Here is a 136,555-nt window from a genome sequence, read left to right as displayed (position 1 = left end):
TGTGGCAGTTTATATTGATGTCTAGCACGGGGGCATCATGTCCCACCCAGTCACATTATCCTGACACCAGGCCGACCAGTCCTAACACTAACCTCTTAATGCTGAGCGCCAAGCAAGGCAGCAGTTAGTACCATTTTTAAGTCTTTGGTATGACTTGAACCCACAACCTCCCGCATCTGAGGCTGATGCTATAACCACTAGGTCACCGGAGTGGTTCATTTCATTTTCGTAAATTTGTTTTTATTTTAAAGAATTAGCATATATTCTTTAATGAAGCATTTGTCACAATAAAGCACTCTTATAGACTTGCAAGATGGCAAAAACACTTACAGACTTGCTGGGTGGCAGGTAAACCAATTTTGTCAATAATTATAAACCTTGTGTTTAAGAGATAATTACATTATTTTTCCATTTAACCAGATTATCACAAAGAACAGAGACATCAGAAAGCACAAAAAACCTGACTTTCTAACATTTATTTTCTACCAACAAAAAAATGTGTTCGTTTTGTTAGAAAATGTGAAAAATTTCAGAATAATAAGTATCTATTTGTAATACAGCCCATCATACCTCATGCAGTACAAATGGGTGTTTAAGTAACAGAAAAGAGAAAGAACCCATCATATCCTTTGAAAATGTTACACACAAAAGTAATCAATTATTATATATTGTTTGTTTGGGTGAAATACAAATGTACAATCACATTAATCATGTACTGTGGGTTAAAGAGAATCCTAATGGCATGGAGTAAATAGATGTGATATATGCTATGTAACGGCAGTTGATAGCAGAACAGCTTCTCAAATCATTAAGGCTTTCATAGTAAACAGTGCTAAATTAGTCACCAGAATTTTTCTAGTATAATTTTGTGTAAAAGACCTAAATTTTTCTGACATTGGATTTTTAAAAAGGTGGTAAATATTTTCTTCGTTATTCTTCATGTACTGGACAAGTGGCAACAAAATGGAATTTATTTTCAATATTAGCACTACAATGTTAATCAGCACTACAATGTTAATTAGCACTACAATGTTAATGAGCACTACAATGTTAATTAGCACTACAATGTTACACAACCTTTCACAACAAATATTTTTTTTATCATCCTGTGTTACTTCTGACTGGCAAGTTCCCCACTCTAAGCAAGTTCCCCACTCTAAGCATAGTGATTATGTAACAAAAATCGCTATCTCCTACAAATTCTGCAAATATTTCACAAGTGAATTCTAATCTCGATGACCTATAGAAATGCAATCTTTCCATTGACTTGATCTTATCCTGCAACTTTTGCCTAAACAATCTATGAAATGTATTTTCATCGCTTATGCCCTGAGTACACCAAACATTGCCACATCCATATTATATAGAAAGCTTTTAATATTGTCAGCCCAGCAATCACAGTTTACCACACCACCACCACCTTAGCTGTACACTGTAGCATTGTTTAGGATATCTCTATTCTGGATTTTTTAAAATTCTAAGCAGCATTTCAAAATGCATTTATTTATTATAATCTGCATACTAATTCTTCCTAATTCATTATGTATGAATGCATTTGTAGTAGAATTAGGGCTGTTCCATTAAAACTTTACATGGGACCCGGAGATGGCACTTATAAAGTGGGGTACTCACCCCATAGATGCATTTTAAAATTTCTTATAATTTTAATAAGAACTCTGTGAAATCAAAGTACCATGGCATATATTTGTTAAAAACTGCCTTCCCTGGGTACCATACATGTTTAGATGGAACAGACCTTAGATGTACCAAAAATATATTTACAAAATTGCAAATGAACTTTTCCAATATCATAGGCTTCACAAAACCTTCAAGGTATAACGGTACCAATTGCGCAAGTCCAGGTGGGCGGAGCTTAAGGTGTATGGAACATTGTATTCAGAATTAAAGAACAAAACTAGCTGTGATTGGTGCATTATGTAAGACTTGTACTTTCTGTTTGGCTTTAAAAAAAGTTGAGCCTCTTGGCAACATGTGAGTTTGTGTTAATTTCTATTTAGATCATATTTTGTATTTTTTATGATTTTTTTAAAATATGGTACACATGACTGAAAATGTGCTTGTTGTGACTAGATAACTCTTACCCCTGTCTAGTTCCAGTAGAGTTATCTCTCTTAAATGCAATGGAGTACCTGGTTATGTCATTGTCAAATTGACAATCTAGCATTGTTCTATATGACAGCATGTGACATGCATGCCCAAGTAGGACAGAAAGTATATTTATTTCACAAAACATTAGCATTGAGGTATATGGAAAAACAATTGGTACCGTGATACCTAAAGGAAAGAATAGCCTCACAGTGTTTCCATAGAAACGCATGCATGTGGGCGGCATTTATGAACTATACTAGTTTGATGTAGGAAAACAAATGCATGCTGAACACTTTTGGTCAAATATTGAAAGTTCTTTAAGAATAAAATGTATGAAATCTTCAGAAAATAGCACAAGATGGCTTTGGATGGGGACTTTTGATAACTATAGCTATGATAGATATAGACTTGTGTTACCTGATGCCTTTATGTATGTGCTGTTACCTCCTAGATTGGAATGCATGCAACAAAATAAGTTATGTAAACATAATATAGTTGATTTTGGTCAAATATTGGCTATTGTACCTGCAAAAGATGAAAAATCATGTGTACATAAACAACTATCTTGTTCTTGTAAGGCATGCCATAAACCAGGATAGAGAACACTCTAAGTACACTTGTAGATAGATCACTTGTACCATGTGGGATGTTCTGGCATGAGTAATTTTTAGGTAATTTATTAAGGATTTGGTATTCCTTCCCATTTTGATTTGAATTGTCCTGCTCTGATTGTCCCTTTTTTTTTACACTCTCCTGCTTTGAAATTGTTCATGTAGTTAGTTCAGTTCTCTTGCATTCCCTTTTGTTGAAGTAGCAGTGAATACCAACAAACAAGACCAGTTTCCTTAAGTCAGCATTTCCCATTGGCACTTGTATAAGCCCAATTATAATCTACTATTGACTTTCAATTAATCCTATTTCTTTCTGTCAAGCTGCTCCTGTGGAATTTCCATGTTTGGTCCAACATTACAGAATGATAACCATTTTAGTCACACAGTGCGTATTCATTCCATGCAAATCCACACTGTTCTTGAAACTTTGAATCCCATCGCAAGAATCCAAATTGGCATGAGATGATATCTGCATGGTTATGGAAGGCTGCACTCTACATGCCGGCATTGTAGAAAATATGAACTATGTGATATGAAAGAGCTGCGTCATCTTAGAAATTAAAATTACATGACTCTTGAGGTCTCCACTAAACATAGGAGTCTAAATGTTAGGTTCTCACTTTGTCAGTAATGTATTTTGAGATAATTTAATTGCAATGAAGTTAATACAGGTTGTTGATGAACTCATCCATATTACATGGATAATGTATTCAAGGTTACCACACCTTATGTATATCATTCAGTTATCTCCCTTACACCAGTCATAACATTTCAAGGAAATAAAATCTCACATTTTCAATGACTGATTATGAAAATAAAGAGAAGATTTGTGAAGTATTATATTAGCCCTCAATCTTGATGCAAATGTAAGTAGAAGCAATTTGATAATTTCTCACAGTAAAGTTTACAAGTTTAAAAACTGATAAGGTATGTTCTGCTTGGCTCTGAGATAAGTTTCTCTCTATCTTATGCCAATTATTATTAAATTCTTATGTAGAAGAAATATACTTTATATGTATCTATATTATCTAAATTATTCACCCTTTTATATTAGATGGAAATGAACACAACTTCACTTGAAATTTGGGTCCTGTAAGGGATGTTATAGCACAGTTGCCTTTGGGCTGTCCTTGGACCTGTTGGGCCCTGCCCCATATATTTGTCCAAGGTAAGGTCATCAAACTTTCACTTCTCATTTTTCGCATTGCTGATTTTGCCACCTTTAATTCCTTTATCATAAGCTACCTCTCCCTTTTAGATAAACACTTTCCTCCTGTTTTTAACTCCATTTGATGTGCTATACTTAGTGTTTATATTTGGCATTTTTCTGTATTTTATTCCCCTAATTTCACCTCCCAATCCAAACATAACCACTTAGAAGCTGTGATTTACTATATTTGGTGACTGACTGGCTTATTGAAACAATTTTATTCACATTACAAAGGAGGAAAGCTTACTATTTGTGTTACAAAGAGGATGGGTAGGTGGACCTTTGTGTGAGGACTGGTGGTTAGTGACCTCTTGTATCTGTAGATAGTGTAAAGTGGTCAAAGCTTATACTTTATAATAAGATTGGGTCATGTCCACCTGTCTCTGATGTTAAGTTCTGCACCTACCAAACAAATATAAATTCCTTTCTTTTAGGTGAATTGTACATTTTGAAGTAGGACAGGTGCATACTATTTGGTACATTGACCTTTGACCTAGTTATTACATAATATGATATAATGTGATTTATCCCATATCACCTATGTGAAGTTCAATAATTGCTGATATGAATAAGATACAACTCATAGTTGAAAGAATTCATTTTATTTCAAAAGATGATTTTGATGGTGAAGCAAAAGTATGAAAACAATAGTTCAAACAGCTCAATGACATTTCTATACACATTCATATAAGACATAGGTTAGTACCTCATCAAATTGTTTTTCACAAGTGAGACTAAGTATATTTGTTACTTATACAGTCCCGAACTATTTCACAGATTATTGGAAAAATTAAGGTTTGCTATAGGTATAACGGTACCAATTGCGCAAGTCCAGGTGGGCGGAGCTTAAGGTGTATGGAACATTGTATTCAGAATTAAAGAACAAAACTAGCTGTGATTGGTGCATTATGTAAGACTTGTACTTTCTGTTTGGCTTTAAAAAAAGTTGAGCCTCTTGGCAACATGTGAGTTTGTGTTAATTTCTATTTAGATCATATTTTGTATTTTTTATGATTTTTTTAAAATATGGTACACATGACTGAAAATGTGCTTGTTGTGACTAGATAACTCTTACCCCTGTCTAGTTCCAGTAGAGTTATCTCTCTTAAATGCAATGGAGTACCTGGTTATGTCATTGTCAAATTGACAATCTAGCATTGTTCTATATGACAGCATGTGACATGCATGCCCAAGTAGGACAGAAAGTATATTTATTTCACAAAACATTAGCATTGAGGTATATGGAAAAACAATTGGTACCGTGATACCTCAAACCTGAGCACCATAATTAAGAATGGAAGTCAAACAGATAAAGCAATCCAATTAGAGGTCATTTGCCAAATTTTTAAAGACTTAAATTCGGAATATCCATATCCTTCAGCACAGTTTTCTGGCACATATATTTGAAAGAAAATATGCATTCCAGATAATTGTAATACGATGCAATCTTTACCTCAGCAGTGCCATAGTACCACTTTTCAAAACATCCGGGATTGCCATCTCTGTGAAATAGTCACTCTTGGTTTTCCATAAGCACTTCTAAGTTCCACTTTAAGCAATATGTATGCAGTTAATTTAGCATATTTTGCAGTGTCAGCATATTTTGCAGTGTCAGCAAAGATAATTAAATCTGCATAAAACACTAAAAACAGCTCTAAGGGTTCTACCAAAACTTCCCTGTTGCCATCAGATAAAAAGGGTTTTATATCATTCGAAAATAAAGAGTAAAGGTGATACGGTAAAACATATCCTTATCATATGCACATAGGACAATTAAACACATCAGTAATACAATTTTTATACGTAACATATGCTTTTTTTTATCATTATAGATTGCTTTAATGATTCTCAACATTTTTCTGCTAATATTTTCACTAACCAGCTTTTGGTACAGTGAACATCTCTGTCCTATCGAAAGATTTTTCATATTCTATAAATACTACATAGAATCTACCCCTATATTTTCTTAAATATTTAAAATTAATTTATATAATATAAATACATTATCTGCAGTAGAATAACCCACTGTAAATCTGGCTTATTCATCTGCCAGTTATTCGTTTTTGACCACCCATTCACTTATCCTATTATTATCCTATGTGAACTTTGCTTAATACAGGCAGTAAACTAATGCCTCTGTAATTGGAGGGTTCATTTGCATCCTCTTTCTTCAGAATTGGTATTATGATAGCTGCTGATGAACATTCTGGAAATATCCAACATTGAACAGCTTATTAAATAAAACTGTTCTCGTATTAGTGCAAGTATGCTGTCCATACACATAAAGAAATCACCACATGAAGCATCTATTCCCCCAGATTTGTTATGTTTCAGTTTATCCAATGATGTGCAAACCTCCTTTCAGTGATTATTCTATCAAGACTCTCATGAATTAGTTGAATGTTTTCATTTTCCTGGATCAGGTCAGCAGAACTGGAAACGTTAAATAATTTTGAAAAAACAGTCGTACTATGTTGCAGATAAGATGCTTTGTATACCAGGACTTGGATTCTTTACAAGGCGCCAGAAAAGTTGTGTATTTTTGGAGTATAATGCATATAAAAGTCAAATATTTTAATTCATATCATTTTTGCTTGCTTCTTGTAAGAGATTTATTTGTATTTCTATTGAATTTATAATCTTCTAATGATAAAATTGTGCATTTTAATTGAAACTGTCTTAGATATCTTGAGGCTTTGCTCATAGCAGCTGTGCAATCTCTGTCAAACCAAGATTGATGTAAGCATTCTTTAAAGACTCCAAATTTTAATCAGACTGGATAACATGAAAATATTTCCAGGAGTCTAAGTTCTCCCACTACATACTAAACTAAAAGCCTTCTGATGTTGACCCCACCCTCCAAAAAATCTGAAATAAGACCTCAAAACCAATTTTTATTTAGCATGTGTATAATTTTGTTGGCAATGAACGATTGCAAAAGATACTGTATGTGAACGTCCATCATGTAAATCTATTTTCACTTCAAATCAGTAATGACAAGGCTGCAGTACTTTGCAACAACGAAGGTGTTAAACAACATAACAGCCATAGCCCCAGAAAGTAGATTCATGAAAATCGCAAACTGGGCCCCAGCCCCAGGAAGTATTCATGAGTGAAACTTTAAATGGGGCCATAGTCCTTGCAAGTATTGGTGTGTGAAATGGCATACTGGGTCATAGCTTCATTAAATATTGATGTTTGACAATGAAAATATGGGCCCAAGCCCCAGTAAGTATTGATGAATGCCGATGAACATTTGGACAATTAGCCCCGGTAAGTATTGGTTAGTTACAATAAAAATATGGGCCTGAGCCCTGAGTAAGTATTGATAAGTGACAATGGAAATATGGGGCCTGGCCCCAAGTACATATTCATGTGTGTGTAACTGTATGTTGGTGAATTGCCCCATTATGTACTGACAGCTCGTGTACATAAATTCACTCAGTGAACATTTTGGGATTTCAATCTAAAAGACGGGAGAAAGACTGATCATTCTGCAATGCCACAAATGGGTACAAAAGACAATATAAATGTAACTGCCGGAGAATAAAGAAGACACCAAACTGCACACTTTTGATTTCTGAGGAAAACAAAACTATTTCCATTAACTTGTCATCTTTTCTTTTGGCACTGATATTTATATAGATTATTTTCCTTTAAATAATATTTGTAAAGTTTCAATGATTCTTTAAGACTTTTCTGAATTGATTCCTTGAAATACTAATGCCAGCAACTTGAAAAATATGGTAATTTTTTATGCAATGCTATAGAATTGCTGTGCCTTCCTTACTGCTATTCGTTGGAAAACAAGTAGTTATATAATGAGCGATACAGCCTGGCCACATGATAAAATCATTCCCGTCTTTAAACTCCAACTCAAATCAAAATTGCATGTGAGAAAGCTTGCCAGTAGCTTCTCGTGGGTCGGTGGTTCTTTCCGGGGTTTTCCGGGTTCTTCCTCCACCATTAATACTGGCCGCCATGTATAGCCTATCGTGCTGAAAAATGGCGTTAAACCCCACAACAACAACAACAACGACAACAAATCAAAATTCTTGCATCAGATTACTTAATAGTAATTTTATGTTAGCTCAGCCAATGTAATAATTTTCAAATGAACACAAGTAAGCATGAGATTATCTTTATGGTTGGGACAGGATTGAAAAGGTGTCAAGTGTGCAACTTCATTAAAACATCCACAAATAAAGGTAAGGGCATGAAAATGATAAAATATTATCACTTATTTTTATCTTCAAAAAATAATTTGCTCACTTGCATTTTCTTGCTTTGGTCTAATCTATCGTGGGTAAATTTTAATTTGTTCATGTTTATTTATGCGAAGAAGTATTAAAGTGCCCTGTGCTGGGGGTGCCGGAGCTGGGGGTGGGGATCTATGCCATCAGCCTGCCCCTACCATGAATTAATGTGTATCTGTATTATTAAAACCCCAAACTAGACCAAACCTATGTCCAATCAAGTATACAAAATGTTTCTGCAGCAAATGAAAATAAATTCTTTCTGATATCCACCAGATTGTTTCATCTACTCCGGTGGCCTAAGTGGTCAGAGCAGCCACCTCTGATGCATGATGTCACAGGTTCAAACCCCAGCCAAGTTATACCAAGACTTAAAATGGAAAATGGTAATAGCAGCTGCCAAAATCAGCACTCGGCATTAAGATGTTAGTGCAAGGACTGGTCAGCCTCATGAAAGAATAATGTGACTGGGTGGGACATCTTGCTACATGTCTGTGGCATGATGCTAGTTTAATATATCACTATCAACAGCCACACTGCAGACACAGTAGCGGTATGACATAAGCATTGTTATAGCTACATTATGAATCCAAATCACACACACACATCCAGTTTATTTCATGTACCTTTTCATCCTTAGTTTTTGAGAAAATATGTTATCATGAAGTCTCTGTTTACAGGTCTCTCTCTGCTTTGCTCTCTCTCTCTCAATGAAATTTAAGGATGAGACAGAGTATTTTTAGTAGACAAGTCAACACCAACTCTCTCCATGTTGTGAACACAGCCTATGGTTTTTTTTTTTAATGTGTGTAAATGTATTAATATGCATGTAGCTAAGAGTATCTTCACCAACAATGTAATTTTAAAATCAATGTCTGCTATAGACAAGACATGATTGTAAACATTTGATTGATGCCTTTTTAAAAAAAAAAATAGCTGCTGCATATGAAACATCCTCATCCAGTGTACACTATTCTTTATATAGTCTTATTTGTGGTAAAAATGCATTAACTTTTATACAGTCTGTTTGTGGTAAAAATAATTGTCCTGTTTATATAGTCTTTTTGAGGTAAAAATACATGCACTTTTTTATATAGTCTTTCTGTGCTAAATAATACATGTATCGTTTATATAGTGTTATGTATGTTTGACTGGTTTTGTTTGTTGGCTTTTCTCAATGATTATGTTATGTATATTTTTTTTACTGACTTTAGTCCAAAAATCAAGTTTGTGGTCTATCTGACCATTGACATTTATTTTGTAAACAATATAATATAAATATTTATCTATGATTACTGATTTAATATTCAGATTATTATTGGAGGTAAATGTGTTTACTTCTATATGAATGTAGGACTTTTTTTTTTCACTTGTAAATTCCTCAACTTGTTGACAACTCTAATTGTTTTAGAATGGAGACTTACCTACATCCAGGTTCTATTATTGTGTCTTAGCCGTTTATATAAATGTTGTTGCCTCAAAAAATAATTTCTACCATAACATTCCAAGTGTAATTATTGTTTTATTGTTGTGGTCAGTTTTCGATTTGCGTGAATTTACTTATTTAAATTATTCATTAAAATTACAAAGTACTCTCATTAATACATTTTGGATTATATCATTACTTTGGAATTATTGAAAATTCAGTCAGGGACCTTTTGTATTATATTATTGTGTTACATCAAGGCTGCTAACACATCACCACATTCTAGGCCATTGGCACATTAGCATATTTGAGCCTAGAGACATATAAGCACATTCAATATTGGATTTTATTTGGAACACCATTGGAATTCAAACAGACTGGTAATAGAACTTTAGGACTATTAGGAATTAAATTCACAATATTGTTGATACTTTTTAAATTTTCACTTTGTCTTCTACGGAAATAAATTATTTTTGAATTTTACAAAACTGTGTGGTTTTTGCTTTTTGTTATTGTTATTTAGTACAAGACCATACAGTTGTAACAAGGGTCTGTGGAAAAATAAATGTACGATTCGCCTTCTTATGTTAAGATTTTGAAAACGACTTCCAGTGTTGTGTTGTAGCCCAAGAAAAACTAACCCTTGTATATTTCACAGACTGATGGGCCATAAAATCATTCCCATGCACATTATTACTGCCCAATTTCTGCATGCTATCATTTGATGATGAAAACATACCAACTTGTATTTTGAAACTTGAACATCAGTATGTAAATAGACAAGCACTTTATAATTTATAAAAATAAAATTTGAAGATTTTAACTGCCGTGTTGGTGTTATTGTCTATGTAAAATCAGTTCAAACCATCAAATCACTTGGAAATTACAATAGAGAAAATATACGATTTGAAAAGCAAACCCTAAATATTATGAGACTGAAAATTAAGCCGAAAATTATAATTACTCTATGTCGCTTAGAAACAATTGGGACAATACTGTGTTTTGTGGAATTCTAGACGTGCTGTAAGGTCAATGTTGTTTTCTGAGATTACTCATTTGTGTGAAAACACAAAAAAGCAGATATTTAACGAGTTGACAAATATTAAAACTATAAATTGCAATCCAATCAATAAATTGTTGTAGAAGGCATGGTTATATTTACAAAATCCCGCTTTCTAAAATAGATGCTCACATTTCCTGCTTAGCTCCATAATTGTGGTCGGATGGAAAAGGTCAAGTTCATTCATATATTAACTTGATGTCTATGAATACTTGTGGCAATGTTTAATTGGCAGCAATGAAATTAGGACGAGCAGTATTGTGTGAAGATATGTGCATGTGCTCTCATGTACATGTTACAGGAGTTGTTTCAGACTATAATAATTTAGAAATCCTTTTGCCTGTAAGTTCGTAGTAAAATTTTAGAAAGTAAAAACAAAAGTTTTCATGTGTAAGTGGTAGCTGATTAACCTTTTTTCAATTAAAATACTGTAATATAGGTACTCCCATCAGTTATAATTAACCTACCTCAAACAATAAATATCAGCAACACCAACATTAAATTCACAGTCAGTACAAAACCTAGGTGTTACTCTGGACAGTACTCTCACGTTGCACCATGTCATGAACATATGCAAGGCTGCATATCTTAAGCTGAGACGCATCAGCTCCATTTGCAAATATCTTTCAGTTGATGCCACTAAAACATTTGTGTGGTCATTAGTACCTTCAAGACTGGACTATTGTAACTCAATTATGTCTGGTTCATCTCAATATCTACTTCCAAAACTTCAAAAAATTCAAAACACAGCTGATCGGATCATATTTAGAGTACCACGATCAGAGCACACATCCCCGCCACTCTGTACCCTACACTGGCTATCCATTCGAGCTAGAATCAAACATAAACTGTGTTCTCTGTGCTACGTTTCACTGACGGACTCCAGTCCAACATACCTATCCAACCTCACCAAAGTGTACACACCAGCAAGATACTTAAGCTCCTCTTCTGACAATCGTATACTCATTATTTCCACTATGAAAACGAAGTCATATGGACAACGTTCTTTTGCATACCAGGGCCCAGTAATGTAGAATGAATTGCCCACTGAACTTAGACACAAAGACACAGTGATCCCATTCAATAGTGCTCTTAGAACTCACTTATTTTGACTTAACGAACAAACTTACAGACCTAATAATGTTCCCTACCATAAATATTTTCAGCATGTTTTTTAATGTTTTCAAATTTCATGGTGTTTGTTTTTGTAATCATATCATTATATGTTTGTTTATGTTATAGGTGTTGTCTAATGTTGTAAAGTGCTTAGAGCATTTAAAGATTAGGCGCTATACAAATTCCTCATTATTATTATTATTATTATTATTATTGCTGTGCTCTTTTAATGTCATAGGAACAAAAACTCCATCCAAACATATGCTTTTAAGTACCAATAAGCTGTGTATGAATATGACACATTTATACAATTAAAAATGTGTTTAAATATACATACAACACAGAGTTTTCCTCGTGAAGGTAAAGCATTCCTTAAATGCAAATATGCATATGGAGAAATAGAGGCTTGAGGTGAACCAAAGCAAATTGCGGTATTTGCATTTCTCATACTTCTACCTGTGTTTAACTCTAACTTCTTCCTATTCTATTCAAAAGGACAATTCATTTGTCCTTAAAATTCAAGTCTAGCTTGACTCCTAATGTACTGTTAATATAGTCTTTTGGTGGTAAAAACATAATGTACTGTTTAAATTGTTTTTTATGGCAAAAATGTGTACTGTTAATATAGTCTTTTGTGGTAAGAATACATGTACTGTTTATGTAGACTAGTCTTTTGGTGGTAAAAGTATGAAAGGCGAAATGTGATTAAAGGAGAAATATCTCCCCAAGAACGTCTTTCCACAATCAAACAATGACTAAAATCTGACAATAGAGATGTAAATAGAATGGTACTACATTTATTACATAACCATTGCCTCCAAAAAGCACTTGTCTTTGAGTGATAGAAATGTCACCCTTTTGTGGTCATTAATCAAGACTAATCACTTCCCATGATTAAGACTCAATCTAGTCCAACACATGCCATTAAACTAAAAATGTAGCTCAATCATTTATCACTTAGAAATATGATAAATACCAACAAGGGACAAAACTTATCTAAAACTGAATCAATCATGAAACTGTTCTGACTGGCCATCCAGAACACATCAGTCTTCAAAATAGTAAAACCTCTCAAGACATAGGTCTCTAAAAAGTCAAAATCAGGATCATCCCTGTTTACCCTGATGAGCCCAGGCCAGATCCTCCAGGATACCACTTCTCCCATGGGATATCAACACACTTGCACATCATCATCATCAGAACTAGCCTAGCTAACTCTAATTGTTTTCAGTCACTGTAGCTTCTCAACTCTAACTCACCACTACAGTGACTGAAAACAATTCCAAGAAACCTTACTCCTGAAAGCAGTATCCGAACTCTATCACGTAAATGATTATACATTAATCTATGACAAGCAGTATCACCAGTCCATGCTGCTAATTAATTTTCATGTGCTATGTACAATTTCTCACAGATTCCATATAAACTGATCTTTCCACTTTCCAAGTCGATGATCCAGTCTATGCATGATGAAAATCGTAGTCAACTATTGCCCATGCTAGGGTGGTAGCAACCAGCTTTCCAAGAACACTGAATGAAAAACTTATCAACCCACAAGTCTTTAACTGGTATGAAAAACCCAGCCAACCCTATTAATCACCACAAAAACACGGGTCAGAAATTGCATTTTCTTCAGAATAACATTTCTCAAAAAGGAAATCAATCAATATTTCAAATTGGCACCCAAACTGGCATGTCACATCATCATCTACAGACCAATACTAGCCATAACATTGTTTTCCAGCATTATATCACTATTAATTCTAACGATACAGTGACATTTTCTAGCATCCCCGAAATCACATCTAAACTGCCACATTTCAATCATACAGCTAACTGTAACGACAGAATCTTCCAATCACCTATTTACAAATCCACTCCGTTCTTTAGGTTTGCTTCTCTCAAAGCACAAAAAACACAAATTCTGTTCAAAGCAGGCAGCAAATGACTTCCAATAATTGTTCTCAACTTAATACTGCATAATATCTATAAAATATACCAACATTAAAAGGCATCTACCTTCACACACAAACTCAGAATCAAATTAGAATCACGATATACACATGGCCAATGTGCACAGTGACATCAGATTTTATCTGTGTGGCTTTCTGTATTTCACCTGTTAAGACACAACTGTTACCTTCCCATAGGATTAATGGTGCCTTATCTCATGTCTCAGGTTTTCATCCTGAATGGCTCCCAATAAATGGTATTTTGCATGTCAATCTCAAATATATACCAGCAAAACCGGTTGTTTGTATGGTTTGATAAAATTTGGGCAGTGTTTCAATTCTTCCTTAATAACTGTGAACTTTAAATATATATACAGGCCTTGCACCAAATACACATGCATTTTTGCCAAAATTTTCACTTTCACAGAGTATAAGTCACAAGGGACTGAACATCATTGTCCATTTTGGTGAGATTTCTGTACTTCAAGGCAATATATCTTGTTACAAGCCAGGGGTCTTTGCTTGACCGAGTGGTGCCAAACCCTGGTGTGATTCCCGCTAGAAGTCATAAGTTAACCCCAAGTTTCCAAAGACCTCCAAATAACCTCAGTTGTAAATTAGAAAGCCCGACGTGTCCGTTCTATACATAAATTTTACTCTAATCAATGCAAGACCACAGATCTCACAACCTATCAAATATCTATCAACCGCACATCTGCATGGTTTTTCTTCATCAGGTTTCCATACCACCAGCAGTTCACGCCATAGAAATTATACAACTATTCCCTAACACAGGGAACTATTATAACTATGCCACCTTAGGTCAGTCAATCCACAGTTTCCAGGCACATTTCACCAGAACAACTGCATCACATTTGCCAACATGGCGACACAAATTGTATCTGCTAAGTCCCTTCTTATTGGTTCCATTGTGTAATTTACCAACTTCCAACTGTACATACAGCTATTGCAGTCCCACTACCAATGTACACCATTATATTTAGATGGGACGTTTTTATTCCATGGATACTCATTCAGTTTGAACCTGAATTTACTACTAGTGAACCATGGCATCATGGAAACTCACTAACATTTTACACTGTGACATTTGCTCCTAGTAATTAGCTAATTATTTTGGGCTATGGAATATTTCCATTGCAACAAATTCCAATAATCAGACAAGTTGTCTCTAAAATCTAAGAACTCCTCACAAATGGGGCACTATAACCAAATGCACATACTCCAAACTTATTACAATATTATGGCGACACCTGCAATAGCGATGTCAATAGTGATATGTCAATAGCGATATGTCAATAGCGATATGTCAATTATAATACTCTTTATGCTGCCATTATAATAACCAGACAATAAATTTATAATAAATCACACTTCCTTGCTTCCTTCTTTCTCTCCTTTCTGTTGTGACATGAAAAGCTTATTACTAATAAATATTGCTTGCAAGAGATTTTTATTTAACAATACATTCACATATGAAGAGATGGGGCGGGGGCAAGCCTAACTGTAGCAACAGAATTTTAATAAATGCAATATCAAGCTATCAGCTATTCAAAAAACTGGATGGGGTGGAGAGGGCTGTAAGTTGTCTAATAAAGTTTGCTCACTATTCAATTTAAGCCAATTTAGATCTCTCTCTCTCTCTTTTTAAATTTTTGGTCAAAACTGTAATAATGGAATTTTAAAGGGTACAAAATCAAGCTATAGATTATTAAAAGCAAAGAATGTGGGAGTCAAAACTGTAGTTATGGAATTTTAATGGATACAATATCAAGCTCCAATGCTTCATAAAACCAGAGCAGGGCAAAAGTTGATCTTGGTCAAAACTGTATTTATAGACATTTAATGGAAATAGAACAGTGGGAAGTGGGGGAGGGTAGGAAGGTTAATACATTTTTTCACAGTTCTTCTCTGGTTAATTAAAGACTACACAGCACAAGTTCATGAACCCCAAATGCAAAGGATATCATTTTCAGATTATTATGATCATGTCAGTTCATCCAAGATTATTTTGCTAGGATATGTCAGTCTTTTCCTCTGCAGTGTTCCATCTCATGTCAAGACATAGTCTCAACTGACTCACCCAATTTTTCTAAGCTTTAGCATTGCATATCTTGTGCCATTTTTGTGTGCCACTGCTGAATTACATCCAAGATAAATTATCCTACTCCAAATGAAATACAACTCACATTTAAATAAAACATTTTTCAAAAAAGAAATATATTTGCTGCAGCACAAAAAATATTTGGAGAACAAAATGAAATTTTTTAGGGTGCTCTTTAAAGTTTTAATATGATGTGTTTTTCTTTCCAGTTGTGGTTTGAATAGCCCATACTTAATGTAATGAGCCTGGTCTGGCCATGCATTATATTTGGCACTTTAATCAGGATTCCATGTCTGTACCACCAACCAGATAGGGAGGATGCAGCCAAGTTGAAGTTGGACCTTGAGACACAGGGACGTGTCTCAAAAATGCAGGGAGAAAGTGCAATGGATAGGTCTGGGCATATCAGCAATGATGGCTTCAATGTTTGAGCACTGTTATAGAGTTAATGAGTTCCTGGGTTCAAGCCCTGGTCCTGCTGTGCACATTTCCCTATTACATTTGGATTTATAAAAAATACCAAATTAAAATTAGATGGATTTTAACTTAGCTTTAACAACAATTTCAGTCATATCGCTATGATGTCTGCAGTGTGGCATTTGATAGTGATGTCTAGCACTTGGGCATCAAGCAGCATCATGTCCCACCCAGTCACATTATCCTGACACCAGGCCGACCAGTCCTAACACTAACCTCTTAATACTGAGCGCCAAGCAAGGCAGCTGTTAGTACCATTTTTATAAGCCTTTGGTATGACTCGGCTGGGGATCAAACCCATGATCTCCCGCATCCAAGGCAGATGCTCTAACCACTAGGCCACTGGAGTGGTCTGAAGAAAGGACACCAAATGAAAATTAGATGCTTCATGCAGAATGTAATATTATTACTAATGTTATTGTTATTTAAAATTTGTCCGTTACATTCAATGATATAGATGACTCATTGCTTTAAGTAAAAACTTTGATATTGACACTACCAATTCTGTCGCTGCAGGCAAAACTGAAATTCCTAGCCAGAGTTTGCAAGTAAGGTTATTTATGGACTATTTAAGTAGCTTTCCAGGACTTGCACAAGTTTTAAAGGATTACTTTATCTGGTATGGAAAATAAATTTTCTCCAAAATGCATAAGAAAAATAATTAACAAACCACTACAGCAAAGGGATACTACTCTGTCTGGTATCTACGATGTCATGCATTTCATCCACCAATCTTCTGATTTTATTTATTTAAAAAGTACATAAATAACAGAATTTCTAAACTTAAAAAGTGATATATATTTTGTTCAATTCTGTTCTGAACTCCCTCAAATTAAATTAAAAGATATCTAGGCAAAGTTTGGGGAGTTTTTTAAAAACAAAATTGAAGAACTATTCCAGAAAAAAAAAGACTTCTTCAAAATTGAACCATTCTAACATTTCAGGTACATGTATATAGTACTATGATTTTTACCTTTCAGTTGATCACAGCAACTGATGTATGAGACAAAAAAACTTCCAGGAAACTTTAACAAATATTCATAACCCCAACAATGGTGATGCTGTTGCTACTGCCAGCAATCAGAGTGGAAATCTGGTACGCATTGTATCACCATTCCCGGTTAACATAACAAAACGTTTTACAATTTATAACAAGAGTTAATAATTCATAATTTTTTCTACAAAGCATATCGTCAACCATCAACAAGATTTATAAGATGGCTGGTCTGACAGCAGTAACTAATGCCCATGTTAGGCCAAAGAAATCTTCTGATGAAAGCTGCCATGTCAATATGACCTTCCATTCAAAAGAAACAGTGACAAGATTTTAATATGACTGCTGTAACAGCCAACTTATATGCCAGATCAGCACCATTTTCAAATACAGACAACTAGACAATATAGAAAGTCTTTCTTATTGATTTGACCTTCTATTCAGGATGAGAAACAATAACAAGATTTTCAAAATGGCTGCTGTGGTTGCCATATGGAATGTCCATGCAGCATTATTTTGATTTAGGACCAACTAGATCTTTGGCTGAATGTGTTTCCATAGCAACCCTCAAAGTAGTTAAGGAGTAGTGATAACAAACTTTTGATAACAGATGGATGGATAATGAATGGCAGATGACTAATACCAGACCATCCCCAAAACTCTCAAACTCTCCTGGTCTATGACCAGTACAACCAGATATTACTTGGACACAAAACAATAGCAGACCAAGCTAGACCTCATGCCATATGTACTCTTTTATAAGTCAAATCCAACTGCAAACAACATAGATCATTTACTGCCGTAGCATAATGCATGTGCAGATCAGGGTCAATGTTGCTCGTTCTACGATTCCTCCTTACAAACTGCACAGAACCAGAGCATTATGCAATGGCACATCTTGGTCTGTTGGATTAATTTTATAAGTGACTATATATGGTAATTTCTTTTTACCCCAAGTGCAATATTTCTGTACATTGCCAACCTTTCTTCACATTAGTCAATAACTACAAATTGTAAGTGAGTCTTTCAATATTTTGGTGCAATTCCACTGAAATTACTTTCCTTGCATGGAAAGAAAGCTACCAATATTTAACACTTAAAGAAAAGATTTATCGAACAAAGTTCCATTTTAAATGTATGAAACAAGGGGATCTCGTCTCCGTTAAATGAGTGCTAAAATGTTGGATAATCCCTCAAATGATCCAGTTAAAACTGTATGAAAAGAAATCTGCAATTTTACAATTCTTCCACTGGGTGAACACAACATGTGTGACAAGCAACAGCCCTGTGACTAAGAAACTTCAGTTCACAGACTTTACAGTTGAACCATTTACCATGTGGCCAGCGACATCGGGCAGACAAATGATCGTAGAGTTCTAATACCGAATAAATTGACTTTCTGCATAGCTCACAATGGAAGAGAGGCTGACTTTCTTCTAACTGATGTACAGCATAAGGTCCTTGGTGGTCAACAACTCTGTGACACATTTGTCTAAGGGGGCTTTCAAACTGGAGAGAACAGTCATTTTCCATACAGCAGATCCTGGAACATGAAGTGTATAAAATCTGTTTAAAAAAAGTCATTCAAAGGCACAGCTTGATAGATATATGATGGAATTGCATTGCACCCCACATCCCAATAATATTTCTAATTTTTTTAAATGTATGGTTAGATTCCTGCCTTTGTAAAATGATATCTTGGCATCTACATTAGTCTGCAATAAACTTTAAGGAGGAACACAACTAAAATACTGATTCATAAATTTGATATATGAACATACCATCTATACTTGCTTATGAGTCCAACTGCAAGCAATTGAGACCCTGAACTGCCATTTCATGTGTGCAAGAAGATCTGGGTTTATGTCGCTTTTTACACCTAACAAACTGCACAGAGCCAGATCTCCTGGTGCATTATGCAAAAGGTAGATCAGGGAATATGTTGCTTGTTACGCATAACATACTGCACAGAGCCAGATCTTCTGGTGCATTATGCAAAAGGTAGATCAGGGTCTATGTTGCTTTTTACACCAAACAAACTGCACAGAGCTAGATCTCCTGGTGCATTATGCAAAGGTAGATCAGGGTCTATGTTGCTTTTTACACCTAACAAACTGCACAGAGCTAGATCTTCTGGTGCATTATGCAAAAGGTAGATCTGGGCATATGTTGCTTGTTACGCCTAACAAACTGCACAGAGCCAGATGTCCTGGTGCATTATGCAAAAGGCAGATCTGGGTCTGTACAGTTCAGAGCTAGCTAGTCTAACTTATAAGGGTGTATATAGGGTAGTTATGTGTCCAGGTATTACAAATCACTTAGAAATACATAGATTGGTAGTAGTAGGTATTATGATTGGGTAACATATTTGAAGAAGAAATACATAGATTGGTGAGCATTTTCTTAGGCTACTTTATTTCCAAGGTAATTACATAAAACTGTATGGGGAAAATGTACCCTTTTATTAATTACCAATAAAATAATAGCTTACTAAGTATTTTAAAAATCTGGAAACTTGATACAAGTTGGAGATCACAGACTCTTCCTGTCATATACACAAAGAAAAGTAGGCGAGTTAATTTTTTAGAACAACAATTATTTAGGTTATATCGCATTTCCATAACCCGCATAGCTGATTAATGTCATGTTGCAAATTGCTAAATTTTCCAAGCAGTCATGTATAATTTTCATTGACTTTCTGTAATTTTCTCTCACAAGACATTAACTGGGAACTAAACTATAAAAAAGGATGTCTTTTTTCAATATTTAATAACAGACAAAAGTTGTGATGACCAATCCCAGAATTCACAGCACTATGATATGCCAAGATCATACAGATTTTCATATTATTTGATGTGATGAACGTGTTAGAAGTCAAACTGACACCATTTTTATATAGGACCATGCAGACATCATTAAAAATCTTCTGGTAAAAACCCAAAGTCTATATTCAGTGACAGCAAGATTTTTGTAACATGTTCTATATTAAAAATCTGTCATTAAGTTTTTACTTTAACTGAATTTTTAAGATCTAATATCCTCAGATATTAAAATCCATATATAAATATTGGTGTAGGACAATGGTGACAATAATTCATTGATATCAACAAATGTTCCATGAACCCACCCACCGTTTCCTGCATTATGTTAACCAAAATTTGAGGCTCTCTCACAATTTCACACCCAAGCTGATGATGCAGCTGAGGTATTTGGACCTTGCTGCTTTGCTAATTATCGAGAGACAGGTGTAAAGGCTTGTATTTAAATTATTCTCACGTTAAAAAAATGGCATTATATATGCCAAGAGCAAATGACTTTAAAAAAAAGTATATAATCTTCAGATAAATATTTAGTTTGATGAAACTGATGCTAACCATGCCATCAGTGTCTGTAAATGATACTTTTGTCTCACTCTCTGCTAATGCACACTAGACAAAAACATGAAACAGATATACAGTACACACAAAATGTATTGACTATTTTCGGCTCATGCCTGTGAAGCTGCTACTGGTTTACACACTATGACACAATAAGCTGCCATTGGTTTACACACTATGACACAATAAGCTGCCATTGGTTTACACACCATGACACACTGTAATTTCCATCTAATAAAGGCTCTGTCCAGCCCCAGCTACACCATGTTGTGGGGCATTTACACTTTGATTTGTTAGCACCTATTGCAAGTGCTATATGAACTAATATGTAAGACAGATATGCACTCTGCACCAATGGGCAGAATACAAGCACGTCACTAACTACACCCATTTGCACCCTACACCAATGGGTTGAATCTAAGCACATCACTAACTACACCCATATGCACTCTGCACCAATGGGTTGAATACAAGCATGTCACTAACTACACACATTTGCACCCTACACCAATGGGTTGAATGTAAGCATGTCACTAACTACACCCATATGCACTCTACACTAATGGGTTGAAAAGCATGTCACAAGTTCCACCCATATGCACTCTACACCAATGGGTTGAATATAAGCATGTCACTAACTACACACATCTGCACCCTACACCAATGGGTTGAATCTAAGCATGTCACTAACTACACACATCTGCACCCTAAACCAATGGGTTGAATCTAAGCATGTCACTAACTAAACACATCTGCACCCTACACCAACATAAGTATAACAAAGCCAGTACACTTTTAGTGTGTACTGAAGTTTAAACTTACATCTTCACTTTGTAATGTACAAAGCTAATATGAAAGGCCATAGGAAGCAGTTTTGCCATAGCTATCCCACAGTAAGGGCAATGATGAATGGATACTTGTATACAGGACTCTTCATGGTCATTGCGATGTCCCTCTTCACTGAATTCTGATCCACAATAGTGGCACCTGAAACTGAGAAGAGGCAGCCACTCCTTTTGCGAAGGACAACATAGTTTATAATGCATATGAAGCCAAATTCTATTTGGGAATGCCCTGTTACATTTAGAACACAGATTGGCGTGAACTTGACCTAAACCGTGGTCCATCAAATCGTGTTCCAGTTTCAATCGATGAGTGCGGAAAAGCTTTTCACAATGTTTACATTCATACTCTCTATCAAGATTGATTTCACTGCCATTTTTGTTTTTGAAAACTGAATGTGACAGAAAGTGAGAGTTCAAAAGTTCGTGGCTTGTGAACCGCAGCTTACAGCATTTACATCGGCAGCTGCTTTTGTTGATATAAATCTCAAAGTCCACAATATGATACATAAAGTCTTGTTCGCTGACGAAAAATTCTTTGCAATTTATACACTCCATGAGTCTACTGGAATCGTGAATTTGATAATCCAGATCTCTGTCTGCCAGCTTTTCCATGATTCTTCCAAATGAAGTAATAGAACCAGTAAACACGGTCCTTCTCTTTTTGCTCCAGAAACATTCCATTTTAGAAATGTTAATGCCTGCCAAGGGCTTCTCTGATGAAGGTCTCTTTCTGCCTGATTTCCCTTTTTTAACTTGATGTGACTTGGGACCAAACGCCTTCAACAATGTATTCTTTACTGATGTTAATTGTGTGCCAGAGCAAGATGCGTTGTTACACGACTCCTTCTCAAGGTCACATGGCTTCTGATTACAAGGCAGTCTGGTACACAGTCCATCAAAAGGATCAGATGGAAGCGCTGCAATTAGAATTTTAAAGAGAAAAACATGGTAGAAAATACTGAATGTTAAATATTTTCACAAATACATTACACCAATTATGTCAATAAAAAAGTGATTAGTAAGGTGTGCTTATCCGTTGGTAAAACAGTGTTATGCCTTTTATGTAGGCTTTGAAAAAGACATACAGCACTAAAGTTTCAGTGAAAGAAACGTTTTAGAGGATATGTCTATGTGAATTTGTTTTGACACAATGATTCTTTTGAGGGACAAGCCCATCACAAAGCATAGGGCATATATGCAGCAACTGATATCTCTAAAATGTATGAAAACTACAGTAGCAGTCAAGCAGTTCATTGCCTGACTGTGTCAGTTACTTAAGTCTTCATGTAATCAAGGGGCTTGTATGAAAATGTTAGCAGTCTAGCAGTTCATTACCTGACTGTGTCATATACTGCAGTCTTCATGCAGTTATGGGGCTAGTTGCAGTCTGTCACCATTGGAACCAGTCTTAAGGTCATTATCAACTATTAGATTCTTGAAGTTACTGACGCTCTAATGAGCAAAAACAATTTCAAGTAAACTGATATAAGACTGTTACTTCCTTTTAACTGTCAAGTGTAAAACAAAATCCCTAATACTCTTCAGCAATAACAAGATTTTCAAATCACCTGCTATAATGAACGTATTGGACGTTCAATTGGCACAATTCTCAATTAGAACCAAACAGACATCATTGGAAGCCTTTTTGTGAAAACCCTATGTCAATATGACCATCCATTCTGGGAAGTAGCGACAAGATTTTCAAGATGCATGTTGTGACAGCCATGCTGGATGTATAACTGGCACTATTTTCTTTTAGGACCAACCAAGGATTATGTCTATGTGTGAAAAGCACATGCTGATAGAGCCATCCATTTGGGAGAGATAACAATATTTTCAAGATGGCCACAATGAAGAGTGGCATCATTTTCATTTAGGACTAACAAAAATCTTTTAGTAAAGGTCTCATGTGAATACAACTATCCACTCAGGTGGAGTAGTAATAAAATTCTAAATGTTTAATTTTGGACACCAGATTGGTATCTGTTTAATTTTGGACACCATAATGGCATCTGTTTAATTTTGGACCATATTGGACACCAGATTGGCATCTGTTTAATTTTGGACCATACTGGACACCAGATTGGCATCTGTTTAATTTTGGACACCAGATTGGCATCTGTTTAATTTTGGAAACCAGATTGGCATCTGTTTAATATTGGACCAACCAGACATCATAAGAAGTCTTTCAATGAACAATCCATGGTGACATGATCCAATATGCAATAACAATAGCAAGATTTTCAAGATGGCCACTGTAAAAACTAGAATGGATCTCTGAGTGTCGTATTTTCATTCAGGACGAGCTAAACAATAGGATGGACAAATATTGCATAGACAAATCCTCCATGTAGTTTAGGAGCAGTATTGATAATAAACTTGCACTAATAGACAGACAATAGATGCCAGTGAGACTTATTTTTATCTTTAGTGCACGATGGTTCCCTCCACTGCACCCACAGGGTGCATAAATAAGATCCAAGAAAATAACGATAGAACATTATCATGGTATATTTTAACTAACATAGCTGAGTTCATCCCAAGGTTACTGAATAGAGTATACTCACTGCTAACGATAATCAATTTTATTGGATAACAGAAATGTCTTTCTGATTTTGGCCTGGCTTGGATACTTATTGAAAGTATATGGTTGATGATCAGTGATAGAAAACGTGAAGTAGTAAAGATTATATTTTGTGTAAAAACAACACTGCTGCAGCATTTGTTTTGAAAGTAGCATACTGGTGAGACAAAATGTAGATTCAAATGTCCAAAATGTGGGGAATATTTACTCAAACATGGAGATCAATTTCCCAGTATGCAAGGTTTGCGACTGAGACGGCTGATAATGATCCCAGGTGCTCAGGTCATCATGGACCACTCCAGTCGCCTAGTAGTTAGAGTATCTGCCTCTGATGCAGGAGGTCACAGGTTCGAACCCTCGCAGTCATACCAAAGACTTTTAAAAATGGTACTAACAGCTGCCTCACTAGGCACTCAGAAATAAGACGTTAAGTGTCATGACTGATCGGCCTGGTGTCAGGATAATGTGACTGGGTGGGACATCATGCTATATGTCTGTGGCATGAAGCCCCAGTACTTGACATCACTATGAACTGCCACACTGTAGACATCGTAGCGACATGACTGAAAAATTGTTAAAGCTATGTTAAAAAAATCCAAATACTCAGGATATGGATTTTTTAATTGCTTTACTTTTCTAGCATGATAAGCAATACATCGGTAATAAAATCCAACATGATTTGCTAGTTTCCTTGACCATTAAAATAACTGTGACCTAAACTTGGGACAAAACAAGAAAACCATGCTGTAGTCAGACTCTACAATGACTAATTTGAAAGAGATAATGCTGGAAAATTGAATATTTACTGCAGAAATCGATAAATCCTTGACACAAATGTATGTGAAAATGTCTTTGAAGTTTCCAACCAAATAAGTAACATAAAAGAATATTTATGATCCATTTTGATTCTAAATGACCCCATTTTTTGATCCCACTTTATCCATTTCCGGAATGAATGCTATGAAGGTGGAGTCCATTACTGGTGTTAAAATGATTTGATTAAAGGTAAACCATATTTAACTTTGGTAGACTTTAATCATTACCTTTTAGGGGGTAAATCATATTTAACTTTGGTAGACTTTAATCATTACCTTTTAGGGGGTAAATCATATTTAACTTTGGTAGACTTTAATCATTACCTTTTAGGGGCAAATCATATTTAACTTTGGTAGACTTTAATCATTACCTTTTAGGGGGTAAATCATATTTAACATTGGTAGACTTTAATCATTACCTTTTAGGAGGTAAATCATATTTAACTTTGGTAGACTTTAATCATTACCTTTTAGGGGGTAAACCATATTTAACTTTGGTAGACTTTAATCATTACCTTTCAGGGGGTAAACCATATTTAACTTTGGTAGACTTTAATCATTACCTTTTAGGGGGTAAATCATATTTAACTTTGGTAGACTTTAATCATTACCTTTTAGGGGTAAATCATATTTAACTTTGGTAGACTTTAATCATTACCTTTTAGGGGGTTTTCCTTTAATGTTTCGTGTTAGCTTCTTCACTTTCTGAACCTGAAATTTTTATTTCTTTTGATGTCATTAGCTTTCTTGAAAGCTAGGGCATTTTTTTTCTCTCATAAAAGATTATGTAAAGTTTAGAGCCAATGACAGTTTTTGGGAGTGTACAGAATAAACAGTCAAATAACACTGGGATCAAGTATCACTTAAGTTCTCAATAATTTCTATAAACTGAGATTTTGTGTTATCTTACTTATATTTCTGACAATAAATATATATCATATCATACGATAACAAATAATTCTTTGGTTTTAAAACTGCACACCTACAAGTCCCAGCAGCTGAAAAATTTAAAACTGAGATTTTACATCCATCAGACATCTTAAATTCAGCTTGTAAAGGAAGCCACAGCAGCAGAGATGGTAGAGCGTTTGACTCACAATCAAAGGACAATGGGTTTGATACCTGCTCAGGCCAGCAACCTCTGTATGTCCTTGGGAAAGGCACATAGCTCCTATTTTCTTGGCATGATGTAGCTAATACAGTGATATTGAAACCAATTTGAAATAAAAAATTTACTTGGAAATATACTAAAATTAACCAAATTAATTGCTAATAGCACAAGAGTTAACTGCTAGCTGTGAAAATAATACCATAGCAAACATGCTGGATATGGAGAAATACCTGTCTTCTCATCAACAACGCTTCCTTTTTGGCTTTTCCCATCAGAGGATGGAGAACTGTCCTTCCCATGACCTGCTTCTCCCTGCATTCCACTGGCCCAGACAAGGCCTAATGTCTTCGATTGATCACCTGTTTGTGACAAATTATCCCATACTATTTCTACATCATTTTCTGAATTAACTATTTGTTCTTCATCTTGATATATGTCCTGAGAAGATGTTTTTTTCATAATCATAAATGAGGAACTACATGGACGAATATCTGGCATACTGACTGAGGTAGGCATACTGATTGAGGTAGGCATACTGACTGAGGTTGGCATAATGACTGAGCTAGGCTCATTTGCTTTAGAACCAACTGTAGCAACAGTTGCAGCATCTTTTGGCTTCATGCTAGTATATGAATTAGATGTGGACTTGTCAAAAGGGTGACTAGGCTTGTCAGATGGATGACTAGAATTGACTAAATGTAGATTAGTGAGTAGACTTTTCACTTGTGAATTCTGAACAGAAGCAATGGAGGAATCCTCTGCCTCTCCACAACGTACCGATGTTTTTAAATGCAATCTGCTACTTGAATTTAACTTCAATGGTTCATAAGAAAAAGATGATTTTGTTGATTCTTCTGCACTGAATGACATTTGCAAATTTTGATGGAGAGGTGCATTGCTTGGATTTGGTCCTTGCTTACTGGTCTGAGGTTGATTCAGGATTTGACCCTTAATAGGAATGCACTGATAAATTACTGGGGATATCTGCAACCCTTCAGGTGGAGCTGACTTCACAACGGGAACAACTTTCGTTGGTACATTTCTTCGTTGTAGAATTGTGGGTAGCTTAAAAGATGTTTTGGTTACAGTCTGTGCTGTCAGTGGTGGAGGACTTATACCTTGAGAAGCCTGTGCTGTCAGTCGCGGAGTACTGATACCTTGAGAAGCCTGTGCTGTCAGTCGTGGAGGACAGATACCTTGAGAAGCCTGTGCTGTCAGTTGCAGAGTACTGATACCTTGAGAAGCCTGTGCTGTCAGTCGTGGAGTACTGATACTTTGAGATGTCTGTACTGTCAGTGGTGGAATACTGATACCTTGAGATGTCTGCACTGTCAGTGGTGGAGTACTGATACCTTGAGAAGCCTGTGCTGTCAGTGGTGGAGTACTGATACCTTGAGAAGTCTTTGCTGTCAGTGGTCGAGTACTGATACCTTGAGAAGTATGTGCTGTCAGTGGTGGAGTACTGATACTTTGAGAAGCCTGTGCTGTCAGTGGTGGAGTACTGATACCTTGAAAAGCCTGTGCTGTCAGTGGTGGAGTACTGATACCTTGAGAAGTCTTTGCTGTCAGTGGTCGAGTACTGATACCTTGAGAAGTCTGTGCTGTCAGTGGTGGAGTACTGATACAATGAGAAGACTGTGCAGTCAGTCGTGGAGCACTGATACCTTTAGAAGTCTGTGCTGTCAGCAGTGGAGGACTGACACCCTGAGAAGTCTGTGCTGTCAGTGGTCGAGTACTGATACCCTGAGAAGTCTGTGCTGTCACTGGTGGAGTACTGATAACTCGAGAAGTCTGCGCTGGCAGTGGTGAAGTATTGATACCTTCAGAAGTCTGTGCTGTTAGCTGTGGAGCACTGATACATTGAGAAGCCTGCACTGTCAGCTGTGGAGGACTGATACATTGAGAAGTCTGTGCTGTCAGAAGTTGAGGAATGATACCCTGGAATCTTAAGTTTTCTGATGTATTTTTCATGAGAGTTATCTCCTTGCCAGTCATATCTTTTCTTGCTGCTGCAGTTGTGTTTGCCACTAAATCTGCTGTAGAACTCATTTCCTTTTTAGTGTTAGAAAAATCTGAAAGTCTGTTAAAAGTAAAACCTGAAGCTAAATGTGCTGAATCAGCATCTGTACTCCCATAGTCATCCATTGGCTCAGTTTTCACTACTGACAGATCAACCGAAGGACAGTCATAATTTTCATTCTCCAAAGAATTGTTTTGATTTCTAGAATTCCTTTCTTCATTTGGAGCACCATCATGCACACTCTCGACTGTATTTTCTCTAAAGTCAGGGTTAATCTCAATTTTAATCCATTCTGTATCCTTTCCATCCTTCTGACATGGGTAATCACATGATACTGGTGAATCCCCTTTCTCCAGCTGTTTATGGCCAATTCTGTTTTGATCATGGTTGTACCCACCTTGAATTTTTGCCACATCAGTTTGATTCTGACTGACTTGATTAAAGATTTCATCATCACAGGTTCTTCCAGAGCAAGAATGAGCCTTTGATTTTCCTGTTCCACCAGAATTTATGTGCTCATTCTCAACTTGCTCATGTTCTACTCGCTCCTGTATCTGTTGTCTGGTCTGTAGTCCTTTGCCTTGGGGTTTAAAATCATCCTTTGTTTTATTTTTAATGGCCTCTGTTACTATATCCATCATCACTACATTCATAAGGTCATCATTCCAAACATCACACTCAAACTCCTCTTCAAAACATTCTGACAATGGAAGTCTGTCAAGTGATTGCATTGATGTAGTGTCTTTCTTTTCTGGAACTCTTTCTGAACTTGAGTTGGATCCACCAACTACAGGAGTGGACAAAGATGAACGTGTATGCTTCACATATAGTACATTGTTCTTCTCCTCACCTACTTCCTTACTTTTATTCTGTCTCAGTTCTTTCTCTCCCTCCACCTCTTTATAATTATCCTGTCCTAGTTCCTCCTTTCCCTCCAGTTCTTCCCACTCATGATTTTCCTTCACGTCTTCATCATGTTCCTTCTCCTTCTCCTCCTCCTTCCCATTCACTACCTTATCACCCTGATATCCTCCAACTGCATTCTTCTCTTCATCCTTATCCTTTTTATTGACATTTTTGTCACCACAATTATCACTGTCATTATTATCAATTTCAATTATTTCCATCTCACTGTCCATTATCTCTACAGCCATTGTTTGTTTTTTTTCCATATCAGAGTTACCTGATCCTTCTGAAGTTCCTGATGATATATTAATAATTGCTTTGGATTCAGACCTGGACTTTTCTTTACTGATTGCCCTATAATTTATGGCAGGTCTAATTTGGCCTTTCCTAGGTTCAGACATCACAATGTCACACTTGTCAATATCAATACTAATACCACTTGCAGTCTGGGCGTACTTTTCATCAGTTCGATAGTCACCTGGAGTGGTAGTCTTACTACTAGAAGCCTCTTGTATATCAATGACAAGCCTGTTTTCCTCATCATCCAAGTTTTCTGTGTCACTTTCATTTTTTGTGTCTTCAAATGGCATGGCCTTCTTGTTACCATCAATAATTCTGTCCTTAAATGGTGTCTTTCTTCCATCAGAGTGAGCTTTGCTGTTGCATTGAATTTTATCCTCATAATCTTGAGTGGACCCGTTATCCCCTGAACAACGACTTTCATCATAATGAATGATACTGTGTGTACCAGACATTCGAAATTCACTATTTACTTCCTTTTGTGTATCTTTGGAGAAAAGTGAAGAAAATTCCTTCTCATTCAAAGTCTTTTTCTGAATTACACACGAGTCATTGAACCTGAACTTAACAACTTCCGCAATGCTACACTCAACGTGTTGATATGGACCAGTTTTGGGTGCAAGTTTTGAAACGGAAAAACAAATCTGATCATTTTCCATACAAATTGTCCAAATGCTATCAGAAACAAACGTCTGGAAACTTTTACGCTCACAGCCAATTTCTGGATTGTGAAAATTACGCTTCAATCTAACATTGACATCGTAGGAGACATTGATCTTGTTGGCGTCAAGCTGGGAGTGCTTCCACATGTCAATAAATAGTTGTAACTGCCTAATTGGAACGGTGATTTTAAGGGCCCCTATTGGGCATAATCCTGGATTAGCATTGTTAAAGTCTGGATCCATTTCCGCACAGTAAATTATGCAAAATCTGCATCCATCAAATAACCTGAAATGAAACAAGAGAGCATCTTAATTGTGAAACAAATTGAAAGATGCCTTAGTGGACACATCCATGTAAAGAATAACATCTGTGAAGCTCTACTCTTATGCATAATATGTCAAGGACAAAATCTGAGCTCTTTATAGCATTTTCTACAGATTCAGTGTAGTACAGTGGAGGTCATACAGAATCAGTGTAGTACAGTGGAGGTCTTACAGATTCAGTGTAGTGCAGTGGAGGTTATTCAGATTCAGTGTAGTGCAGTGGAGGTCATACAGAATCAGTGTAGTGCAGTGGAGGTCATACAGATTCAGTGTAGTGCAGTGGAGGTTATACAGATTCAGTGTAGTGCAGTGGAGGTCATACAGATTCATTGTAGTGCAGTGGAGGTCATACAGATTCAGTGTTGTGCAGTGCAGGTCGTAATTATATTACACATGAACATTTTTTTCTATATAAAGTTACATTGTTGTAACTTACAGAGAGAACTCCATGCGAAGGACAATATTTTGACAGCTGCAGCAGTTGCTCACATTAAAATGTATAGACTATGCTATGCTATGTTCATGCTAGTGTAGTGTTCTGACAAACTCAGTTTAGTGTAGTGTACGTCATAATTATGCTACACTTAAGAAGTTTCAAAGTTGTAACTTAAATGCAAAGGACACTATTTTGGCATAAAAGGTATTTATCATTACGTATTTAAGCTGGTATAGTATTCTGTAGACAGTGTAGGCCATAATGGAAAGTCAGCATACATGGTTTACTACACTTTATGTACACTCATGATCACTGATTAATTGACAAATGTGCCAAAGCAGCTGGTATGTGTCAGTCCATGAAACATCTGCTTTAGTTCATTCACAAACGTATTTAATCAATCAAAATGTAAAGTGCCTACTACGCGAATGTACATGATTTGTTTACAAATCAAAAGTGCTGGCATCTGCGTCCATTGTTTGTTTACAATAGAAAGTAATTCTTTAATGCCCATGAATGCAATATGAATTGCACATGAGTTCAATATTTTAAAATAGTACCATTCTTACACGTCTTTGGTATGACTTGGCCAGTTTTAAACCCATGACCTCCTGCATCGAGGTGGATGCTCTAATGACTAGGCCACTGGAGTGGTCTAAACAGAAATGACTAAAGTTAGCACAGAATAAAACTGTAAGAATACACAAGTTCTGTTGGAGACAAATTTATACTGTATGCTTGATTTGTGTATAATGGGCTTGATATTACATTCATCAAAAAAAATAATGTAAAAATCTTATCAAAGAAACAAATATTACATGTGTTTTTAAAAAAAAAATGAATCATTTTTTTAAGAATGAAAATTAAACACCAAGACCAGCACAAAGTGTCTGTTCCTAATATTTAATTCAGTCCTGAGACTGACTAAAAAATGGGCTATTGCTGAAATGAAAAAAAAATTCCAGGATAAGAGCTAAGTTCACTAGGGTCTTTTCAATCCGTATGTGTATTTAAAGCATCCAAGTGATAAAGGATCAAGTCTTAGATACATTCCTTGTGTACATTCTGAGTACTGATTCCGACTTCCTAAACGTTTCAGGGATGACATGTCAAACTAGTATAATTCTGGACAATAATCATTAAATGTAAAATAAATTTATTTCTGGTTTACATTATTTTTTCCCTGATGATCCCTGATAGTTTTTGGACAATGAAAAATGGCAAAAATTCTGAATTGTCCAAACATTATCAACTGTAAGAATTTTAATATTATTTCACATTGGAGTCTTGTGCATTAGAATACTTATAGTTTTTCCCCATTTTTTTTTAAGTGCACAATTCAATAATAATGTTTTTTGATCATGGTCAGCTTCAAATTATCAAACAAATGGAACTTATTAAATTAAGGGAGGTACATGTGTAACTATTATACAGCACTGTTTTGCTAAGTAATACTAATAAGGCTTTTTCTGGAAGGAACAAAATTAGGTTGTAAAACTGTGGCTCACATTTGCAAACCGGGAATGACAAAATCAGTTAGAATGGTGGCAATTATCTTTAATGAAAACAAGCCATCTCAACCCTTTTTTGAATACATTTTTATTTGTTTTAATAAAGAAACATACATCAATATAATCTGATTTCAGCTTTAATCACATTCCAGTAAACTTGAAAACACGTTAACTTGCTTATGTCAGATTTTTAATCCATTAAAAACAAGACCTCAGAGTAAGTTAAGTTTTGCTAAAACAATTAGACTTTATTTGGTGGAAAAGTGTCTATATGGGCTGCCGAGTGTATGAGATATTCCTGAAAATAGGTCTCTTGTTCCCTTGTCAATCAACCTGGGAACACGCTACATAATGCCATTTACTGAGGCCGTAAAAAGTCAACCAAAAGAACAAAAATATCAGGTTCAACATTTTTTATTGTAGGATTAATGTAGTTCAGGGTTAGAGGCTTCTTGAAATAACATAACAAGCCTACTATCCTCCACTCTACCACCAATCTCAACCATTATGGCCGATGGAAACTATGAGGGAAAAATATCTATATCAAAAGATCTACCAAATTTGCTTATCGGTTTTTAACATGAAAACAAAAAAATACATGTTTTTAAGGCCAACATTCAGAACTAATTCATTCTGATGAAGCATTTCTCACAAACTTAATTTGCTTTCTGGATTTGCTGCATCTTAACGATTATGTCATTATTGTCAGGTCTCATGTAGGCATATTCAAGTTTGACAATAATGTACCTGGACTTACAGTTGACATCTTAAAATCGAAATTAAATTTGGGATTTTTCTGTTCAAAGGAATTCAGTTTTTAATTACAGCTTCCATATGAAACTCGCTTTATTCCAAAGATATGACACGTGCATATATTTACTTTATACATGTATAGCGTCAATCGACGACTATCACATTATGGAATAATCCGAGTTTCCCCTAATTCTTCCCACCTGACTTTCGATAGTTTGATATTAATGACACCTCAACATATTTTTTTTTTTTTAAAATGTATCAAAAATGATGTGGGAAGGGTCTGGGGAAACAAAAGACCTCCCTTTCTCTCGAAAATAAATCACACAACGATTTGTTGCATTAGGTTGGGATTTTGTCGTTCGTAGGAATGTCATGTTTTAATAAATTGCTACCGAATTTAAATATTTGGTCAATTTATCGTGCTCAAAAACACGCTGAATGGTTACCTAATTCAAATAGGTGAGATATGACAATATTCTCTTTGCAGAGCGATGCCCTCTTCATCCGTCGCATCGCTCAATGGTAGTTACGTATTGTTATAATTTAACAAAACTTGATATAAATGACATTTTCACTGCAATTGATAACATCGATAAATATGTTTACTTAGTATATATACACCCGAAAGAGAGTATATACACTTTTAAGATCCATCTTAATTACGAAACTAATATTTTATTACCAGCTTTATATGTTGACGTTTGACAGAAGGTAAACGACATGCAGGATGGAAGGTGTACTTTGGAAATGGACAAATTATTTATCTGGTAAGGAATGATCAAGATTAATGACATGTATGCTGTAATCCTCCAGTCATTTACGTGTATTTGCTGAAAATTAAATTGTTGTTAGCCTGTTAAAGTTCATAAAGAGACGCAAGATTTCTGGCAGCAGGAAGTTGCCGTCAATAGCCGTGTTCTGCTCGCAGTAAGAATTTCATCTCACCTCTCCTTTCTCAATTAAGATATTTGGATCTTTATGTTGGGGTGTTTGGTCAGGGCGTGTTTTCTGTTTAAAACGTGGAATTCGTCGAAATCATGCGACATCAGCATGGGTTGTCGCTTTAAGATTCATCATATGACTTCATTAAGCACTGGATTTTTTTACCATATGTAGCAACAGGGCATGATATTTCCAATATTATGGAATGTATACAAATCGGATGTTTTCTGCATCATTTCAGTTTGCAAAATTAAAACGAATCACAGGAATCATTCAAATACATGTACCTTCCACGATTTTGAATGTATATCTTTGAAATTTGGCCCATTTTATTTGCCTCGCAGTATTTCTTGCTGAAATTTTCCTATTTCTTACCGATGGTTATATAGAGGTTACTAGAAAGACCTAAATATACTAAAAAACTGAAGTACACCGAAGTAAACATATTTGCCCTAATACTTGTGAAAAAGAATTTATTATGATTTGCATATTTTTTAATCGTGATAAAATTAGTATGATTTAGCACATTATGTCACAGTCATTGGAAAATATTTTGATTCTTATTCAAAATAAAGATATTTTTAAGCCACATTTTATGCATTCAAGGCTAGACTCAGATTTACCGCTATGGTGGCCTGTTGGCTAGAGTGTCCGCATCGGATGTGGGGGGTCATGGGTTTGAATCCCGGCAAAGTCATACTGAAAATGACATAAAAATGGTACTAACAGCTGCCTCGCTAGGCGCTCAGCATTAAGAGGTTCGTGTTAGGACTGGTCGGCCTGGTGTCTGGATAATGTGACTGGGTGGAACATCATGCTACATGTCTGCGGCATGATTCCCCAGTGCTAGACATCACTATAAACTGCCACACTGCAGATATCATAGCGATATGGCTGAAATATTGTTAAAGCTATGTTAAAAATCCAAAACACACACACACACTTCAACAATTACTCATATTTTCCTGTGTTGAGAAAATGACTCTGATGCAATTTGCCTTCTGCTTGATGTTTGTATTACAGTATATGGCATTTCTGTCTTTTACCTCATTTGGTGTTTGTTATTTATTTCAAAACACTTAAGTATATGATATGTATACTGCAAGTGTATGATATATATGTATATAATTAAAATACACATTCTGGTTTCTCGCAATGATAACTTCTCTCTTATATTTAAATGTTCTGACTGATTATCATTCCTTTCCAGTCAAGTCGCTGTTTATCACACCTTTCCAGTCAAGTCACTGGTTATCATACCTTTCCAGTCAAGTCGCTGTTTATCATACCTTTCCAGCCAAGTTGCTGTTTATCACACCTTTCCAGTCAAGTCGCTGTTTATCATACCTTTCCAGTCAAGTTGCTATTTATCATACCTTTCCAGCCAAGTTGCTGTTTATCACACCTTTCCAGTCAAGTCGCTGTTTATCATACCTTTTCAGTCAAGTTGCTGTTTATCATACCTTTCCAGTCAAGTAAAATCAAATACAGTTGAGTGACTTCATTGCATGAATTGCAATATAAATTGGTAAAAAGTAAACAATTCATATCAAAATCACTTAAATCAAAGATTGGTTTGTTTTTTTTATTATGAAAACAATTACAATTTTTATAATTGCAGTGTACACTGATATATACACCAAAAACATATTGCAGTGTACACTGATATATACACCAAAAACATGTAAATACAGTCAAACCTGTCCGTAAAAGCCACCTATGGGAAAAGGCAAAAGTTGCCATTGTAGACAGTTGACCTCAGAGGCAGGTACAACCCTTGAACTTGGTTCAAGACAAATTTATGCACTATGAAGCAGATAGTATTATCATTATTATTATTTCACATGTATTATTATTAGCAATATGAGTATGCTATCAAGATACATGTATTTTATTTAGCAACAATCAAGAAAACTACAGATGAGTACATACACTCATGTATCTCTCATATCTCTCTCATGCAAAACCTTTTATCTCATTTTCAGTTGAAACAGCTTAAAAATAAAATACATCTTACCTGTAATTGCAAAATAAAATACATCTTACCTGTAATTGCAAAATAAAATACATCTTACCTGTAATTGCAAAATAAAATACATCTTACCTGTAATTGCAAAATAAAATATATCTTACCTGTAATTTCAAAATAAAATACATCTTACCTGTAATTGCAAAATAAAATATATCTTACCTGTAATTTCAAAATAAAATACATCTTACCTGTAATTGCAAAATGAAATACATCTTACCTGTAATTGCAAAAAAAAATACATCTTACCTGTAATTGCAAAATAAAATACATCTTACCTGTAATTGCAAAATAAAATACATCTTACATGTAATTGCAGAATAAAATACATCTTACCTGTAAGACACAACAGTCTTTTGTTGGGCATGAAAATGTGTTTACACTTTAAACAATTGAGGGAATAAGCGGTTGCTCAAACTCACAGAGATTCAAAGACGGTTGGCTTTAGCTTGTGACCTTTGATGATTAGCGAATAAATAGAAGCTTCCAGGTGCTCTTGTTAGTAGTTCCTAAATGTTAATCCAAGTTTCCTTTGAACCGTCTCACCCACTGTTTAATATTGGGACATTTATGTAGGTTTGTCAGGTCAGAGTCAGTTGTCTATCAGAAAGTTGGAACTGACCACCACAAAGCCAGATTCATCAGGTAGAGAACACATGACGACTTGGTAGTTACATGATGCAACAAAACTGTCATTGTCACTTGCCTCATTCTTGATGAATCTGACTTTCTCCAAATTGCTGTGACAGTGAGAGGTTTCTGGTCTTTGTTGTCAAATAAATATGTTGAGAATTAGCAATGTGGCGCATCAAGCGCCACAGCTCAACTTCAGTGAGTGGCTAGAGCAACATCGTCTGCGAAGAGCATGTCCCTGATGATTACTTCACGCACTTTGCCCTTTGCCTTTAGTCATGCCAGGTTGAACAGTCTGCCGTCTGGTCATGTGTGCAGGTAGATCCCTTCTGTGGATGTCCCAAAAGCATGCTTGAGCTGAAATGCAAAGAAGATGCTGAAGAGTTGGGGGAGGGGCAAGGATGCAGCCCTGTTTCACTCCACTGTGGATGTCAAAGGGGTCGGATGTTGAGCCATGATACTGCACAGTACTGTACCTTTCATGTCATCGTGGAAGGACAGGACCATGCTTAGCAACTTTGGAGGACATCCATTTTTTGCCAGGATTGTGAAGAGTCTGTCTCTGCTGACCAGATCGAATGCCTTGGTGAGGTCTACAAAGGCCAGGAAGAGGGGTCTGTGTTGTTCTCTGCATTTCTCCTGTAGTTACCTGATGGAGATCATGTCGATTGTTGACCTTTCTGCGTGGAACTCGCACTGCGACTCTGGATACACTATGTCAGCAAGTGTCTGCAGTCTGTTCAGGATGACGCATGTGAAAATTTTACCCATTATACTGAGAAGGGATATGCCCCGTAGTTGTTGCAGTTGCTTCTTTTCTTATACAGGGTTACAGTATTGGTGTCTCTCGTGTCCTAAGGCACTGCACCCTCATCCCAGCACTGGCAGAGGAGGTCTTGCAGGTGTGTGAGCAGCACGCTACAGCCGCACTTCTGCTGGGATGCCATCCTTCCCTGGGGCTTTACCTAAGGACAGTCTCTCTAAGGCCTTCTTTAGTTTGGATTCAGTAGGTTTCTTGGCCATGAGAGGGAGGTTTTCAATGGCATTGAACGCATCATTGGTCATGTGGTTCTGTCTGGAGTACAGTTCAGAGTAGCATTCCACCCAACGCTCCATCTGCTTGCCTTTGTTGTGGATGGTATTGCCTGTGGCAGACTTCACTGGTGCTGTCACCTTCTTCGTGGGACCCATTGCTTTTTTTATGCCATCATACATGCCTCTTATGTTTCCAATATCTGCTGCTGACTGGATGCTCTGACAGAGCTGAAGCCAGTATTCATTGGCACACTGCCATGCTAATCAATGCACTTTGCTTTTGGTAGACCTGTATGCCTGTAGTGTCTTCTGGCAGGGGGATCGCTTTTGTATTGCAGGTGAGTACTGCGACACTCTTCTATGACTGGCATGAGTGTGGCGGAGTTAGCCTCAAACTAGTCATTGTTCTTTGATTGCTTATTACCAAAGGTCCATGTGGCTGTGCTGTACACAGTCTGTCTGACATGATCCCATCTTTCTTTGGCACTGTTGTTGGGAGGTTCTGAATCAAACATCTTGGAAAGAGCATAGGTGAATTCCTCGTCCTTGTCTGGATATGACGTTTTGCTCACATCAATGCGTGGTTTACCCTCTTGCCTAGAGCGGTGGATTTTCTTCATCTGAAGCTTCCTTTTGCAGCACACCAGAGAGTGTTGGTGTCACAGTCAGTGCTGTGGAAGCACACACTTCATGGCTGACCATCTTGTAATGATCAAGTCCAGCTGGTGTAGGTGTTTAGACTGGGGATGCCTCCAAGACACTTTATGCTGTGGCTTTGTCTGATAGAATGAATTGGTGATGCTGAGGTCATGGTATGAGCACATATCTAGAAGGCGCTGCCTGTTCTCATTCATCTTCCCAGTGCCAAACTTGCCAAGACAGGATGGTCAAGAGTCATGGTTGGCACCCACCCTAGCATTGAAGTCACCCATAAAATCAAGTTCTCTTCCTTGGGAATTTTGTCGAGCGAGTTTAGCTCATCGTAGAATTCATCCTTGTTATCTGTGGAGGCGCTTAGTGTGAGAGCGTAAATGCTGATCAGGTTGACAGGCGCGGTTGTGGTGTGGAGGCAGAGGGATAGCAGTCTTACATTTCCTTGTTGGCAGGGTTCTATCATCCCCATCAGAGTGTTCCTGACAGCGAATCCAACACCAAACTCTCTGGCTTCATCGGCACTCTTTCCTTGCCAGAAAAATGTGTAGTTCTTTTCTCTTAGGGACCCGGAATCTGGTAGTCATGTCTCCTGTAGCGAGGCGATATCAACCTGGAGTCTTGCAAGTTCATTGTTGATGACTGAAGCCTTTCGAACATCACTGATTGTCTAGAGATCATCTGAAAGCCCAGTCAGCATAAGGCCCACACCAAGACCTTGGAAAAACTGATTAGAGAACTTCTCTTTGTAGATGATGCCGCACTTATTGCCCACACAGAAGCCACTTTACAGTGCATAACATCCTGCTTTGCAGAAGCTTGCCAGCTCTTTGGTCTTGATGTTAACCTAAAGAAAGCTGAGGTACTTCACCAGCCGGCACACAAGGAAGTGTACTGGCCACCAAGCATCTTCTTTGACCAGACAGAGCTGAAAGCAGTCCACCAGTTCACCTACCTGGGCTGTGTGATTTTCTCTGATGCCAAGATTGACAAAGAAATAGACAACAGACTGGCCAAGGCAAACGGTGCCTTTGGCAGACGCTATAAATGAGTGTGGCACAATGCCGGTCTCAAGAGAGATACAAAGATCAGCATCTACAGATCTGTCATACTGACCACCCTCCTATATGGTGCCAAATCCTGGGTCACCTACAGCCACCACCCTGAACGCTTCCATCAAAGCTGCCTCCGCACCATCCTCAACCATCTATGGAGTGACTTCATTACCAACACTGAAGTTCTCAAACAAGCAGGGATCACCAGCGTTGAGGCCATGCTCATGAAGATACAGCTATGCTGGGCAGGGCTTTTCTCCAGAATGGAGGATCATTGCCTGCCAAAGATCACACTGTATGGTGAGCTGTCCACTGGCCACCGTGATAGAGGGGCACCTCGACAGAGATATTTAGACTCCTTGAAAAAGATCCTCACCACCTGTGGCACTGACCACGGCCAATGGGCATCACAAGCTGCTGACCTTGAAAACTGGCGCCATACAGTTCACCGGGCCACTGCCACTTATGAACAAAACAGATGGGCCAGCTTGAATTGGGCTCATCAGCCACCAGTGCGCCTGCAATAGACATTGACATCCCCCTTCCTAAATCTTCCTAAATCTTTGCAAGTAGAGTCAAGCCAACACAACACATGGACATGCAGGTTGCAGAATTGGTGTTGTCTTGTGACTAGCAATGTAAATGGTGAGTACCAGGTCAAATTTCATCAGCGCTGTAGTTCGTCTCAACTATAAATGAATTAAAGATATAAAGATTATAATAATCACAGTTTCTCAGAATTTAATTACATGTAAATCATTTCCCTATTGGTTTCATGCAGATATGACTTGAAGTAACATTAAGTTTGTTAGACCTGCTGGTAATTGGCTACCCTATGACATCAGTACATGGTGGTGGCGAATTCCAATTTTTTTTTTTAGGCGAACAACTCAGACCCTTCATCCCAACAAAAATGTCCAAATATCACAAATAGGGTGGGAAGGGTCATAAAAAGTCTTTGATTACTAAATTAATGCAGTATATGTCATGTAAGGTTAGACACTGCCTTGCTTTTGAAACTGACACATTGACCTCTTTGAGTTTCGCCAAATTAAAATCGTACAAATCAAATAAGAAATATTTAAAAATCAATTCAGGTAATATACCTTTATATATATACCATGCCTTGCTCACCCAGCAAAAGAAGTTTAATTTGCTTACTTGGAGGGTCACTGCTGATACTCTGCAGTGACCACAGAATGCAGGATGAAACCACTGCTTGGTTTAGAAATGCATGGCTAATGACCGTAGAGGACAGGTGACTTGTGATTTCATTTATATAGAAAATTTGCTGGTGGAATTAAAATTAGAATGACTATTGTTACCAGGTGTCAGCTGAACTCGGGTGACTTTTAGGATAGGTTTGACCGTACCTGTGTATCGGGGTTTTGAGCATATTTTTGTGTTTTTAGTCACTGGTTATTTATAAATGTTTTGAGAACATCCAGCTTCAAGAGTATATTGACTTTTTCTGCATTCGAAGTACTTATTCATCCTTTGTGAATTTTTTCAAAAGTTCCCCTTACTTTTTCTGTATGAATCATATCATTCTTGAGGCATACTTGAGTTGAAAATGTATGTCACTATTAAAAACCAATTGTAAATTTCATTAAAATGTTCATGTACATTGATTTGAATTCATAATTTAGTAAATAAAAATAGCAGTTTTAAAATTTGTTTATGATCAGATAATTTTTGTCAGTTTTCATTACTTTAAAAAAAAAAATATAATCAGTAATAGAATAATTTTAAATATTTTCAGATTTCTGTTTATCAAGTTTATGTTATAATTTCATTACAGGGTTGTTCTCTTGTGGTTTTTGTTTGTTTTTGTTGAAGTCTCAGCGAGATATTTTGCTAGTCCCAATTTTTTTAAATGTAATTTTCACTATTATTTTGAGTAATATTACAAGGTTTATGAAATATCGTGTAGAGTCAGCTGTTAAAATGTGGAATCATAAGAAACTGGCATCAGGTTGGTTCTCATCAAATTTATGTGATTGATTTTGTTTAAATAGAGAAACAAAGGACTGCAAATTGATTTTATGCTTGTATTATTCAAGGTCTCAATTGGTTTTCTTTCAGTTTCTTTTGCAGAATGGTTTAATGTTTACCTATTTAAATATCAAAGATTCTGTAGAATGATTTTACATTTTCCTATTTAAATATAAAAAATTATGTACAAAGGTTTAATGTTTACCTATTTAAATATTAAGAATTTTGTGGAATGGTTTAACATTTACCTATTTAAATATTAAAAATGCTGTAGAATGGTTTAACTTTTACATATTTAAATATTAAAAATTGTGTTGAATGGTTTAACGCTTACCTTTTTAATAGGGGCCCCGAGTGGCCGAGTGGTCTAAAGCGCTCTTCATTACGGATCACTGCCATCTCACCTCTGTCTGCGTGGGTTCGAGTCTCAGATTCGGCTAATGTGGATATGTGAGAAAGCTTGCCAGTAGTTTCTCGTGGGTCGATGGTAATTTCCAGGGTTTTCCTGGGTTCTTCCTCCACCATTAATACTGGCCGCCATGTATAGCCTATCTTGTGCTGAAAAATGACGTTAAACTCTACAACAACAACAACAACAACCTTTTTGATACTTTTTAATACTGTCATCATTGTTACATTTTTTTAATATTTTCATAGGCATATCCCAGCAAGAGTTTCTCATATTGCAGTCATTGGTTACATTTAAGAAAAGAAATATTTTGGGGCTTTTGCACAATATATATACTTGAAGGCGTACATGAGCGTGTGTGGTCCTTACCTTGTTTTTCAGCTCTGAAAAATTAAGTTGATATTTATTACTGCATAATTTGTGTCAGAAATTCAGTTTGATCTGACTGTTTTTCATAAACAAATAATAATAGAAACTTTGTTACTTATGCTGACCTAGCTCCTGACCTTGATTCAGAATCAATAAAAGTTGAAGTAAACAATTTTTAAAAAATATTCTTTCTCAGACAAAGCTTCATAAAATGAAATCGAGGCCATATTGGGAGTATGTGATGTTAGGGATGTAAAAAGCTTCTATGTTGTTCTAGAAACATGACCATCTGACCCTCATATGGGAATCTGGTTTGTGTCTTAAATTAGAGTATAACTGTTTTCTGTAGAGAATTTGGGCAGTCAGGCTTTAAACCATTGACACTTTAAGGTGTTTTTGTTGTGACCAGTTTGAGTTCAATTTTTAACTCTTGATACACCAGTACATCGCTGACCACAGCATACGTCATCACCTTCCATTTGGGATTTTATTTGAACTCAGTTTCATTAGAACTTTTATTACTAGGACTTCTATTTTTTTATTCTTGGATTATTTTTGGATTTAATTCGTAGATCCGTAATTCTTTTTGTCATTTTTTACCTTGTTTTTCTTGGGAAATAAATTATTTGTTAAGTTTTACAAAGCTTGTTGTCTTGACACTTTTCTTTTTTGTTTTGTAAGAGCCTAAATGTGACAGAATAAACTCACACTAGATCAAATGTTTATGTTTGTTTCTAAAGTTTCCCAAAAATAAATGATGAAGCTACTGTCCAAAATATATAAAATATTATTTTTAAGTAGCACCTTTCAAAATTTATTGGATAGAACATGTGCTATACAGATTTCTTTCCATTCTAGTGTTAATGTATTTGGATGAGTAACTGAATTTAACATCATGTAATCTAGGTTTATGAAGGGATGCAGCCCAAAAAATTAAGATACCCACTCCCATCGTGTAATCTAGGTTTATGAAGGGGCCCCGAGTGGCCGAGTGGTCTAAAGCGCTCTCCGTTACGGATCACTGCCATCTCACCTCTGTCTGCGTGGGTTCGAGTCTCGGATTCGGCTAATGTGGGTATGTGAGAAAGCCTGCCAGTAGCTTCTCGTGGGTCGGTGGTTCTTTCCGGGGTTTTCCCGGGTTCTTCCGCCACCATTAATACTGGCCGCCATGTATAGCCAATCGCGTGCTGAAAAATGGCGTTAAGCCCTACAACAACAACTACAACAACAAGGTTTATGAAGGGATGCAGCCCAAAATATTAAGATACCACTCCCATCTGTTATTGGGTATGACATGATATTAACTAGACTAGGCACACATAAAACTAAACCATCTGACACATGGGCACTTGGAATAAATTATGTGTTTAGAAGATGGTGTTGACCTAAATTCATCCCCAACAAACAGTAAATGAAGGGCTGCAGAAAAAGAGAAGAACATAAGTTATCAAACTGACCTCTGCATAGTTCCTTTTCCTTAGTTCATATTGTGGTGCACCTTAATTGGGTTGAATGTAGGAAATATTAATTAATTTATTGGTTTGTGGAGATACAAAATCAATAAATATTAATGGTTCTTGATTAGAAGTGAAAATTAAATTTCCAGTTACTTTATGAATTAATCTTGTGTAGAAATAAGCATTAAGTAGGATTTGTTTCAGGATGTACGGTTGTAGGATTTGTTTCAGGATGTACGGGTTGTAGGATTTGTTTCAGGATGTATGGTTGTAGGATTTGTTTCAGGATGTACGGTTGTAGGATTTGTTTCAGGATGTATGGTTGAGTGTTGAATTATTTTTTAAAAAAAAGATGCATTCAGAAGAAAATCAACATAATGAATGAAATTCAAACTCCACATCAGTTTCTTTATGAAATCCCACCGATATTCAGGAAATCCACCTCACCCCCACACTTTCAAACAAAGGGAAGAATTTCCTTCTTTTAAGATTTCATTTTGGAATAAACCCTATTAAGAGTTGTGGTTCATACCCAGTCCAATAGCATGAAAAATCACAGAATTTGAGATGTTTCTTTGAATTTTTATAGACAGTCCATGAACTTTTTGAGGGAAGATGCTGTGGTATGGCTGAAGAAAATAAGAAAAATATAAATGTATATATTACTTTTTTACCCTCATGCCCCATGATTATGGTAGTTATCAAGCAAAATAATGTCCCCTGGCTGTTATAATAGACTAACATTTTCAAATAGATTGTTACTTTAATAGGGAATTTGACGCAACTATAGGAATGATCTGTAAATGCAGTTTAAATGGATGCATGACTCACTTTCCAACAGAAGTAAAAAATTCTCCTTGAAAACTTTTTAAAGTATTGCAAAACTACTTGAAATGTTGATATAGAAAACAATGTACAGGCCTATATGGGAAAGAATGACAGACAGTTCATTAAAACAATTGTGCTTTTCACAGGATGGCAGCCCCGCTGGTTTGTTCTGGATGGTGGAATTCTGTCATACTACAATTCTGAACAAGATGTGAATAATGGCTGTAAAGGGTCTCTGCGCATGGCAGTATGTGATATAAGAGGTAAGGCAGGCATGCTTAAATTTAAATTATTAGTACATTGAATTCTGATTGACCCAACTTCTGTAAATATTTTCATCATCATCATCATCATCATCATCAATCCCATAACCCAAGAGGTTATTGGTGCACTACAGTTTACCAGTTCTCTCCATCTTTCCTTGTTCTCTACTGCCCTTTAGGAATCTCCAAATCCCATGCCAGTCCACAACTTAATGTTGTCTTCCCACCTCTTTTTCTGTCTGCCTTTTCTTCTGCACCCTCACATTGTGCCTTGCAAGATTGTCTTTGCCAGTCCAGATGATCTTGAGACATGACGATACCACTTCAGTTTATGCTTTTTTTTCAGCGGTCAAGAGGTCTTCATAGGATCCGATGACTCATTGGATCCTGTTGTGGACTTCATTGTTGGTTATATGGTCAATGTATGAGGTGCCCAAGATCTTGCAGTAGCATCTCCTATCAAGGTTTGAATCCTTCTTTGTAGATCTGATGTGAGCATCAATGTTTCACAATCATACAGAAAGATGGATATGACAACTGAGTGCATCAGCCTTATTTTGGAACCAAAAGCAATGTTGGTATCTTTCCATATTGGCCTCAGCCTCGTTATTGCTGCTGTTATCTAGGCAATCCTGCAAAGTGGTTTTGGGTTGGAACCCTCTGTGATAATTGATCCCAAGTACATAAAGCATCCACTGACCTTTATTTCTGCACTGATACTGTTGGTGTTGTTTGTCATCAGTTTTTTTTTCTTCAGTGCTGATCTCTATATTGTATGCAGTGGAGGTTGTGTTGAGGCACTCAACCAAGTCAGCCAGTTCTTTATCATATCTTGTGAAGTTTGGTCAATGTGTGTTAACCAATCAGTTTTACATCTGACTGGCTGTATCAGTGTGTGTTAACCAATCAGTTTTACATCTGACTGGCTGTGTCAGTGTGTGTTAACCAATCAGTTTCACATCTGACTGGCTGTATCACTGTGTGTTGACCAATCAGTTTCACATCTGACTGGCTGTATCACTGTGTGTTAACCAATCAGTTTTACATCTGATGGGCTGTGTCAATGTGTGTTAACCAATCAGTTTTACATCTGACTCGTTGAGTCAGTTTGTGTTAACCAAGCAGTTTTCATCTGACTGTCTGTGTCATTGTGTGTTAACCAGTTTCACATCTTTTACAGTGTGTACATGAGTCAGAAATGGCAGACACAGAAATATGTTTTTAAAAAAAACAAAATGACAAATGCACATAAAAGGTTAAAAACCAGACACACCAAAGAGTGGACGTATATTATAGCATAAAAAAGAAGTAATTCATTTGCATTTTATAAGGTATATGATGCCGACATTAACATAAGCTGCAGTAAAAGGCATGACATTAATGGACCTTAAGTCATCACAACATGTTCTGAAACAACAATATCTTAGAATCAAACACCATAGTATGCATAAACCTTCAGTTTTCAATTGGTTAATAACAAATATTATTCAAGATTTTCATCTTGAAAGACAACTCTTTTATATGAAACCGTTAATGCACTTGACAGGTACAATGATATTGAAATGTTTATTTCTGATCTGTTTTCCTTTTTTGTCAGTTCATCAGACAGACAATACCCGTTTGGATCTGATCATACCCGGGGAGCAGCATTTCTACGTAAAGACTGCCACCCCTCACGAGAGACAGCAATGGTTAATTGAACTTGGCTCGGCCAAGGCCTCTCTCAGTAATGGAAGGTCAGATGATGATTCAGGTACACCACCGTGTTCAGCTAAATTTAATCATCTTGTTAACTCAGCTGTTTAATGGTTGGTCTTAGGTATCTCTTGAATGATGATGGTCTCAGTATTAAGGACACATGGGTTTAATCACTTTTGTCAGTTACAAGTACAATTAGTATGTGCTTGAATAGGTCTCAGTATTAAGGACACATGGGTTCAATTACTTTTTTCAAAGTACAATTAGTATGTGCTTGGATAGGTCTCAGTATTAAGGACACATGGGTTCAATTATTTTTTGTCAAAGTACAATTAGTATGTGCTTGGATAGGTCTCAGTATTAAGGACACATGGGTTTAATCACTTTTGTCAGTTACAAGTACAATTAGTATGTGCTTGAATAGGTCTCAGTATTAAGGACACATGGGTTTAATCACTTTTGTCAGTTACAAGTACAATTAGTATGTGCTTGAATAGGTCTCAGTATTAAGGACACATGGGTTCAATTACTTTTTTCAAAGTACAATTAGTATGTGCTTGGATAGGTCTCAGTATTAAAGACACATGGGTTCAATTATTTTTTGTCAAAGTACAATTAGTATGTGCTTGGATAGGTCTCAGTATTAAGGACACATGGGTATAATTACTTTTGTCAAAGTACAATTAGTATGTGCTTGAATAGGTCTCAGTATTAAGGACACATGGGTATAATTACTTTTGTCAAAGTACAATTAGTATGTGCTTGAATAGGTCTCAGTATTAAGGACACATGGGTATAATTACTTTTGTCAGAGTACAATTAGTATGTACTTGAATAGGTCTCAGTATTAAGGACACATGGGTATAATTGCTTTTGTCAAAGTACAGTTAGTATGTGCTTGAATAGGTCTCAGTATTAAGGACACATGGGTATAATTACTTTTGTCAAAGTACAATTAGTATGTGCTTGAATAGGTCTCAGTATTAAGGACACATGGGTTCAATTACTTTTGTCAGTTACAAGTACAAGTACAGTTAGTATGTGCTTGCATATGGCAGTTGCAAATTCTGTTTCAATTACTCAAGGTTATGACTTCATTTACAATTACAATTACACGATATTGGTGATGTTCAATTAGAAGTACAGTGTAATTGTAATTAATTACTCAGTCACACCAATCACATTGTAATTTAACCTAATTCTGAATCCAACAGTAGACTAAGTATAATCATTTCTATACAACTTTCTTATCTAACACTTAGCTTTATTGCTGATTCTGTGTTAATGCCTATATTATTAGCCTAACACATGGCAGTTAACCCTTTACATAATGCAAGCGTCTTTGGACACCTCTACTCCATTCACATGGAAGCGCCTTTTGACGCCTCTACAAGATTCGCATGGAAGCGCCTTTCGACGCCTGCTGTAAACATCAGCCATTTTGAGCTGGTTTTCGTAGTGCCACCTTTGGGGAAACCCCCACCCATTAGATACTACATTCATTTCTGTGAATGACAATCACGTGGTCGCTATTCATGCACTGGTCGATATCTGCTATTTAAAGTAACTGGGTCATAATCTCCACTCTCCAAAATGGCGGCCGCGGATTTCATTCAGTACGTACGAAGTTTTCACAATTAGAATCACAATCACGAAAGATTCAATAAATTAGGTAAAGTTTCTGATATTGATGTAGGCAGCAATTAGTTTTTATAATTTATCAAATTCAGATGACTTAGTGATGTAGACGCACACGAAAACCTTGTAAATTTCGAGTATCGGAAATGGCGGCTATGGTTGGTCATGCAGCCTCACTGACATGACGGTGAACGAGTTCTCTCTCGATTTTTAAGCACATAAAAAAATTCTTCCGTGAAAAATAATTACACAGCTATAACAATCGGACTTTACTCTTAAATTTTTCCACATATAATAGATGTGTACCAAAAATGTAAAATGGTTAAAATTGCTGTCAAACGCAACATATACTACATTGCTTAACATTTCACAGGCAGGATTTCATTCAGTACTTACAAAGTTTTCACGATTAGAATCACAACTATGAAAGATTCAATAACTTAGGTAAAGGTTCTGATATTTATGTAGCCAGCAATTAGTTTTTATTGATTATCAAATTCAGATGACTTAGTGATGTAGACGCAGACGAAAAACATGTAAATTTTGAGTATGGGAAATGGCAGCTATGGTTGGTCATGCGGCCCCACTGATATGACAGTGAATGAGTTCTCTCTCGATTTTAAAGCGCATAAAAAATTCTTCCGTGAAAAATAATTACACAGCTATAACAATCGGACTTGACTCTTAAATTTTTCCACATATAATAGATGTGTAGCAAAAATGTAAAATGGTTAAAACTGCTGTTAAACGTAACATACACTACGTTGCTTAACAGTTCACATGCAGGCCTATGTGTATGCTGTCGACTAGGTAACTTGTTCTATTTATAGCGTGCTGCACTTTGTCACTATGCTCTGTGAGGTAAAGGGTTAAAATAAACGTGTATTTTCTCAAATTTTATTTTAAAAATTTAATTAAAAAACATGTATCTTTCTTTTTGTAATTGAGTTGTAATCGAGCAATTATTCAAATCTAGACCTTCAATTACAAATACAATTACACCATATCCATGATGTTCAGTTACAGTTATAAATACAATTACACCATATCAATGATGTTCAATTACAGTTACAAATACAATTACACCATATCATTGATGTTCAATTACAGTTACAAATACAATTACACCATATCAGTGATGTTCAGTTACAGTTACAAATACAATTACACCATATCAGTGATGTTCAGTTACAGTTGCAAATATAATTACACCATATCAATGATGTTCAGTTACAGTTACAAATACAATTACACCATATCAATGATGTTCAGTTACAGTTACAAATTCAATTACACCATATCAGTGATGTTCAATTACAGTTACAAATTCAATTACACCATATCAATGATGTTCAGTTACAGTTACAAATACAATTACACCATATTAATGATGTTCAATTATAGTTACAAATACAATTACACCATATCAGTGATGTTCAGTTACAGTTACAAATACAATTACACCATATCAGTGATGTTCAATTACAGTTACAAATACAATTACACCATATCAATGATGTTCAGTTACAGTTACAAATACAATTACACCATATCAGTGATGTTCAATTACAGTTACAAGTACAATTACACCATATCAATGATGTTCAGTTACAGTTACAAATACAATTACACCATATCAATGATGTTCAGTTACAGTTACAAATACAATTACACCATATCAGTGATGTTCAGTTACAGTTACAAATACAATTACACCATATCAATGATGTTCAATTACAGTTGCAAATACAATTACACCATATCAATGATGTTCAATTACAGTTACAAATACAATTACACCATATTAATGATGTTCAATTACAGTTACAAATACAATTACACCATATCAGTGATGTTCAATTACAGTTATAAATACAATTACACCATATCAATGATGTTCAATTACAGTTATAAATACAATTATGCCATATCAATGATGTTCAATTGCGGTTACAAATACAATTACACCATATCAGTGATGTTCAATTACAGTTACAAATACAATTACACCATATCAATGATGTTCAGTTACAGTTATAAATACAATTACACCATATCAATGATGTTCAGTTACAGTTACAAATACAATTACACCATGTCAATGATGTTCAATTGCGGTTACAAATACAATTACACCATATCAATGATGTTCAATTACAGCTACAAATACAATTACACCATATCAATGATGTTCAATAACAGTTACAAATACAATTACACAATAACTGAACCCAAGTCATGTATTAAGATTCAGTACAGATTTAAGATTTATATATCTTTGACAGTACTTACTGTATTTGTGGGAGTTTATAGTGATGTCAAACACTGTGGCCTCGTGCTGCAGACATGTAGCATCACATCTCACTCAGTCACATTATCCTGACACCAGGCTGACTAGTCCTTCCACTGACCTCTTAATGCCGAGCATTGAGCGAGACAGATTCTGATACCATTTTTATAAGTCTTTGTTGTGACTTGGAGGGGGTTCAGACCCATGACCAATTGGTCTGGTGGACTATTGGTTAGAGCATCTGTCTTGGATGTGTGAGGTCACAGGTTCAAACTACAGCCAAGTCATACCAAAGACTTACAAAAATGTTACTAGCAGCTGTCTCACTAGGCATTTGACATTCAGATGTTAGTGTTTGGACTGGTCTGCCTGGTGTCAGGTTTGCTTGGCCCCACCCCCAAATTTCTGTTATTTTGCTACAGGAAAAGCATGCATATAATAATCACTTGAAAACAATAGTATATCTGTACACACCAGAATAATAGCTGATTGTGTGACAGTTAACGCACAGCTCATATACCTCCAACAAATCAAAGAAGTTCTAAAATCTTGGCACTATCTTTCTAAATATGGAATATTATATAAAATGCAGTTGTTAGAAACATTACATGAGGATTTATTATAAGATGGATTAAAACTGTGCTGGCTGATGTTTATGAAATCACATGCACATGTAATTAGTGTTTTGATCAAAATTATTATTTGGCACAGATAATCAATTAACTGTTGTCTTAATCCGCGCTGTCTGCTAAGATCTAACCTCCTCAGCTTTATCTTATCCCACTATAGTCGGATGTTCTTTGATAACTCACACACTACATAATTAATACTCATTTTGTACAAATAGATCAAAAAAGAGAATATAACCAACAAAGTACTTGCATTCTATACGTACTTTCTTACAAGATGAGTCCAACAGCAAACTGCACAGACCCAGCTCTGCCATCTCATAATGCTCCCACAGATCTTGGTCTATCAACAGATCTTGGTCTATGCAGTTTGTTAGGAATAATCAGTAGAACAAACAGCATAGACCCTGATCTGCAGGTTCATTATGCTAAGGCAGATCAGGATCTTTGTTGTTTGTAGATGACTTGACTTATAAGCAAGTATATTCGGTACCAATGAGTTGGCGGTTGGAATTTTCATGCATCTAAAAATTAATAGTATGTGTACTTTAGCGTGGATTTGCATCCTGGAGAACCCTGATATATATATATAAAATCACACACCAACTTATACACATTCTGTAAGTCTGAATGTTGATTCGGTCTGACAGTATGTTGCAAGCATGCTTTTTTCTGTGAATTGAAGGTAAAATTTCCCCTGACATTGTGCGGTCCAAGAAATCTGAACTTCGACTGTACTGTGATGTATTGATGCAGCAAGTCCATTCGGTAAAAATGGCAGTCCAAGAAAAGGAAGTTCCTGACATACAGGTAAATGAGACTTGTTTTGTAAAAATACTTATTATTGCACTTGTATCACATGGCAAGTTAGATATCACTTTTTAATATTAATAGTCATTGTAATACAATAATTCATTCTATAGGATTTTGAAAGTCAAATACAGTATGTGTACATAGTAGCAGTGTGAGGCTGGTACCACAGAATTATTGTAATTAATCTGATTGCATCAAACGTTTTGAGAACCACTCTGGAGAGGCCACCAACCACTCGATTTCCGATGTGTTGGTATCATCACGTGGCTGTCAAGGGAAACAGGAAAACCTGATGTGAACTGCTGCTCGTGTTGGAGTGTATGAATCCAAAATAAAAATGAGATGCAGATCATCCTGGCATCTTAATCATCTATGTTCTGTTTTAACAGTAAAACTTGGTATACTATATTGAGAGTACAACTTGGTATACTATATTGAGAGTACAACTTGGTATACTATATTGAGAGTACAACTTGGTATACTATATTGAGAATACAACTTGGTATACTAAAACTTGGTATACTATATTGAGAGTACAATTTGGTATACTATACTGAGAGTACAACATGGTATACTAAAACTTGGTATACTATATTGAGAGTACAACTTGGTATACTATATTAAGAGTACAACATGGTATACTATATTGAGAGTACAACTTGGTATACTAAAACTTGTTATACTATATGGAGAATACAACTTGATATTATATTTAGAGTACAATTTGGTATACTATATTAAGAGTACAACTCGGTATGCTATATTGAGAATACAACTTGGTATACTATATTGAGAGTACAACTTGGTATACTATATTGAGAGTACAACTTGGTATACTAAAACTTGGTATACTATATTGAGAGTACAGCTTGGTATACTATATTGAGAGTACAACTTGGTATACTATATTGAGAGTACAACTTGGTATACTAAAACTTGGTATACTATATTGAGAGTACATTGAGACTACAACTTGGTATACTACAACTTGGTATACTATATTGAGAGTACAACTTGGTATACTTTATGAGAGTCGACATCCAAGGTGGATGCTCTAACTACCTAGCTAAATAGAATTTGACAAGGCATTCTGGCAATGAGGCTTTAGGCCACTGGAACATTGAAATAGCTGAATAGAATTTGACAGAAGGCGTTCTGGCAATGAGGCTTTAGGCCACTGGAGCATTGAAATAGCTAAATAGAATTTGACAGAAGGCATTCTGGCAATGAGGCTTTAGGCCACTGAAGCGTTGAAATAGCTAAATAGAATTTGACAGAAGGCATTCTGACAAAGAGGCTTTAGACCACTGGAGCATTGAAATAGCTAAATAGAATTTGACAGAAGGCATTCTGGCAATGAGGCTTTAGGCCACTGAAGCGTTGAAATAGCTAAATAGAATTTGACAGAAGGCATTCTGACAAAGAGGCTTTAGGCCACTGGAGCATTGAAATAGCTAAATAGAATTTGACAGAAGGCATTCTGGAGACGAGGCTTTAGGCCACTGGAGCATTGAAATAGCTAAATAGAATTTGACAGACGGCATTCTGGCAGCGAGGCTTTAGACCACTTGAGCGTTGAAATAGCTAAATAGAATTTGACAGAAGGCATTCTGGCAACGAGGCTTTTCCAACATTGGGTTAATTATGCTGACACACCATCAGATGTGGATAGTAGAGTAACATTAGGATGGTTGTTCATATCATGTATGCGTTTAAAAGAAATCTCCACACAAAGCATTCTGCTGACCTAGATTTTTGGGTCATCTTCTCGTTCATTGGCTTTCAGGTACCTGTCACTAAAGGAATGTTTTCTGGCCCATCTTGACCTAGTGTGTATAAAATAATGCATATTTAAGGAAACAATCTAACGGCGATGGTGACTGAAAATTAGTATAATTGGCATTGTGTTGGGTAGAGTGGTGGTGCAGGGGTGGCAATAAAATCTGTAGATGAATTTAGGATGATCTCTCTCTCTCTTTCACAGAAACAAAGATTTCACCAATGTTGCTGCAAAATAAATAATACCATTCAAGAAGCAAATTAATAATTGTGTTTCTTGGTCAGAATTAATTAATGATCTGGGTGATAAATGTCAAAATATAAAATCTTTCTCCAAAATACATTTTTTAAAAATTGATGTTTAGTATTATAGAATTTTAAGATAATTAAGGAGTACCACTCCGGTAGCCTAGTGGTTAGAATGCCCACCTCAGATGCGGGAGGTCGTCTGTTCGATCCCCAGCCGAGTCATACCTAAGACTTACAAAAATGGTACTAACAGCTGCCTCGCTTGGCGCTCAGCATTAAGAGGTTAGTGTTAGGACTGGTTGGCCTGGTGTCGGGATAATGACTGGGTGGGACATCGAGCTACATTTCTGCAGCATGATACCCCAATGCTAGACATTACTATAAACTGTCACACTGCAGACATTGAAGTGATAAGACTGAAAAATTGTTAAAGCTACGTTAAAAATCCAAATCACACACGTACAGATAATTGGGGAAAGGCTGTGTCATGTTTTTATCTTAATTCCATTTTAAGAACTATTTAGAATAAAAGACCAAAAATGTGGAAATATATTGATGTTAGCTTCACATGGTAAGACAATCGTGGTCGTGGGGAGGGGTATAGTATACAGAATTGACTCTAAATTATCCTGACAGGCAACAGTTCACATGTTTTACACAGCTTCTGTCCATTGTCTTGTAGTCATTTTGAAAATCATTATATTGCTACATTTTGGAGACCAGAAAGAAAAGAAAGATGGGTGACTAAAAAGAATTAAAATATTTCAGAAATTAGATGAAGCTACATCATTACTTAGTGCGACTTGTGATACATTCATCAAAACCCTGGAAGAATGTATGAGGACTGCAAATGCTGTGATTTCCTTTCAACATCCACACCAACATGTCACTGATGCTGCCTTGCCCACAAATCCTCTTGTAGTTCCTATTAAAAAGGTGGGTTGATTTTACTGCCCTATCTTTGTTGTGTGCATGTGTATGGTTTTTTTTGCTTCATCTGTTCACCAGACCAACATTCAGTCAGTTTTTAAGAGATCATACTGCCTTAAATACTTTTATTTATCTTGTATTGGCTGATAAGAAAGTTGCAGAATTAATGCATTTTGTTAAAGTACTGAATATGCCCATTTACTTCTTGCATTTAAAGATAAATCAAGACTTTCTTGAGGTGAACAGAATGGGTTTTTTTTTTTCTTTAGGATATTAAGATTTTCAGAATTCTAAAAACAATTTGACTTTATGACATACATAAGGAAAAGTTAAGGCCATACAATATTTTTTCATTGCTTAATTTTTGGACAAATTCATATTTATCTCTTGTCTTTGCTGATATAGAAAATGTGATTATTTAGATTTCTTTTGTGCCAAAATATACCTTTAAGGTGTATCAGTGCTTGCATGGTTAGAGGATACATAATGATCTTCTGTACAAATTCCTTTCATTACCTTTGAGGTGTATCAGTGCTTGCATGGTTAGAGGATACATAATGTATCAGTGCTTGCAGGGTTAGAGGATACATAATGATCTTCTGTACAAATTCCTTTCATTACCTTTCAGGGCCATAAATATCAAATATCTAGGTCCAGTTCTATGGACAAGTAAGTTTTTGTTAGACTCTCTTTCTCTCTCTCTCTCTCTCTCTCTCTCTCTCTCTCTCTCTCTAACCAGCAACTTTCTACATGTCAAGGATCAATTTTTGCTTTTATCTAAATTTAAGAGTTTTATGATGTTTTTGTGTGCTTAACTATTGCACACATCATGCTTTAAAAAAAATGCACCTCACTAATATTGTTTTTTACCAGCAAAACAGAAAGTAGACCTTGGACAGATGGATTTTCAAACATTGCCACTCACTGTGAAAAATTTCATCAATGCATAACAAATGAGTTGGGAGAAAATGTAGTGCCAATCATTTGCCTTGTAGGGCAAACTTTAATCTCAAACCCAGCTACTAGCAAAGTGTTTTTCACCAGAATAATACCTTTGTGCATACAACATGAAATCACACATTCTTGACACCAAAGTAATTTATGATGGAGAAACATAGAAATAAGTCCACAACCAATATTACAAAACTGTTCTGTGCTACCTTAAGAACGAAAACAACTTCAGTGTCTGTACAACTTTAAATATTTACTTCATGTTACATGTAAATTTGTTCTATTTTTGAAGATATATTCACTAGGTAATTGAATTCATTTCGTATTCTTTAATCTCAAACAGATTTTTAAATTTATTAAATTTATATTTCAGAAGCTTACTTGGGCGAGGGTCTAGGTCACCTTCAGTTTCTAGTCTCGAAAACACACCACCTATGCAAAAATCATCAAGGCAACGCACTGTATCAAATAATTCTTACTCAGATCAGTCCTTATCTGAAAGTGAAAATGTTAAAGGTAGTAACAGGACTACAAGCACTATTCATGAAAATAGCTGCACTTTACAAGAAACTTCAAACACTAATGGCAACCAGTCCATGTCACAAGATCACATTCAGTCACATGACAAGCATATGTCAGATGACTCAAGCAGTCAAAATCAAGTGCAATCCAAACCTGTTATTCCTCCATCAGGCTGTCTTGGAAATATTTCCAATGGACCAGTACAAGTTGCATCACCACATGGTGTTAAACAGTCAAATGAAGATGTGACAATCAGTGATGGGGATGTGACAGTCAGTGATGGGGACGTATTCTTGGATGCTGTTGATACAAAGATTCCAACCTTTTTCAGTGTCATGAAACCTAGGTAAAGTATTGTACTTTAAATCAGCTTTTATCACCTACAGACATTTTAACACAGAGTAAGGTTAGCACATGTCTAATCCAGAAAGTTAAGAATGTAAATTAAATTATGAAATTAATATAATCATGGATTTATCCAAATGATTATAAGGTAGTGTACTTGTGTCTTCTTTAAATATGTTTCCCTATCATAATACTTTAGGAGAATTACTACTATCTCACAAATCCAGCCCTCCCAGAGAACTCTTTATGATGCTAAAAGTTATCTGCCCTTGATATAAGGATTGGTGCCAGATCCCATGAAAATCTCAGTTACTTCTTCAGCTCATGCCAAGCAGCATGCTTGCATCAAGAGACTCCTCACAAAATCCTGTACCATATTTCTGGAAGTTCTACACTTACAAATTGGAGGAGTCTTCACTTCAAAAAGGAAGTATACTCCATCTATGTTTTCAACTAATCTTTCTTCCTATGATGGCAAAGTTAGTTTACAGTTATCACCTTAATAGTATTTACAGGCAGCTATGCAACTTCACATTAGTTCTGGCTATTGTTTTAATTTATATGAGTGCAGAAGTCTTTATTGGGCTGTAGACAACTTTTAACATATGTATAATTTCTGCTATGACTGGATACATACAGGTAAGTTTTCTATACATTAGCATCCAGCTGATGAATGTTACTATACACGATGCTTGATTGCTTTTTATATGTTTAGGCAACCAACACGGCTTTTCTACAAGCAAGCTGTTACTGAAATTATTTCCCTTCAGTTAGTACATGTAAGTACTATAAGCAGTGCTCCATAGATTCTACCTGTACAGGCAGTCAAAATTCAGATGCCTACAGGTAATTCTGACTGAAATTTAGATTTAGACCATGGGCAAGACCAGCCTGACAACCACTCAACATGTGTAGTTTCTCTCGCTTTTGTCCCTTGATTTGCTTATTATGGACAGAAGTCAATCTTAGCTTGACGGATGAAAACATCCTGCACACAGGGGCTTGTAGTATACATTTTAAGGACAGCAAGATGGAAAGCAGCAACAAGCATCAGTTACAGTCTCACATTTCAGAATTATGGACTGGACATGTGGATCAATATCCTGTACCCCATCCCAACCTCAAGAACTGGACAACATCATGCCAGCCAAGATGACCATATTTCTTCAAGACTGGACTTGACCATATAACTCTAATCACAGTGGGCCATGACCACAATTGATCATCAGCATCATCCACTAGCAAACAAACTTGTCCAGTTCCATGCATTGCATTGGATCAGTCTAACCACATAGCACTGCTAGGCACTCTCTCAGGGATCAAGCTTGCCTGCATAGTATCTCAAAAGACTTCCAGCATCCAATGTCCATCTTGGGGCCTCTGCTTTGAAGAGATGTCTCTTCACTTGCCTTCAAGCCTCTGCCTCTTCACTTGCCTCCAAGCCTCTGCCTCTTCACTTGCCTCCAAGAAGACTACTTAGCAATATGTTAGAGGTAACAGGATCTGACTCATCAGTGCTGCAAGTGTAGAGGGCCACTATCATTGACACTCTTCTCTAACATGAGATGTTGAGTTCACTACCTTAATCTATCAGCAACAGTACTAGCATTCCAGTTCCCTCATTATTATTAGATCCTACATGGATGAATGAACTCTGCCGGACTTTTCCCAATCCAATCCTGTGAGACCTGTCCTATTTTCTCTACATCACCTGCTGGGTATATGATTCTGTCATCAGTTAAAAAATATCTACAAAAGATTCTACTTTCAATTACTTCCACATTCTGAATTTTTTTAGGTCACTACCACAGGACTCATCAGTATTGGCTATTCTTGTAGACCTTGCTACCATCCATTGTTGAGTGGCAAGGGAAAGAGCTAAGCAAACAGACAAAGGCACCAGTTAAATGCATCAAACATCCCATCACCTGTCCTAACATGAATTGCATAAAGTTATCACCACACAGATGACCTACTTCCTTTTTGACTGGACTGGCCAGATACAAGGGATCATAAGGTCGATGACCACAAGATATACATGATAGGACAGATTTATTCAGGGTGCTCCATGATTTTAGCCAATGGAATAAGCAGGTCAGGTCAGACATGCCTACTGTCCCACATTTTCTGAATTATTCACAAAATGCCCAAATTTGCCTTTACATCCCACAAATACGCATTTAGTGTTGAAAATCTGCAAAAGTGGGGATAAAATATCCAAGTCATAAGTTATGCTATCACCATCCAGAACAGGAAATTATCAAATCTGCACATGCACGATGATTTTAAAATTGCCATTGCAAACAAGTGTGTTTGGAGGCAGTTCTAATACAAAAATCTACATTCACAAATTCTTTTACATTCTGTTTACATTGATTTTTTTAATATTTTGGATAAAAAAATCATGGCTTCTAAAAAGCAGTTGGATATCAATAAAAGAGATTCAAAACTGACATTATAAAAATGCTCACAATGTTTTCTTAAAGAATACACTGAGGAGTATCAATTCATAAAGCCAGGAAAAAATGCAGATACAGATGCTTTCTGCATCATCTATAATTCTGAATTTTCAAGAAAGTCTGGAGGAACGATCATTGTATGCTTGCAGCTGTTCTGTCGCTATCCATGCTGGGAGATCCGGATATCCAAGTACTTTTCTCCAGTTCTTATTAGAGATCTCTCATTCTAAAGGCACAAAGACTTCCAGATCATTTGACAGCTTCATGCAGAAACAGCTTCATGACTTCCACTGGACTTGCAGGAGGAAAAATGTTTCCCTTTTGAAGCCATGCCTCAACAGATGGTGTATTTTCCAGTTGGGTTATCTAGAAGTAGTCACACATACCTTAGGGGACCGGAGATGGTCTCTCCAGGGTAAGGGGATGCATCTCCCTCCACCTCTTAACTATCCTCCTAAGGTATATTTAAAGAAGACACCAATTTTTTCTAGTAAAAATGTTCAAGAATACTTACCCAGTCATAATACACATACACTACCCCACATAGAGATTGCATTATGCTGCAACACCAATCCTTATACAAAGGTGAGATCACTCTGCCTGACCTCCACCTAGGTGGGCAGATAACTGTTAGCTTCTTTTAGCTACAAGTTTTATCCGGGAGGGCTGGATTTGCAAGGTAGTTGTAGTTCTCTAAAGATATTTTGATTGGGTAAGTATTTTCAGAGAAATATATTTTACTAGAGAGAAAAATTGGTATCTTTCATATGTGTATATTAATAGTTTTATAGTATATTAGAAACCAAAAAGCTCAAGATTTTACAAAAATTATAAGTTTCATGCATTCTAAGTTATAATTTACAGGATTGATATAGTTATGTCCCCCTGAATGTATCCTCAGTAGTTTTACAGGACTAGGGACTGTTGGATTTGAACCATGATTTACAGGTAGTTTTATGTTGAAAGAACCTTGAACGAGTTTATTTTCCAATGTTCTTTTTTTTTTTTTACATGAGTTATGTCCCCTTGCAGGTCCTCTTGACTTAGTTTCCTCAGCATAACAATGGATTCAACCAAATTTATTATGCTCTGTTAAATTGATTGGGCTCTGAATGATTTGGATTTCTAAAATTCCATGTCATCATTTAGAAGTGTTATGTTCTTTAACTTTGATTTTGTACCAAAAAAAGTTTGTTAAATTCCTACTGATGTGATCAGTCATTATGGCAGTTTTTGATGTACTTGTAACCAATAACTCTAGTTATAGTGCTCTAATAATTTTTCTGTCTTACTATGAAATCCAATTTTTCAGTTTCATGGATATCCAGTTACAAAGTGATGGGGGAATCCCTACAGAATCCTTTTTGGGAGCATGTAAATCCTTAGTGCCAATATTTGGTAAGTTGTTTACATAAACTAGCAATTCTTTTATTAGCACTACTGGATATAAACCAGAAGGGCTTATGGAATGGTTGTTGTTGTGGGGTTTAACGCCATTTTTCAGCACATGATAGGCTATGCATGGCGGCCAGTATTAATGGTGGAGGAAGAAGCCAAGAAAACGTCGGGAAGAACCACCAACCCACGAGAAGCTACTGTCAAGCTTTCTCACATACCCACATTGGTCGAATCCTAGACTTAAACCCATGCAGACAGAGGTGAGATGGCAGTGATCCGTAACGGATAGCACTTTAGACCACTCAGCCACTCGGGGCCCTGCATATGGAATGGTCTTTTGACATCATTCATCAATCTGTTAGCAGACATTTCTTATTGCTCCTTGTAAACTACTTGGAGGATTGCCATGGAATTTTAAATACACATTCATCCCTTGATCTAACTGTTCATACATAAAACTGGTGCTGGTCAGACATTCATAATGGCCACCAAAGTGGCCATCTTGAAAATGTTGTTATTGCTGCTCCTCCTGAATGGATGCTCATATCAACTTGGGGGTTTCACTAAAAGACTTCTTATTATGTCTAGTTGGTCATAAAGAACATTAGTGCTGATCTAATGCCCAATATGTCCAACACCTGGACCATTACAAAAATCTTTTAGGAATTTAATTTTTACTCCATATTACCAATTGTCTTTGAAAACAAAAGCATAATGTACTTATTTGCTGCATGATGTGGTTATTTAATATGGATTGTATTACAGAAACATGGATACAGACACATCAGATTCATGTTTTATGTTCATTGGAGGTTGATTAATATGGATTTTATTACAGAAACATGGATCCAGACACATCACATTCATGTTTTATGTTCATTAGAGGTTGATTAATATGGATTTTATTACAGAAACATGGATACAGACACATATAATGCATATTTTCTATTCATTAGAGGTTCTTTAATATGGACTGTATTTCCAAAATATGGATACAGACACATATTTTCTATTCATTAGAAGTTGTTTAATATCGATTGTGAAACAAAACTTGGATAGAGACATTTAGAATGCATATTTTCTATTCATTAGAGGTTGTTTAATATGGATTGTATAACATAAACATGGAATACAGACACCATAGCAACCATGTGTCCTGTTTTTCATGTATTTATCCTGTATTTTGGACCTGAATACGAGTGTACATTTTTCTTGTTAAAATTCTGTTCTTTTTTTAATTAAATTAAATAAAAAATTTCTTTGAATTTTTCTGTCAATAATAGGTAACCTGGTTCCATTCTGAGATTAAATATGTTGCATGTATATAGTCCATTAGAGTTTTAAAATATGATTCATTAATTTCAAATCGAGGCTACCATGCCAGTCTTTAACCGCCATATTGGATTGTGAAAAGCAGCTGCCGCTATAACAGTTTCTCATCTTAATAACATTTAGACTCTAATCATGTTGATAAGGAAAGCAGAAGGTTTAGAATTTTCTCCAGCAAAGAAAAGAAAACAGAACTGGAAGGACAATTATGCTGTCATGTTCAGATTTGTGAAACAGTCTAGTAAAGGAGATGACTTTCAGTGCAAATTGTGTAGATGTGATTTTGTTATTGGGCATTGAGGTGCCCATGACATAAAACAGCATGAAAAAGCTAATGTCACCTTGCTGCTTCATCATCAACAACACTCCAGAACTTACAATGTATATATATATATACCAGAGAGAACTATGATGTAAATCATTCAGAATTTCATTTTGCTAAATTTCTTTTAGAAATAAACCTTCCTCTTTAAGTTGCTAGTATTATGGGTGATTTATTTCACTCACTTTTTTCCAGACAGTAAAATCACAAATGATTACTTGTGTGCTAGAAAGAAAATTGTTCAGTAAATAAAATTGCCCCAAGTTCAAATCATCAATGAAAGCTGGTACATTGGAATCAGTAAGGTTTAAAATACAAGGTGTGGAAAAGGCTCAGATAAACAGCCTGTGTCTGAGTATGAGTGTGTTGCACTTGTGCACTTTCTGAATGGTCATCTGAATTGAACAGTGTGTCCATTCAGAAGGTGCAAGAGTGCATCTTTGACATTAAATAATTAAGTTACTGTCCTATTTTTACTGATGGTTGTAGATGCTGTAAATAGTTAATATGCATTTAAAAATCAGTATTTGTACCTGAACACGAGTATTTTTGCCATAAGCAGTCAGTGTTTTTAGATTCTGTGGTTGGCAGCTATGAGACATAAAATGTATATTTTCAGTTAATCAGTGGTTGTTTAGTATGGATTGTATAACAGAACATGGATACAGTCACATAAAATGCATATTTTAAGTTCTTCAGTGGTTGTTTAATATGGATTGTATAACAACATGGATACAGCCACATAAAATCCATTTCTTAAGGCAGGTATGCATCAATCCTTATATATGTCTGCCCCAACTTATCTTAACAACAAAATTAGATGGAACAGATTTTGAACCAATTTCTTCTGTCTCCAACTAAATTGTTTTCCCACTGGACACACAAACTATAAAATAAAGATTCCAACATCATCAAAGGCTATTTTGGGTGATAAACCCACCAACCATCTTTCCATATAGACTCTTTGCAGATGATTGTATGGTCTCGTCACCTGACTAATGCTGTAACAATAAAATAATACATGAGGAAGTGCTGTACAAGATGTATATCAGACAGGAAAAAAGGAATTTTGACTAGTCTTTAAGAACCAGAAAAAATCCAAAAATCTTTCACAGTAAAATAAAAGTTAATATTGAAAATCAGTTTACTGCATTTAATTTTATTATTGGTAGTAATCTTTGATGGGCATGGTGGAATCAACATACTGAACTTCAACTTGGAAGTTCTCAAACATACCGGACTCAAACAAATCGAACCTAAAAGAAACTTGGGAGTTCTCAAACATAGAACTTAAAAGACAGTTGGGAGTTCTCAGACATACTGAATTTTGGAATTCTCACACATTTTTAACTCAAATGATATATACATGTCTGAGTGTTTTTCATTGCAGATAAATTGAATGCAACTGCCTTTGCGCCTGTCAAAATGGACTTTCAAGGAAACATTCGGGTTAGTTGATGCTGGGTATATTTAAAAGTAATAATATTGCAAATGTATTATTCTGTAAACGTTTGTTGCTGTTGCCATGAAGTTTAACATTTCTTACACTTTGGAACTTTGAATTTTTTTCCCATGTTATAAAGAAGATTGTGAATTTGGGACACAGTTACTGCATTTTCATTTTTCACACACATGTCAGCGGGTGCCAATTTCAATTTTACCCACTAGCATAGCAAGGATAAGGCAGGCAAAACTGTTGACACTTTCAAATTTGTGTTCATTTTTCTTTGTAAAAATTGGGTTGCTTACATGAAATTTCACTTGCCCGTCAATGCTTTTTAATTGTCTGGGTTAGTTGGCTTTGAAATTGCCATCCTCGGATACATAATTATAACCTACTTCAAGAAATTGGTTATATATGGGCTGTAGATCTACCATATTCACTCACCTGTAAGTAGAGTCCATGTGCAAACACCATAGACCCTGATTTGTCATTGCATCTTGCACCAGTAGATCAGGGTTTATGTTGTTTATTTTACTGATAACTTGTAACAAACTGCACATAATTCTTGGGGTCATCCATCTGCACATGCTTGCTTCCTGGTTGTAACTCTTTGCTTGCTAACACCAAATGTGCATTGTGGGTTCATCTTGGGTCTAAGGTGTGTTCTGCACCAAACCGGTCACTGTAACCTACTTTGTATGGTTATTCTAAGTTTTTAAAAATTTATTTTGGGCTCTGATTCCAGTTCCAATTCACCCATTACCACCATAGCTGCATTTTAAGCGCTAGTGGGTGTGAATGTGTGTGTTTCATATCAAACATTGTGGGCATTTTAAGCGCTAGTGGGTGTGAATGTGTGTGTTTCATATCAAACATTGTGGGCATTTTAAGCGCTAGTGGGTGTGAATGTGTGTGTTTCATATCAAACATTGTGGGCATTTTAAGCGCTAGTGGGTGTGAATGTGTGTGTTTCATATCAAACATTGTGGGCATTTTAAGCGCTAGTGGGTGTGAATGTGTGTGTTTCATATCAAACATTGTGGGCATTTTAAGCGCCAGTGGGTGTGAACGTGTGTGTTTCATATAAAACATTGTGGGCAATCCTTTGAGTTTTGATATCTAGCTGAAACAAGATATAATGTAAGATACAGCATTACTCTGACACAATATCAACCATCAGCGTTGACTCCTAAAAATCTTAATGTGACTCGTGGATTTGACAACATAGGGATCAACCAACTCCAGATAAAATTTGGAGTTTTGTACATTTTTCAGCATTGCCCATGGTGGTATAACTTGGAAGTGCAGAGATATGCAATGGCATGCTATTGACCTAATTCATGTTCTGAATATCCTAAAGATCTTGCCTGCAGCTAAGTACCATCCAGGTTATAATATGTTTACATCTTGGAATCAAAGTATTTCATGCATCAAAAGTACCATCCAAGTTATAATATGTTTGCATTAAGTACCATCCAAGTTATAATATGTTTGCATCTTGGAATCAATGTATTTCATGTACCAAAAGTACCATCCAAGTTATAATATGTTTGCATCTTGGAATCAATGTATTTCATGTACCAAAAGTACCATCCAAGTTATAATATGTTTGCCTCTTGGAATCAATGTATTTCATGTACCAAAAACGGGGGAACTGTGGCCTGACTTTCAATAGGTTTTTTGACATTGTTGTAAAAGAGCAGTGGAAATTTATGATTTTTTTTTTAAAAAGGCAGTAAAATCTTTTGATCTTAGAAATGTGTCTTTTATGTAACTGAAAAATAAATAGAATTTTCTGCAAGTCCCTATTTCAGATACTGTCTTTAAAGCAGGGTTGATCTTTATGGTGGCTTTTTTTCTGGATTCTTTACTTGGCTTATTTTCTTCATTTTGTTAAATACAAAGTTTTATCATTTATTTTCTTTACAGAAAATGCATCAGAAGTACATTACCAACTGTGCCGAGTTTACGACCCTTCAGCAGATTGTACTATGTGAGATCAAGGCCAAGCAGCATCAGAATCCAAACTCAGCTACAGTAGCACTGCTTTGGATGAAGAGGTCACATTATATGATATACATTTGATAAATTTCTTTGATTAATTAAGTTTTAATTTTAAATTTTAAATTTTAAAATGTACAAAGACTGTTCATGCATCATGTCCAATTACATTTGTGGTGTACAGCTAAAATCACAAGATGTCATAGCGGCTGAAACCAGCTTGATAATCTTAGACTCTCACATGGAATACCAAAAAAATGATAGTGCCATACATAACTCATGGAACACTAAAACAAAAGACATTGCCATACATAACTCATTGAACACTAAAACAAAAGACATTGCCATACATAACTCATGGAACACTAAAACAAAAGACATTGCCATACATAACTCATGGAACACTAAAACAGAAGACAGTGCCATTCATAACTCATTGAACACTAAAACAGAAGACATTGCCATACATAACTCATGGCACACTAAAACAAAAGGCATTGCCATACATAACTCTTGTAACATCAAAACAAAAGACATTGACATACATAAGTCATGAAACACTAAAACAGAAGACAGAGCCATACATAACTGTGTGAACACTTACATGCTGCTGCTTTATAACACAGTTGGAAGTTGCTTAACAAAAGACTAAAGTGGAATACAGACTGCTCATAAAATAGGGAAGAATGTTTGCAAAATTGGCAAAAGGAATTCTCAAAAAGCTCAGAAGAAAGACAAAATCAACACCCTGTTCTTGGCTGCACACCACCATTTGCCATTTTTCATGTGTATTCTGTGTTCTGATTTTGTCATTTTATTGGGAAGCTACAGTAGTGCTAAGTTGGAGAGCAGGCAGTGATCATTTGACTATAATTGGCCAATGGAGAGAGTGAATGGATTGATGTGTTTCTGGCTTCCTAATGATTGCATGGTTGGCCAAGGTACCAGGCTTCCTAATAAGGAAGCAAAGGGAGACCACTTTTTATTACTAAATGAAACAGGGTCTCCAAAGAGGAATGTTGAATGAGTATTAGCTGATTTCATGGATCTAGATGATACAGCAAGATTCCAATTTGCCTCATTGGGATTAATCAGTATACATTTTAACAAGTTCTTAATAATAGCCTTTAATACATTTTTCATACAAAAAAGCAGATATAAACTCATATTCGATCAGTGAATAAATACATATATTCATCTTAAATAATCTCATAAAAGATTAATTGACTGTAATGTACATGAATATCCAGTATCAGCATGACTTGGTGTCACAGGCTGATAAAAGTCATGCTTGTATGAATATCATATCCAGTATGATATATCTAGTATCAGCATGACTTGATGTCACAGACTGATAAAAGTCATGCTTGTATGAATATCATAGCCAGTATGATATCATATCCAGTATCAGTATGACTTGGTGTCACAGGCTGATAAAAGTCATGTTCACATGAATATCATATCCAGTATGATATCATATCCAGTATCAGCATGACTTAGTGTCACAGACTGATAAAAGTCATGTTTGCATGAATATCATATCCAGTATCAGCATGACTTGGTGTCACAGACAGATAAAAGTCATGTTCACATGAATGTCATATCCAGTATGATATCATATCCAGTATCAGCATGATTTGGTGTCACAGGCTGATAAAAGTCATGTTCACATGAATATCATATCCAGTATGATATCATATCCAGTATCAGCATGACTTGGTGTCACAGACTGATAAAAGTCATGTTCACATGAATATCATATCCAGTATGATATCATATCCAGTATCAGCATGACTTGGTGTCACAGGCTGATAAAAGGCATGTACGCATGAATATCATATCCAGTATGATATCATATCCAGTATCAGCATGACTTGGTGTCACAGACTGATAAAAGTTATGTTTGCATGAATATCATATCCAGTATCAGCATGACTTGGTGTCACAGACTGATACAAGTCATGTTCACATGAATGTCATATCCAGTATGATATCATATCCAGTATCAGCATGACCTGGTGTCACAGGCTGATAAAAGTCATGTTCACATGAATATCATATCCAGTATGATATCATATCCAGTATCAGCATGACCTGGTGTCACAGGCTGATAAAAGTCATGTTCACATGAATATCATATCCAGTATGATATCATATCCAGTATCAGCATGACTTGGTGTCACAGGCTGATAAAAGTCATGTTTGCATGAATATCATATCCAGTATCAGCATGACTTGGTGTCACAGACAGATAAAAGTCATGTTCACATGAATGTCATATCCAGTATGATATCATATCCAGTATCAGCATGATTTGGTGTCACAGGCTGATAAAAGTCATGTTCACATGAATATCATATCCAGTATGATATCATATCCAGTATCAGCATGACTTGGTGTCACAGACTGATAAAAGTCATGTTCACATGAATATCATATCCAGTATGATATCATATCCAGTATCAGCATGACTTGGTGTCACAGGCTGATAAAAGGCATGTACGCATGAATATCATATCCAGTATGATATCATATCCAGTATCAGCATGACTTGGTGTCACAGACTGATAAAAGTTATGTTTGCATGAATATCATATCCAGTATCAGCATGACTTGGTGTCACAGACTGATACAAGTCATGTTCACATGAATGTCATATCCAGTATGATATCATATCCAGTATCAGCATGACCTGGTGTCACAGGCTGATAAAAGTCATGTTCACATGAATATCATATCCAGTATGATATCATATCCAGTATCAGCATGACCTGGTGTCACAGGCTGATAAAAGTCATGTTCACATGAATATCATATCCAGTATGATATCATATCCAGTATCAGCATGACTTGGTGTCACAGGCTGATAAAAGTCATGTTCACATGAATATCATATCCAATATGATATCATATCCAGTATCAGCATGACTTCATGTCACAGACATAAATGTCTTGTTCACATGAATATCCAGTATCAGCATGACTTGATGTCATAGACTGTTAAGAGTCATGTTTGATGAATATTCGGTATCACCATGACTTCATGTCACAGACATAAAAGTCTTGTTCACATCAATTTCATATCCATTATGATATCATATCCGGTATCGGCATGACTTGATGTTAAGAGCCATGTTTGATGAATATTCAATATCAGCATGACTTGATGTCATAGACTGTTAAGAGCCATGTTTGATGAATATTCAGTATCAGAATGACTTGATGTCATAGACCAATGAAGGTCTAGACCCACAATGTAAGACGTCAATATTTATCTCTTTGGGTTGCAGTCTTACTGCCAAAATAACATGTTCCAATGTCAACTAACATCTGAACGAGAAGTAAAGTTGTCAGCAACATCTCACACACTTGCCAGCCCATATTGACACTTTTATATGTATTAAATTTATAATATTTTATCTTGACTTTTCTTACTCTGATGTCTTTTTTCCTAATAAATTCAAATTCTCACATTGGCAAATGGACATGTTTTCAAGTTATGTTGACATACATTTGAGTTAGCTGGAATGCAATGGAAGCAAGGAATGCTGAAATCAGATTAAGTTGAAGTATGTTTCTTTAACAAAATAAATAAAAATATATTAATATTGAACAAAGTATTTGAATAACTTCATTTAGTTAAAGATACTTAACATCCTTTTAACCGATTTCAGCATTCACGGCTTCCGTTGCATTCCATCCAACTGAAATTTTGGCCAACATAATTTAAAAATACATCCATTCGCTTGTTAACAAATTTGAATTAATTAGCAAAAAGACAAAAGAATAAGTAAAGTCTGACTAAAATGTTATGACCTTAATCTGTAGAAAAGTGTCAGTATGAGTTGCCATGTATGTGAGATATTCCTGAAAATTTGACTTCTTGTTCCAATGTTAGTCAATTTTGGAAGACACTACAGAGTGCCGTTTTTAGGCAGTAAGACCTCAACCCCCAGAACATAAATATCAGGGTTGATGTCTTACATTGTAGGACTAACAAATATCAAGGTTGATGTCTTACATTGTAGGACTAACATAAATATCAGGGTTGATGTCTTACATTGTAGGACTAACATAAATATCAGGGGTTGATGTCTTACATTGTAAGACTAACATAAATATCAGGGTTGATGTCTTACATTGTAAGACTAACATAAATATCAGGGGTTGATGTCTTACATTGTAAGACTAACATAAATATCAGGGTTGATGTCTTACATTGTAAGACTAACATAAATATCAGGGTTGATGTCTTACATTGTAAGACTAACATAAATATCAGGGTTGATGTCTTACATTGTAAGACTAACATAAATATCAGGGTTGATGTCTTACATTGTAAGACTAACATAAATATCAGGGTTGATGTCTTACATTGTAAGACTAACATAAATATCAGGGTTGATGTCTTACATTGTAAGACTAACATAAATATCAGGGTTGATGTCTTACATTGTAAGACTAACATAAATATCAGGGTTGATGTCTTACATTGTAAGACTAACATAAATATCAGGGTTGATGTCTTACATTGTAAGACTAACATAAATATCAGGGTTGATGTCTTACATTGTAAGACTAACATAAATATCAGGGTTGATGTCTTACATTGTAAGACTAACATAAATATCAGGGTTGATGTCTTACATTGTAAGACTAACATAAATATCAGGGTTGATGTCTTACATTGTAAGACTAACATAAATATCAGGGTTGATGTCTTACATTGTAGGACTAACATAAATATCAGGGTTGATGTCTTACATTGTAAGACTAACATAAATATCAGGGTTGATGTCTTACATTGTAAGACTAACATAAATATCAGGGTTGATGTCTTACATTGTAGGACTAGTAAAATTTATATTCACATGCAGCCAGGAAATATTTGGATGAGTCTAGAATAATGATGGAAGTCCATCTTTAAATTGTATTGTGTATTTTGGATGCGTCTAGAATAATGATGGAAGTCCATCTTTAAATTGTATTGTGTATTTTGGATGCGTCTAGAATAATGATGGAAGTCCATCTTTAAAATGTATTGTGTGTTTTGGATGCATCTAGAATAATGATGGAAGTCCATCTTTAAAATGTATTGTGTGTTTTGGATGTGTCTAGAACAATGATGGAAGTCCATCTTTAAAATGTATTGCGTATTTTGGATGAGTCTAGAATAATGATGGAAGTCCATCTTTAAAATGTATTGCGTATTTTGGATGAGTCTAGAATAATGATGGAAGTCCATCTTTAAAATGTATTGTGTATTTTGGATGAGTCTAGAATAATGATGGAAGTCCATCTTTAAAATGTATTGCGTAGAACTCCATCTTTAAAATGTATTGTGTATTTTGGATGAGTCTAGAATAATGATTGAACTCCAACTTTAAAATGTATTGCGTATTTTGGATGAGTCTAGAATAATGATTGAAGTCCATCTTTAAAATGTATTGTGTATTTTGAATGAGTCTAGAATAATGATTGAAGTCCATCTTTAAAATGTATTGTGTATTTTGGATGAGTCTAGAATAATGGTTGAAGTCCATCTTTAAAATGTATTGTGTATTTTGGATGAGTCTAGAATAATGATTGAACTCCAACTTTAAAATGTATTGCGTATTTTGGATGAGTCTAGAATAATGATTGAAGTCCATCTTTAAAATGTATTGTGTATTTTGGATGAGTCTAGAATAATGATTGAAGTCCATCTTTAAAATGTATTGTGTATTTTGGATGAGTCTAGAATAATGGTTGAAGTCCATCTTTAAAATGTATTGCGTATTTTGGATGAGTCTAGAATAATGATTGAAGTCCATCTTTAAAATGTATTGCATATTTTGGATGAGTCTAGAATAATGGTTGAACTCCATCTTTAAAATGTATTGCGTATTTTGGATGAGTCTAGAATAATGATGTAAGTCCATCTTTAAAATGTATTGTGTATTTTGGATGAGTCTAGAATAATGATGGAAGTCCATCTTTAAAATGTATTGTGTATTTTGGATGAGTCTAGAATAATGTTTGAAGATCATCTTTAAAATGTGTATTGCGACCCTTGGCAATATTGTTAATCATGAGAATGAATGGCTTTTACGTATACCCTTAGATGTTTTGCGACTTACCATGAGTAATTCTTGAAGTTTTATTGGTGTAAACTACTTTCTTCATATTTTTGTAATTGCCCTAAGTTTGTTTTGTAATATATGTATGACGGCTTGAGTGGCTAGAGCATCCACCTTGGATACAGGGGCTGCAGGTTCGAGCCCTGGGCAAATCATACCAAGACATTGAAAAATGGTACTAGCAGCTGCCTCGCTTGGCACTCAGCATTAGGAGCTTAGTTTTAGGACTTGTTGGCCTGTTGTCAGGATAATGTGACTGGTTGGGACATGATGCTTGATGTCAGCAGCATGATGACCCAGTGCTAGACATCACTATAAACTGTCACACTGCAGACATTGTATCTGTATGACTGGAAAATTGTAAAGCTGTGTTAAAAATCCAAATCACACACACACACACATATCTTGATTCCATCATTTGCAAGACTTTTTTTCAAATTAGTTTCAATAATGTATACCAGTATTAAAACTAATACTTACTATCTTACGCCAATTTTTTTTAAAACTTCAGACCTTTTACTTTTTCTATAATACAGAATCTGAAGTTCAGCTAGAAGAAAAACATTAATTAGATCTTATCCACTTGTATATAAAAAAAAATGTGGCCACCAGTCAAAATTTAATATTTAAGGCCCAAAGAAAAGTATAATCATAACTAAACTGCTGTTTTCCTTTACAGGGGTTTGCAGTTTGTCTGCATTTTTATGCAAGAGCTTGTGAAAGGGGAGTCGGACTTAGGATCAGCTGTATCAAAGGCTTATGCTGGTTCTCTAAAACCGTATCATGGCTGGGTAGTCCGTGGAGTGTTTGCTGTAAGTGTTAGGTTTTCAGCTCAGTTGGGGATTTGAAGGGAGTTTAGGAAAGTTGTTTAACCCACTCTTTTCGACATGTTGTGGTGAAAGCAGAAAAAAATTAAGCCATCTTTTACCAGATTGTAGTTTTACAGTAATATCTTGGATCTATCCCTGCACCATACAACAACAACAACAACAAAAGCACCATTAGTACTGTGCTTTATTCAGTTTTGGATTCATGTGTGGATTCCCAATTTCCTGTTAAAATCACATATTTTAAGAGGAAGTCAAGCTGCAATTTTTTTTTCTAAATAAATTGTTACTATTTACTATAATATGTATTTTCATAAGAATGTTACCTAATAAAGGCATAGTGTTAAGGCTCCATAATCTTAAAATAAGTAATGGAAAAGAGTGAAACCTACAAGTTTTGTAAAATTCATCAAATAATTTATATCCCATGAATACAAAGTGAACATTTAAAAAGAACTTACACTATTGTGAATTAGATCCCAATAGTCCTAAATATTCTGCTACAAGTACAAATGTGTAGAGTTCTAATTGATTTCCAAATTCCAGTACAATATTGACTGTGTTGATGTGCCTGTAGTCTCAAATGTGCTAATGTGCCAGTGACCTGGAATGTGGTTACTCAAGAGTATAATCCAAAAGGTCCAAAATTCCAGAAAAATGATTTAGTGCAAAAATATTATTGAGCACTTTGTAATTCCAGTGAATAATAACCTGAATAAAGAAATTAAAAATTGACTACAACAGCAAGACTAATTCCATTTCAGATGTTAAGGTAGGAATGAGTAATCTTCAAGTAAACAACAGTGATATAAAAAATTAAGACTCAATAATAGAACCAATATGAATGCCCATTTCCTATCTAAAACATTCAAATTTGTCTACAAGTTTAGGAATTTCCAACTGAAAAGCTACTGTCCAAGACAGGTTTCAAATAAACATATTTACCTTCATTGATCTAAATATTTAATCTACAATCATAGAGAAGTATCAGTTATGTATTATGTTGTTCACAAAATAAATGTTAGTAATCATTAACCATTAACTTGATTTTGGATTAAGGTCAGTTACAAAATATAGATATGCATATCATATATTCATGGAGAAAAGCCAGCAAACAATACAAATTAAATATGTAACAATAGTGTCTTGCTGTTGAGCATGTCTCCTGTTTAAATACATCTCAAATACTATTAATTACATGCTATAATCAAAAGTGCATCCTTGAAAACCTCCCATAAACTGTTTGAGTTGTAAAGTTGCATTTATCAGATGACAACTCAGCTTCACTGTAATACTGACTCAAGTTAATATGCACTGCTTCACTCAGGGTATGCCTTCACTGTAATACTGACTCAAGTTAATATGCACTGCTTCACTCGGGGTATGCCTTCACTGTAATACTGACTCAAGTTAATATGCACTGCTTCACTCGGGGTATGCCTTCACTATTATACTGACCTGAGTTAGCATACACTGCTTCACCTGGGGTTTGCCTTCGCTGTAATACTGACCTGAGTTAGCATACACTGCTTCACTCAAGATTTCGTCAATTTTTCATTGCTCATGCAAAATAGCATCTCACATATTAGTTAACTTTTTTCTACACTATATGCATGACATAATATAATAATTTAGTGGATGTATCACAGCAGCCATTTTGCTTCCTGTTACCATGGTACATGCCTCACACAGGGTTAACTTCCCAGAGGGTGGAATATTGGAATATATTTAAAAGTTTTGTTCGTCAAACTATGACTTGGCAGCCATGAGGATACCATTTGAAGGGCTTTATTATCAGTAGTATAATGATTTTTATATTTCAGAACATTTTCTTTTTTATAATCTTGTAACCAAGATTTAAATTTAAACCTAGATACTTTGATCTCAGTGCCAGATGCTTTAACCCAACAGAAAGTAATCAGTACTTCTCGACCAAACATCTTAAAGCCAAACCAGACCAGTATCTTATTACATGGCTCTCATGCAGGCCAGTTAGGTTAATCACTAGATTAATTTGTCCCACTTGTGTCAACAGATAAGAAAAGAAATATGATAAGTGTTGTGATTGGTTCTAGATAATGAATTGCAGTCCAGGGCTAACACAATTGGGGCTGAGCTCGACAAAGGTAACCAAACCTTCTAGTAATCACATTGTCCATCCATCAGTCCATCCATCAGTAATTTGGTCATTACAAAATATCTTAACTGAGAGAGGTTGGATTTAAATTAAGTTTGCATTGAACTTAAGAGACTTCAGAAGAGCTTGATTTTTAACCTTCTCTGTAATCATTTAGAGAAGATATGTCCCCTGATTGCACGTATTCCTGACTTTGGCTACAGTGTTGTACATTTACTAAGGATTATTGGATTTCAACCAAATTTGTTGTGAGGCTTCATATTGTTGAGAGTGTCTGAGTTTGATTTCCAGTCTTTCTGACTTTGTTGCAGAAGTATATCTGTACTTTCCAAGTTATGTCCCCTAATTATCTATCCATCTGACTTCGGTTTCTTAAATAAGCCTTTACTAGTGATTGTTGGATTTCAGCCAGACTTGGCATGAAACTTATATTGATGCTTGAATGAGTTTGATTTCTTGAGTTTGTTGACTCTTTAATTGATTGCCTATTATATTTCAGCAGCATAACTTCAAATATTTTACACTTTGACCTTTATGAACCTGATGTGTTCCATCCCTTTTCCAACTGTAAAATTCATTGTTGATATCTCACAAATAATTCTGGCTAGTTTCATGTTCCTGTCATTCAGCATAACATTGGTTGCTATGTTTACAAAATGTAATGTGTATTGTTTTGATGCTTGCGACTTAAATGTTTCAGCCATAAAATCATAATTAAATCATACAATAATAATACCTATATTCTCTTTAATGGGGCGCTCACCAGTTATTATGTACTTTTGAGAGAGTGACGTATGTAAGGTGAAGCTGTTTGCATTTAAAACATGCACAGTGGAGAGAATGGTGGCATACCTGTATGCTACATTAATGTAGTGTGGATGATATTTCTTTGGATATTGTACTTTTGGAAATTGTACATGATTTAAACACACTGCTAACTAAAATTAATGCTCCCTTGGGCTGAAAAATCAGCCTGAATTTGTCTCAAGTACACTATCCATAGCAGCTATTAAAATAGGGAAAATAAATTTTGCCAGACTAGACAATACAGCTTCTGAAAGGGCAATGAATGAATTACCAAATATATAAAATGTAAAAAAAAGTTATCGGCTCTTTTTTATACAATTTACCTCTGAAGTTCAGGAAGTGAAAATGACCAAGTGGAGCTAGCACTTTTTTGAAAGGTGCACATCTGGAGTAAGGCCAAGCTGTATACTCTTTAACCCATACTACACCCATCAATCATACACCAAAATAAAGGGAATTAAATGTTCTTTGAATTATACCTAAGATATACAAGGTCGTTTTTAAATAACCAGTATAACCAGTGAGGAAAGCCGGGGAAATTCTTTTTCTCTAAAATCCTAACCCTATGCAAAATACGAAACTGTAGAGCGCCACCTTATAGTGATGCTTGAATGAGTTTGATTTCTCGAGTTTGTTGCCTCTATATACAAGAGTTATTTCCTCTAATCATCCATACATCTGAATTGGGTTTTTAAAAAAATCTTTACCAGTGATTGTTGTGTTTCAGACAGATTTGGCATGAAACTTGTATTGATGCTTGAATCAGGTTGATTTCAGAGCACAATTTTATTTACAGGGGTTCTGCTCCCCCACCCTGGTTGTACATCATCATGTAATTGGTTACAACTACATATATTTGTAAAGGGTTGCTGGATTTAAACCAGATTTGGCATGTATCTTTTCATTGATGAGACTTTGTTCAAAGCAGTTCAGTGTTCTTCTTTCTATCACTTTTTTTTACAGGAGTGATGCTGCTTTAATTGATTGCCTATTATATTTCAGCAGCATAACTTCACCAAGGATTGTTGTATTTCAGCCAGATTTGGCATTCTGCTTTGTACTGATGAGATTTGTATGAGTTTGGTTTCCAGCATTCCACAGCACTTTTATCAGGGCTATGTCCCCTGATTTTGATTGTCTGTCTGCCTTGACTTTGGTTTCACCAGCACATCTATACAAGAAATGATGGCTTTCTACAAAATTTGGATTTATATTGATGAGACCTTAAATCAGTCCAGTCTTCTCTGTCACAGTTTCATTTCAGGAGTTATGACCACATGTTAATAATCTACCTGACGACTTCATGGTTTTTAACATTACTTTAATCATTGTTGTATTTGAAGCAAATGCAGAATAAAGCTTTATGTTAACAAGACCTTCAAAGAATTTCATTTCTAGCATTCAGCTGGTCGCCCTTCATGCTGACTTTGGTTTCTGCATCATTATTTGGCCAAGGAGTGTTGGATTTCAACCAGTTTTGGCAGAAAACTTTTATATCATTGGGACTGTCATCATTAAGAAAAGTAATGGCCCCTGGATGTTCATCTCTCAACTTTGGTTTTGCAGCACAAGTTCCTATCCACTGTTAAAAATATAAACATTTCATATTTTATTTAATATACATCAACGTAAGATGCTAACTGTGTCATTGAATTAGGAGCTTGATGACTACACTAATGACCACATCACCTCCACCTGCACCCCCCCACCACCACCTCCAGGAAAAAACAAATAGGGCCGTAAGTCCTTTAAATGTTGTTGTGAATTGTGAGAAATCAATTTGTTCTGCTGAGTAGTATGTGGGGTCTTTTGCTCTGTACCGATCACTGATAGCTCTAGTTGGGTTTTTTATGACAGGCTGTGCTGAGCAAAAGACATTGTAACTTGAAGGATGGAATTTTCTTATCTTATATAAGTCACCTTCTTTGATAATGTGTTCTCATTCATTCCTGTATCAAAGAGAATTTATTTTTGCGCACATCAGTTTTGATGGTTTTGCAGAGTTACATTTTTTATTGATAGCTAAATATGTGGTTTTGGAAAGAAGATCTCTTTTTCACAGAAAGATTATTACTTCTTGGATCTTTTCACCACTCTGGTGGCCTAGTGGTTAGAGCATGTGCCTCAGATGTGGGAGGTCATGGGTTTGAACCCTGGCCGAATCATACCAAAAACTTGTAAAAATGGTGCTAAACAGCTGCCTTCTTGTAATGCTGATTCATAAATCACCAACCAAAATAAATTTTAAAAAATCCCTGAATTTAATGTGAATTATAACAAATAAAAATTGGACAGCAGATCTAAAAGTCCTGCTCAGTTTATACACATCATTGGTAAGATTTAAATATTACTGTTGCTCAGTTAGCAACTGTCTCACTTGGCGCTCAGCATTAAGAGGTTAGTGTTAGGACTGGTCGGCCTGGTGTCAGGATAATGTGACTGGGTGTGACAGCTTGCTACATGTCTGCAGCATGATGCCATGTTAGACATCACTATAACCTGCCACACTATAGACATCGTAGCGATATGACTGAACAATTGTTAAAGCTTTGTTAAAATTCCAAAACACACTTTGATCATTTTATTCATGGTTTAAACCAACCAAGAAATCCACACAGATTTGTTAATTCGGTGTACCATATATACTAGCTTGTATCACGAGTTGAAAAACTGCAAAACTGCAGAGACTCAGATCTGCTGTTACATAATGCACTGGCAGATTTGGATCTATGCAGCTGCCTCAATTGATACCATTCCATGTCATCTGCCTCGATGTGTCCTTTGGGAAAGGCACATTTCTCATATTTCCTTTGCATGATGTAGTCATTACTATGTTAATTAAGATCAACAAAACCAAAATCAGATTCAGATTTGTAGCTGTAGACATACACTGGTAAAAAATGGCTAAATTGAATTAATTTTTTTTATGGTATATATAATGAAAACTATCTAAGTGTCTGACCAGTTTGCCCAAAGTATTGCTCCAGATGTTGGAATAATTAACATGCAGTGTGTTAGAAAATTAAAGAGTGATATTGTTTTAGTTGAATACATTTTGTAATTATATTGCATTCTCTTTCATTTAGTTATAATGAAAACATTTCAAGATACAAGTTAGTAATGACCAATCCAGTGGCATAGTGGTAAGAACGTCCGCCTCGGATGCGGGAGGTCATGGATTTGATCCCTGGCCGAGTCATACCAAAGACTTATAAAAATGATACTAACAGCTGCCTCGCTTGGCATTCAGCATTAAGAGGTTAGTGTTAGGACTGGTCAGCCTGGTGTGAGGATAATGTGACTGGGTGGGACATCATGCTACATGTCTGTGGCATAATGTTCCAGTGCTGGACATAATTATAAACTGCCACATTGCAGACATCGTAACGAAATGGCTGAAAATTGTTAAAGCTACGTTAAAAATGCATATCACAACACATCACATCACACAAGACATTAAATATATACAACAGTGTATTTTCATGGAAAAATTTCCCAGTGTGATGCTATTTAAATATAATGACCCCAGATTGTCCATTGTGGCATTTTTTAATATGTCAGTTCATGATTCAACAGTAATCAACAGGTGATGAGTGTTGCTATATCCAACTAGTCAGGGCTACTCAAAGATAATTATTACACTGGTCAGTATTTATGTAACTAGTAAAACATTTATACAGAAGAAAAAATGCATAAACATGAAACATGCCAGTGTGGAGTCAGATGTCCATGCTTCACTGGTGCTAGGCAAGAGATTCATTATTGTCTCCCCTGAGTTGGTGACGGGTTTACTTTGTTTTGGTGTGTTAAAGTGTCTCAAGAAGATTATTTAATGATTGGGAAATAGGAGGATGACAGATAATGGTGTTTGGTGTGTGACACATAATGGTGTTTGGTGTGTGACAGATAATGGTGTTTGGTGTGTGACAGTTAATAGTGTATGGTGTGTGACATAATGGTGTTTGGTGTGTGACAGATAATGGTATTTGGTATGTGACAGATAATGGTGTTTGGTGTGTGACAGATAATGGTATTTGGTGTGTGACAAATAATGGTGTTTGGTGTGTGACAGATAATGGTGTTTGGTGTGTGACAGGTAATAGTGTATGGTGTGTGACATAATGGTGTCTGGTGTGTGACATAATAGTGTCTGGTGTGTGACAGATAATGGTGTCTGGTGTGTGACAGATAATTGTGTTTGGTGTGTGACAGATAATGGTGTTTGGTGTGTGACAAATAATGGTGTTTGGTGTGTGACAGATAATGGTGTTTGGTGTGTGACAAATAATGATGTTTGGTGTGTGACAGATAATGGTGTTTGGTGTGTGACAGATAATGGTGTTTGGTGTGTGACCAGTTTACAGACAATTACCAAAAGCTTGTTTCTTAACTTTTGATTTATTTACAGATGGCAGTAAAGGCATTGCCATACAGGAGTACCTTCCTTTCCTTGTTAAAAGAACCAAATGGCAAAGACATTGAAGATGAAGAATTATTCCTTCAGTCTCTCTTGTCCGACATGGATGCATACGTCACTGCAATGGATGTCCTAATTAAAATACTCAGTGATTTTTATAAAAAACAGGGATTGGATACAGATGAAAAAATATGATAGTTCAACATAATATACAATCTAGTCATTTTAACATCACTTAAATATGTCTTATTCTAACACATCTTTGAATGTTAAGATCTATATGAATAAAAAGTGTGTACCTGTTATATTTGTATGGTACGCTGTGTGGGAACTGACGAAATATTATGTTAAATTTTTAGTAAATTCTGTATGATCTGATTTTTATGATATTGATTTGATTGAATTATATTATGAAACAACTTAGAAAGTGTGGTCTTAAATCTTGGATAAAAAATTTGGCATTATCTGTTGTTCAATTTAACAAAAAATTTTGAAAAATTACTATGAAGAGCTATCAGAGTAAGAAATGTTTTTATTATGTGAGAAATTGAAATGGTCCTTATTTCAGAGAGATATCACAGGTAAGTAGATGTCAACATTGCCAAGTATTGGAACAGTGCAAGCTAATGTGATATTATGACTCTACCTAATGATGTATTGCTTTAACAGGTTTTTTAATTTGGACGGAATTTTATACCACAAAGTCTATGGCATGCTGCCTACTGTCTGTTCCCAAGAAATAATTTGTGTTTCTAATAATAATGCACTTTTCTTATATAATGCATTTGGCCGTTTGACTTGAAAAGGCCAGCCAAGATATGTAAAGGGACATAACTCAAATTCAGATCATATTACCTCCCTTAGTATAGTTAGACCCTTCTTTGTAGCACTGAATACCAAACAGGATCATTTTAATAGAAATGCTCTTCAAAGGTAATTACATAGTTTTCTCTCAAATAGTTTATAATTTTTGGAATCTTTTCCCCTTTGAGAGGTAGAAGAAAAGACTTGCAACAAATATAATCAAGATTACATGCATTGAGAGGAATATTGGCATTTTTTATGATCTTCTTTAATTCATTATTGCCTTTATCCTCCAAGTCATCAGTATTCTAAATGCTATATCTATTTTTCAATACATGTTTTCAAGATGTGTTAGAATAGGGATATCTGCACTGCAGTATATATTTGCTTATAAGTCGAATCCGATGGCAAGCAGCATAGACCCTGATCTTCCAGTGCATAATGGGCCAGCAGATCTGGATCTATGCGGTATTTGGTTGGACTCTTGTACTTTGGTATGTTTTCAGATTTGCTGATATATTTTATAGGTAATACTCTTTTATCTTTTATTTGTTCTGCTAACATGTTGCCCATGAAACTAAATTTGCAACTCTATAATCATCGACAGACATCAGCAAATTTGAGAACATAGTGCAGTTATCGCCTAGTCAGAAAAAGTTTAATAAACCCAGTTGTCAATATTCACATGTAAGTCAGGTCAGGTTACATTACTTAAGGAATTAGCAGATCATTTTATTTTACTGATTACAGTATACATTGGCAGATCTGGGTCTTTGCAGGTACCGGTTGGATCTGACTTAGGCATAAGTATATAGTGAAATGGAACTGATTGTATTTACCTTCTTCACCTTCCTTACTTTACTTATATTAAAGCAATAGTCAAATCAATACAGGTGAGATTGTAAATAGTATTCTGTATTTTTATAAATGTAATTTTATTTACACCAAGTTTACCAGTCAGTACATTTTTAAACAGACTGCTCTTTTGGATGTAAGGTGTCATTTAGTAGAATTAGTAGATATCAAGAAATGCCTATAAACTGTTTAATTCCACTGATGAATTGGTCATTTTGTTTCATGATTTATATGTCAACTTCAAAACAGGATCTGTATAGGCAATTACAGTTTCTGAATTCCAGGAAAGTTTTGTGCCAATGTTGAAAGTTACTACCTAACATAACCTGTGCTAAAAACTTCTACATAGGAGACTCACAAACCAAGAGACCGCTCCGGTAGTCTAGTGGTTAGAGTGTCCTCCTCAGAAGCTGGACGTCGTGGGTTTGATCCCCAGCCGAGTCATACCAAAGACTTACAAAAATGGCACTAACAACTGCCTTGCTTGGCGGTCAGCAATAAGAGGTTAGTGTTAGGACTTGTTGGCCTCGTGTCAGGATAATGTATCTGGGTGGGACATCATGCTACATGTCTGCGGCATGATGCCTCAGAGCTAAACATCACTATAAACTGCCACACTGCAGACATCATAGCAATATGACTTAATTTTCTTTAAAGCTACATTAAAAATCCTAATCACACACACACACACAAACCAAGAATATTTAGATATGTCTTTTCAGTCTAGTGGTAACAATAATACAGTCAGCCCAGGTCTCTTCGCATGCCAAGCGGTACAGTAACGCTTTAAGACAAGGTGCCTCTGGTTGTCTTGTGGTAACAACAGCACTTTAAGACCAGGTTCTGTGTGTGTCTAGTGATAACAATAACACTTTAATAACAGATACATGTGTGCCTAATGATAACAATAGCACTTTAATACCAGATTTTCTGTGTCTAGTGGTAACAGTAGCACTCTAAGACTAAACCCTTTGTATGTATAGTGATAACAATAGCACTTCAGGACAAGGCTCCTCTGTGTCCAGTGTTAACAACATCACTTTAAGACTAAGCCTCTCTGTATCCAGTGTTAACAATAGCACTTTAAGACCAGACTTCTATGTGTGTCTGGTGGTAACAATATCACTTGAAGAACAAACCCCTTTGTATGTCTAGTGATAACAGTAGTACTTCAAGATAAGGCTTCTCTGTGTCCAGTGTTAACAATATCACTTTAAAACTAAGCCTCTCTGTATCCAGTGTTAACAATAGCACTTTAAGACCAAGCCTCTCTGTATCCAGTGTTAACAATAGCACTTTAAGACCAGACTTCTGTGTTTATCTAGTGATAACAAAAGCACTTTAATACCAGATTTTCTCTGTCTAGTGGTAACAGTAGCACTTTAAGACTCAACCCTTTGTATGTCTAGTGATAACAATAGCACTTCAAGACAAGGCTCCTCTGTATCCAGTGTTAACAACAGCACTTTAAGACCAGACTTCTATGTGTATCTAGTGATAACAAAAGCACTTTAAAACCAGGATTCTCTGTGTGTCTAGTGGTAACAATATCACTTTAAAAACAAACCCCTTTGTATGTCTAGTGGTAACAATATCACTTTAAGAACAAACCCTTTTGTATGTCTAGTGTTAACAATATCACTTTAAGAACAAACCTCTTTGTATGTCTAGTGATAACAGTAGTACTTTAACATTAGGCTTCTCTTTGTGTATGCTGATAATAATACCTTATTAAAGACCAGGCTTCTCTGTGTATCTAGTTTTTTCAACATCACTTTATATACCAGACTTCTTTGTGATAATAATAGCACTTTAAAAACCAGGTTTCTGTGTGATGATAAGAGTACTTTAAGACCAGGATGCTCAGTATGGCTAGTGGTTACATTGGAACTTTAATGACATGAAATACAAACTTACTTTGTGTTACCAGTAAAAAATGTTACTCCAGACTTGAAAATCCTTGCTGAAAACGTACATATGCTTGCTTCTGATTGGTCAGAATATTTTATTAGGAGCTGAAGTTAAATAAACTACAGTATTTCCTTGTTATTTGGGCTTCATTATGACATTGTTCCTGTTACATGGTTGATGAATGATTCCATTATGTAGTAGTTGAATTCTTTGTATAATATATGTACTTCATTGCAAGGTGGTCTCTCTACAAGGAAGTATACTCTTACTTCCAAGGATGGTGTTATAAAGAGGGAGTACATCTCTATGAGGCAGTATTTTTTCAAATCCATGGATGGTGTTATAAAGAGGAAGTACTGTATCATATAGTTCTCTATAAGGCAGTATTTTTTTTTTACATCCATGGATGGTGTTATAAAGAGGAAGTACTGTATCATATATTTCTCAATAAGGCAGTATTTTTTTACATTACACTGATGGTATTATATAGAGGAAGTACTGTATCATATATTTCTCTATAAGGCAGTCTGAATATAAGGTGGTAAACTGTATGTCTTGTGCAGTATTATAATAGGAAGTACTGTAGCGAGAGGGAAGGGCTATATTTGTTGAACACAGGTTAATGTTTGAAATTCATTCTCAGCAAATCCTGAAAGATGTAAAAGGAAACATTCTTTTCATTTTCTCTATTTTAGACTGTCTAAAATGATAATAATTTTACACTGAAATATTCTGCAGCCAGATTTGTTTTAGCACCCTTTAGTCATTTTTTACGGATATTTTTGAAAAATGTAACGATTGCAATCTGGAATACTATGAAAAACTATTTGCCATTTATTTGTACAGAGAAATGATAATTTGATGATGGGTGTTTGTCTCTGTATGCAGTTTAATTGTAATTAACATGAGTTTTGGTACAATTTTAAAATGGGTTTTTTTATGAAAGCTTGTACCTGATTCAGTATTGAATCAAGGCAGGTTTGTATGTTAAGCAGAGGAATTATTTTCTTCCAATAATATGGAGGTATTAAATAAATATTATAAGATTTTCTTCCAATAATATGGAGGTATTAAATGAATATTATAAGATTTGCAGATGTATTGTAGATATTGTAATACAGCAAACCCTTACTGTAAACCCTTCATTATAACATGGTTGTGTTTGTTTGTCAGAGATGTTCCAAGGACTGCTGTCAAATGGTTCACGCAAAATTTGTTTGAATTTGCACACTTGGAAAGTGGTGATGGGCAAGACTATCCACAGATTAATTTCAAGTCCTGAAAATGTACTCTGTGCAGTATACAACTTTATTCAACCATTCACCATTAAAGTACTTGTAGAAACGATAGAAATATTGTAGCACTTGTCATGACATGTATTTTTCATACCTGTTTACACTTCTTGTTTGTTCGGCTTGATATGAATGGTTGTTAAACTAAATTTGATTTGCACATTGGTCCCCCATAATATGCATTTTGTCATAGTTTGAACTTTGCAGCAAGGACATTTTTCTTTTACGTGTTTATAATACTGGTTGTCTAGAAGATCCAAAATGACAGATTTCCTCCATTATTCATCTTTAGACGACATTTTATTTTGGCACATATTGGTTGATCGTAGATCACAGATTAATTTGTTAAAGTTAAAAAATATAACAGATCATAGGACCTGGCAAAAATGTTATTAAATGTAATAGTGGGCGTTAAATACAAATCCAGTGTAATGCTGGATGGACAGAAACAGATGACATGCCAGTCCACCCCTCATATCAGCATTATTTGAAATTAAATTTAGAAAATGCAGACAAACAAGCCAAATTAAAATACAGACAATTTAAAAGTAGAGTGCACTTTTCATTTCATTTCTCATCCCAATATAGCCCTGCGTGATCATATGCTAAAAAAACAATACAACCCTGGCATAAAGGTTATCATAAATCATATAAATAAGAATCTAAAAGTGAATTTAAAAAGTAAAGATATGTATTCAATCAAAATAACTCGGTTTCAACAAATAGACTATGGCATAAATGGACTTAAAATCCTAATACAGCATTATGGAAACTTAAATCTGGCTTAGTAGTCAGTATAGTGCTAATTCAAGAAAATTAGATTTATGTTAGTGAGACACTTACTTTTGGAAAAGAATTATCCTGAAGACAATACATGTTTGCTGTGAATGGGTGTTATCAGTACTGAACAATATTTATACACAGACAGATAAGAAACCAATTAAGTTGAGAAACTGTGAACAAATTTATGCTTTTACAACTAGAGGCAACATCTTTTAAAGATTTTGGTTTCAGTAGGAATCAGGAAGAAAGAGAGATGGATATTGACATGTAAATATTGAACTATGACCATTTCCTCCTCTCCCTCATTTTTGTTCTGCTCCCCACTTGGGAAAATCGTCCCATATGACAAAATCCTTGGAGCATCTCTGCATCTGTTTCATAAGACATGTATGATCATGCAATCCATTTCAATGAGTGTTAGTAAATGGATGTTTATCATGCAAATCATTAAAAGGCAACATCACCAATAGGAAGTAATCTTTGTCCCCTACTGGACAGTGTCATAGTGAAGAAGAGATTGCTTAATGATTGACATGGTAGGTTCATACATAATTCTTGGTTTTTCATTAGATGGCACATCACAAGATGTGGTATTTTGTCATGTTGCAAGGTCTTTTCAAGTAACACCCCACCACTGTCTTGGTCTGTTAATGGAAACCATTGTCTTGTTGTGTTCATGGAAACCAGTGAATTGGTCTGTTCATGGAAACTAGTGTCTTGGTCTGTTCATGGAAACCATTGTCTTCGTCTATTCATGGAAACCAGTGTATTGGTCTGTTCATGGAAACCATTGTCTTGGTCTGTTCATGGAAGCCAGTGTCTTGGTCTGTTCATGGAAACCATTGTCTCGGTCTGTTCATGGAAACCATTGTCTTCTTTTGTTCATGGAAACCATTGTCTTGGTCTGTTCATGGAAACCAATGTATTTTGTCTGTTCAAGGAAACTAGTGTCTTGGTCTGTTCATGGAAACCAGTGTCTTGATCTGTTCATGGAAACCAGTCTCTAGGTCTGTTCATGGAAACCAGTGTCTTGGTCTGTTCATGGAAACCATTGTCTTGGTCTGTTCATGGAAACCATTGTCTTTTGTATATGGAAACCATTGTCTTGGTCTGTTCATGGAAACCATTGTATTTTGTCTGTTTATGGAAGCCAGTGTCTTGGTCTGTTCATGGAAACCATTGTCTTGGTCTGTTCATGGAAACCATTGTCTTCTTTTGTTCATGGAAACCATTGTCTTGGTCTGTTCATGGAAACCAATGTATTTTGTCTGTTCATGGAAACCATTGTCTTGTTCTGTTCATGGAAACCAGTGTCTTGGTCTGTTCATGGAAACCATTGTCTTGGTCTGTTCATGAAAATTAGTGTGTTGGCTCTGACAAGAAACTTTTTTCACTTAAATTTTTGTCATTATTAGCTTGTCTGTACATAGTCATAGAGAATGTATGCTGTGATGGTGTACCAGTGGGTGTAGGCATCTGGCTTAGGTTGATGTTAAGGTTTTAGTGTGGCTCGTGTGAAGGGACACGGCATTTTAAAATAAAATTATGTTGTATGTATAGTAGCATATGTCGGATGTTATTTTGTACTGATTTTGGAGGGATTGTTTTCCCAATTTTTGTTTGATCTTAAAGTTGCATTTAAGTTAGTTTGCCCAGGTTTACTGTTTTTGTGGTTTTGTTTTGCAGATGGGAAAAATTCCGAGGTTAAAGTTTGCATTTATGGTTACTCCATGTAGACAGGTTAAATTTCATTTTTACAGTTTTGTTTATTGCTTGTAGAATTTCCTCTTCAGTTTCACTTCTTTATGTCAATAATACAGGTGCATGACCTTCCTTAATACTTTTTTAGCCAATTTTAATTTTAAATTTGTTTACAAAAATTACTGGAATGATTTACAGGTTAAAGTTTGCTTTGGGATTTGTTATATGTAGATGGTAGGTTAATGTTTGTTGTTTAAGGTTTTTGTTAGATATTCGTGCAGGAGTAGTTTATTTCAAGGGTATTTATATTTGTAAGCATTCTCCACCCCAACCTGTCTTTTTGTTTCTCTTTTATACAATGCTTACTTTTCATTATAGTTGGTAGTGAGATATATGAGATTAAGTTTATTTGGGGTTTTTTTTTTTCTATCAGGTCAAAGTTTTGAAGTCCTTTTTCTTTGTACCTAAGGCTAATTTTCAGACTGCTTTTTGAAGATGCAATAATTATGAATATTACATTATGCATTAATGTCATCTCCCAACCCATTTGATCTGTTTTTTCTGTACACTTTCTTTGGCATCATTCTGTTTAAGTTTTGAATTAATTTATATGAATTATTTCAAGCATTTTTGTTTATATGGTATTGTAGTTTATTGTGTGGATCCAACTTGGAGGGAACTAATGAATGGCATGCCGATAGTAGGTGACCACAACCACCATGTCATGTCTCAGCCACCATGTCATGCCTCAGCCATCATGTCATGCCCCAGCCACCATGTCATGCCTCAGGCACTTCCTTTACCTGAGGCCTCTGATCAGTGAGAGGTGTCATACATCATTGTACAGTCATGAGAATTTGTCTATGGCTCAGTGAGAAGTGTCATACATCATTGTACAGTCATGAGAATTTGTCTATGGCTCAGTGAGAAGTGTCATACAACATTGTACAGTCATGAGACGTTGTCTATGGCTGTTATATTGAATACTAGATCATCACTATTACCTACATTGTGTGCATGCATGATTTGGACAGAGTTACACAATTTGGACAGAGTTACACATTTTGGTCAGAGTTACACATTTTGGACAGAATTACACATTTTGGTCAGAGTTACACAATTTGGACAGAGTTACACATTTTGGTCAGTTTCTCAAGCAGTCTCACTGGTAGGGCTGTGAACCTTTGTGTGGATACTGTGGTAGTTATGACACCATCATTCTAAAAATAGGTAAGAGGGACCTATATATTTCATGTTTCATTGACTTTTCTCAACGTTTGTTTGGGATCAGTGTGTTGTGCACTATTGACTGTACAGTGCAAGAGTCTCCAATAATCCTATACAAAATTTAATCCATAATTACAGCATGCTTTCTTTAAATTGCCTGATTCACCTGCAGTTACTATTTCCTGAGATTCCAGTACAAAATACTTGGATAATTGTTCCTTGATAGGCAAGTTATGCCAGTAGCAGGTTTTTATGCTAAATCTTTATTATGATGAATTAAAGATGAAGGGCTTCCCTTAGAAAAAAAATTAAACACATTGGTATGAATTGGAATTTACTGGTTGACATTGGTATGCATTGGAATTTACTGGTTGACATTGGTATGCATTGGATATTACTGGCTGACATTGGTATGAATTGGAATTTACTGGTTGACATTGGTATGAATTGGAATTTACTGGTTGACATTGGTATGAATTGGATATTACTGGTTGACATTGGTATGCATTGGATATTACTGGTTGACATTGGCATGCATTGGATATTACTGGTTGACATTGGTATGAATTGGAATGTACTGGTTGACATTGGTATGCATTGGAATTTACTGGTTGACATTGGTATGCATTGGATATTACTGGTTGACATTGGTATGAATTGGAATTTACTGGTTGACATTGGTATGAATTGGAATTTACTGGTTGACATTGGTATGCATTGGATATTACTGGTTGACATTGGTATGCATTGGATATTACTGGTTGACATTGGTATGCATTGGAATTTACTGGTTGACATTGGTATGCATTGGAATTTACTGGTTGACATTGGTATGAATTGGAATTTACTGGTTGACATTGGTAAGAATTGGATATTACTGGTTGACATTGGTATGAATTGGAATTTACTGGTTGACATTGGTATGAATTGGAATTTACTGGTTGACATTGGTATGCATTGGATATTACTGGTTGACATTGGTATGCATTGGATATTACTGGTTGACATTGGTATGCATTGGATATTACTGGTTGACATTGGTATGCATTGGAGTTTACTGGTTGACATTGGTATGCATTGGATATTACTGGTTGACATTGGTATGCATTGGAAATTACTGATTGACATTGGTATGCATTGGAATTTACTGATTGACATTGGTATGAATTGGAATTTACTGGTTGACATTGGTATGCATTGGATATTACTGGTTGACATTGGTATGCATTGGAATTTACTGGTTGATATTGGTATGCATTGGATATTACTGGTTGACATTGGTATGAATTGGAATTTACTGGTTGACATTGGTATGAATTGGAATGTACTGGTTGACATTGGTATGAATTGGAATGTACTGGTTGACATTGGTATGCATTGGATATTACTGGTTGACATTGGTATGCATTGGATATTACTGGTTGACATTGGTATGCATTGGAATTTACTGGTTGACATTGGTATGCATTGGAATTTACTGGTTGACATTGGTATGCATTGGATATTACTGGTTGACGTTGGTATGCATTGGAATTTACTGGTTGACATTGGTATGCAGGCAAGCATTTCTGCCTTATGATGGCTCTTGTTTCCATGTATGACACACCACATACCACATGATACAGGCCATTGCTTGAAATCAAAACATGTATGACTCTAAACAGAAATGAATGTGTATACAGATTTTGATAACATGTACAGTGGATTTCATATGTGTCTTAAAAGACTGGACAGCCTGAAATGTGTGTGCGTCTTTCACATCTGTATTGAAGATACGGTTGTGACTGTCATTACTCAGAGTATATAATATATACACAGTAAAATTTACAAAGTGAAATGCATAAATAAATAAAATAAAACATATTTTAGCATTTAATTCAAGATTTATTATTATGTTTCCCTTTATTCTTTAGTATTGGTCTTTGCTTGGAGCCTTTCTTTGTTATTTTTCTCATTATATTCTTTACTTTACTTTTAATTGGCACTATATAAATAATCAGAATTTTACTGACAAGTTGTTAAATTGTTCACATGCATGCTTGTGTTTTATTGTAATGCCACCATGAACCAAAAAATTGTGTATTATTACAACATTGGTTTGTTCTAATCTCGGGGGGGGGGGAGGGGGGGGGGCGGGGTTTAAAACAGGAACTCCAACTCATAAATTGAATTCTTGATTATTGTAAATATTGTGCTTTATTGTTTGGTTATGTGTTACAGAATCATTATGCAATGTTAGGAAATTGACTGACCTAAATTTTGATTTATTAACTAGGTTAAACATAAAACAGTACAGTGTACTTTAGAAATAAATTTTGAAACAAAAAACAAAACAAGAGGTCATTGAATGAATTTCCCAGTATATTTAAAGTACATAAGTAAAATTATGTTTCCTGAACACATTCCTTGTATAAAAAGACATGTATTTTGCAAATTTCAATATGTTGATTATTTTAGGTGGTTTTGTGCCATGTTTAATTTTTAAGTTATTTAAGTTACAAAAATTAAGATTATTTAATTGTTTACAATAATTTTATATATTTATTATTCAAAATTATATAACCTTGTATATATTTATCTCTTTAATGGAGACAGAAGATAGTTTATTATATAATAATCCCTTTTGCTCTGCAGTCTGTTTACCTGTAATTAACCTGATGGATACAAGTCCATGAAAGATCTCAAATTATTCATTTTTCCCTCCATTTTATCCACAGATTTCAGGACAAGTATCACTGTAAGGTTTTCAGACAGGTGGTTGTTCAGATTGCACCAGGATTTTATTTGAACATGTTTAATATAATTGACATTAATATAATTGCACAATGAGCTTAAAATCTTTCAATTCTTTGTTCGGGGCAACAACTAAATCCACAAATATTATTGATACTACAGTATGGAGAACAGCCTTCAAGAATTACGTAGCAATACCTTAGCATTTTCCCAAGCAAGGGAATTGGTGCCATCCTTTAAACTTCTCAATTCTATATTTTTTATAATTACAAAAATAACTTTATTTCAGACATTAAAGTAGATTTACTGTGTACTGCAGTGAACTTTCCATCAGGCCCTGAGTTTATAAAATCAGTTTTGGTCCCAGACTTGCACTTAATTCAAAATTCAGAGATCCGATTGGCGACTGTTAAAACAATAGAGTCAGGATTTTTATTTGAATTGGAGTGAGAGCATGAGATATGTTTTTCTCATTCCTTAAGATTTATTATCCAGTTTGCACATGAGACTATTTTTTCTCATTCCTCTGTGTGTGATTCAGTTTGTCGATGAGAATATTTTTTCTTCAGTATCTGTGATCCAGTTTGCCAGTGAGTCTTTTTCTCATTCCTCAACATGTGTGATCCTGTTTTGCCCATTTCTTAAAATGTTTTGTGGGTTACACCAATCTTACATGAGTTGGCTCATGGTCCTTATGTTTTTAAGATAGCAAATATGAGTTTTTGCTACCCTATAAAAACTAATCCCTCTGTATAGGAAATGTTTTGTTGTAAACTCTTTGCCCTTCCTAATGACAAAATCTTTGAGAAAAGTAAAATTGTATTTTTATACCTAAATGCAAACAGATGTGCGATCATTTTCCCATCATTATTTCATAATGAGAAAGGATATAAAAATAATCCCATCATATGTATTAATTTGGGGTATGGGAATTCCATCCTTCAAGTGGATTTTCGTTATCTCACACATTGATATTCCTGCCCATAAAACTGACCCACAGGTAGAATTTTGTACTCCCACACCAACGCATATGATGGATTCTGTTATAACCTCATCACCATGCTTGCCTGTGCCAGATTATTATAAGGTGGAGTTATTGAATGGGTCAGAATAACTCAGTCATGCTGTGTATTTTGTAAAACTCATTGCGCCAATATTTCATGATTAACATAAGTATCCAATTATTGGCAGATAATGTGCGAGTGCAGGTTTGCAATTGATTGAAACATTGATGCAAAAGTTTAACAGGTTAAGTTGAATTTGTTTAAACAGTTTCTGGTGTTTTGTAAACATAAAATATTTGTGTTCAGGGTACATTGATATAATTTACATACTCTCTATCCCATGCAAAATGCATTGCTTTCTGTTTTAACGTAGAAATTTAATTTGCTTATTTCAATGTTTTAAAATTTAAAATCAAAGTTGACTTATTTTCAGCAAAATATCTTTCACTGACATTATCTTTGTCACCATTTTTCATTAAACTTAAAAGATCTCAGAATTTTGAGGCACAAAGTCAGTTTCTTCTAATAATGTCCATTTTTAAATAATAAATATTAATTTGAAATGGGTATGGTTGAAAAAATAAATTGCTTTTCAGCACAACACTGTTATAATTAACTGTTACCTAGGTAATTGTAGCTAGATCCGTAACTTGAGCATCCCCAGTTGTCTTTTAATTTTAATGCTCAGCCAATCACTGAGAACCTCATTTGCATATCAGTAGGGAATAATTTATGTTTGTCAACTCATTGTAAAGTCACATTGGGTCATTTTTATTTTAAGTTGGGTGTATTAATACATTGCATAACAAAGTCAGTTCAAATCAGGTCAGTTTTACTTTAAAATTGGTTTTATTAATACATTGCATAACATTGTCAAGCCAAATGAGGCAAGTTTTATTTTGAGTATATTAATGCAATACATAAGCTGTACACAGCTTTATCACGGCCTTGAATCAAAAGACCTAAAACTTGCATGATGCAATCAACAGATGATAGTATAACACAAAACTTAATATTAACAGACAGCTAAATAAGGGCATTCAAGTAGCATCTGGATATTTGTTCTGCAAGGAAAAGTAAATTCTCCATGTATATTTTGTATTTTACAGCAGTAAATATTCATGCTGCCAAAACATTTTAATTTCATGTACCTACAGTTTTCTGAGTTTCCGACCCCCTTTGTATACATTTTCCGCTTTATGTTTCATTTACCTCTATGTTTATTTTCCAGAATGTAGTTTATGCTTATGAGGGATACAAATTATTATTATTATTATTATATGTGACAAATACATGCATGTAAGTGTACATCGGGGGACTTCATTTGCTATGTTTATGTATTGTTTCAATGGGTTTATTTTTTTAAATGTATCTTTGTATGTACAACATGTGCAGAATAGGACAAGAAATTGTGTAATCATTGTTTTGACATCAAACTGTATATTTCATAATTTTACTGTTTCTGATGATTTTGAATCAATGAATCACAAAGCTTTATACTGTTAATTTTGCATGGGTACTCAAAAACTGTTTTAATTATTTTTTTAAACCCGAGGTCTTTTTTTTCTTCTTTTTTTTCAATAGTGATCTGTTGCTGGTAGGGCTTACAAGAGACCAATGTCAAGATGCAAGAGCCATATAGTAATAACCTTTTCCAACCATCCTTCTGTCCATTTGACTATACTGCCATCTGTCCATTTGACCATACTGACACCTGTCCATTTGACCATATCGACATCTGTCCATTTGACCATACTGACATCTGTCCATTTGACCATACTGACATCTGTCCATCTGACCATACTGCCATCTGTCCATTTGACCATCTAGACATCTTTCCATCTGACCAGCTAGACATCTGTTCATCAGTTCTTATTTCATGTCCATTTTCATTAGAGTTCTTATTTCATGTCCAATTTCATTAGAGTTACCATGTTCTCCATCAGTAGCACATCTCTGCTACAGCAGATACATGTAATTGGCATAGCTAAGGAATTGGTCAACTTACTCAGGATGCAGTTAGGTGTGTAGATTGTCTCATAGCCCTAGATGTACTTCGTATGGGCTTTGTCATGTTAGCTCCATTTGGATAGAGTTATGGCCCTTGATTGTTGCATCTCTTCATGTGCGATGTTTCTTTTAAATGGCATAGCTCAAGAAATATTCAGCATATTGTGATGCACTTTGGTATGAACAAACATCGTACACTTATGTGTCTTACGTGAGTTTGGTATTATTTCCAAGAGTTTTGGCTTCCCACAAGAATATTGCATTTCCACCAAAGTTGACTTGCATCTTTGTATCGACTTTCCACAGTTTAACATTAAAGAAAATTGCATTTCAATCAGATTTGCTATGCACCTGATGATGCCTTCACTAATTAGGGTTTTTATATTCCACATTTTCATTTTGAAGAATGGCTCCTGAAAGTGAGTCTTCTTCAATTTTCGGTTTTCCAACAAAAGTTGCATAGAGCAGGACCCTGTGTTGTGTACCCAGTACTGAATGCCAAACAGACAGGTACATACATTCATTCATATGTGAAACTAAACTTGATTCTTTCAGGCTTTCATATCATTATTCTTTCTTGTTTTATTTTGTATGCCCCTTATATTCTGTGGAGATGGCATATAGTGTTTATCTGAGTCTATCCCATCAAATCACATCTCACATTTCCACTGTTCTGTGGAGGGGAAATGTAATGTTAACCAGAATCTGCCCCATCACATCCCTTGCTTCCAGTATATTCTGTGAAGAAGACATGTCCCAACCTCTACCATCTGCCACAAACCCGACTATATATGGAGATAACAAGTAGTGCTCATCCAAGTCTCATCACATTCTATCACAACTCCCATTATATTATGTGGAGGGTTAAGTAGTTTTAATTGAAGTCTATTTTGTATGTAATCCAAGTCTGTCTCATATGTAATCCAAGTTTATCTCATATGTAATCCAAGTCTGTCTCATACGTAATCCAAGTTTATCTCATATGTAATCCAAGTCTAACTCATATGTAATCCATGTCTGTGCCTATCTCATATGTAATCCAAGTCTAACTCGTATGTAATCCATGTCTATCTCATATGTAATCCAAATCTATCTCATATGCAGTCCAAGTCTATCTCATATGTAATCCAAGTCTATCTTATCACATTCCATCAGTCACAACTCCCACAATATTATGTGGCGGGTTATGTAGTGTTAATGAAAGTCTATCTGGTATGTAATCCAAGTCTGTCTCATATGTAATCCAAGCCTATCTCATATGTAATCCAAGTCTAACTCATATGTAATCCAAGTCTATCTCACATGTAATCCAATTCTATCTCATCACATTCCACCAGTCACAACTCCCACTATATTATGTGGAGGGTCATGTAGTGTCTGTCTCATATGTAATCCAAGTCTGTCTCATATGTAATCCAATTCTATCTCATCGCATTCCACCAACTCCCACTATATTATATGGAGGGTTATGTAGTGTTAATCCAAGTCTATCTCATATGCTAATCAACAAGTCTCTTTCATGACATTCCATCTGTTACAGCTCCCACTTTATGTTTATTGGAGAAGTTTGTAGTGTTAATCCAAGTCTATCTCATTGCTAATCTAAGTCTGTCTTATCAGATTCCATCAATTACAACTACCACTATATTATGTTGAGAATTATATAGTATTAATCCAAGTCTATCCTCTCTGTCATATATATCGTTTCTGATCAACAACCTTTACAGGACTTGATGGATTGAAACCAGATTTGTTTTTTAATTTTTTTGTATCATAAAAATGTAGGCTAAGTTTGATTTACAATATTGTCGTAAAAATTATATAAAGTTATGACACCTGTTTCTCCTTGGACTTGGATCTTGCAAATTGACCTAGGACTTAGCTCCTGCATATTGATTTAGGACTTAGCTCTTGAAACCAGATTGAAACCAGATTTGTTTTTAATTTTTTTGTATCATAAAAATGTAGGCTAAGTTTGATTTACAATATTGCCTTAAAAATTATATAAAGTTATGACACCTGTTTCTCCTAGGACTTGGATCTTGCAAATTGACCTAGGACTTAGCTCCTGCATATTGATTTAGGACTTAGCTCTTCCATACTGACCTAGGTCTCAGCTCTAGCATATTGACCTAGAACTCAGCTCTTGCATATTGACCTAGGACTCAGCTCTTGCATATTGACCTAGGACTCAGCTCTTGCATATTGACCTAGGACTCAGCTCTTGCATATTGTCCTAGGACTCAGCTCCTGCATATTGACCTAGAACTCAGCTCTTGCATATTGACCTAGAACTCAGCTCTTGCATATTGACCTAGAACTCAGCTCTTGCATATTGACCTAGGACTCAGCTCTTGCATATTGACCTAGGACTCAGCTCCTGCATATTGACCTAGAACTCAGCTCTTGCATATTGACCTAGGACTCAGCTCTTGCATATTGACCTAGGATTCAGCTCTTGCATATTGACCTAGGACTCAGCTCCTGCATATTGACCTAGAACTCAGTTCTTGCATATTGACCTAGGACTCGGCTCTTGCATATTGACCTAGAACTCAGCTCTTGCATATTGACCTAGAACTCAGCTCTTGCATATTGACCTAGGACTCAGCTCTTGCATATTGACCTAGAACTCAGCTCTTGCATATTGACCTAGGACTTTGTTCTTGCATATTAATCAATCTTTCTTTGCTTGCTCCACCTTATGTGGGTAACATCAGTCACCTGGACCCACTTGGTGTTTTGTTTTGTGTGTGTTTTGTTTCTCTTCAGAGATTTATCAAAAAATGGTCTGAGTGACAACAAATATAATTCTTGGGTAGTCATTCTTGAGGTTGTAACATATTGTATAATTATGAGTAAATCATGTGATCTCTGTGTATAATTATCATGCCATTTGATGTGTGTGTAGATTTATCATCGTTTGTTGCAATGGGCCAATATTATAGAGGTTTTACATTTATAATCCTGTCAGACATAGATCTGTAGAACTTATTGGATGGCCTCTTGGCCATCACATATTGTCCAGTGTCCTTCTATCCATTAGTACATGTTTGTTATTGCCACTCGTAAACTATTAGGAGGATTGTCATGACACTTGACACACATTCACCCTAACATCTAGTTCGCATCCTGAGGTCTACTTGTCATCCTGAGGTCTAGTTGGCATCCTAAGGTCTAGTTGGCATCCTGAGGTCTACATGGCATCCTAAGGTCTAGTTGGTTGTAAATGAATGTGGTGCTGCTCAGAGATCTATTATGGCCACCAAAGTGGCATTCATGAAATCCTTTTATCATTATTATTCAAGAATATTTGGCATAAACTTGGGAGTTTTCACCGAAATTCTTGTGATATTTTGTTGGTCCTAAATGAAAATGGTGATGATATACCATTCAGTATGACTGATGTGGCATCCACTTCCGAATGAAAAGTCATATCACCAAAAAGACTTCTTATGTTGTCTCATTCATCCTAATTGAAAATGATTCACTTCTACATTCTGCATTCATATAGCTGGACATCTTGAAAGTTGTTTTTGCTACACCTGTATGAATGGTCATATCAGCATGATTGTGCTTTTCACTGAAAGACTTACGTGTAGTTTGATCTGAAAGAAAATAGTGTTGATTTGGTGTCCAATGAGGCCACTATGACAGCCATCTTGAAAATCATGTTATTGTTTCCCCATAACAGAAAATTATATCAACTGGGCTTTCCACTAAAAGACTTCGTGTAATGTCTGGCAAGTCATAAACCAAAGTTGTGCTGATCCAACAGTGTGATCACCAGAGTTGTCATCTTAAAAGTCTTATCGCTACTCCTCCTAGGTGAAAGGTCATATTAGCATTGGGTTCAACAGACTTCTCATTATGTCAAGATGGTAGTAAATGAAGGCAATCTAGAAAATATTGTCATTGGTACTTTGCCTAAATGGAAAATCATATTGACATGGGGTTTTCACCAGAAGTCTATATATAATATCTAGTTGATCCTGAATAAAACAGGTGCTGATCTGACCCAAATATGGCCATTACAATTTAACATATTGTAAAACTTGTCACTATTTCTCTTGAATAGATGGTCATATTATCATGATTTTTTTCACCAAAAGACATTTAATGGTGTTTAGTTTGTCCTAAATGAAAATGGTATTGATATTGAATCATATATGGCTGCCACAGCAGCAAATTTGAAAATCTTGTTACTCAAGATTATCAGAGATTGTTTCAGCACTCAGTAGTTATAAAGAAGAAATGTTGTTTTGTTGGGTTTTTTTTCTTTCTTGAATCCCTGGAAATTCTTCTTTGAGAGAAGAACATCAATATGTTTGAGGGTTTTTTCATTGATGAATCATAGAATGTTTCCATGTATTGAAATTATTGAATATTGTTCATATGGGAAAAATAGAATACATTATTTGTTGTTGATACTTATAATAAAATATCAACTGAGGATTTAATTTATTCATTTTTTTTATTTCAATTAATCTTTTAAGAGATCAGACATACCCTGGTATCCATAGTTCCTGTAACACTTGTGTCCCATAAGAGACACTAGCGTCCTATCATTTCTCATCAGAAACCTTTTTTTCTTACGGTCATCATAAAGACAGATTTTAAAATTTGAATGACTTGTTTGTTCTCATAGCATTTGGTATTTTTCAAAGTAAGTTTGAAAAACAAAGGTGAACATCAATTTTTGAAGGCATTTATTCAAACAAAGTGCCTGAATCACACTGGCGTCATCTTGTTCATGTTGCATTGAAGGAGCAATAGCTAGTTACTTATAGGAAGTGGGTGGAGCTTAATGTGCAGGAAACATTGGAATCAGGAACAAATGGCATGGTTATCAGTGATTGGTTTACTTTGTAAATGGCATGGTTATCAGTGATTGGTTTATTTTGTAAATGGCATGGTTATCAGTGGTTGGTTTATTTTGTAAATGGCTTGGTTATCAGTGATTGGCTTATTTTGTAAATGGCTTGATTATCAGTGGTTGGTTTATTTTGTAAATGGCATGGTTATCAGTGATTGGTTTACTTTATAAATGGCATGGTTATCAGTGATTGGTTTACTTTGTAAAATGGCATGGTTATCATTGATTGGTTTACTTTGTAAAATGGCATGGTTATCAGTGATTGGTTTACTTTGTAAATGGCTTGGTTATCAGTGATTGGTTTACTTTGTAAAATGGCATGGTTATCAGTGATTGGTTTACTTTGTAAAATGGCATGGTTATCAGTGATTGGTTTACTTTGTAAAATGGCATGGTTATCAGCGATTGGTTTACTTTATAAATGGCATGGTTATCAGTGATTGGTTTACTTTATAAATGGCATGGTTATCAGTGATTGGTTTACTTTGTAAATGGCTTGGTTATCAGTGATTGGTTTATTTTGTAAATGGCATGGTTATCAGTGATTGGTTTACTTTGTAAAATGGCATGGTTATCGGTGATTGGTTTACTTTATAAATGGCATGGTTAAATGGCATGGTTATCGGTGATTGGTTTACTTTATAAATGGCATGGTTAAATGGCATGGTTATCGGTGATTGGTTTACTTTATAAATGGCATCGTTATCAGTGATTGGTTTATTTTGTAAGAGTTGTAGCTCTTATTATTCTTAGAAGAAATCTGACCCACTCAGTTACTGTTAAATTATATCTATTTTGATAAAAGTGTTTATGGTTTTATAAAGATGTGTCTGTCTTCCTCAGGCAGGAAATCAAGGGAAATTCAGATGGAAGCAGAGTTAGAAAGACACGATATGCACACAGATTTGGAAAATGACCCAGTTAGGCATTAAAGAAATGAAGGGAAAGATCTGGAAATGCAGAATGGTCAAATTGAAATTCACAAAAGAAAGGAGGAGGGAGAAAAGGCACAAGAAAAGGAGGAGTGAGAGAGGCAGGAGAGAAATGATGAGACGGACAAGAAAGCAAGGAAAAGATAAAGATATGGAAATGAGAGAGAGATTAGTTTAAATTAAGGTAATTGGAGCAAAACAGTAAATGACACTCATGTAAATTCAAGTTCATATTTTGATATTGCCAACAATATCAGGCAGGTTCCTCCTTTTAAAACAAAATTTCTGATAAAACAGATTAGAAACATATCTTTCCACATGTACTTATTGCAAGAGGAAAGGGCACGTTATTTCCGATAGCTATAGGGTGAAAAATAAGCAACATAAATATATCAGAGCTGTTCGAAACGCTCTTGTTTCTAAGAGGTCAAGGTCATGGTCATGTATTGAAAGAGATGTAGTTGTTGAGGCTTGCATATCCCAGTCTGATTTTATTATGGATAATTATGAAGCATTCATGTCGAAGGGTTCGGTATCACTTATTGTTGATTTAGATAAGGCTACTCTTATTTATATAATCAGAAACACGGAGTCTTTTGTTATTATGTACTGTTCCCTTTTCTGAGAATCTTCTAACGAAGTGTCCTAATAAAAAGGGAGTAGAGTGTGGAGTTGTTAATGTTCCTCTCCATTGTGTTAATTTGTCATCAGACTTAGATTAGGGACTAGTGACTATGGGATCTGTAACAAGATAACCAGGTGAAATTTCGGATTTACAAGAGAACCCTTTTGATGGTGATACAAATACAATGTTTAATAACGAACGACTTGAATGAGCAATTAATTATGATTAATGTGTGCGTATATGATCTTTTATGAAACGCACGGACTTAATAATGAAAATACAAATAAAGGACCTTTCACAGTACAAGAACAAGGAGTGAATGATTCACAGTGATTTCTTAATGAATAAATTGATGTGTTCTACTCAAATAGTAAAACAAAATGTAGTATTTTACTCATATAGTAAAATCTATTTTTCAAATAGTGAAATTATGTAAACAAAGGACAGATATACAAATTATCTTTACAGTCCCAAAACCACACTGGGCTTTACAAACCCCAAAAATTAACCCACGGCAAAAAGTTTACATGTATGGAGTTACACACTCCTTCACCAGCACACTCGTCTACCAGTTACACTGGCCGATCAAGCCGTTAGAATTCCAGGTTGGTCAATCAAGAAGTCAGCTCCCACCAATCTCAGTCAGCAACGCCCAATCACCTGCTACTCGACCAGCAACACCGTTTATTCAGCTCTACGGCTGCTATGGTTCAGCTTCACAGCTGCTATGGTCGACTTCTATGGTTAGCTCTGCAGCTGGAGCATCTTTGCTAGCCAAGGTCTCGTTAAGCCTATCTACACCTTGGCAGATCGTTCAGATATTTCGGTGCTTTGTGTCTGTAAATTTCATTCGATTCAGCAGCAAGCCACGCATCCAATCCAAATGAAGTTGATTAAATTTTAACACTGTATCTACAAGATCGAGACAAGTGGAGCACACAACAGGAATGGACTCATTAATAAGCAATTTTCCACTGCCGGTCCGTATTTGTACAAATACATCCTTTTTCTCAAATACACATGTAAAGATTTGAATCTGCACCGCTCTTGTTGCGAAGCAGGCAAGCTAATCTCAGACACACACAGATTGATGAAAGGAAATCATAATTAAAATGTTATATAGAAACTATCTGTAGTTTGGGGTGTTTGACTCCATTTCTCAGCGTAAGATATGCTATACATGGTGGCCAGTATAAGGGACCGTCGATTTAGTACGTACGCATGGAGGGGGAATTGGGGGTTAACCCAAATGCATACGCTTGCGTATGGTGGGGGTCTACTGTACGTGCGCATAGGAAACTGGGGGGTAGGTGAAACCTCGATAATAATTTGTCTAATACGTCGGCGTTTGAATTTTAGCGGACACTACACAAACTTGTTAAAGTTATGCAGTTTGATGCAGCCAGACATTCAACGTCGGTGGACTATCTGTTTTATTAAACACGTTAATATTATTAATCCTTGATCGTTTCTGCGTGGATTAAATATAGACCTTTCTATAGAATTGGCGGGGGGGGGAGGGCGTCAAGCGTACGTACGCAGGTGAAGAGGTGTAAAAAGTATGCATGTATACAGGGAGGGGGGGAGGGGTCAAGCGTTGCCAGATTTTTGCGTACGTACTATATGGATGGCTCCTAAGTGGAGGAAGGAGCACCCGGTAAAACACCAGTGAAAACCACTGACTCACGTAGAGAAAACGGCACGCTTTTTCACATTCCCACATTGACCGAGCCTGAGATTCAAACCCATGTCGACAGGTCAGTGATCGGTAAAGGCGAGCGCTTTAGTCGACATCGCCACCCGATGCCCCCTACAAGTGTAGCATTTAACTCAAATAACCGAGGTATACATCACACCTTCCTTTTGAATATTTTTATTACGTAATAACACGTTAATTCATAATTACCTTAAACAATAATTGCAATTACCGTAAACAATCATTCTTTCCTAATGAAGCTAATTTATTACCTGTGCTTTTCCCCACCTACTTCAAAACGTACCTTAAATACGAAAGTTTGTTTGTTTTTGCTTTTGACCTATTGACTTAAAACAATAATCCTAATAATAACTCTGAAAAGTCTAATCCAGTTTACAACAAAATCAACAAGAAAACAACTGGAAGAACAAAGCAAAAACATTTCAGCAACGGCAATAATTATTATCATTGCTGCTTCAAGGACGACGACAACAAAAACTTCATGCTGCATTGATGTGTTTTTGAGCTAGCACTGGTTTAATCCTCTAATATCGGACCCACTTTACTTCGATAATGATTATAATTTTCACATGAAACAATAAAAGACATTTCTTTCAAATGTGTGATATCAGTACTTGTATAAGCTGTCCGGTACTTAAATATGATATCCAGTACTTGCTTATGACATCCGGCAATTACATATGCTATCCGGTACTTACATATGCTATCCGGTACTTACATATGATATCCAGTACTTGATTATGACATCCGGTAATTACATATGCTATCCGGTAGTTACATATGATATCTGGTAATTACATGTACAAATGCTTATGCTATTATATGCTGACTACTAAACTCTATTTTGAGAATCAGATAATTATAGTATAAAAATCAGGTGCTGTTTAAACAATATTTTACACTATCCTCTAAAACGAACGAAAGCATCACACTTTCATTGTACGAGTCCTATCTGGTTGAGTGCTTTATTGTCACGTGACGTTTGGCACATTATAGGCTGTATCATACTGAGGAAAAAGTGGATAAGTGCCTTTCCCATCTACACGACAAGGCAGTAGAGTCAGGCTGATCTGGGCGGGTTTCGAACTCGGTACATTGAATTACGATTCCGTTGCATTACCGAATGAACTAGCGCGGTTTAAGTGGTTGTTTGTTTGTTGTTTGCTTCTTTCGTAGAAACATTTGTCGTAAAGAGACCTGAGGTCATGGGTGGATTCAATGCTTACTTTTTCAACAAGGATACCATTTTGAGAAGTGGTGTTTCGTGTTGTCTAAGATTATCAACAATTTACATTTTCGACTGAAAAACATATTAGCTGGAAAATGGGGGTTGAGCAGGAACCCGCACCCCATACCAAAACTCTAGGTAGACTTGATGACCTTTCGTGGAATCCTTGGTCGGTAATTCATAACACGAGTTTCAACATGACATTTCCATTAGCAGATTAGGTAGAGAGAGAATGTGCTAATAAAGAATGGATCTAGCACAAGACATTGTACATTTTATAGTTTGTCCGAAATGAGAAGAATAAAATGAATCAAAAGTACTTAAAATATCGGTGAATTTAAAATACATTGCGATCATAAAATATTCAGTAATACGCATAAAAAGTGGAGCACGTGTATTTCGTGTTATTTTCATGTGTCCCTTTCGGAAACTTTGAGCTGTAAATAAAGTTATTTCTTATTAAATGCTCCATATGAAAAATCGTTATAAGATTTACGAAATTCTGATGTAAACTTCCTGCTTTTTATCTCCCATCGATTAATGTTGAGGAAGCTCTGTCGCCGCAAGAACACTGTATCTAATTATCCATTGGCTAGTATAACTGAATGAGTTCTACTCGAAGTTATAATAATTTAGAAACATTAGTTTCGGCATTCGAAACATTTTCAGATTGACCTGTACTCGCAGCGTTTGGTTAATTTAGAGGCATGCTGCTTTCGAAATCATTTTGTTTTTATAGTATTTAAACCCGTCATATCTCGATTGTCTCAAAATGTACTGCTATAAAAGCTAATAAAACAGTGAATTATGGCACTTTTGTCGATGAATGAACAGCATTAAAAAGTTACATTGAATTGAACTATTACAACTATTTTATAATATTACACAAAGCGTATCTTCATCCTGTAATATGTTTACATTTATATCATATATAAGGAAATACTTAAAAGAATATTATTTTGAGTTTAACGCTATTTCTCTGCACATGATACATGGTGGCCATTATAAATGGCGGGGGAAGAAACCGGGAAAATCCTGGTAAGAACCATCGACCCACATGAAGCAACTAGCAGCTTTCTACCATACCCACATTGGTCGAACCAGAGGCTTGAATCCACCTGAAAATGGGGGAGATGGTAGTGATCGTTAGAGGCGAGCGTTAAAACCACTAAGCCACCAGGGGTCCCAACAAAGAATATTAAAGTGTGTGTGTTTGTGTGTGTGTGTGTGTGTGTGTGTGTGTGTGTGATCTATCACTATTTCAATTTAAATATTTCCACTAGACTTGTGCTTCCTGCCAGGAGAAATGTATCACCACTAGGAGTGAACGCGATAGCTATTACAGGTCTTTGAAATTTAATGGGGAAAACTTGTAGAGTTGACCCATCTCGAGACACCTGATGAATGTTATCCGAGTGCTCTCCAACAACATATAGATTATCTTCCTTGTCCACTGTTACCCCTGATGCCCCATCCAGATCTTGGTGCTCATATTTAAATATTAGAGTGCCGTCTACACTGTATGCGTACACTGCAGCCGAAAATCTGTAACATGAGACGTAAACGCATGTCCTCTCATTATTCACTACCAAATGAGAATAATATGTTGAAGGACATACGTTAACAAAGGATTTCTCGTATCCATCCATAGATATAATACACCAGTATAGAATATCGTTCCTCCTGCCACTTACAACCAGGTGATCTCTAGACAGAGCGGCTATTCCACTACAACTCAGACTCGTGTTGATTCTCCTACCCGCTTGTATGGAGCTATTCACAGTCAGAAGCTGGATCTCTTTCTGAAGAGGAAGTGTCACAGCTACCTGAGATCTGTCTATTACACACACACCTCTTGGCCGTGAAATCAGTTTATGGACATCAAATTGCTGAAAGGATGAGTCATAAAGTGTACAAGTAGAATTCTCAGAATCCACAAGCATGATTTTATCATCTGATAAACAGGCTATACCAGTGTACCTGGGGGGCTTGCCATCGAGAGCGTCTGTATTAAACTCTCCAGTGCTTTCCAGTTTGCAGTCTTTCAGTGGCTTAGAGCTTTGATATTTTTCTGATGGCTTATATCCTTCTACACTTTTCTTCTTTCCTTGAGAAGCGTCATGTCTCATTGTTGTTTTCTTCACAGTTGTCTCTATACAGAGAGGCAAAAGAGAAGGTGTAAGTCTATGGTTCTCTTCAACAATGTCAATGTTAGCGATAGTAGTCTCACTACATTTGACCAAAGACAAGAGACGATCATCAAAACAAAGTTTGGCGTCAACGTATCTAACTTCGCAATATTTCTCCTTTACAGCCGACTCATAATGGACAAGTTGTTCCTCAATTTTATGCAGAGTGGTCAAGACATGAATAGTGTTGCCATGGGCCATAACTGTTTCTAAAAGATAAAGAGAGTTTGTAATTGCAGAACTGATGGATTCACATTGTTGATTTTCTTCATTTCGGATCATTGACTCCTCTTTTAGAAAAGCATTTCTCTCCATTGTGACTTTGGCTTTAACGTTTTCGAGTAAAGTGTTTATCTTTTTCCTGAGAACATCGATTTCATATGACATATTCTTCACTTCAGCTTCAATTTTTTTTAATGACCCCTCATTTTCTTTCTTAAATTGATCCAAGTGTGACCGAAGTTGTTTCAATCTGTCCACAGCTCTGTTTGCTTCTTTTTCCTTCAGTAGTCTTTAGGAATGGTCCTTTAATTGAACAACCTCATCGCAGCCTCTGTGGCCCTTGTAAAAACATTCAGAGCAGCACATGCTGATGTGGGATTTGCAGTAGAACTCAAACTCTTTATCAACATGCTCGGGGCAAGTGACTTTCACTGATAAGGTAACGGCTAGTTCGGAATTTGTGAAAAGATCTTGTATGTTTACTACTGTATGGGTCCGCAATGCCTTATTTTTCTTATGCACTTTATCACAAGTAGCACGAAGCGCTTCGTTACATACTATACAGTAACTTGTAGCTATGACCGAAGTTCCGTCATACAGACACGAATCACAACTCTTTTCTACTTTTCTTTTCTCTGGTGGTAACACAGACAATAACACAGTGTTGTACGGATAATGTTCAGCCCACTTATCCACATGAATATCAGGTAGCGGTGGATATATTTCCTTTCTGCACTCCGGGCAATTGAAAGTAGCACCTTTTTCCTCCTTTTGTACATTCTTCACAATGTATTTGTGTAAACAATGTTGGCAGTAGGTATGGAGGCATGGCAAATTCTTTGGTGCTGTATAAACATCAAGACAAATCGGACAACGTAACGCTTGAGAGTCCGTGATAACTGTCTTTCCACCGCTAGCCATGATAGTACACTACTGAATGTACAAGACTGCTTTTTTCTTTACCGTCTTTGTGAATGTTTACCTAGTCGCTCTTTGCATAATACTTCCTAGTAACGTACCATAACACGCAAAGGTCTTGACGTGTTTTATTTAATCTACCGTATTATTTAAAGAAAGGAGCATGTATACTTAGTGTGTAAAGTGTATGGAAAAGTAGGGTAGGTTTATGCATTGGATATAGGCTATAAATGGGGCCAATATGACTGGTGGAAGAAGAACCCGGGAAAGCCCCGGTAAGAACCACTGACCTACGGGATGCTACTCGCATGCTTCCTCGCATATCCACATTTGCAGAGCCCGAGAACGGAACACACGCGGACACACGTGAGATGGCAGTGATCGTTAAAGGCAAGCGCTTTCGATCACTAGGCCACCCGACCCGGGTCCCTTTCAAACGTTTATGTAATTGAATCAAAACAATAGCTGTTTATTCATTAAGGGTCACCGAAAATATTTTTTGAAAGCGAGAAAATAAAAAAAGATTTGTCCGAAGTGTACAATGATGATTTATCTTCTAAAATGTCTACAATATGATTGTCCTTCTTTTCTTATTGTTTCCTGGTTTCTAAAGCTCAAGACAAAGTTCAGTCGGTATGAAATTCACTCGATTTTTTTAAATATGAAAACATCGGGATGTATGTGTTGTGTAATCTATATCGGAACGTAGGCACAATTACTTATTGATCAGAAACAACAGTACGTTATCTACTACTGAAGAGCACCTTGCCTAAATAATATCCTCTATGCTAAATAAATTGTTTTATCGTCGTATTACGACTATGTTGTCGTGCACTATTTAACATAAAGAAGCAAAACCATCACTTTTTGTAAAATGTTACAAAAACTTTGATTATCTATGTTATAAAATGAAACTTTAACAGGAACTTATAGCATTAAAAAATTGAATCAAAAATAATTCTGAGAAAGTTGTACAAAAAGAATGAAAAGTTCCTTATAAACTTCAGATCAACAAATATACTGGTCCGCCAACAGTCTTGACGTGTCAAAATGGCGTTGTCCAAAACTCCTTTGAATAATTCACAATGATACCAGAATACTTATATGGTCCAATTAGCACTTTCCATGTCTACTGAATAATCCTAAAAAATATTTATTCTCAAAGTATCAAATGCAACATTAAACACTTGTGCAGGCTGAATTCAAGATATGAAATAAGAAATAAAAAAGAGAGAATCACAAATTGGAATAAATCTGATATTTCAATCTGTCTTATATACACCTCCAAGAGTCTATTACAGCTATATATATCAATGTACATCAAGTGGCAGATCTTACTACTCAATCGAATATTTCAAAATACTCATTCATGTGACATAACTCATTCAGTGGGAAATTATTTAACTCTTGTAAGACGCGACCTGACCTAAACCCTCCAGCCCATGAGAAATTACCCCAATATTTTCAAAAGGTATTGTTATTAGAAACCTGACATCTATTAATAGATCTTACGCAATCTGCACTCTTAATATCTTAAAATAGAATTGTATACCTGTGTACATAAATTAGCCATCTAATATCTTGACGACAGATGATCATTACAGTTTATAGTCGTGAATAACAACTACAAATAATATAAATAGAGTCATTAACCAATAGTTACACCAATATCTAGTTATATAAAATACCATAACACGTAATATGAGATTCATTTCAACCGGCACAATATATTATCGAGGGCAGTAATACCCCCTTAATCCGTTGGATAGCTCACTAGAAAACCCCATCTAGCAATTCTATTTTCTTGCCTTTATGTATGTCTATCTTTGTTTCAATATAACAATAAATTTATCTGGCCACACTAACTTCTTGTAAGGATAAAATGCGTTTGTATAAAATTAGTCCACAAATCCTAGGTCTGATGCGATGGCAAGAATCGAACCTGTATTCTACATAGATATATTGCATTGTATTGTATTGTATATTATTGTATATTATTGCATTTGTACAGTGCATTTGTACTGTGAAATGATATTGTATTGTATATTAATGCATTTGTATGGTGCTATTATATTGTATTTATTGTATTGTATTTGTACTGTACCAATGTATTTCTATGTACTGTACTGTAATATATAGTATGATATTGCACTGTATTGTAAACAAATAAAAGAATTTAGAAAAACAAAACATTAGTTTCCAACTATAGAATAGGCTTGCCAGTGAGAAGCAAGGCATACATATATTTATTTTTCCTAAAGTTCAATAATATCAACAAGGTTGCTTGATGGATTGATTGATTATATTTTACGGCACATCAGCACGATCAGGCTATTAGCGCCACACTAAATGTTATATGTAAGATCATTTAAAAGTGGTAAAAGGTTTTGTATCGACCAGCGATTTAAAAAACCAAAGAGTTTAAGCTAAACCGACAAGATGGTAACGGTAATAAATAAAGCTTCCCTATCAACGAGGAATGTAAATGTTCTATGTTAATGATGACAGATGAAAAGGTATTGAAAATAAGGGACGAAATTTACATTACATAAAACTGCTCAAGGTGATGTCATAAAAGTTATAGTTTAGAATAAATGTTTCCCTCTCTCAGGAATTCTACAATACAAGTTACGTTTATTTATCAAAAGTTCTTTCATGTCATCCACATTGTAGTACTGATCGGGCGTAGGTTGGAGGTCGAAGCACTCCATCATAATGTGCCTAACAGTGAATGGTTCATTGGATGTAACGCACTCTGGTGGGTCTTCACCTTTTAGTATGTGGGAGTGGGTTATATAAGTATGACTAATTCGAATTCTTGCAATGACTACCGCCTCTCTACTGATGGTTCTGTAGGATGGAGTCCACTGACTGACCTAAATTTTGATTTATTAACTAGGTTGAACATAAAACACTACAGTGTACTTTAGAAATAAATTTTGAAACAAAAAACAAAACAAGAGGTCATTGAACGAATTTCCCAGTATATTTAAAGTACATAAATAGAATTTTGATTCCTGAACACATTCCTTGTATATAAATACATGTATTTTGCAAATTTAAATATGTTGATTATTTTAGGTGGTTTTGTGCCATGTTTAATTTTTAAGTTATTTAAATTACAAAAATTAAGATTATTTAATTGTTTACAATAATTTTATATGTTTAATATTCAAAATGAGATAACCTTGTACATATTTATCTCTTTAATGGAGATAGAAGAAGATAGATTATTATGTAATAATCTCTTTTAATCTGCAATCTATTTATCTGTAATTAACCTGATGGGTACAAGTCCATGAAAGATCTCAAATTATTCAGTTTTTACACCATTTTATTAAAGGATTTCAAGACAAGTATCACTGTAAGGTTTTCAGACAAGTGGTTGTTCAGATTGCACCAGGATTTTATTTGAGCATGTTTAATATGATTGACATTAATATAATTGACATTAATATGATTGACATTAATATGAGTGACATTAATATAATTGACATTAATATGATTGAAATTGATATAATTGACATTAATATGATTGACATTAATATGATTGACAATAATATGATTGACATTAATTTAATTGACATTAATATGATTGACATTAATATGATTGACATTAATATGATTGACATTAATATGATTGACATTAATATAATTGACATTAATATTGCACAATGAGCTTAAAATCTTTAAATTCTTTGTTCGGGGCAACAAGTAAATCCACAAATATTATTGATACTACAGTATGGAGAACAGCCTTCAAGAATTACGTAGCAATACCTTAGCATTTTCCCAAGCAAGGGAATTGGTGCCATCCTTTAAACTTCTCAATTCTATAATTTTTATAATTACAAATAACTTTATTTCAGACATTAAAGTAGATTTCCTGTGTACTGCAGTGAACTTTCCATCAGGCCCTGAATTTATAAAATCAGTTTTGGTCCCAGACTTGCACTTAATTCAAAATTCAGATGTCTGATTGGCGACTGTTAAAACAAGTCAGAATTTTTATTTGAATTGGAGTGAGAGCATGAGAGATTTTTTCTCATTCCTTAAGATTTGTTATCCAGTTTGCACATGAGGTTATTTTTTCTCATTCCTCTGTGTGTGATTCAGTTTGTCGATGAGAATATTTTTTCTTCAGTATCTGTGATCCAGTTTGCCAGTGAGACTTTTTCTCATTCCTCAACATGTGTGATCCTGTTTTGCCCATTTCTTAAAATGTTTTGTGGGATACACCAACCTTACATGAGTTGGCTCATGGTCCTTATGTTTTTAAGATAGCAAATAGGAGTTTTTGCTACCCTATAAAAACTAATCCCTGTGTACAGGAAATTTTTTGTTGTAAACTCTTTGCCCTTCCTAATGACAAAATCTTTGAGAAAAGTAAAATTGTATTTTTATACCTAAATGCAAACAGATGTGCAATCATTTTTCCATCATTATTTCATAATGAGAAAGGATATAAAAATAATCCCATCATATGTATTAATTTGGGATATGGGAATTCCATCCTTCAAGTGGATTTTCGTTATCTCACACGTTGATATTCCTGCCCATAAAACTGACCCTCAGGTAGAATTTTGTACTCCCACACCAACGCATATGATGGATTCTGTTATAACCTCATCATCATGATTGCCTGTGTTAGGGTGTGTTAGCTAGAAAGACAGGTTAGCTCAGACAGGAATTTTTAACATCATTTACAATTACTCACACCAAGTCAGTATATCATTGAATTTTAAAACATGTTCTTTATATATTGACAACTAAACAACTCCAGAAAATGCATATTTTGTCAGAATCCTTATGGAATAGGACCATCAGAATTCAGATAAAATGACTAGGAAACTGTGTCCTTCTTGTCTCTGTTTTCATGCCAACCAGATATCACCTGTTCCAGATTATTATAAGGGGGATTTATTGAATAACTCAGTCATGCTGTGTATTTTGTAAAACACCAATATTTCACGATTAACATAAGTATCCAATTATTGGCAGATAATGTGTGAGTGTAGGTTTGTAATTGATTGGGATACTGATGCAAATTTTGTGAAAAACATATTCCTAACAGGTTAAGTTGAATTTGTTTAAACAGTTTGTGGCTTTTTGTAAACTTAAAATATTTGTGTACAAGATACATTGGAATAATTTACGTACTGTCTATTCCATGCAAAATGCATTGCTACCTGTTTTAACTTAGAAATTTCATTTGCTCATTTCGATGCTTTAAAATTAAAAATCAAAGTTGGCTTATTTTCAGCAAAATATCTTTCACTGACATTATCTTTGTTACCATTTTTCATTAAACTTTAAAGATCTCAGAATTTTGAGGCACAAAGTCAGTTTCTTCTAATAATGTCTATTTTTAAAATATTAAATAATAATTTGAAATGGGTATGGTGGAAAAAATAAATTGCTTTTCAGCACAACACTGTTACAGTTAACTATTAAAAGCCACCTAGGTAACTGTAGCTAGATCCGATAACTTGAGCATCTCCAGTTGTGTCTTTAATTTTAATACTCAGCCAATCACTGAGAACCTCATTTGAATACCAGTAGGGAATAATTTATGTGTGTCAACTCATTGTAAAGTCACATTGGGTCATTTTTATTTTAAGTTGGGTGTATTAATACATTGCATAACAAAGTCAGTTCCAATCAGGTCAGTTTTACTTTAAAATAGGTTTTATTAATACATTGCATAACATTGTCAAGCCAAATGAGGCAAGTTTTATTTTGAGTATATTAATGCAATACATAAGCTCTACAGAGCTTGATCACGGCCTTGAATCAAAAGACCTAAACCTTGCATGATGCAGTCAACAGATGATAGTATAACACAAAACCTAATATTAACAGACAGCTAAATAAGGGCATTCAAGTAGCATCTGGATATTTGTTCTGCAAGGAAAAGTAAATTCTCCATGTATATTTCTGATTTTACAGCAGTAAATATTCATGCTACCAAAACATTTTAAATTCATGTACCTAACAGTTTTCTGAGTTTCCGACCCCCTTTGTATACATTTTCCGCTTTATGTTTCATTTACCTCTATGTTTATTTTTCAGTCATAGTGTTCATGTCCAGAATATAGTTTATGCTTATGAGGGATACAAATTATTATTGTTATTATATGTGACAAATACATGCATGTAAGTGTACATCGGGGGACTTCATTTGCTATGTTTATGTATTGTTTCAATGGGTTTATTTTTTTAAATGTATCTTTGTATGTACAACATGTGCAGAATAGGACAAGAAATTGTGTAATCATTGTTTTGACATCAAACTGTATATTTCATAATTTTACTGTTTCTGATGATTTTGAATCAATGAATCACAAAGCTTTATACTGTTAATTTTGCGTGGGTACTCAAAAACTGTTTTAATTATTTTATTAAACCCGAGGTCTTTTTTTTCTACTTTTTTTCAATTGTGATCTGTTGCTGGTAGGGCTTACAAGAGACCAATGTCAAGATGCAAGAGCCATATAGTAATAACCTTTTCCAACCATCCTTCTGTCCATTTGACTATACTGCCATCTGTCTATTTGACCATACTGCCATCTGTCCATTTGACCATATTGACATCTGTCCATTTGACCATACTGACATCTGTCCATCTGACCATACTGCCATCTGTCCATTTGACCACCTAGACATCTTTCCATCTGACCAGCTAGACATCTGTTCATCAGTTCTTATTTCATGTCCATTTTCATTAGAGTTCTTATTTCATGTCCAATTTAATTAGAGTTACCATGTTCTCCATCAGTAGCACATCTCTGCTACAGCAGATACATGTAATAGGCATAGCTAAGGAATTGGTCAACTTACTCAGGATGCAGTTAGGTGTGTAGATCGTCTCATAGCCCTAGATGTACTTCGTAGGGGCTTTGTCATGTTAGCTCCATTTGGATAGAGTTATGGCCCTTGATGGTTGCATCTCTTCATGTGTGATGTTTCTTTTAAATGGCATAGCTCAACAACTATTCAGCATACTGTGATGCACTTTGGTATCAACAAACATCGTACACTTATGTGTCTTATGTGAGTTTGGTATTATTTCCAAGAGTTTTGGCTTCCCACAAGAATATTGCATTTCCACCAAAGCTGACTTGCATCTTTGTATCGACTTTCCACAGTTTAACATTAAAGAAAATTGCATTTCAATCAGATTTGCTATGCACCTGATGATGCCTTCACTAATTAGGGTTTTTATATTCCACATTTTCATTTTGAAGAATGGCTCCTGAAAGTGAGTCTTCTTCAATTTTCGGTTTTCCAACAAAAGGTACATAGAGCATGACCCTGTGTTGTGTACCCAGTACTGAATGCCAAACAGACAGATACATACATTCATTCATATGTGAAACTAAACTTGATTCTTTCAGGCTTTCATATCATTATTCTTTCTTGTTTTGTTTTGTATGCCCCTTATAGTCTGTGGAGATGGCATATAGTGTTTATCTGAGTCTATCCCATCAAATCACATCTCACATTTCCACTGTTCGGTGGAGGGGAAATGTAATGTTAACCAGAATCTGCCCCATCACATCCCTTGCTTCCAGTATATTCTGTGAAGAAGACATGTCCCAACCTCTACCATCTGCCACAAACCTGACTATATATGGAGATAACAAGTAGTGCTCATCCAAGTCTCATCACATTCTATCACAACTCCCATTATATTATGTGGAGGGTTAAGTAGTTATAATTGAAGTCTATTTTGTATCTAATCCAAGTCTGTCTCATACGTAATCCAAGTTTATCTCATATGTAATCCAAGTCTAACTCATATGTAATCCATGTCTGTCTCATATGTAATTCAAGCCTATCTCATATGTAATCCAAGTCTAACTCGTATGTAATCCATGTCTATCTCATATGTAATCCAAGTGTATCTCATATGCAGTCCAAGTCTATCTCATCACATTCCATCAGTCACAACTCCCACAATATTATGTGGCGGGTTATGTAGTGTTAATCGAAGTCTATCTGGTATGTAATCCAAGTCTGTCTCATATGTAATCCAAGTCTATCTCGTATGTAATCCAATTCTATCTCATCGCATTCCACCAACTCCCACTATATTATGTGGAGGGTTATGTAGTGTTAATCCAAGTCTATCTCATATGCTAATCAACAAGTCTCTTTCATGACATTCCATCTGTTACAGCTCCCACTTTATGTTTATTGGAGAAGTATGTAGTGTTAATCCAAGTCTATCTCATTGCTAATCTAAGTCTGTCTTATCAGATTCCATCAATTACAACTACCACTATATTATGTTGAGGATTATATAGTATTAATCTAAGTCTATCATATATATTGTTTCTGATCAACAACCTTTACAGGACTTGATGGACTGAAACCAGATTTGTTTGTTTTTTGTATCATAAAAATGTAGGCTACGTTTGACTAACAAACATTGTCTTAAAAATTATGTAAAGTTATGACACCTGTTTCACCTAGGACTTTGATCTTGCAAATTGACCTAGGACTTAACTCTTGCATATTGATTTAGGACTTAGCTCTTGCATATTAATTTAGGACTAAGCTCTTGCAAATTGACCTAGGACTTAACTCTTGCAAATTGACCTAGGACGTAACTCTTGCATATTGATTTAGGACTTAGCTCTTGCATATTAATTTAGGACTAAGCTCTTGCAAATTGACCTAGGACTTAACTCTTGCATATTGATTTAGGACTTAGCTCTTGCATATTGATCTAGGAATTGGCTCTTGTATATTGACCTAGCTCTTGCATACTGACCCAGCTCTTGCATACTGACCTAGGAGTTAGCTCTTGGATATTCACCTAACTCTTGCATATTGACCTAGTTCTTGCATATTGACATAGGAATTAGCTCTTGCATATTGTCCTAGGACTTTGTTCTTGCATATTGACCTAGGAATTAGCTCTTACATATTGTCCTAGGACTTTGTTCTTGCATATTAATCAACCTTTCTTTGCTTGCTCCACTTTATATGGGTAACATCAGTCACCTGGACCAACTTGGTGATTTGTTTTGTGTGTGTTTGTTTCTCTTCAGTGATTTATCAAAAATGATGTGAGTGATAACAGATAGAATTATTGGGTTAGTCATTTTTGAGGTTGTAACATACTGTATAATTATGTGATCACCAGAGTTGTCATCTTAAAAGTCTTATCGCTGCTCCTCCTAGGTGAAAGTCATATTAGCATTGGGTTCAACAGACTTCTCATTATGTCAGGATGGTAGTAAATGAAGGCAATCTTGAAAATATTGTCATTGCTACTTTGCCTAAATGGAAAATCATAATGACATGGGGTTTTCACCAGAAGACTATATATAATATCGAGTTTATTCTGAATAAAAATGGTGCTGATCTGACCCAAATATGGCTGTTACAGTTTATCATATTCTAAATCTTGTCACTATTTCTCTTGAATAGATGGTCATATTATCATGATTTTTTTCACCAAAAGACATTTAATGGTGTTTAGTTTGTCCTAAATGAAAATGGTATTGATATTGAATCATATATGGCTGCCACAGCAGCAAATTTGAAAATCTTGTCACTCAAGAATATCAGAGATTGTTTCAGCAATCAGTAGTTATAAAGAAGAAATGTTGTTTTGTGGGCGGGGGGGCTTCTTGAATCCCTGGAAATTCTTCTTTGAGAGAAGAACACCAATATGTTTGAGGGTTTTTTCATTGATGAATCGTAGAATGTTTCCATGTATTGAAATTATTGAATATTGTTCATATGGGAAAAATAGAATATATTATTTGTTGTTGAACTTATAATAAAATATCAACTGAGGATTTAATTTATTCATTTTTTTTATTTTAATTAATCTTTTCAGAGATCAGACTTACCCTAGTTTCCATAGCTACTTTAGCACTTGTGTCTCATAAGAGACACTAGCGTCCTATCATTTCTCATCAGACAACTTTTCTCCTTATGGTTATCCTAGAGATTGATTTTAAAAGTTGAATGATTTCTTTGTTCTCACAGCATTTGGTCCTTTTCAAAGTAAGTTTGAAAAACAAAAATGAACATCAACTTTTGAAGGCATTATTCAAACAATGGGCCTGAATCACACTGTGGTCATTTTGTTCATGTTGCATTGAAGGAGCAATAGCTAGTTACTTAAAGGAAGTGGGTGGAGCTTAATGTTTAGGAAACATCAGAATCAGGAACAAATCGCATGGTTATCAGTGATTGGGATGAGTATCTCCAACAAGTAATGATGGCGCCTATAGGTCATCCGTTAATGCCTGTACTGGATTTACACCAAAACATGATGACTTTGGGAAGAGAAATTACATTACCAACGAAGGCAGTAATAGGCCCTCCGACGGAGTTGAACAACATGGACACAACTGAAATTGGAATTGCATATTATGTCAAAAATCTTCAGTCAGGTTGAAGGAATCACACAACTGTGACAACATCACCCGTACCCATCTTAAAGTCAGTTCCCAATACCAGAAGAAATACTATCATCTAAAGGCAAATATGAGATTATTTGAAGTTGGACAGGCAGTTTGGCTGCACAACCCAATAAGAAAAGTAGGAATCTATCAAAAGTTTGTTCCAAAATGGAAAGGACCTTATCTGATCACAAAGAAGCTTGATGACAACTTATTTAGTTAAGAAATCGAAGAAACAGCCAGCAAAAGCTTATCACATTGACCGTCTATTGCAGTATAGAGGTAAGAAGTTTGGTTCTACCCACAGAAGTAGACGTATCACAAACTGAGTAGCAGAAACCATGTGCGTGTTAAAATTATTTCAGTTTTCTCTACGGGTATGAAGAGACGAGAGTGGCAAATTGAGAAGGCAGATAAAGAAATTCCAAGAGTAGGAGACGTTACATGATAGTGGACGGCTTCGTGCAGGCAGGGGGATATTTAAATAGTTTGACTCTGAGGAGTCAATGCTGGAAGGTAGCTACCAATGATTGTTTGGTTTGGGCTAGGTCTGGCCAACCTGTGCACCAAATCACTGGATCCCTGTCTTCCCTGGTTGTAAATAAGTACAACGAGAGGAGCCTGCATGGTGAAGTGTCTAATTACGCGAGTTAAAGTTGTAATGAGGTCCTACAGATGGAATATGCTGGGCTGTAATACAACTGAGCTGATGCAGAAAAAAAAAAACATGATAACTTTTCGCATGAAAAACGTAGTGTTGAGCGTTCTGCTATTCAAATTAGAAACTGGGGTGGGGGGTGGGGCAGCATCGTTTTTAATAACAATGATACAATGATGTTTCGCGGCAGATAGATAAGAGTTCTGTTACCAGAGAAAAATAAACATTTCTTTCTTGTTACGTTACATATATAGCGGTCTTCTTTCTCCAAATGATGATAGAGATCAGTAGTGAATAGGGCCACCCTAGGGACAATGGGAATTAGCATTACAGACCCCCCTGGGCCACTCTGGGGACTATGTAAATTTAACATGGGGAAAATTGCTGGGCCACTCTAGGGACAATGGGAAATTAACATGGGGAATAGAGTTTGGGAATGTCTAGGGACAAGGGAAATTTAACATGGGAGAAAAAAAAAACAACTTTAGGGACAAGGGGAATTGAACAGGGGATTTTTAAAAAAAAAAAAAAAAAAATGGGGTAGGCAATTCAAAGTCTATCTCTTTTCGAGAGATGTGAGTGGCTCTGAAAAGGGCCTTTGGGTTTATGTTAACGTATCCATTAACATAAGGGGCACCGCATTGGTCTTTTTCTTGTTCTTAGGCTGCGTCTCACTGTAGGACCGTAAATCAGCACTCTTTTGAGGCATCCTTGTCTTTCTACGTAGATCCTACGTATCCACAGACTGGTGTCTGTCCTGTGGACAACTGTCCAGTTGGATCGGACATACATGGGTATGTCCGTCCGGAACATCATCGTTGACACAAGCGTAGAAGATTCCACATCGGTCCACATCTTGACGCGCCGAGAACAGGTGAATCAATGCAGTGAACTGCGCTTATTTATAGGTAGAGGTAGGATTGAAACGGATTGAGTTTGTTGACCAATCCAAGCACGCGTAATAAAATTCAGTCAGCCCGCATCTAATCCGAAGAGAGCAGTCTGTGACGTCACGTGGTCTATATAGATTCGCTAGCGCCTGTGTGCAATCAATCTATGCGACAGTTATTCAACATGACGGAAACTCAGAAAACGATCAATTGGGGTGCACCAGCAGTGGAGACCGCCCAAGGGAACCCGGACTTACTTTCAGAAGTGGTAAATTGGGATTTTGTGGATTTTCTTACCTCGCAAGAATTTGTTCCGGAAACTTCGTCACCTTCATTACCACACGTGGAGAATTTTAGACAGAGACAGAAAGAAGAATTGGAGAAAATTATACAACGGCAAAAGGAAGCAGAACAAGCTTTTCTCCTACAGCAACAGCAACAAGAAGAAGAGGTAAGAAAAAAGCAAGAAGAAGAATCAGCAAAGAAACAAGAGGGTGAAAGTCAAATCGTCACGGTACTGTTGGACATTTTAGCGGAGTTAAGAAGTCTGAAACAAATGTATCAGTCTTTTTTATCACGACCGAAGAGAATACGACCTTCCCGAGCTAAACACGCCAACCCTGTGACTAAGACTACCGTACCACCCTTAGTGATTTCAACCAAATCATCATCAGAAGTAGGCCTCGGCCGTGGCAAAGGCTTAAGGCAGTTAAAGTTGATTGCTTAAACTCACCCCTACACCAAAAAAGGCCCTTTTCAGGGTCACCCACGTCTCTCGAAAAGAGATACACTTTCAATTGCCAATAACTCAAAAAAACAACAACCCATTTTACCCCTATAGTACGTGTCTGTGTATGAGTGCGTGAGTCTAGGTTCTTATTTTAAAATCAAAACCCAAAGACACTTACGTTATATATTTAATTTATTCTTTTATCAATATTTACAATTCAATTCACAATTCACAACCAAACACTCTAAAAAGTTCATAGACTTCTTCTGTTTCTTTGTTCACTCTTTCTGTTTTTTTTAATTTCTTCACCGTCACAGTCTTTTCCTCTTCTTCCTCCTCACTTTCTTCCCTTCTTCTTTTCTCCTGTTTCTTTTTCTTCACCTGTCTGCTTTCTTCCTCCTCTTCTTCCTCTTTTTCTTTCTCTGAAGAATCCCTCTCTTCTTCTGACTCCTCTTGTTTCTTTTTTGGGCAATCTGGAGACCAATGTCCTTTTTCTTTACAATAATAACAGGTATCTTGACTTTTGTCTCTTTTAACCCGTTTTTCTTTTTTGACGGCCTGGACACTCTGAAGACCAATGCCCTTTCTTCTGACAGATATAGCAAGTTATCTTCACTTTTATCTCGAAAGGAGGGAGAGTAGTCTGTCGGCTGGTCTGAAGAAAATTTTCTAATGACCCCTCGCAAAGCTCTGATGAAACGTTCGATTTGGCTAGTCTCTTCCTTCGTTGTGCTCGGTTAGAGAGTGAAATGAATAGTGAAAGGACAAGACGCACACCCTTTTATATACGCTGGTCTGCCATGACTATAAATTAGTCCATGGTGTTTAAACTTTAGTCATTTGACGTTTTTCACTCAAGATGAAACGATCCTATTCATTCAAGAAGAAAGAAGAAGAAAGTAAGAGGCAGAAACGTGATCTATCGCCTCGTACCAGGGCTGAAGTCTTGACACAAATTCATGCCAGTGATTTTGAAGAGGACATGAGTGAACCAGAATCCAAACCCCCTAAACAAAGTTCACCACCCTTAGTCAACCCTGAAAAGTACTATTCCATTCAAGAGACGGAAAAGCGACCCTCTAGAAAATTTAGAACCACGGCTTACAAATACACGGTGAAGTTTAAAGATTTCAAGTCCGAAGTACCGTTGGAGAAAACAGAAGGGTTCATCACCGAGATATGGGATTCTTTACTCACCACACTCAAGCGACAATGTCAAGCCAAAGAAGACGATCGCTTGAGACTTTCCATACAACACGACGGTTTGAAATCCCCTGTTTGGATCGAGTTTAGCAGCCCTGCAGAATTGACCGCTTCCAAAGTCATGGACAAGATTCAACACGTACAACAATCCAATGACCAGTTTGACATCACCGATGGAAAAGCCACACTGGACATGACCCACGTCTCTCCTCAAGGGACTGGACGCAAAAAGATGTTATTGGTGGACGAGCTTCGCAGCACCAAAACAAGTCTCGTCCGAATTAACAACCCTCAAGACCAGATGTGTTTAACCAGGGCCATCGTGGTGGGACGAACCTATGTTGACAAGAACGACACGGTAGAATGGAAAAGAGCCTGGGAGAACATTTGAAAATCGGACCGAGAAAAACAACGAAACGAAGCAGAACTCCTGTTACAACAAGCTGGCTTGCCCAAAGACAAACCCTGTGGCATTCCTGAAATGCAAACATTGCAAGATGCCCTAGCTCCACGATACACCTTGAAAGTGCACCCTCAAGAAATGCGTGGGCCTCTGTTGTTTCGAGGGAAAAGCTTTAAGGACGGAAAATACATTCATGTCTATTATCACGATGACCATTTCGATACCATTACCAGTATCACTGGATTCCTGGGATACAGATATTATTCTGAGAAATGTGAATATGGCTATAACAATCGAGAGCAACACAAGCATTGTGGATCGAAATGCTCAGGATGTTTGGCCTCTCCACCCTGTCAGAGCGAAGGCCAAGAACCAGTGCATTGTCCAGCTTGTCAGCGCACGTTTCCAAGCCCTGCCTGTTACAAACAACATCTGAAGACGCAAGGTTCACAGAAGAAATGTGCTTGTCAACTGCTGAGATTGTGCCCTACGTGTGGACAAGGCATATGTACCAACAGTGCCAAGGCACACGTATGTTCAGGAAAGAAAAAATGTCACATTTGTCACCACATCGTGGATTTGGAACACCAATGCTACGTGCAAAAATATCAATCCCCACCAGAGAAAGAGGATGGACACAAGAAGAAAGGCAATTTCATCTTTTTCGATTTCGAATGCATGCAAGAGACCGGTATTCACATTCCTAATTTCTGCGTAGCTCATCGAGAGTGCGAGAAGTGCATTCAAGAACCTATCTGCAGTCATTGCCCTCACTTCAGCAAGATTCCTGGAGGACGGGAAAAAATCTTTCGGGGACCAAAGACGCTAGCCGATCTCGCCCGATGGGTCTTAGACCCCATCAACAAGACGTGGAGCCAAGAGGACATCGAACGTTACGGAGATTGTCATCGTCATGCCACGGTGATGGCTCACAATTTCTCCGGATACGATGGACAGTTTTTTCCTAGATACTATACGGAACATGGCACCGAGCGTCCTAAAGTCACTTTGAACGGAGCCAAAATCATTTTCATGCAAGTGGGACAAGTGCAGTTTAAAAATTCGATGAGTTACTTGGCCATGCCTTTGAGTCGAATGCCTAAAACGTTTGGAATGACAGAAATGGCTAAAGCGTACTTTCCACACTTTTTCAATACGGAAGCCAATCAACATGCCGTTCTACCACATTTGCCTGAGGCTCACTATTACGACCCTGACAACATGCGTACCGAACGAGACGCTTTCTACGCTTGGTACCAGGTCCATGCCTCGGACCCTTTCGACTTTCAGGAAGAAATGTTAAAGTATTGTCGTTCCGACGTGGACATTTTACGACGTTGCTGTGGAAAATTTCGAGAACTGTTCATTGAACACGGAGGGGTCGATCCTTTGAAAGAAGCTTGCACCATTGCCAAAGCGTGTTCCTTAGTGTACCGCCAACGATTCATGCCTGAAAACACCGTAGCTGTCATCAGTCCTCAAACGACCAACTATGTCAAACGTCTATACTCGGTCAAAGCCCTACGCTGGTTACATTACTTGTGCGACAAGGAAGACAAGTGCATTCAGCATGCCCGCAATGGAGGAGGCGAAAAGACCATCGGAACGCATTCGGTCGATGGTTGGGACTTAGAAAACCCCAAGATCGTGTACGAGTTTAACGGTTGCTTATTTCACGGATGTCCCGTCTGTTACCCTGATCGCGGCACTAAAAATCACTTTTTACAACGAACCATGGAAGACTTGTACCAGGACACTTGTCAACGACGTCTAAAGTTAGAACAGTAAGGATACCAAGTGGTGGAAATGTGGGAACACGAATACGATCACCGTTTAAAACGGATCCCGAATTTAAACGCCTCGTGGAATGTTACCAGTTCATGGACCCCCTGAACCCGAGGGATAGTTTGTACGGAGGAAGGACCAATGCCACCTGTTTGCTGTACCTAGCCGACGAAGAGAAAGGAGAAGAAATCAAATACTTGGACGTGTGTTCGCTGTATCCCTACGTGTGCAAATATTGTCGCTTTCCTGCAGGGCACCAACAATTGTTCACCGAACACATCGACCTGAAAAACATTCGACAATACGAAGGCTTGATCAAATGCAAAGTTTTGCCTCCCTCGAACCTATACCATCCCGTCTTAACTCACCATTGCCAAGGCAAACTGATGTTTCCTTTGTGCCATACTTGTGCCGAAACGTGCAACTAAGATCAGCCTTGTCATCACACCCAGGAAGAACGGGCTTTGACGGGAACCTGGGTCAGCGTAGAATTGTTCAAAGCTCTGGACATGGGATATCAGCTGTTAGAAGTGTACGAAATTTGTCACTTTCCCAAGACACAACAATACCACAAGGGTGACCCCAGTCAGAAAGGCATTTTCGCCGACTGCATGGATGCCTTTTTGAAACTGAAACAAGAAACCAGTGGCTATCCTTCCTGGTGTCACACTCCCGAAGACCAAAAGACATTCAAAGAGAAATACTGGGGACAAGAAGGCATTACTTTAGATCACATCGAGAAAAACGAAGGCAGGAGATCGTTTGCCAAAGTGATGTCAAATTGCTTGTGGGGTAAAATGGCACAACGTCCGTGTTTACCCAAGACGGAGTATGTGACAGAACCTTCCCGCTACTTTCAGATGATTCACGACAAAACCAAATTCATGAAACACGTGGACGTCGTTCGCGAGGATTTGATCTTGGTCAATTACGAAGAAGATCTGGACTTTGTACAAGACGACCCTTTTGGAAATGTCATCATTGCGGCTTACGTGAAAGCTCATGCTCGCTTAAAATTGTACGAAGCTTTAGAACTGTTAGGGGAAAGCGTCCTGTACTTTGACACGGACAGTTGCATTTACATCCATCACCCGAGTCAACAGCACCCTGACATCGAAGGAGACCGTTTAGGAGCCTGGACAGACGAGCATCCCGACGAGATTCTAAGTTTCGTCAGTGGCGGTCCAAAAAATTATGGCTACGAATACCGGGACCCACAAGGAGAAGTGCACACGACGTGTAAAGTGAAAGGATTGACTCTGAATTATCGTACCAGTCGTGTGGTGAACTTTGGGGTATTGAAAGAAGCCTTGCAATCGGGAGAGGAGGAACACTTTAAAGTGACCACCTATCAACCCAACAAGATTGTACGTTTACCCACTCACCACATCGTCAGTCGACCCTTGGAAAAAGTCTATCAGATCGTGTACCAGATGCGAGTGCAACTACCCAACCACTTTACTTTGCCGTATGGACATGTTGGTATAAAACATTGGTTGTAAGAGGATAGCCACTCACCAGAAGGATGACTTCGCCACAGCAAGAATCGAGTGAGAAACCCGATGTGAACTCCAAGTTCAAACTCTACCATTTTCCGGTTTTCTTGCCTGACTATTGTGATTGTGCCAGTCGATTGGACACGTTTCAAGCATGGCCTACGGATAGGAAAGGATTACCTTCTTCGTATGTTTTAGCTAGAACAGGATTTGTCTACTTGGGACCTGAGTCAGGACTGGGATACGAAGTACAGTGTTTCGCTTGCGGACTGAAGTTACGAATGGATCTATGTATCTATAAAGATTCAGCTATTCTGGAACATACTCGATGGTCTCCGCACTGCCCTTACCTTTCTATAGCCTTTCCACCCATGACATTACGGTACAATGATGACGGTACCTTAGAAACGGTACCTTCCAAAACAAGACATAAAAAAGGAACGATGTACAAGCTTGAGACTGCATTGCGACTAGTATAAAAAAGGGGCTATGGTCAAGATCGATAGTTCATTGTGACTACCAAGACCAAGCGAACAAGATGAATACTTTCAGAGAAACACAAAAGAAGTTCAGACAGGTACACTTCAAGTGTGGGACTTCTGAAGTGGAATGCGATTGTGAGCCTTGCGATGGGAACAATGCTGTATGCTGTGACCTTAGCGATGCCGTAAAGCATCATGGGAACTTTGTTCTCACTACGCCTATCATGGAAAGTGATGCTGTGCGTGCCAAACCTGAGGGATGCGAAAGCGATGCCGCTCGTCCTCTTGGACACTTTACTGGGTTTCATTTTAAAGGTGGATGTTCACCTTCACGTCTACCCCCCTACGGATGTCATCCAGCTCTGAGCAAACTCCTGTCCATGTCAGCCAACCCTCATCGAAACGAACCTGTGAAAGACGAATATTCGTTTCCTGTGCGTTTGTCGGAATACCGCGACTTTGAAAATCGTCTTCAATCGTTAAAAGGAAAATGGCCTACGTATCTGGGAGGACCGACCCCCGAAGAATTAGCCAGAGCCGGATAGTTCTACTTAGGCGAAGGAGATAAAGTCAAGTGCTTCAGTTGCGGTGTGTCACTTTATCACTGGGAACCGCAAGATTCGGCCTACGTAGAACATGCTCGATGGTCACCGAATTGTCATTACTTACCCTTAGTGGGACCGAGACATTGAAGTAACTTACCATAATCTGTTTATGGATACTTTACAAGAGAACATTCGTGCTTTCCCTGTGGAGTTGAGAGAACGCATTTACCGAGAGCTGGTCAAAATACAAGTCAAACGTAAAGAACAGTTGCATCCGTTACGTCACCGGTGTTTGAACCACTGGTACCTGAATGCTATACAAGGACTGATTGAGTTGAAAGTGTTCCATTGGACAGACATTGATCAACGACCTCATGGTTTTAAAAAAGAATTGGTTTGGTATTGATAATTCTATCTACTACATTGTAAACTTACTGGATCCAATTCCAGAGGAAGAGTTAACGAATTACCAACATCTTTTACGCAATGTCAACTTAGTGAAAGAGGAAACTTCTGAACGAATTGTAATGTGTAGATTAGTGATGAAACGATTTAAATTTGGCACTGAAGTAAAACCATGTCTGTGCAAACGGTACATTTATTGTGTCAGACAAAAGAGGATTTAGTATGACCTATTCATGGATACTTTACAAGAGAACATTCGTGCTTTGCCTGTGGAGTTGAGAGAACGCATTTACCGAGAGCTATTCAAAATACAAGTCAAACGTAAAGAACAGTTGCATCCGTTGTCACCAGATCTTGAACCACTGGTACCTGAATGGTATAAGAGAACTGATTCGTCAGAAATTGTTTCAGTGGTCAGACCTTGTTCAATACTTCCAGGGCCCCGATGATCCACGTGTTCATCATTTTGGTTACTTTGAGATTCACCTAGTGCAACGCATTGAGGAAGACAAGTTAAAGGATTACCAACATATTTTACGTGGAATCTACTTAGCGGAAGAGGAAACTTCTAAACAAACTCTGACGTTTTGGTTACAGTATGCAAGATTTAGATTCCCTACTGGAGAACGAAACAAAGAGACTATAAAAACAGGCTGACATGCCACGACTTATGTCACATGTAATTGAACAGATTCCGTGGAAGGAACTCAATGTCCATATTCAAACCGTGGATCACTACCATCGATTATTACAAGAACTGTATCCATTCAATTTGGGTCGACAAGTGGTGCGTGTCTTAGTGACTTGTTTTCTGGGATTTCGTTTACCAGCCGATTCTTTGTGGACTCTTTACGATCAGTACTTATCACCCCAATGGCCTTAAATGGTCACGAGTTCAAAAAAACAAACAGCCCTTTTCAGGGCTACCCAATACTCTAGAAAAGAAATAACAATCGATTTGCCAATGTGTGTATGTAGAGTAGTGTGAACATAAACACTAACTCTTTTCTGGTGTAACTGTATGTGTTTGTGTGGATAGTAGATAATGATCATATTTTTGGCTGTTTGACGTGCGTGGAGAGTAGATTTGGGGTTTGACTTGATTGCTTTGCGTATGTGAATGGTATATTTAAGGGATTAATGAAAATTTTTAAATTAGTAATGGGTAGTAAAAAAGTGAGTGTTTCTTTTAGGTCCGCGCGTTGTTTGGTCATGATCTAGGTAATATAACTTTTGTCTTGGGGGATGTTTTCCATCACGTCCGCGCTTTAAGTATAAATTGAAACTCGCTTGGCAATCTAGCTACCTTTGTTGATTGATCAAGAGAATGAACACGAGACTAGCAAAACTGCTTGAACTTCATGTACACCTGGAATATGCCAGGCGTATAGTGAATGAGCTGGCTGCAGAGGCCATAGTAGAAGAGGGAAGAATGAAAGAGGAGGAGAGAAGAAACAAAGAGGAAGAAAAGGAGAGAGGAAATTTCAGAATCCCAGAGACAGAAGATTGGGATTCTGAAGCCACTTATCCCGCCTCTGCTCTCCCCCCAAAAAGAGTGAAAGGAGACTGGGGAAGATGATGTGTGTGTGGTGCCAGGCCTGGAAGGTGCCATCATTAACCAGGTGTCATGGAGTTTAAAAAAACAAACAGCCCTTTTCAGGGCTACCCAATACTCTAGAAAAAAAATAGTAATCGATTTGCCAATGTGTGTATGTAGAGTAGTGTGAATATAAACACTGACTCTTTTTTTCTTGTGTGTGTGTGTGTGTTTATTTGTAAGCGCTCAAGTACGTTTGTGTGAATAGTAGATTTGGGTTTCATTTTAATGCTTTGCGTGTGTGAATATTAGATTTTGGGTTTGTTAATTGCTGCTTCACGTATGTGGATAGTAGATCATATGAAATGAGAAAAGTAGGGGATGTTTTCCTTCACGTACGCGCGTTGTTTGGTTATGATCTAGGTAATATCAATTTTATGTCTTGGGGATGTTTTCCATCACGTCCGCGCTTTTCGTAAAAGAACCCACAGTATTCGTCGTTCAAAGCATTCTACAGAGAATAAAAAAGAAGATGGCTTCAAACCAACTTGATAAAATGAAAACATTGCAAGACGTCATGGACAATTTGGGTATGATGGAGCAAATGTTAGTGAGGCTAAACGAGGATCACTATTCTTATAGTCCCCATCCAGTGAAGATGGAGATCAACAATTTAAGAAAAGTAAAGGACATGATCAATGCTCTGATGAAAGAAATAAAGGAGGAGAAGGAGGATGAAGAGGAAAGGATAAGGATGAGAGAATGGAACGAAAAAATTGAAAAAGAAGAAAATGAGAAGAGGAAGAAAGAAGAGGAGGAGAAGCAGAAAGAAGAGAAAAAGAAGAAAAAGGAGGAAGAAAAGAAAGAAAAGAAGAGAAAAAGTGTAGGACAGAAAATAAGAAGCTGGTGGAGAAATAGAAGAAATTAGAAGAAGAAAACCAAAGGCCCTTTTCAGGGCCACCCACATTTCTCGAAAAGAGATAAACTTTCAATTGCTTACCCCTTTTTTATTTTTATTTTTTTTAAAAAATCCCCTGTTCAATTCCCCTTGTCCCTAAAGTAGTTTTTTTTCTCCCATGTTAAATTTCCCTTGTCCCTAGACAAGCCCAAACTCTATTCCCCATGTTAAATTCCCATTGTCCCTAGAGCGGCCCAGCAATTTTCCCCCATGTTAAATTTACATAGTCCCCAGAGTGGCCCGGGGGGGGGGGGGTCTGTAATGCTAATTCCCATTGTCCCTAGGGTGGCCCTATTCACTACTGAGGTCTGAGAATGCACAGCACTGAACTGTTATTGTTAGTATGTTGATGGACCTTGTCAGTTAATAAAATGATTTTAAAATTTCAGAATGTTTTCTAAAGCAATTGCAAAGTGTTGGGTGTGTCCTGCAGAATTCGCCAAGAGAAGGAAATTGAAGAATCATCTCGCTGCTGTGCCCCATTCAAGGCTACGCGTTGTCTGCATCTGGTGCACAGATGAGGAAAAGGTTTTTCGCAGAATGGTGGACTTGAAGCAGCATGTCATGCAGTTACATCCTAAAGTTGCAGATGATGTACCTTCGGACTTCTTTGGAGAAGGGAATGGTTTTTGGATGGCCCTTCACCCAAGAGACGACAACCAGATTGTTCGTGCTACCCCCAAGGGCAGTAGTGCAACTGTTCAAGCTAGAGTAAGGCTATTAATGTGGATGGGAAAGTGCCCAAATACCTCCCGCTCCAGGATTGACTGGCAGAGAGGATGGGAAGTTCCCTACAGCACTGGAGATAGCCGACAACTTGGAACCTCTTCCTCAACTATTCAGAAGGAATACAAACAGAATACATCCATTGTATCAAGACATAGTTCATCTGAAGATGCGTTTATACCAGATTATGAAGATGATATCGATGGCGCCTCCCTACGCAACATCGAGGCCCGAAATTAAAATGGAACTTACTATCCATCATATCAAGATAGATGCTTCAAATGCAGTGGTGAAGATCTTTGATAAAATCAATCAAGTTTGGTATAAGGAAGATGATAGTGGTCACTTAGTACAGTTGTCATTCATTCCCAGAGGGAAGCGGAAGTCAGGAAATATCAGAAGAGATAAAGCATGAAATCATCGCTCTCCTTGGGGTCTCCTGGGGAGTTTAAGTACCATATCAAGATTTATGCCACCTACGTTTGGACTAGGTTGTAAGAGAAGAGAATCATCAGAAATATGTGCAAAGTCAGCAAAGAAGGCAAAGGCCCCAAAATTAATTGAAGATCCTTTATCCGCTAATCCACCAGCTGCTGTCTCTCCGTGTTCTATAGCACCTGTCACGGTACCAACTAGTCAGGTCCTGAAACATGTGATTTCAGCAACACCAGTTCGCCAGTCACCTGAACCAAGAAGCTGAATACCTCTGCATGACGAAAACATATTGGATCTGTCTATGAAGACAGGACAGGCAAACCCTATACGGCATCACCTCCGCCTGTATCGGCATACAGAACAAGGGCAGCCAACCTACTGGAATGGGGCTCTATGCCCTTATTCCCCCCCCCCCAGCCAGACGGGATTGGCAGGAGGATACAGTCATCCAGATACCAACTGGATCAATTATGTTGCCTTGGCCACCCAAGGATTGGAAGACAATGAATCCAGATCAGAAGCTACTCCAGTGGGAGAACGCCTCTATGATTTTGGAGAATTCCATTTACAAGCCATTACCACTATCCCTATACAGAGGCGTCTTACTGGACAAATTAATATGTTGGCCCTCCCTGGTACGACGGTCCCAATAATGACATTGACAGCAGAACAACTGATTTACAGGATGGCAAGTTATTATAATTATGAGACCTTAAAATCCATTGCTATTGGAAATTTATCTATAAAAGAATCAACAGTAGGGAAAATGTTGGAAATGTATGAAGCAGCAGTTGACAGGAGGGAAACAACTACTGACTTCCTAATCAAATTAACCCTGGAGGCCGGAATCAGCCAAAGACTTGAGAATTAGCCCACAGACATCAACAGTACATAGAGTATGTGACCCGGAGGTTCACCAGTTAAGGTGGGGAGAGTGTAATACCTAACTCAGCACACCAAATATTAAAAACTACATTCCTGCTTCCGTTCCTGAACGCATGCCACCCACCATTGTTTAGACCATCATCTGCATCTCTTATAAATGTGTATTCTTTGTTTTATACTAAATGCGAATTTAAAACCTTGCTATGGTCCTCGTAATGTCACGCTGTTGTCACGAGTATTAATGAATCCGTCAAGAAATTCATTTAAAGACATCAACAGTTCTACAAGCCCTGGGATATCAACAGTAAGTGGAAAGAAGATCACATAGCAGTCATTGTACCATGTTCATTTTCATGTTGGGCCATGCGTGTGTCGTGCTGGAATTTCACATAAATTGTTTAGGAAATGAAGTATCTTACCTTCCATGATTTTTGGAATATCAAAGCCAGAAATATGATGCTAGTCCATAAATTAGAGACTTCAACCATCGGGAGGAGTTTCATGGCCGAAACAGCGGAGATGCAGGATAGTGATGGAATCAATGTGCCCAGCCAAAGAATCACATTTGTCAGACTTGTGTTGAACAAAAAGTTAAAACTATGTTATTGTTCATTATTGTAAGTTCTTGGTTATGTAGAATTTGTTTTTTTACTTTAAAGTAAGAAATAATATGCATTTGATAGGGACTATTCTAACCGTATTACGACTCATTGCATCAGCAGCATGTTGTACTATCGCTAGATTCGCATCGAAATTCACTTGTGCGTTTCGTTCAGTTCTACTTAATCACAGGTATGAATACATAAATAAGATTAAAAATAAAAACGCACACCACGGACATTGAGAAGGCAACGTACTTCTGTCTAAATTTTGTGTGCAGAGGAATTTTTCCATTCAGTTTGAACAGTTGACTCTGTTACCGCCATGGCTAATCCTGAGAAGGACAAATATAGATTGGCTAACTAAGGTCATGTGACGTGAATAGTAGTCTATAAATACGAGTGCAGACAGTGCACTGGCAGATAGCTGTCAGAGCGGCATATTATGAACATCTAAGTAGAAAAGAATTTCGGCAAACCATCACTTCTTATAGACAACCGATATTAACTTAGGCACTTTGAAATCCCAGAACTGAATCAAATTGTTATGCGAAGTTTTAGATTTATTACATGATTGCCATTGAATTTAAATGTTTTAGAATTATAAGATTCTTTATAAGCCGCTGCTTTATCCCACCACACTGTTCAAGTACCCCTAAATTTTTTATCAAGATCACGCTACCATGTCAGAATGTATCACAATCAATCCAATATTTAGCTGTTAAAATACACAGGAATTTATTAATAGAATTAATTTCACCATAATATGGTATACTATAACGTTGTCTTTTGGCATTCAGACAATTAGGTCTGATCTATTTTATCAAAAGCTGATATAACACTGTTTATGTAAAGTCACTATGCCATATTGAGAAGCATGTTCTATATCACCTTTATTATTTATAAAAAAACAATTTTAGTCCTTAACTCTGGTCGATATATAAATCTGGAGGAATATTTGATTTACACCTACATATTTCAGGAAGAAAGACATTTTGACCTTGAAAAAGAAGTTGACACTTAAAGAAAACTTTTCCATCACTGGCTGTATCTAGTAGGCTGCGTCTACCGTGTCCAAGTGTGGTTTAATTAGAGCTAAGTTATTCTGGTAGACTTCTTATGGAATTCATTCTGCCTAGGCGTGTAAATGATGCATTTGTAAAGGCTTTTAGCTGTGGATCCAGCAATGCAACTAGAAGACAATAAGTCATCTTTGAATTTTTTCTTGAAAAGTTTCTCAGTATTATTAACTCAGAAAGTGACTGCAGCAGATGTGAAATTGGAACTAGCGACATATATTGTCATATCTGAGAAATATTGGTAAAATATTGGTATTGCATTTTGAAGACTTCAATTGTTAGACTAATCTTAATGATGTTGTCCAGATAACAGCGTATGCCAATGGGTATGTGTTTTCATTTAGAACTTTTTGAGCATTTATTCTGAGCAAGTTCATGTTGGAAGATCGTATTAGTAAGAACTATCAGATATGCTTTCAGACGACATTTAGTAAGAAAATGATATTATCTTGAATTCCTGGAAATTCTTTCTGGCCAGTAAAGTACAAGTCCGTGGCATTGTAAGGGCCATTGTGTGGCCAGTGAAACACGTCTTAGCTGGCATTGATATTTTACTTTGTACATGAGGAGGATCATACAATGCAAAATATAGTAACATGTTCTGCAAGCAGCATAAGACTTAAATCATCTCAAAAGCTACTGTAAAAGTAGAACCATACATACATACCAATCCATTCTTGTTCTCCAATTAACTCACTTTCTGCTTCCTTTTTCCCCCCATTATTGTTGTGAAGGGACAAATTTCTGGCGATCTATGAAGTATAGATTAATTTGGGCCAGAGAACAATTAATTAGATTTATGGGGACAGGCGCGTATCAAATCGCCATACTGCCACGATCGGTAATGAACCTAATTACACTTTTGTTTATATATCAGCCAGACGGACCATGAGGGACACGGTAAACTTCGGTTCATAGTGGAACTGTCAAAATTGAAATTTTCCATGAACAATTCGACGGAACGTAGAAGGTCAAATTGACCCCAGATTTGGCGTCTAGTTATATATAGGCGGCAAATATATTTAACCCTGATTGGTTACGCTAAATAAGGGGCGTGTTTCCCACACTATATTTGCTAGTTTTAATATCGCCACATCAAAACTTTAATCAGTCGAAGCTTTTCTGCAAGAGAAAACAGATGTAACAAGACATATTAAATTTCGGAGAAATACTCTCGTAACACTTGTCCAAGAGGACTATTGTCGAGGAAAACCTACGAACAACTTTGGCGGTAAAAGCGAGGAATCACCGAGATGAGGACTGAAAGAGGAAAAAACAGAATGAAGTCGAAGGAACAGCTACAGTCGAAGTGGAGTGAACTGGAGGAGCAGGTTATGCAAATGTACAAGGCATCGACTTCGATTGTTCACTCGATCCTATGATGAACTAATTCTGTCAGTAAAACAGATCGGCTACTTTGTTTAAATATATTTGTTTCTTTGTAATTTGGTGACAGTTTTATGTCTAGAAGCAGAGTATATTACTAATGTATTTAATTCTCAGTTGCTTTATTAATTGATTAAATTGTTTACATGTACGGGATCTCGAGTTGGTCTGTTCTATATATCTGCTCAGATCTCTATCTATTCTACCTATAAGTTTAACCAATTATATTTATATTTACTCGAACCGGGCAATAACATCGAGGGCGGTCAACTAGATAACAAGAACCAAATTAAGCGGACACCTTGAAAGAAGGTACAATCCGCCAACCTACAAATTTCTTGCAAGAAGAGGGGACTTTATGTAAAGTTTCTACAAAGTGGACCTTGGTTCGCTGACATATACACACACGTGTGTGTGTGTGTGTGTGTGTGTGTGTGTGTGTGTGTATGCCTATCCCTATGTTCGAAAATAACTATATTTTTATTGATAGACCCGATATCGGAGAACGAAACTGAATTAGTAGAAGTCATTAGAAAGGATTGTAACATGACAATCGCGTGGGACTTCCGGATTCACAAAAGAACACTTTTGACGATGATATGATTACAACGTTTAATAATGAATGACTTGATTGGGCAATTAATCATGAATATACGCGTGTATATATAATCCAATTATTGGATTAATTAACATAAGAACGCACAGACTGAATTAAAAATACAAATAAATTACTTTATAAATACATAGTCATGGAGTGAAGGTTCACAATGATTTCACAATGTAAAGATGAATATAGTTTACTCAACTAGTAAACAATGTAGAATTTTACTCGGTAAATTGAATTCAATTATGCAAACAAAAAGATATACAACTTATCTTTACAGTCCCGAAAGATACAATGGGTTTTAAGAACCCCAAAATTAGCCCATGGCTAAAAGATATGTAAGGATATACACTCCGTCATCAGAACACTATTTCAGCTCTACGGCTACTACAGTTCAGCTTCACAGCTGCTACGGTTAATTCCTGTGGTTGGCTTTACAGCTTGCACCACGTCGACCCCGATCACTCCGATAACTTTGAACGCTCGGGTCACTCTAGCCACTCCACACACTCTGGACAGCTCCACACATCTCTAAACAATCCGGACACTGCTCTACACAGCTGAAAACACTCTGAAAACTCTAGACAGCTGAACATGTATCAAATACCATGTACTATACAAGACACAGGCATATAAGATAAAACGTAATCACGTTATACATGTTAAGTTATACAGATTACATTACCGGCACAATAATTGCAAAACAAGTTCAGAAATAAACCTAACCAAGCTCGACAAGAAATCTATGGTACTAAACATTTCTTAAAAATGTAGTTTTATATTACGAATATAAATCCCTTGCTAAGTCGCAAACAAGAATAGAAATATGTGCAATTATACTTCGTAAATCAAAGCTACATATCAAACATACAAAAATAAATGTGGTAATACAGCAGTTATAACTTATACACAAGAAATTGATAAACTTGCATACCTCTACAGCTGAAGATATGCAAGTCCTTATAGTAGACCGCTGACTTACAAGAGTAAAGAGTTTTACCTAAGGTGAGGTATTTATACACATATAGTCTGTGGGCTGAAGACATTCTGTTCTTCCTATCGAGACCATTTCGCGCGTGCGGTATAGGATGAACCGAACTCACTACTTCGAAATACAACTCAATATACATAAATCACCCTCCGGTATCGTTCTACACACAAAAAAAAACGAAACCCGAGTACATGTATCTAATAAGCAAAAGAATTTACACACTTCCATGACAAGGACAACTTTCAGGAAATTGAGACTTATTCAAGATCGAAAATTTCCTGGTCGAAACATGACTATAGCAATTAAAGAATGTGGATACAGCAAGCAGTGTTTGCCGAGAGGAATGTCAAACCTGCTGAAGAAGACGGTTTATTTTTCAACAGGGGCTTTGTGTGGATACAGACCTCGAGAAGCATGTACTCCCGTATTTGTTGTCAATCTTTCATACCAAAAGTGTATACTAGAGCAAACATTGTTGACAAAACATTTCGATGATTACGAAATGGTAGATACGAACAAGAACCCAACGATGAAGAAACTATAGCCTCAGATCGATCTGGAGAAAAGACTAGGGTTAAAGCCGATGTTCATAATTGTATTGTCGCAAACGCAAAGAGATTGATGCCATCACGTCCTAATCTGAGCATCATAAGACCATCTCCCATTAAAGCGATTGGCTACAAGTACCCAAATAGGAATCTTAAAGTTGAAGGAGGAAACCTGCGTTGTTTACTACGTCCCGGTAAAAGGAATCATTCCTGTGGGTGAAAAGGAGTTTCCAACGCATATTGAAGGAATAGTAACTGATGTAAGAGAAGGAGAGTTTGTGTATTATGGAGGTCACAAAGCTCATAAATATCAACAGAAATTGAGAATGGGCTGCCGTATTAGTATAATGAATGGGCAACACGGGACTCTGGGTGGATTTGTTGATCTTCCAGAAAACAAAGTTGGGTTTATAACAGCTGTTCATGTAGTATCAACTCCAAAGGAGATAAAAACGGTTACAAACCGTCATTTCAATAATGGAATCAACTAGATATTTATACGCCAATATAATTTAGAAAAGCCAATTGGAAGAGTCTACCAGGTTTGCTTGCAGCCTGGCAGTGAAGGCAGCATATCGTCACTTGACGCAGCCGTTTTTGAAATAACGGATCTAGACAGAAAACCCTCCACAGGAGAATTTTCTATAGACAACTAAACAAAATACTGGTACCGACACAGGAGAATTTCCTATATGAGACTTTAAAAATATTGGTAAGGATATAAAAATTGCAATAGCACAATATTTGGTTTTATGTTCATAAACAAGAGATATTGATACGCATGATGACAACTTTATCGCTTATTTATACCCGAAATAAATATCACTAATTACACTAATGCATTATAATGCCTCTCAAAAGGAAGCTTACCGAATGATTTTGGATTAGTATTAATCCATTAGTATTAATCCTAAACTAGTGCTAGCATTCCTCCACATCCCTAAGAGTATTCATATAAATGAAGTTAAATCTATTTTTCTTAAAATGTTTACAACTTTCGCACAGT

At 36.2% G+C, this 136,555-nt stretch overlaps 3 protein-coding genes across 4 annotated transcripts; 1 reads left to right on the top strand and 2 right to left on the bottom strand.

Annotated features, from left to right (window-relative positions):
* Positions 1–17,054: 17,054 nt before the first annotated feature.
* LOC149790798 (uncharacterized) lies at positions 17,055–33,496 on the bottom strand. Of its 2 annotated transcripts, none has more exons than XM_089972863.1 (4): positions 33,427–33,496; positions 26,296–30,239; positions 21,533–22,472; positions 17,055–18,876 (listed from the first exon to the last, which is right to left on the bottom strand). In XM_089972863.1, exons 2-4 carry the CDS (start codon positions 30,194–30,196, stop codon positions 18,570–18,572), a joined length of 5,148 nt encoding a protein of 1,715 aa, XP_089828989.1. In that variant the 5' UTR covers positions 30,197–30,239; positions 33,427–33,496; the 3' UTR covers positions 17,055–18,569. The 2 variants fall into 2 exon arrangements, 1 of the variants encoding a protein (XP_089828989.1); XR_016423904.1 differs by lacking the exon at positions 17,055–18,876 and adding an exon at positions 24,348–24,702 and having other exon boundaries at positions 22,358–22,472.
* A 182-nt stretch (positions 33,497–33,678) lies between these two features.
* Positions 33,679–83,451, top strand: LOC149790797 (pleckstrin homology domain-containing family A member 8-like). The gene is made up of 12 exons (XM_089972859.1): positions 33,679–33,747; positions 44,530–44,646; positions 46,244–46,399; positions 51,587–51,711; positions 54,511–54,678; positions 55,301–55,341; positions 55,997–56,491; positions 60,262–60,347; positions 63,389–63,447; positions 65,372–65,502; positions 72,242–72,374; positions 79,742–83,451. The coding sequence occupies exons 1-12, from the start codon at positions 33,708–33,710 to the stop codon at positions 79,943–79,945; spliced, it is 1,755 nt and encodes a 584-aa protein (XP_089828985.1). The 5' UTR covers positions 33,679–33,707; the 3' UTR covers positions 79,946–83,451.
* An 18,909-nt stretch (positions 83,452–102,360) lies between these two features.
* LOC149790796 (uncharacterized) lies at positions 102,361–106,146 on the bottom strand. The gene has a single exon (XM_089972858.1). The coding sequence runs from the start codon at positions 106,022–106,024 to the stop codon at positions 104,705–104,707; it is 1,320 nt and encodes a 439-aa protein (XP_089828984.1). The 5' UTR covers positions 106,025–106,146; the 3' UTR covers positions 102,361–104,704.
* Positions 106,147–136,555: the final 30,409 nt, after the last annotated feature.

Source organism: Sinohyriopsis cumingii, chromosome 10 (assembly GCF_028554795.1).
Source record: "Sinohyriopsis cumingii isolate HCF-2022 chromosome 10, ASM2855479v2, whole genome shotgun sequence".
Lineage (NCBI taxonomy): Eukaryota > Metazoa > Mollusca > Bivalvia > Unionida > Unionidae > Sinohyriopsis > Sinohyriopsis cumingii.
This window is presented reverse-complemented; position numbering and strand designations above follow the sequence as displayed.

Excerpts from the sequence above, each read along its gene's own strand:
- LOC149790798 (XM_089972863.1), bottom strand. The coding sequence starts at position 30,196 with ATGGATCCAGACTTTAACAATGCTAATCCAGGATTATGCCCAATAGGG. Across the intron at positions 22,473-26,295 it reads CGTTGTTGATGAGAAGACAG|CGCTTCCATCTGATCCTTTT; the intron begins GTATTTCTCCAT and ends TTCTAATTGCAG. Across the intron at positions 18,877-21,532 it reads GTACATTACAAAGTGAAGAT|GATCTGCTGTATGGAAAATG; the intron begins GTAAGTTTAAAC and ends TTCATGTTCCAG.
- LOC149790797 (XM_089972859.1), top strand. The coding sequence starts at position 33,708 with ATGGAAGGTGTACTTTGGAAATGGACAAATTATTTATCTG. Across the intron at positions 33,748-44,529 it reads ATGGACAAATTATTTATCTG|GATGGCAGCCCCGCTGGTTT; the intron begins GTAAGGAATGAT and ends TGCTTTTCACAG. Across the intron at positions 46,400-51,586 it reads AAGGTCAGATGATGATTCAG|GTAAAATTTCCCCTGACATT; the intron begins GTACACCACCGT and ends TGTGAATTGAAG.
- LOC149790796 (XM_089972858.1), bottom strand. The coding sequence starts at position 106,024 with ATGTCATATGAAATCGATGTTCTCAGGAAAAAGATAAACACTTTACTC.